Below are 142,543 nucleotides of genomic sequence, written 5' to 3'. Positions count from 1 at the left end.
GCCAGGATTGGGAACTCTCAGAATAGCGGCTCAGAGTTCAGTCTTTGGAATCAGATAGACCTGCATGCATTACTCACTATATAGCGATAGGCAAGTCACTTGAACGTTCCTCAATTCCATTTACTCATCTATAAGGCCAGTAAGTAGCATAACACTTTCCCCCTTTTTTTTTTCATGTCACAAAACAGAGAAAATAAAAAATATTTAAAAAGCATCCCCAAATGAGGGAAGGCGACCTTCTCAAGTGTGCAACCATCCCAAGGGCCGAGGGGATCAGTATCTGTCCATACTATGTGCCTTTCAGGGCATGCTGGTCAGGGGGCTTTGTGGAGGTCAGCAAGGGGGAGATTTTACGAAGCCATCCCTCCATAGACTATTAGAGCTAAAAAGGACCTTACAAATGATCATCGGTTTCAGGGATCGCCTTTGGTCAAAATCCAATACCTGGCCAGGATGTACTTACCCTCCCTCCCTTTGATCAGTGGGCAGCCCCGAAACAACAGTCCCATCCCTCGTTGGGGGATTTCACCTCCATCGCGCTGAATGACACCGATGCACGGGCACCACGCTTTTCTCGCAGCCCCAGAGAGTAGCTGGGAAACAACTGCCTTAAAGTGCGGTGCCCGTACGGAATGACAGCGCACAAGCTCCCTTGCTCTTTGTCTTTTCCTCTTCAATCTGAAAAAGCTGCAGTCAATGAATGTGTGCAGAATTAAAGCCAGCAGTGTGGGAACAGAGGCCTGATCGGAGAGCCACTCAAGACTGACAAGTCGACCACTCAGCATGTTGAAGTCATTTGTCTAGCTGGAGGATTGTTTTTCCTCTTTAGGTTTATTTCATTTGCGGAATGGTTGGGGTTTGGGGGAGCTGTTTGGGTCCTGACACTTGAGCTGCTTCTGCACCACTGATTTATAACAGATTCGTGATTCTAGAAACGCTGGTTGCCCTGTTTGCATGCCGCCCAAGACTCCCTCCCCCTCCAGCCTCCTCAACTCCATTTCCCCCTGCTGCATGGAGATGAAAAACCAGAATGTAAAATATAAAATGTGCTGGTGACAAAGAAAGGCCAAGAAGCCACTGGTTACATGGGCTTGAAAGTGGAAGCCAGGTGCATTCTCTCCAGCATGGCTGCAGATTGTCTTTGAAACAGATGTCACCCACTCCTCCACCATTCTCTTTCCGTGAGGAAGGCGCAGAGCACCAGAATGGGAGACAATAGGCATTAATATCCATTGGAATGACAGCTGTTTATGACTCGCTTTGCACAGGACACGTGTCCCCCCAGCAGAATGATTAGCGCTCCAGCAGAATACGATATTTGTGGGTAATCAAAAGCGAATGGCAAACCGTTTGGACTAATGGGAAGCAGAGTCCACATCAGCCTTTCTGGAAGTTCCCACCAAGAATAAATAATAAAGTGAGCTCATAGCAAGAGAGCGATAGCCTCTCTCCTACTCATAACATGGTGGATTTGTTTAGTGTATCCTGGGAAAACTTACCTGCCTCGCCAGGGTGTTATGAGGATTAATTAATGTTTGTAAAGTGCTTGGAATTCCACTGAAGAAATGTACCTTGTCGATGCAAATTATTATCATTCTATAGTGCCTTTCATCCCAGAATCTCAAAGTGCTTCCCCAACAATTAATTAAGCCTCGCTACACCCCTGTGAGAGAGGAAAGCATCATTCTGCCCGCGTTAATACAGCAGAGCTTTTGCACCTGAGTCACAGAGTCTAATGTTCAAGTCGCCCTCCAGGAGGGAGAGAGACCCCATTAACGAGCATCCCTAAGTGCTTCATAATACATGAGTCACTAACAATGCAAGGCAAAGCACTACACCCAGTACCTATGGCCATAAGGACTTGTTTAATTTTGTTTGGTCCCTAATTGTCTGGGCTGCGTGTTTTATTTCTCTCCCTCCCTTGTAAAGCAATAAGGTGCTTGTCAGATGAGAGCCCAATTAGCAGCTGTAACGAGTTACAGTGTTCCGACTGCACTTTCTAATCCTCTTCCTTACCATCTGTAATGCCAGAAACAGGTTGCACCCCTCTCCCACCTTGTGCATCCCCAAAGAAGTTAACTTACCTTTCACAAAAATTTTAATGGCATTATTAACGGGATGGGCAGTTAGATGCCGTGTTAGCAACCTAGAAGCTGCGCACACATCTAACACATGAGCATCTCAAGCATGTATTGTAATTCTTTTTTCATTACAAGTGCAATAATTCATAAAGCATAAATCTCTTGTATTGGCTCCTTTCAAAAGAAGCCTGGAAATCAAGTGAGCATGTGTGGCATTCCAGGGTGTGCTGGAGACAAATCAGCCTGCAGAGTCCTCATCAAATGCATTTTGAAACGAAACTTTTTGGCATCGGTTCTGGACAGGGTTAAGACAGGCTCAGGAGGCCAACGTTCTAGTCATGAAAGCCTGGGAGGGAGATCACGACTTCCAACTCTCATCCTATCTCAGGGGCCGAGTCACCGGGTGACCTCAACAACGTCCCCACGTCCCCCACATAAAGCTTCCGAATCCTCTTGTGTTCATCTTGGAGCTGCAAGACTCCACTTTCCTGTTGGGTCGGCCACTTATCTGGACAAGCCACTAACCATTCCGAGGCACCGTCTCCTCATCTATTAAATGGGAATAACAGTGGCTACCCTACATACTTTCCACGTTGCTGTGTGGCTGGAATGAAATCATTTTTATGTGGGAGTGCTTTGTAAACCCTGACAGCTAGACAAGTGTAAGTGGCTGCTAAGAGCAAGAGATGAGTCATCGTAAGAACCCCGCAACCGTAGGAAGATACATTTGTTCATAGCCATAAATCACACTGAGGTCGCCATCTCTGGGTGTGGCTACAGATTCAGGCTAAGTAGCACCAATGAGACAAGCTGAAGAGCTCTAGGATTTTGAAATTTGGAGGCATCCTCAGATGGGTTGTAGCACTTCTGGTTCTGTTGGTCTAGCTTCTTTACCACTCCCTTACCCTATCCCCCATCTCCTAGCCTCCTTTATCTGATGAAGACTCCTCCCCAACACCATGTAGTCATGGTGCGGCTTTCATGTAGAGTCTCATCTGCTCCCCACTCTGAGAGCAGGCGCATGATCCAGGTTGGGCAATCAGAAAACTCTATCCCCTGGCCTAAGGGATGGGCACCAACTGAAGCATGGCCAGTTGGAGTCTTTTCAATGATTGATGTTCAGATGTTGGCATAGAGAAGTCCTATTTCCACTGAAGTTGCTAAGCCAGGAGGATGGATACAAGTTGCCTGCCACTTGAACAAATCCGGCCTGGGAACGTCAGGGATTTTCCGAGGCAAGAGAGAAGTGATTATTTGGGGCACATGTGTTAATATGGGAAATACTGATAATGTCTTGACAACATTATGTGGGTTCCTGGGTCTAGCTGTTCCTGGACTTCTGATTTCCTAATTATATGAGCCAAAGAATTCCCATTTTACCTGAGTTTAATTTGGGTTGAATATCTGTTCCTCATAATAATAAAAGACTTGGTTAACATAGGCATGATGTTACCAATGAAGAATAGACAAGATTTATCAGTTCATCTTTTGGGGAAGGTGAGTCACAAAAATCCCAAACCCCATGATTGGATGAAGCGGTTGTTTTGTGAATCTTCATAGTACCTATAACACAGAGAGAAAAGGTGATTCGAAATGACTATATTTTTGGGGTGGGGGGTTGTTCTTTTTTTTTCAAAGATTTTATTTATTTACTCATAAGAGGCCCAGAGAGAGAGGCAGAGACACAGGCAGAGGGAGGATCAGGCTCCCCGTGGGGAGCCCGATGCGGGACTTGTATCAGGACCCCAGGATCATGACCTGAGCCAAAGGCAGACGCTCAACCACTGAGCCACCAGGCGTCTCTGACTATATTTTTTTTTAAGAGAATATAGTCGGCCTCCTTCCAAGTCAGTTGGGCATCATTAGAAGTTTAGTGTCCATTCTCTCTGCCTGCTCCTTGTAACATAAGCCAAATGGTCAACCAGCGACTCTTCTCCTGACACTAGGTCCCAGTGTTTGGGCGTTTCTCCTCTCTTCCGCATGTGCCCCCATCAGAAGCCTTCATTCTCATCCCTTCCTCTCCATTTGCATCGTATTATTCCCAGTAGGGTTAGTCCTGGGTCCGGTGGGTAGAATGAAAGCTCTTCAGGGACAAGGTTGGAACCTCTGAAAGCACAGCACGCTGCCTGATACATAGTGGGATCTTGAGTTTACTAACTGAGGTTGGCTGTGACATACTGCTCATTAGATTTAAGGGAAAGCCAAGGCACAAAAGAATGACTTTTTAAATTCTGAGCTCAACCTGGCTGGGCCAATCGAAAATATGTAAGTGTAATTGGTGTGTGTGTATATGTGTATGTTTTAACTCACAGGATTTTTGTTGACTGGATTGGGGTATATTATTGGGTGCATGATGATGGGCTCCAAACCTGGTTCCAGATGGCCTGAGTTCGAATCCTGAAACACTGTGTGACTTTGGGCTAATTATTGCCTCTCTGTGTCTCATCCTCCTTATCTGTAAAAATGGGCCAAAAATAAGGCTACCTCATTACTGTGAAAATTAAATTGGTGCCAGTAGAACAGATAGAATAGTGTCCAGACCATAGCAGATACTCAAAAAATGTAAGCTAATATTATTAAGGGGGAAGTCGGCCTTAGAGCACTCATTCAACTGTAGGTGTAGAGATACAGCATCCATCCCCTCTCCTCTACCACGCAAGGTGCACTTTATAGTTTTTCTGATTGTTCTGGCTGTGAAATTGGGTGCTTGTTTCGCCACACTGAATCACTGTCCTGTGGGGTTAGGCAGCAGGTGGCATGACCGTGAAAGTCCGTGATGGTGTGTCACCACCACGGCAAGTCACGGATGGTGTTCCGAGACACTGTTACGAAAACCAGCGAGAAGAGACCAGGGACCCCATCAAGCTTCAGTTAAGAATCACAGAGCTCTTCCTTTCGTTCTTGTCAATGTTTTTTTTTTTTCTGTTTTGTTACCTTCATGAGCATTTATTTTTCTTTATTGTGTCCCAATGGTAGGTTTTTGCTCTCTATGTTTGGACATAAACTTTTACTTTTTCGCTGATTTCCTTCCCCACTAGCCCTCATCTGATCTTTATTTGCATCCCTTTGCTTGTGTGAGAAACATAGTTGTTCATGAGTGTCAAATGGATGAAACAATTCTCATGGTAAGGCAAGTTTATACGTCCGCTGAGGCTCCCATAAGGTAACTCCTGACCTACATGCACTTCATTCATAGAGCTTTGAAATTTGTTCAACTTGCTAACAAGTCAGAGAGTATTTACAGAGGAGGGATGAGTCAAATGGGGAACATGAACAGATGGAGAAGAGCCAGTTGTTATGCTTCAAGAGTACATTTCCCACATTGGAACGCATCAAAGCCTGGCGGTATATACTGCATGCAAGTCACCCACATAGTATAAAACTGATTTAATTTACTACCAAACGCTTTGTTTTGCCATTACATAATCACAAATGTGCCCCCAAAGAGGCAGTATTGGAACGTAAGCCAGGGCAAGGAGCCAGCCAGACATGAGTTCTAGTCCTCGTTAGAAAACTCCTTCTACTTCCTTACAAATCCTCTGTGGCCAGTCTGATCTGTGACAGAGACGTACCTTGACACCACTCTGGTCTGTTGACTTGTCTTCCATGCACCTGGCTATGATATGCAGCTTACCAGGAAGCCTCTGAAGCATGCTGAAGATATTAAAGGGTAACTGACCTCGTGCCTTGGGGCGTTGAAGTGACTCCCTCCACTACCCATATCCTGCCTACCCCGTTGTGCAATCACTTTTCTGAAAACAGAACTCAGTGCAGCTAGAGAAAGGCCTGGAGAGGATGGCTCTCAACACATTTCCCCCACAAGGCCCTGCTGTTAAATCCCCCACAAGCTCTAGGAGCAAATTGTCAGCGATCCACTTAGCCGGCCCTAAACACCTCAGCCGCCTCTACTGGATGAAGAAAATTGCTTTCAGGGATAGATGCATCTCAAGAAAGTTGGCTACAAAATGGATTTCTATAAAGAGAATTCCATTTTCTCCTGGCTTCCATTACAAAATTGGAAAATTTGTCACACCAGGGGGGGAAATCCTCTCAGGAGACTAAAATGAACATTTGGGATGAAAAAGAAATTAACGTAAAGCCATAGCAATGGCACGTCTCTCGTTGGAATGCACCAGTGCCTGCTGGGAACCACCTAATGGTTTACTTTTCTTTTGAACCACTTCCAGCATTTTGTAGAAGTGTTGGAACTCGTGAACCTTAGACACACTGCCAGTCCTTTTCCCTCCTCACCCACATCTATGAGAATTTTCCCCATGATTGAAGGTTCCACTTCCGTGGTCTTACACCTCTCAAAACTTGCTAGGGCTCGCTCATACTAGTCGAATATGGCATTAGGTAGCAACATGACGTTTTACTCCTTCATTCAGTCATTTACACCCAGCTTTATTCCTATAAATAATTTGATGTGGCTTACAGGGATAAAGACGATAAAATGGTATGTTTGCATTTCAGATTTAATTCTGCTTGTTTGCCCTAATTAAGTCAATTTTGACATTTTAATGTCATAAGTTATAGCACTGAATAATAAATATTAATCTGTTTGAGTCGGAAGAGTTTGAGAGGTCGTCTAGTCCTACCTCCCACCCAACATAGCTTCCGTCACACCCTGTCCAGTGAAATGGAGAGAGATTTCTACTTCAGCTCTATCACAAATTATTAAGAAACCACACAAACTTCTTTCACATAATGGTTCACGGGAAGCCTTCATTGATGACATGAAGCTTGGTGAGTGTTCCACTGAGTGAAGAAAAGTTTGAGTTTCTGTGGGAAGACTCTGTTACAAGTAACCCGATGAGTGCCACTATCAGGCGACAGGTTTTTTTTTCTCTCTCAGTAGGAACACCTGAGGCATTGGTAGCTTCTTTTTCAGTTTTTCTCCCTTTTAAGGTTTGTGAAAAAGCCAGAGTCTTCATTCTTGGAACCGTAGCTCCCTCTCTGCCCACGCCCACCTCCAGAACAAAACTGCTCATCTCATGGTCATCTACACTGACTCAGTGGAATTTCCTGCACTCTGTTCAAGGAATCCCTCTGCCCTAAACTTCCCCTTTTCTGGGTCAGTTCCCCCAGTTATTTCCTCTTTAAAGACTTCACAAAGAAGGCACAGAGTCCTTCTCTCGGCCCCACAAGATGTGACTATAGCTCTCCTGTGGGGAGAGGAAACAAGGATAGGAACATTGATCTGACTGCTTAGCTGGTCAGGTGATTGCAGAGACCTCCTCTGATCTCCCGACCCATCTGCAGGGCCAAGGACACCTCCTTCTGGCTAGGTCACACCTCCTCAGAGTGGGCTAAGTCCCACTGCCTCTATCACATTGTTCCAGGATCACAGGGAGCACCCATACCACGTAAAGCAGGTTTGCATAATCTGCGTCCAAGACCTTATGCTGTCACAACCCCCAAGATCTCAGTGACCTACATGGTGAGGTTTGTGGCTCGCTCTCGGCACACATCAGCATGGCTCACCTGCAGCTCAGCTCTGCTCTCTGTTTCCTCCTCGTGCCGGGATCTAGGCTGATGGGGCAGCCCTTGGCTGGTACCTGCCATTCTCATGGCAAAGGGCAACACTGACCCTCACGAGAGCTCTCCAAGTAACTGCTTGCAGGTTACACCGTGGCACTTCCACTCAGATTCCAACGGCCAAAGCACATTACATGGTCAAGTCTAACATCAAAAGGGTAGAGACATGCACTAAACCTTAGAGAAGGCACTGCCCACCACAGAGCAAAGGAAAGATGTATCATCCTTTTGCAGCTAATGAGGAGAATAATTGGGACCAATAATACCCGCTATCTCAGGGACATTAAAGTTTGGGGAAGAGTCCCACAGAGGAGCTAACCAGCTTATTCCAACTATAGGGTATCATGGACTTGCACTGTCCAGATTTTTGGGGCAACACCTCACTGCTATTTCTTCAGGCAGCACTCAATGTCCTTCAAAGATTTTCTTATCCCTTCCTCATGCCACACTCTTCACTTCTTACCTCCCTCCTCATCTCTCTCTCTCTCTCACACACACACACAACGGCAACTGGGTCTTCTTTGCTCTCCCTAATTCCCTACCTCCCCTTCATTCCCAGGCTGTCGGCCTTCCCAAAGCTTCCTCTTGTGTGCCTCGGAAATCTTTGGGGGCACGAGGGACAGATGTTCTTGGCTGTTCCCATTTCTTCTGTTGGTTAAGGCAACGGGAACCTTTGTCAAGACCTTGTGGTCAAGAGAAGGAAAGAAAGACACAGTGTAGGCTTGACTTTAAGAGGCAAATCGCTGTCGTCTGCTCTCTGAATTCCTTCACTTATGGGCACATTCTAAATAGATCAGGAGCCTCACACTGCAAGAGTTTACCTTCTGCCCATAGGTTTTCCTAAGTTTATAGATGAGATTCCTACTGTCCCTGCTGGCAAGCCTTTGGGACCTTCTTCAGCTAAAAGGATATCAACCTCCTTCACAACCTTTGGTCACATACAGATTACTCTTCTGTTGACTTATCCTTGAGGGACGTGCCCCAGAGCATCACTTTTAAGATTTCTCAGTGTGTGTATGTGTGTGTTTTCCAGCCTGGGGCTTTTTGTTTATTTGTTTTCAGCACTAAGTAGAGTCACTTTTGCCACTTGGTCAAATGGAAGCCCAGATGCAGGGTACCAACCACATCCGTCGAGCAATCTCATCCTACCACCACCGCCACGTTTTCCTCTCTCTTCCAGAAGAACCATAATTTCTTGATACTCCTCAGGACCCTCCTCCTGCCCAAATGGTGCTATATGTACAGAAGAGCATTTTCAAAGTCCTGTGTCGAGGTGCGCCTCTCCCAGCATCCCACTGTTCCTTAACGTTGGTCTAAGATTTCATATCACTGTTTAAGCTCCATATATTTCAGGGAAATAGCCCAAGTTTGTTACCGCACACTGACGCTGGTAAATGGTCTCTGAAACAACACTTATGTGCACCAGAACCTTCACTTTTCAGTTTGCCCAATTTTCTTTCTCTAGTCATTTGAAGAGCTGCAGCCTGAACTCTGTTTCACTGCCTGGTCTCCCCTGGTGACCCAGTAACAGTATACTCCAGGGGGAAAATACCTTGTGACTGGCCCAAATCCAGACTCTAATGCCACACAGGTATGCAACGGTCTTGGTTTTTACCCAGAGAGGTCATGACCTTTGACCTTCATGCTGTTTGTATTCCTGCCCCTGTGCCTAACCCTGCTGCTTTGGGACAAAGGGTACTAACCTATAAATTGCCAGGCTCTTTCTTCTAAAGTATGGATGACCATTTGAAATCATGTAAAGCCAACCACCTCTGAAAGAACACACATTGAGAGGGGGCTATTGATGCAAATGTCCAGTGAGCTGATGCTTCATAGAACCATGGAATAGAAGAAAGACTAATCTTCCAGGGAGACCTGTCTAGTCCAACCCCCTCATTTTATAGAGGAAGAAACAGAAACCCAGAGCACTGCGTACAACCTGCTTGCAGAGCTGCTGGATGACAGAAAGTAGACTTCCTATCCCTTAAAAGAATGTTCTTTCTGCTTTAGCATGCCCCATCCCCAAGCCAAGTGCAGTCATTTTTTTTTTAAGCAACAACAAACCAACAAAAAAGATATTTGAGATGTTTCTCTTTTTGAGAACGCCACGTGACCAGTAATGGCAACTTGTCCCCGTTTAGATAGGAGTTGGTTTATTTAACTTAATTCCAATCAGAACTAGTAGAAAGAGTATGCAGCGGCTCTCCCCACCTAAGCACATCCTATCTGCTTGTTCGCAGAGAGACCCTGCCCCAGCAACAACAAACAAGCTATCACTCAGGAGCAGATATCTTACTGGCCATGCACGTCATGTCCAGGTCTTTCCGTCTCTAGAAGAGTCTACATGTGATCTGCACTCACAGACAGGCTGAAGCAGGAGCCGTCTCTCTGCAAAGCCCCAACTACCCCAAAAGCAATGAGGTGTTTAGTAAATGCTATTGTAAGGTGATATGTTCTTACTATAGTGGTGATATTGGGTTTTTTTTTTTTTTTAATCAATATCCTGGTGACAGACCCCAGTTGGGCCAGCTGATGCTGATTTGTGGTATAAGATTTCTTTTTGAGATCTATTACTAAGTTCCTTTGTAGTAAACAGACCATGTGGAGAGGTGGGGAGAGCTGGAGTTTGAAGTCTGGACATTGCCTTGTGGTCAAAGTACAGTACTTGGTTTAGAGTTTAATTTCCTCCTTAGCCAACAACTGTTGTGATAAATAAGCTGACATCCCTGTACCTTTAGGCAGAAAGACAGTCCACACAACTCTAGAGCAGAGGAAATCTGTTTATTTTGCAATTAGCAAAAGGTAAAAGGTCTTGTCTGAAACATTTTGTGAGATTCCCAGACATTGACACTCCTCCCACCAATGGTGGGCATCTCCCTCCTCTTTAAACAATCCTCCGGCCATCACAATTTAAGAGTCTGAGAATTTGTTTTATTAACTCTAACAAACAGCACAGCAGCATTTGTTCAAATTGACTTTTTCAAATTGTTTTCAATGGATCTGGGGTTTCTGCCACGCGTTGAAAAGAAAGGATCAAAATACAAAAGCTATCGTAACAGTATTTCTGATGGAATTGCCCTGGTGAGTATTTTTAAAATAGCAGCAGAAGACACTTTGATTTCTTCTCATCACAACGTTGCAAAAGAACCTAAATACAGCTTTGCATTTGTTTAACTGAAAGCTGCCATTTCTCAGTGTCGGTTAGATGTCGAGTCCCAAAATGATGAGCACAGTTAACTTCAGCTACAAAAAAAAAAAAAAAAATTATGAGTCTTAGTATATTTTTATCAGAGTGTCATTGTTAAAATGACTCCATGAGAGATCCTGCAAGGAGAAAACTAGAATTAGAGAAACACGTGGGATGGGTTTGGATTTGATAGAACTTCTATTTCGCAATGCAAAAAAAAAGGGAAAAAAATGTGAATACATTGAATTTCTCTGTCCTGGGCAAATTCATCATTAGTAACAGGAGCAATAATAACACAAATAAAGACCATAAAGTAGTGCAAAAGCCTCTCATGGTTTTTATACATTTTGGTCTAAACAGTGGTTTGAGAACTGATTCCAAGCAAATATGCTTTAGTTAGTTCCAGGTCAGTCTATACCTATAGAGCAGATCACCCTTGGGACCCTTATTCACTTCAAAAATATGTGCTTTCTTCAAACAGTGCCTTCTTTAAGATTATTTATAATGTACTTTGACTCACGAAAATGTGATTTTCTTATGTCATAGCTCAAGAGCACATTTTTGCCTGAATCAAGGTGCCTGTGATGGAAACGCAACCATGACCATCAAGTTGTCCTGAGCTGGGCAAGCAGTTGCAATGTGACTGGGGTACCAGGATGTTGATATTTCTCCCTTGTCTGTGTGTGTCTGCTTTCCTTTGGAGAAGGCAGGAGGGAATGCATACAGAAGGGTGGGTGTAGCAATTCTAAACTCTGAGCCAATTTGCCTGGCCGTGGATTTTCAGGCAATTAAGGAAATGGACTTGAAAATTAACTCATGGGTATGTGCGTTGGGCCCTGAGCAGGGTCCATTGACTCTTGCCTTTCTTAAGGATGATGTATCATTGATTCCTCAATGGGATCGCCTCGGTCTGGTTCTCCCATCCCAATGGACGTCAACAAGAGATCCAGGCAGGGAAGGATGGAAGACTTGGGTCATCTATTTCTAATCATATGTATAATTTTTAAAAATGATTCTGAGACTCAGAAACTTACTATTTAAGCCATAACTAAGAGGAAAATCTGTGTTACAGTAAGAATGCTTCTGCTTTGAAAAAGCAGTCATAAGAAATGGAACCACAGAAGACCAATTTTAGGAAAGCAGAATTACTTGGATCCCCCAAGGATAAGAAATAGAAAAATTTCTCCACTAATTCTTTTCTTTCTTTAAACATTACAAAGCGTTATTGAATTACAGTTATAAGTGAGAAGAAAGCAGTTTACCCTACTTGAGAGAACACGTTAAGCTCTTTTTTTTAAAAAAAAAAAAAAAAAAACCATAACAGAGTTTCTGAGAATTCTAAGACAGTTCTTAGCATCACACGGGCAATATAATTTTGAATTTGGTTTGTAAGGCTGGCATTTGGGGAAATATAATGTATGATTTTGATACTTTGAGTGCTAAGTTGTTTGGTAATTCATATTAAGTTGCTGTATTTATTTAAGACCTAGTGCAGAAATCTCATGTTTTCATTAATTCAAAAACATTTGTCAAGCACCAATCATGTACCTGAAAACTGGGTTAAACACTGGGATCCTCTGATGAGAATAGACAATAAGCAGCAGTAATGCTACTGTTTATTCAATAATGAGTAAAATCAAGCAAGAACTATGCTCCGGTGAGCTCCTGCTATAAAAATTTAATAGAATTATAGAATGTGAGAGCTTAAAAATATTTTAAAGATCACCTAATTCACTACAACCCACAGAAAGAAATAGATTTTCTTGTGACCCAGAACACTTGTGTGTATGTATATATGAAATACACATATACATGGAAACCAGTTTCATGAACAATATATACTCTGATTTTACTCTGACCGATTGCATTTTTCTTTAATTGTTGTTGTTTGTTGTTGTTGTTGTTTAATTGTTGTTCACCAACGTCTCAGTGGCTTTTGTAACTCACTAAGGGGTCTCATCCTGAACTTTGAAAGACACCAAAGTTCTTTCACCAAAGTGGTACAACCCCGTATCTTAAAGACGACAGATAGAGCCTGAGTTAGTCTCTTGTTTATGGCAGTGGCTTGGTTAGTAGATGGGCTAGTTCAGATTTCCAATCTGTTGGTTTACCGGTCTCTCACATTATCTTATTTTGTCTTCTTCTTAGAAACTCACTATCACCTTCTGAGAGGACCCTGCTCTTTGTTGACTTGGGTGTTATCTGTCCCTCCCTCTAGGAGAACATCTGTCTTCATTGATTACTATTATTCCCCCATGCAAAGTCTGGCATGCAGTATGTGCTCAAGAAATATTTTTTGAATCAGTGAGAGCCTCTAAACGGACCCTCCTTTCTATCAAGGGCAGACTCACCTAAATGGCTTGGTAGGGCCATCACTTTGGAATAACAACATGCCTTATATGAGTGAAGAAACAGAATCACAAAGAGAGGACGGATCTTGTGACACCAGGCACACACAGCATCCGTGAAAAAACTAGAACCAGGAACTAGGTCTCCTGACCCCAGCTCAGGGGCCTGAGCTCATTCCCTCTGACATGTCTGTCTTACAATGCGAACCTAGTTATTAATGTTATCGAGCTGACTTGTCCTAGAATACTCCTCACTCCTAAAGTGCAACTTTCCCATTTTCTGAGGGCTGGGGGGGAGCTCCGTGCTGAAGAGGCCTCAGCCTTTGTGGTAATCCTGTCAGTCGGGTATAGCTACAGGCAAACTTCCAGATGTGTTGAAAGGTCAAAAATTGCATTTACTTCTTCTAAATTATGATCAAATCAAGTGGGAAATCAAATGGGAAGTGTTTTTACATCCTAGCTCCTAGCCAAATTCTAATAAAGAGACAAACTTGCTCTGTGATTTAACTTTGGGGGACTTGTTTAAAGGAAGCAAACTGCTTCTGGTCAGAGAGGCTTTTGTTTGGCCAAATTTCCTGTTTGATTTTTTTTTTTTTTAAACCTCTTAGAAACTGAACTCTAGGACTCCATGTCAAAGAAAAAAAAGAACAAGAGTGGATTAGAGAGAGCTTGTGACTTTAGGCCACAGAGGAGAGCCCAGATTCTGCAAAATGACCGACCGCTGTTAGAGATAGCTCATTCTGCAACCCACCGCAATTCATCAAAACTCCAGTGCCCGCTTGAGGAAGCCCGGGCTTCAGCTGGCACGGGGGTTAGCATTCCTTGTGGCAAGTGCACCTTGAGCTTTGTCTTTCATAACTCCAGCTTGCCCAAACGTCCCCTGCCCATCCCGGGCCTTAGAGAATACGTGCGTCTAACAGCTGTGATGGAAGATTGGGAGGACGTGCCTTTCTTTCCAGAACAAAAGTTTCACTGGACTTTGCTCAGTGACATCGGGTATAGTGCTTGGAAGGATTCTATCCTCTGAATCAGATTTAGCAAATAATAAATACAGGATGGCCAGGCATCCCATGTTATCTGGTGACCCTAAACCAGGGTTTCCTCGAGTTTCTTCTCTCCAGTTTATAGGAAGTTTGGATTAGAAAGGGAAAAGGAGACTACGCTAAAAGTGATCATGTTTATTATGCTCTAGAAGCAAGTTTCCATTTAATATTATCCCAGCATAAATGTTGCCCCTGCATTCCATTCAGGATACAGAACTCCCATGAGGTCTTGTTTCTGCCTAATGTACCCAGGGGGAAAGCCTAGAAAACATTAAAGCAGTAGCTAGGAGCTTTAATGAAGTTAACCTGCTGAAACCAGGGGAGGTTTGCTTGAACTACACCTGAAAGCACTTTGATTATGGCATCAGCTTCAAAAGAAACCCATTCCCTCATTTCTGAGCCCTGCTGCATTGAGAAGTAGAATTGCACCTTTATATTCAGGCTAATTTTGCTGCCTTGCTGAGGGCTAAAAGCATTCTGAAGCATTCTAACCATGTAAGGACCGCTCCTCCCCCCTCCCCGACCCCCCCCACCCCCATCACAAGCCCAAATGGACAGAGGGTGCTCTCAACCCTCCAGGTCCTAAGCCTGCAAAGTCCAGTATGATAAATGCCTCCTGGTTCAGAACCAAGATAACCTCCCACTTTCTGCAACATTGAGCCAATTCAGGTTCTACAGGTTTGCTGAAGAAAAAACAAAAACAAAAACAACAACAAAAACAAAAACAAAAAACAAAAAACAAAAACCACAGCAACAACCTCAATCCCTGGGCTTTATAAATTTCTCCTCCCTTTACACTTATCCTTCCCTTAGCTTTGTAATATAACTTCCTTTCATTTTGTAACGCTCTGCTGTTGTAGATTTCTGCTTTCCTTTTAATTTTTTTACTTTTGCTGATGTCTCGCCTTAGCGTTCCTTTCGTTTCCTTGCGCATCCCTTCCTCTCGGATTTTAGTTCTGCGGGCGCTCCTGCGGTTTTCTTTTCTGGTCACAGCTGCCCCCTAATGGTTTTCAAGATCATTACTGCGTAGGGGTAGAGAGAGAAGAAAACAGAGCTGGAGAAAAACATAAAAATGTGTTTTTGCTTGTAACTTGGAACATAGAATCAATAACTCTGGAAGGATATAGACCCTCCAACAGGTATCAATGGGGAGGTGAAATGAAGAGGCTAATTACAAAACTGGGGGATGAGGGGGGAGGGCAGCTTGGGTTTTCATTGACTACTTTTGTGCTGTTTAAATTTTTTTTTTAACGATCTACCTGTATCATTTATTCTCTTTTTAATTTAGAAAACAAATAGAATTCAAGTCTGGAGATGCCTCTACAAATTCTCTTTCCTTGCAGAAAATAAACATCACTCCAAGCCTCGTCCCCCTAACAGGGATCCTATCTCGATGGAAAGGTTGATTGGCAGCTCAGTAAACTGCGTAGGAGTAAATATGAAGGAGGAGAGTCGGAACTAATGACCAGAGTGGGTGTGAATTAACCCACCCTGAAGTATCCTCAATTGCAAAAGGTCAGCTCCCTGACTCTTGCCTTTCCATCATGACTTTCATGCTCAAATTAGCAGCTATTGCCATCATAATGTAACAATCACCTGACATGTAGATGTCTAATTAAGGCACCATAAGTCACAGGTTACAAATTCAAAAACAGCAATAACCAAAAAAAAAAAAAAAAAAAAGAGAGAGAGAGAGAGATCCCTTGTAAATCAATGGGGGGTTGATAGGGTATGTATGCATGGGAACGAAGGAAAAGCATGTGCACACATGGACGGAAGATTCTAGTTTGCAAGAATATTAGTTTGTAAATTTAGTGAGAGACGGGGAATTTTCAGTTCAGAATCAGATTCTTCTGAATGGTAGAAAATTTAGGTTATGACCCTAAAATTTCCAATCACATCACCTCTAAACGCCATGAAGTTATAAATAAGTTGTTGGCTTTTGTTTATGATTGTCAAGTGGAAGCTGCTCCTTGTTTTGTTTTGGGTTTTTGTTTTGTTTTGTTTGTTTTGTTTGAGGGTCTAGGAAAAGCCTTTGCCCAAAAATCTCTCTTCTGAAAGCCTGGTCAAGATACTGAACATACTCACTATTACTCTTTGAAAAAAAAAGTACTCAATGTAAATACTGTGAAAATGGAATATTCAATTAAGTCCCATCCATGAACTAATGTCTTCTTGGGGGATAAATGGCTATTAACTTTAATTACTCAGGGTGGCTATGAAATTAGAACTAAAATAGTTTTAGATTTATGAATGAGGATGGAGTCAGGAAACATTCCTAGCCCAAATTCAAAACTGTAAAGGGATAGAAGTCATGCAAATGAACTCCTTCATTTCTACAGGTGAGGAAACTGGTCCCAAATTAGTTAACAGACTTTTCAAGGACACCCAAGGGCAGTGGAGACCTAAGGTCCATCTGTCCTGAACTCAAGGTTTCTGCTGCCCCAACCTGCTTCTCTATACTGAGGCCAGGAGCCCGGGGAGCGCTGTGGAGGATCTGATTCCTGGTGAGTGCTCTGGAAAAGTCATCCAAGAGAGCACAGACGGAGCACAGGATGATAGATACTAATATGATCCAGCCCTTCTCTCCTTGCCAAATAGACACCAAACATCTTCAAACGATGCTTCTGCTAATACTGGGATTCCCTTTTTGGTGAACAAATGAAGTAGCCTCAGAGACTTACAGGGGTGTGAATACCTGCGGGCTTTTAGGGAGATCTCCAGCTCTGGCATTGGATTATCTAGAGCTGAGTTGTCCAATGTGGTAGCTGTTACACACAAATGGAATCTGTATTTTTTGAGGGGGATTGGAAACGTATGTAATAAAGTTAAATACAATTTAAAATTCAGTTACTCAGTCACATGAGGCACATTTCAAATGCTCATTAGCCACCTGAAAAGCACAGATATCTCCTTCATTGCAGGAAGGTGTACTGGAGGATGCTGCTCTAAAAAGAAGGGTTGATGGGGACCTCTTTGAAGCACCAATGCCTCAAATGTACAAAAAATCAGTGTGGCTGATTTTACTTCAGCAGAGCAGAGAAGAGGGAGCAATATGCCTCCTTTAATTTCCTTTGCCAAGGATTCCAGGGATATTTGAATGAATTTTGCACATTTTGCTCATTTTTTCTTTCATTCATAAGATTCCCTCCCACCTGATCTAGTGTCCATGTCTGAGAAAGAGTTGAGAGATATACACAATTTAGAGTAGAGGGAATTTTGATATTTTATAGAAATCTATAAAGATTCTGGGAACCCACCAAAGGTAGAATCAAGTAGAAACTATTAGGTGATATTCAAATGTAATAACTAAAAGAAAAATATTGTTTAAGGACTGGGGGATGGGGGACCCTACTGACCAGAAACTGGGACTTCACCTGAAACAAAAGAGAGGATAAAAAATGAGGACTTATTACTTTTTAACTGAAGCTTTGCCTCTGAGACAGATGTAGCTAAATATTAACTAGGGCAATGTAGTAAATTACAGATTAAGACGCAATTACGTCTCGTATCTCCACCTTTCAGGGTGAGAGCTTGTCGATGGTAGTCCTCAGATAAGGGGAGGCACCATGTGACAGGTGGCATCTATTGTGGAAGCATGAAACTTCTGGAGCTTTTAGATTCTGTATTCCCAGGAGGCAAGACCCAAATGTCTTATTTGCTTGCACACCTCCTGCATAGTCACGCTTCCATGAGCATTTAATAAGTACAATGTGATGAACACAGATGGAAAACCTATACCTGAACCAAACCTCTAGTGACAACCAATGGTTGAGTGGGTTGGTGCTGAAAGGGCTGGATCCAGCTCCATAAACCCCATCAGTTGGCACCTGGAACATGTTCCTGCAAACCTCCCGCCCCCAGAGGTGTTTTCAAATGGCCCTTTGCTGTGGCTGCTAAATAAATGTCACAAGATAAAGCTGGGAATACCACCACTCTGGCATTTTAAGAGACATGTTCTTAGAGGCTCTTCCCAATGTTTTCCTTGAAACATCTGCCCCCCTATCTGAAAAGTGCCTGGAGAAAAAAAATGTGGAGAAATGCTTATCCAGGTGTCCTTCAATGGAAGTGCCTACATCGAAAGCTATGCGTAAATATAACAAACATCTCAGAACAGAGATTTTTTTCAATGGCTGGCCTGTTCCGCATTTGCATCAGAATCACCTAAAATGTGTGTTAAAAACAGAGATTCCCAGACACTACCCTAAACCAAGGAATCTGATCTGCAGGAAGATGGTGCCCAGAGATCTGAATTTTTAACACTTGCCCTGGGTGATTCTGAGGTGCCCGCCCTCTGGGGTGGGACTGTGTGTCTAGCTGGGAACACCCATCTTTCCGTTGGGGTGTGGCCATTACAGCTTTCTCTCAGCATCGTTTACAAATCCGTTTTATGTTCCCCACATCCCTTCCTGTCAAAGGAATGGAATGTAGGATGGGATTATCTATTATTATTTCACAATTAAGGATAATGATGTGAAACGTCCCAGGTGAGTCAGTGATGCTGCCAGGAATCTCACCCTTACTAGTTAACTGGTTTCTCGTTGGTTCGGTGTTTCTGTTGATAAGCCCATGGTTTCCGTCCACGCTACTGGTCCTTTACTAGGCAGCCTTTGTGGACTCACTAAAGGATGCCTAGTACGGAGCCTGGCTCCTCACCCCTGAACCTCTGGTTGAAACCAAACCAACTAGAGTCAAACTCCTGGGATTCCAAGTCGAAGCAAAAATGGGCCTGCAGGTCTGGGCCGGCCCCAGGCTGGAGAATTTCCCTAGGGATTTATTTTCCATCAGGCACACATGGGATTTGGGTTTAGTCCTCAAGAGTCCTTGGAAGCCCTGGATGAAAGAAATTCTGAGTCCTCCCTGGCCCCGTGGGCTCTTGTTCAGAGTGGGCTGGGGTGATGCGGCCCAGGCTCTGACTCCTCCGCGGTCTGATAAAGGGTTTTGAGCTCCTGGAAGCGCCTGCAGTGCTGCTGCAGGTAGTATTCGCATTATTTATTCAGTGCTGCCCCCTAGAGGATTACGAACGGTCCGGCCGCTTGGAGTCCCCGGGGCTCTGAACCAGCCTCACCCTCTACCCAACTGCACTCAAGCGGATTGATGAGAAGGCTTGCAGCAGTTGGAGTGAGAACTGCCAGGAAGTAAGTTAGCTCCCTCTTTAGGGCACCGCTGAAAAATTAAAATCCGTAACGCTGGGAGTCAGGTCCAGGAGCTGAACTGACCTTCTTCCTTCTTCCTTCCAGACCGAGGCAGCTCCAAGTAGCCTGAGGGGGACCCTCAATCCTTAGGCCCCAAGAGCAGAAGCCCAGAGTTGCTATTCTTATGGCTTCCCAATGGGCTTCAGTGTACCTTTTGTCTCTTTTCTCCTCTTCCCTGTGCCATTGACCTAAACTCTGGCCGCAATGTTCTCAGAAACAGGATTCTTTCAGGTGGGGCACTTGCTAGAATGAATGGTTTGGCCCTGGCGGGGAGCTGTGGGGTGAGGTGCTACTAAATGACTTTCTTTACTCATTAGAGTGTCACTAATAGATAGTAGTGTCACTAATAGTAGTGTTGGTTGTCCTGAGGTTAGCATCTTGGCAATGATAGAAGCCAGGAGCTCTGCTGAAGGTTCAAAATCCAGACTGCCTCTGTATCCCATTAAATGTTGGAGAGTGGCAGTCTTTCTTTATTTTGGTGTTTCAGTAGGGGGGGAAAAAAGTAAATCTGGAGTTTTTAATGATGGGGATGTGCTCTCAAGTCCAGGAAAGGCGGGCAAGAGGGAAGAGAGAGGTGTGGGGGTGGGGGATGAAAGGAATGAAGGTAGCCTTTAGGCCGGCCAGCAGGATAGGTTCCCTGGAAGAACTCACTAGGCCTCTGTTAAATGCCCTTTCAAACCAGGCATCTAAGATTAGCAGTGTGATATGCAGCGCTGTAAAATCCCTCCATGGCTTGGCTCAACTATTTGCAAATCACTTCTGATTCAATTTTGTTTTGGTTATCTCAGTGTAAATAACAGTTAAGTGGGAGTTACAGATTTTTCAAACACTAAAAGTGATAAACAAAGCTAATGGCAAGTCCAGATAAGGAGGAAAACCACCCAGAAGAATCCACAAGTACAAGCAAAGAAATAAATGGGACAGTCAGATGTGCGTGTGCTTCTTGTCACCGAAACTTTATTTTTCTTCATCGGCGGAGTGGCAGAGGAGGTATACGCGGAGTGTTATTTAGACTGTTCTTGTTGGGAGTCTTTAGGATAATGCAGTAATGGGTGCTTAGTGAAGCAAGACAGTTTGGAATCCACAAAGCCATCCTCGGAAACAAAGATACAAGTGTTTCCCCAGCTGTTAGCTTACAACTCCCTCTAAACAGTTTTCACACCTCCATTTAAAAATAGTTGGCATAATGCTGTTTTCTTTCTCTGCGCGCCGTGACCACATTTCCATGGGGGGGGGGCGGGGGGGAGGTGAATAGAAGTGGTTACAGTAGCATTTGGAGGAGAAGCCTTCACCGACCCGTACTTTTGGGGAGGCTTGGGCCGGGGCGGGGGTGGGGGGGATGCAATTGAATTACCTGGAGAAATTCTTTGCACAAAGTGTCTCTCCTGTTACAAGTTGGGTGCGCGGGGAGGACTACACCCTGGCCCCGCGAGGAGGGCGACACAACAAAGGCCCCGGGGAGGAAGCGCACGGGGGTTCGGGGTCCTCCTCGGCGCCGCCGCCCGTGCGGACGCCCGCTCGCCTGCACCGAACCCCCGACTCCTCTCCTAACGCCATTGCGCGTGGCGCTGCGCGGGGCTCCACGCGTGTGGCCTGGGAGCAGGGGCCTGGGGGGCGCCCCCGCGGAGCCTCGCACGGGCGGGGACCCCGCGGCCCAGGGCAGCGCGCCCCGGGGCGCTCCCTCTCCCGGGCTTTGCGCACGGGCGGAGGGCGCAGCCAGGCGCGGAGGTGCCCGGGTGGGCGAGCACGGAGCCGCACGGGAGCCGCCTCAACTTTGATCGGGCCGCGGCCCCGGGGGTGCGGGGGTGCGGGGGGAGGGGGGAGGGGGCGCCGCCGCCCCGCCCGGGCCGGGAGCCGCCGCGCCGTGCGCCGCGCGCCTCCGCGGCTGCCTCTTTAATCAGGAACACAGAGGGGGCGGGCCCTGAGCCGGCGCGTAATCGGATCGCGGTGCCGCGGCGCTGACATCCACATGCTGCTCGGCCTGAAAAGGCTGGGGGGAGCCGGCGGGGACGCACAGGCGGCGAGCGAGGCACCGGCCCGCAGCCCGCCCGCGGCACATCCTCCGGCGCGCAGAGCCCGGCCCGGCGCCCGGCGAGGTGGAGGTGAGGGCGGCTCGCTGCCTGCCCGCCGCGCCCCGCCGCCGCGCCCCGCCGCCCGCCGCCCGCAGCCGCCGCCGCCGCCGCCGCCTCTCCGCGGAGCCTCCCCTCGCCAGGCTGGCCGGGCGCGCGTAGCCGCTGGGGACGCTCCCGCCAGGGGGACCCGGCGAGGGCAGAGCCGCGCGGCCGCCTCCCGCTCGGGCCGTCCGGCCGTGGGCGCCTCCGCCCGCGCGGGGTCCCGGGGGCCGGGGATGCGCGTCAGCCTCCGCCTCTGAGATCGCAGCTGCCTGGGGGACCGGGGGATGCCCGAGGCAAGTCTGGGCTTTCCTTTTTATTATTATTATTATTTTATAGACATACATATTCTTTTTCTTTACGCTTGGCTTTCGGGAAATCTCCGTGATGTTGTAGGAGAAAGGAAATGATACTTTGAGGAACTGGAGAGGACATAGATGCGTTTTCTTCTTAAGATTGGAAAGCCGTGCGTCCCCTCTTCCCCGCTTGCCCCCGCTCTGCTGATTCCGAGAGCCACCCTCCTCCTGGGGAGGTGAGGATCCAGCAGGAATAAAGGTGAAGACGGGCCGCCAGGACCCAGGAGGGGGGACACTGACCGGTGCAAACCTTTGCAGAAGATACTGTAAGGAAGAACCTAAGGGAAAGAAAAACACAAAGACTTAAAATCATACAAGAAATCTGCGAATCCAGCTCTGGAGAAAGCCTCCTTCTCCAAAATGGATATGTTTCCTCTCACCTGGGTCGTCTTAGCTCTCTACTTTTCAGGATGCGAAGTAAGAGGCCAACCAGGTAAGCCCCTGAAAGTTTTTTTTTTTTTTCCTGTTCATTTCAGCATGCTTTTCCTTTTAATAAGCAACTGCTCATATGGGCCACACGGAATGGCATAGAAGGAGGCTCCTTCTATACTAAATAATTTCAAGAGGGATCCCAGCCGGTCCTCCCTGCACCACCACGGCTCCTAAAACCCAACTTTTCTCTCCTGTTACGAGTGTGTGTGTGTGTTTTGAAACACAGAATTTGGCGGTGTTCAGATGTCACATATGGACTGAATCAAAGGTTTAAAAATACTACAAAGCCTTTGCATTACAGTTTTTGGGATTTTTTTTCCCCCTGTCTTGAAGCAGAACACATCTCCCTTGAGTTTCTTCAACCTAGCCAGTGAAATATAAATCATTTGCATTCTCTCCACTTAGCTGCATTGAGCAATGTTAACTGAAGGGCTTGGGAAACACAAGAGTCTAGTTTTGGTTTTCCAGCGCTGTGGATTCATTGCAGAATGTGTGGATACGCCTCAGAATCACAGGGCTCAGGCTTGATGGAGCAAGTTGGCCTGCAGCTGAGCTAGGGGCTTGGGGCTGGGCGCTGCTGGCAACCAAGGCGGCTGGTGGACCCCGCTCTCTTTCCTGCATCCATGTGTTTTCTGGGAAAGTAAATCATGTTCTTTTAAAAATTTTTATTAGATAAAACAGACTGCGTGGCCTTCGAAGGTCTCTTACTCTTGTGAAGTGGTTAGAAACTTTTGAGTGGAATTTGTTCTCAACCACTGCCAAAAAGGGTGTGTGGACAGACTGCAGAGATAAGGACTGCAAGGCCCAGAACAGTGTGGGGCCAGTATTTGGCAGCGGGAGGAGGGCTGGCAAGGGGCACCCCGCCCGAGAAGGGCTTTCTGGGCGCAGGGAATCCAGTGGGGCTTGTCCTTCCTTGCCCACGCCACTCTCCAGAGTGAGCCTCTTCTCCCCTCGGAGAACAGTGTCGGGAATCTGACAAAACTCTTGGAAGCTGCTACAGGTGATTGAGAATGGGGAAACCATCTGTGGAGGAAACAGGGGAAAGAGGAGGTACGGGCTTCCTGAAGTGCCCTTCCCGGAAGGCTCCTGCCGCAGTGGCAGGGCTAACCCCTTGCAGCTCCCTGGGCACCCTCCCTCCATCACAGCGGCCTGGGGGTTCCGTGGGAGCCCAAAGGGGAAGCTGGGCGCCGGGTGCTCTGGTTCTCACCGCCGGCACCCCCCATTTCAGTTTGAGCGTCTACCTGAGGGGAAGCAGGACTGAGGAGTGCCTTTGCCATCTACGTGCACACGTTTGCTGCCGCCCCCCCTCTGCGGTAGCCGGGCTTCAGGGCAGCTGCAAATCGTATCAAAGAGATGGGCGCCAGGTCCCGCTTGGGGAGATTTCCTGTGTCTCCCCGAGCCCTCTTGCCTTAATTCTAAGTTCCCAGCTTGAAGCGAAATTAAATTACCTCCCACAGACCTAGATGCTGCATAAATTATGTATGTTTGTGTGATCCGCTGTGTGTGTGTGTGTGTGTGCGTGTGCGCGCGCGCGCGGAGAGGATGCCCACGGTATATGGTGTATTCAGGCGCGGACTCCAGCAGGCCCCGGCGAGCGCGCGCACACTGGGGCACACGCCGGCACGCGCGCTCGCAGACACACACACACACACACACACACACACACACACACACACACACACCCAACTTCAGGTTCTGTGTGCTTTGCGGAGCGGGAGGGGTCGTGAAGACTCCGGGGCCATCTCCTACCCCAGATGTTCGCACATCTGTCCCCGAGCGCTGCGCGGAGCGTACGTGTGCGCGCTACGGCCGCTCGAACCCAGTCCCGGCCGCCACCTGCCTGGGGCGCCCTCCGCAGAGCCCCCCACCCCCACCCCCACCCCCCCAGCCCCGGGCCGCGCTGCGTCACTTCTCCAGAAGCCCGGAGGCGCCGCGCGCGGGGCAGGTCACCCGCTGCAGCTCTCGCCGCAGGCAGCCCCGCACCCGGGGTGGGACCCCTTGTGGGACGCGCATCCGGGACCCGCCCGGGGTGGATCCTCTCCAGCCCCTCCAAAAGGCGACCGCAGACCGCGGGGAGCTCGGGCTGGCCGTCGGAGCACCGACCGGCACGCGGGAGGCTGGCAGCGGGGGGGCAAAGGGCGAGGCCCCACTAGACCCGTGACTCACCCGGGGCGCGCCCGCCGGGGGTGGGGGGTTCCGGGGAGGCAGAGCAAAGGGAGGCGGAGGGTGCAGCAGGGGGGCGGCTGCGCGGACAGCCCCAGGGCCGCGGCGGCAGGGAGGCCCACGCGCGGCGCGAACCAGCTCCCCGCCCCGCGCCCCGCGCCCCGCCGCCTGCTGCCTCCCCCCGGCCTGGGTTCGCGGGCTCGGGGTTCGGGGCCGCCGGGCGGGCCCTGCGCTGAGCGCCCCCTCCCGCCTCGCGCCTCCCGCCTCCCGCGCTCGGCTCTGCCGCCGAACTGCCCTTGGCGCCCCCGGAGAGCCGGCGGAGCTGGGGAGCCCCGCGCTGGCCCGAGCGGGTGGCGGGGAGCCGGGCCGGGGGCGGAGAGGAGGCGGCTGCAGCCCCGGGGATGCGCGCAACCTGCCCCGCGCCTCCCGTGCGCCCGCCCGGGCAGGTGAGGAGCTCGCGGCGCGCGGGCGTCCACGTGGTGGGGCCGTGGGGGCCCCCGCCCCCCTCCGCGCGGTCTCTAACGCCCCGCATCGATTTGTGTGGGCTCCGCGGCAGAGTCGGAGCCCAGCGATCCATAAACATTCTATTAGGGCAAAGAGATCCCCAGCGAGAGCAAAAGCAAGGCTCGGGGCCGGGGGACGTTGGCCGCCTCCAACTCCTCCGGGCCGCCCCCCTCCTCCTCCCCCCGACTCCGGACACCCCCAGGGACAGGCCTGCGGCATTTCCTCCGCGCGGTCCGCGGCCAGAAAGTTGAGTCTCCGCTGCGCAGAGGGTTCTCGGCTGGGGAGGAACCTCTGCAGTCGCGGCGCGGTCCGCCTCCCCTCCCCCCCCCCCCCCCCGCCGCCTCGCCCCTTGCTTTTTCCACGTGAGAAAAAGAAATCTGCACGGCCAACGCTTCATTTTTCACTGATTGATTTCTTTTTAATATGCACACGAGTTAATGGAGGCGAGGCGAGCTGTGATTAAACGACTGTCCCGCCCCCCTCCCCCCCCCCCTTTGCTCGGGCGGGCTGACTGCGTCGCAGCTTCTCCAGCCGGGTCCCGGGCGCCCGGGGGCTGGGTGGGGGGCACCCGCGGAGCCGCGGTCCCGGGACTGGCAGGGGCATGGCCGGGGTGGGGGGTGGGGGGATGAACCGGTCTCTCCTCTGGGAACCGTGGGGGCGGGGTGGGAATCCGCTTTCCTGGCAAAGCTTAGGGGATTCGGCTGGTCCGTGTCGCAGCTTCTGCGGCTCCGGTTGAATTTCTCTGGAAGGGGAGGGGACCGAGCCCCGCTTCCCCGGCGCTGCTCGGCCCGCCGCCCCCCTCCGCCCTCCCCCGCCCCCCTTCCTAAGGGCTGCAGGCTGAGCGCAGAGCCCCCTGGTCCGCGCCCGGCCTCGAAGCTCCCCTTTGCAAGAGTTAATGGGGAGGGGGGGTGGTCTGGGCTTTGCTCAGGAAATTATTCAGGCCCTGACAATGGGTTTTTTTCAGAGGGTGGCAACTCCCCGCCCAAACGTCTCCACCTCCGGGACACACCGCTTGGGGCCCGAAAGAACCCGGACCGTATAACCCACAACCTGCCTCCCCCTCCACGCCCGCCCCCCCCATCCCCGCCGCCCCCAGAGCTTTGATCTATGCTTGGGTTTAAACACCATTGCCATGGACACGGGCAGACGCGGTCAATCAACCTTGCGTCTGGAGTGGATGATCAGATAAGAGGTGTAAATTGTCTGTGGGAGACAGGTCTGGGTTCAAATAAATCCGAAAGGAGAGGCAATGATGTTCTAGGAGCCTGATAAGGGATTCTTTTTTAGCCTCTCTCCCCAAAATGCTGGAGGACTCGGCGCAGGTATAATGATTTGCCAGCAAAACCAACTCCTAGGCTGTGTACCGACAGCCTGTCCTGCCCTAGGCTCTGGGGACTGGTCTCATGCCCACATTCGGAGCTTGCCCAGTAAACTTTACCCCATAAGCAGCCACCGGAGGTAGTGAAACTGTTACCAATTGCCAACAGAGCACACAGTGCAAAAACAGTGGGAAGAGGAGAGCTCCCCGTGCGAGCTCCAGGCAAGCGCCTTCTTGTCCAGGATGTGCCTGCTAGGGCTGTGAATGCCCGGGCACACTGCAGGTTTGGACTGTTTGTTCATTCTGCGGAGCCTTCAGATTAAGTCACGGAGCACCCAACTGGCGAAATGTAAGGTTGGGAGGCTGCAGTGACTGGAACCCCAGGCTATCTAGACAGGACCCCTGCTGTCTACCAAATGGCTCTCATCCCCTGCTGTTGAATGTGAAAGTCCACATTCTGCAACCAGAAAGGTCAGCTCCTATCTTCCTAGTATAGAAAAAGTTAGAGGAATCCAAATGCCATTTCATATGCAATGGGGCATGAATGTAAACAAGGGCTGGGAGGGGTCTCGGGGCATCCGCGGAGAGAAATGCCTTGGACTAGATGATTCTGAGGACCCTGCTTGGTGTTTTTCATGTCATTCAACTGCTCATTACAGTAATCAAGAGAATGACCTGACTTTGGGTGATCAGAGTGTGGGACAGTTCTTGGTTGATAGGATTCAGAGCCAGGCTTATTCATAAGGGTTTTCAGAACATATTCCCCAAAAGTCCAGCTGGGAAAGTCTAGGAAACAGAGATGAGATTTTTTCCTTTTTTAGAAAATGGAGCAGAAGCATGATACCTTTTAATTTCTTGCACTGTTGAGAAAGGACTTGAGACGTGACATCTGGGCGGTAGTTTATGTTGTCATTAACGTATTTGAAGTATTTTATCGTCTGACCGTTATTTGCCACTGTGTGATCTTTGAAGCACCCTCCTTGAGTGGCAGACATGAGTTTGATCCCCTGAAGTTAGTCTTGGTACCTTTCCTTCCAGGTAAGGAATTCACTTTTTTTTTTTTTATTAACCCATTCCTGGAAGACACAGGATGAGTTTGACCTAGGGGGAGCCTACAGCGTTTTTTCAAAGCTTTATCAGCCTTGATGAGAAATGGCCAAGGGGCTTAATGGTTTCATTACCTAACAGGATTCGATGAGGCTGGATTCCTGGACACCGAGGCCTTGTAGTGTGGCTGGCCCTCCAGGAGAAAGCATCTTCTGAAGGTTTAGGAAGCTGTCAAGTTTAGATAAGGCTGAGCTCCGATCCTTTGGGACCTTGGTTGTATTAATAAGAAGAAATTAATTTTTAACCACTGGGAACGTTGCCAAATTATGTGACCTTTGGCAGACCAGCTGTGCTATAAAAATAAATCCCCCATTTCTGAAAATGCTGCTCCTATCCAGTAGAACAATAACAATGTGGCATTTGGGATAGGGATGAGTGGGGTTGAGGAGTAAGGAGAGAAATGGGAGTTGCCAGCAAAAAACCCTCAATGTTGTGACACATGGTTTCAGACCCGAACATCCTATCCACACCACCCTCCCTCCCCCAGAGAGACGCACCTCGGTTTCCAGTACACAGGAAAGAGGGCCAGGAGGACAAGGAGCAGGGTGCCAATGTGTGCAGGGAGGGGAGAAGGTGTTAAGTGCTTCCAGCCCTCCCCACACCCCAGCCCCGAACACATCTCTCATTGTTCACACGGAAGGATTACTGGCACGGGAAAAGCAAAGGGAGAGTTCACACAGGCAAAACATTTTTCTTTCTCTAAATGCCACTACATAAGTTTGTCACATAGAAGTTTTGGGGAGCCCTGCCTTGGGCTTCCCAGCTTCTGAAGCATCGAAGCCAGACTGCCTAGGTTTAAGATCCAGCTCAGCCATTTGCCAGCTCTGGGGTCCAGAACACTTCATCATTCTGTACCTCATTTCTTTCTCTGGAAAGTGTGTTTGGTAGTAATACCTACTCCCTAGGTTTTGTGGGGTTTTTTTGGTGCTATGGCAGGTTACATAGACTACTGTTTGGTCCAATTCCGAAGGTATTTATCTTCAGAAGAGCTTCAGTGAGGTTGAACTGTATCTCATGATCATAGAAAGTACATTATAACCATTGTGGTAAGTTTATGTTATTTTTATGCATGTTTGTAATAAGTAAATAATGGTCATTCTCAGCTCTTACCCCACTGAACGTTTGTCTGTGTTTTATAAGCTTCAGATGCTCTCTCAGCACACTGTTCTTCAGAGAGCAATATTCTTTGCTGGGTTTTCAACTTAGATTTACGCCTCCTTGTTGCGTTTTTTTTTTTCTCCCTCTCCCCTTGTTCTTCTGCTTTCAGTGTTCTCATCTCTACATCTCATCTCTTTTTTTTAATCTCTCCCCCTTTCCTTTCCTTTTCTCCTCGTCCATCCTTCATCACTGCAAGTATGCTCAGCAGGGAGCACTGTGTGGAAGGTGCTCCCCCCGAACGTGCAATAACTTCTACTCCGGCGTTAAGGCCCCTCAGCAGCTGAACTCAAGAAAGTCATCATAAAGACAAAATAGCTTTTACCCAGCAAGACTCTTAATAATCCCATTTCCCTCTGGGTCTTCATAAAAGAGGCATGATCTAATCCAGGAAAAAGGGAGGGGGTTGGGAATAACAAAAGGAAAGCTCTCCCCAGTAGCGCGCAGTGGATGGGGCTGCTGGCCAGCTTAATGCACATATGCAGTGAATCCCTGCTCACCGCCTCCAAAGATCCTGATAACCAATGATCTGGGCTCTGGCCAGTCTTTCAGCAGAGAAGATAAAGGGAACTGTGAACTACTGGGCCGAGCACTAGTAATAATAATAATTGTTTTGATAAAGGGGAAAAATAAATAAAACAGATGTGCCCCAAAGGCATATTGGGAGAAGGGAGATGGGGAGGGATAGGTAGAGAGAAGGGGCCTGAAACCCAGCAAGAGATCATCTATTACCAGCAAACAGTCTTGTGATGAAGCAGCAAGTGTGCGTCTTCCTGGTGCTACCAGTAACAGATATCTAGAACTCACCTTTGGAAGAGTGAGGGAGGGATGGGGCAAAGAAACCCTCAGATAAATTATTTTTACCATCACTAGGATTAAAATGTGTAAATATCCCTTTGAACTGCATCATCATTATCATCCAAGGTTTAGAGTGTCTTTGGAGACATGATTCATATAACTCAACCTTAACTCATGACCAGTTATTATGATCCCAAACAAGTTAACTGCAACTCATAGCTCACAATGAAAAAAAAAAAAATCTTCACATTTAATAGCAGCTGTGGGTTGGGAAGGAAGGGTAGTACTAGGGAAGCAGGACAATTTGTGATAAGGCTTCCTCGAGTTTGGGCTAGCTAGTGATTCTTTTGGCCTTATGTTAGTCAACTAGTAACTGGTGAATTCATCATACCTCACTGAGTCGGACTTTTGGGGAAGGCTCTGGGTTTTATCCTATGAAGTTCACCAAAGACGAATGAGGAAGGAGTCATACTCTCAAGTTGCAGTGGTCCAGCGGAATGGATCAGGCTGTCCCGAGCTCTTGCACACCTTAGAAGACATTAAAAAGCTTTGGGATCCCTGGGTGGCGCAGCGGTTTGGCGCCTGCCTTTGGCCCAGGGCGCGATCCTGGAGACCCGGGATCGAGTCCCACATCGGGCTCCCGGTGCATGGAGCCTGCTTCTCCCTCTGCCTGTGTCTCTGCCTCTCTCTCTCTCTCTGTGACTATCATAAATAAATTAAAAAAAATTAAAAAAAAAAAAAAGCTTCCATCTCCAAGGTTCGAGGTTTGAGATACGGAGGCTGGAAGAGTGCTCTTGGTGTGGGAGTCCAGGGAGGGTGGAGGTGGTATCTCAGCCTGAGAAGATGGATGGGCTTTAGAGCTGGAAAATGGGTATCAGGGGAAGATGAGAGCAGAGAAGTGGACACTGGGTTTATTTGGGGAACACTCAGAAGCTGCAGTTTAAAATAGGTGGAGGGAAAGAATTGCAAATAAGGATTGCACACAGAAATGATTCCTTAGGCTAAATGCAAGGCCCCATTGCTAGGCCAAGGGGTTTGGATTCCATTCACTAACCAATGGGGCGCCACTGACGTTTTAACATGAGCCTTCAGTTAATCAAAATAAATGAAACAAAAATCATATTACCTTTTTTTTCTCCTTCGGTTTTTGGAGAGACTTCAGAATTATTCTTCCTCTATTTCCTTCCCCAAATGTCTGTTGACATGGTCAGGAATTGTAATCCCAGATCTCTCATCAATGGCATCAAAATTGCATTTGCAAAGAGGGCTGGAAAAGAGTGGACATAAATATAAACTAATGATATTATATTGGCTGCCCTATTGGAATTGCATTTGTTTATGATATAAGATGACAAATAACAAGGTTACCACAGGTGGCATGATTCGAGGTCAGAGGAGGTAATCACATCAAACTTACATTTTAACGATTAAATGAAGGTTCATTTTTAGAATCCAGATGAGGGGGAAAAGACTTTGCGAAGGTCCCATTTCCAGACCCAACTCCCAGTTCTGTCCTTGGTGAATCCTTTGGAGGTGTTTCTGAAGAGGGAGCTTGCCTGGTTCCTGACTCCTTTCTTGCTATGCTTATGTGCTGGCTTCCACTCCCGCCCTCTCATCCCCTCCTTGTTGCCCTCCCAGAGGTTCTTTTATTCAGATTTTGAACTTTATCACTGCAAAAGTTCACAGGGATTTCCATTTGCTGTGCCTTCAGGAGTGCATCATTCACTGCCACCCGGCCCCATAAATTGAATAGATTGCATCCCTTCCCGGTTGCCTTAGGAAGTGGTCAAACAGCCACATTCCTGGGCTGATGGATTGGCTCATTTCTTCCCAGCTTAAGCCAAGATACAGATTTTATGAGACTGTCTTGTGACAGACTGAAGTCGCTTTGAATAAAACAAAATCCAGCCTCAGCTCACAGAAATAACTTTTAAAAAGCAGCTTATCCGGGGTTAGTGAGCAAAATTTGGTTAAAACCCTGAGCAGAGGACTTAGATGATTCAGGCAAGGGATTTGAAGAAACTCTTTCTGGTCTTCCTTTTTATGCATCACTGTTGCTGACATGATCACACACACAACTACACATCCACAATGTTTATCAATATGCAGCCATAGACTCGGTTAAGGAAAGAAACCCACGTCAGTAGAGCTAATGTGATTGAAAGAGACATCCGAACCCTCCGTAATGCAAGACAGGCATGCTCCTCGGAAAAATCCTAGAGGTTGTTTCAAGGCTTACCACACCGATGAAACAGGAGTGACACCTTGTTCTCTAGGAGAAGAGGAAATCTTTTTAATTTTCTGTTCAATCTTTGGGTTACAGGATCCTTTCCCCCCACCTCATCCTATAGGCTTTGGATTAGAAAACTGGAACTGACCTTTAGAATCACCCCCTCTCACTTTCTAGGTGAGAAAACAAAGTCGTAGAGGTGTCTCCAGACTTACCCAAGGTCACACAGCCTGCCAGTGGTGAGACCATATTGAAGACAAGATTTCTTGCTAGTGACGTGGCAAGGTGACAACCGTCTCTCTTTTGCAATAGGAGAAAGAGCTTCTTTGCCTTGCCACTAATCATGAAATGAAAGCAGTGCTGTGGGGGGCACAGCATTGTGTCTGCCTTCCTCTCAGGTCCTCGGGTCATGATTCAGGGATCCTGGGATGGAGCCCCGCCCCTCCCTGCTTTCTCTCACTGTGGCTCTTTCTCCCTCTCTCAAATGAATAAATAAAATCTTAAAAAAAGAAAAGAAAAGAAAGAACAAGCTAGCTAGCTAGCTGTGGAAGTAGGAACAGGATGGGATTATGCTGTGGATAAAGGATAAATTATGCTTTAAATAAAGTATATTGTTTTCAGGAGAAATCCTCTTTCAGGATCCACTGCTCTTCTCCACCAGGTATATGGTGTACATGACCCTTAGGTATATGCAAGAAATAGATGTCTCCTAATCCTTCCACTTCCCTTTTACAAGGCACTTTAAAGTAACAAGGGAACGGAGATCTCTTCAGTGGGTTTCAGACTGTGTTCCCCAAAGCCCCTCAGAGGTGATGGGGAACTGTGAGGCCCAGACTCTACACCCCTTCTCGCTGCCCTACCTCCTGCACCCAAGAGAGCTCCACTTCTGCTTCTGTCTGCTTTGGACACTGGAGTTCTGTTCCAAGAGCAAACAAACACTTCTAAGAAGAATTTTGAAAACTACACACTTGATTTAATCCACTCATTGAGTTGCAGTGTAGGAAGCTGAGACCGGGAAGGTCCCCAAGTGAAAAGCCAGGCAGCTGCATGCCCTCTTCTTGCTACTATGGGACCACCCTGCCCCCTACCTAGTAACTTGCTCCCATTATCCCAGACCCACCTTTGACAACAACCTGACTCTCCAATCCAACGTTCAGCCAGTCCTACATTTCCCTGGTTTTGCCAAGGACTTTTTCCTTCGGTTCAGCTAAACCAAGTGATCTGATTGTTGTTTTGCAGGGGAGGGGGGGGACGGGACGGGACGGGGGACTGCCAGCAGGCTGTTGCCTGGTGTCACCTGGTGCCTCTGCCTGTCCTGGAGTGAGCCATTGTAATTCTAATTATTTAAAAGTATTCACAGCAGTCAGGCTTCTTTTTGGTGAATATTATTGTCAAGTTCAGGCCAGACCGTGTTCCTTTAAGACCCCTCCAGCTGAATTTCCTTAGAAGGCAGACCAGATTTTTCAAAAGATTTTCTTCTACTTATTACTTCCTAAAAATCACATATGACCAAGAAACTAGTGGTTTGTCTTAAACTGGGTTCTGTAGAAGGGTAAGGTCCTTCTGGAGCTGGCAAAATGCCTTAGAATTGTAAGTGGATGGATACAAAATCCCTTTACCTTACCCACAACCAGGTTACCTCCAGGGAGCATCAGATGCTGCTTAGGCCACCAACAAAAACGAGCCCATCTGAGGAGGAGAAAAACAAAAATAAAAACAGCACAAAGAGAGACAGAAAGATATAAATGCCAGAAATAATCTGACATTTCACCTGTCAAATAAAAACACCTAAATACTCATCATGGGGGGAAAAAATCAGACCTTTATGACTTTAGGACTTACTATTCCCTTTCTTTCCAATTACGTCTAGTGGTGTCACTTTAATCCTTTTATTCTTGGGCCTCAGAGGTCTTCATCTGGCCTGAGCTGGCTCATCCCTCAGGCTGCCCTCTCCGATGAAAATCTCTCTGAACAGCCTGGGTTTGCCTGCTTCTCTTTGGGAAATGAATTTGCCCCAGGTGAAAGGTATTTGCAAAATAGCTGGAGAAAGAAGTCCCTTGTCAACTCACCAAACAGGCTCGGTAGCTCAAACTTCTACAGGGCCAGCTTCCCTTGTGTCTATGGAGATTGGCCTAAAGGGGTTTGCCCTTGAGTTCAACTCACTTTGGCTGAGCTGGGCTCCTCTGACCACAGGACAGAGAGCATTTATGCTGTGCCTGCTGGGACACAATACAGGCCTCCAAAGGAATGGACGGTGTAGCTCTTCAGAAGAAAGTCTAGTTCATTTCTATTGGGGGCATGTCTGTATTCAAGAAATGAAGGCTCCTCCAACCTGGGAATGAAATATCAGTGATCAAGAAGAGGTGTAGTAGGATTGTGTTTTCTTTATGAGTTTTATGGATATTTTTCAAGAATTCGGTGCTCTCCAAGAAAGATAGAAACAGAAATTGTGGTATTTATCTTGGTGGATATACGTCTGTGTAAATGATGTGTGATATTTTACGAGAGGGTGTGAAAGCGTGTATGGGGCCGAAGTGTGACTTTCCAATATGTGTATGTACCCGACGCACGCTCCGTATCTATGTTTGCGTGTGCTTCTGAGTGTGAGTGCCATCCGAACAAGCATGGGAGTTCACAAATGTTTGGGTATGGAAGGGGTTAACTACACAAAAGCAAAGCAGATGTTTTAATGAGTTTTCAAAAATTTTCATAAAGGGCCTGGATTTTCCTCAGATAAAAACAGGACAGAAAAAAAAGAAATGAGTTGCCCCTTTTTCTTTCCGTTGAGTTTTTACCACGGAAAATAGACCATCAGCCATGGATTATATATAGTCTCCAATTTTTTTTGAGTGGGGAAGTGATCACTCCTGGTGTGGATGAGAAATGAAACCTTCCTGTGAGGAAGTTTCCTGTCTTTATTGCTGATTATGTGTGCCTGGTCTGATTCCTAAAAGCTCGAACTTTGGGGGTGCAGGGAATTGAGAAGTTCTCCTTTTGGGGAGGAGTGGCTGGAGAGAAGCTGAGCAGGGCTCGGAGAAGGAGGGAGAGAGTGTGGATGATGTAGAAGCCACAACAATTACTAAACAGGAGCTCAACTCTGATCCCCTCTGATGAGTTCCAAGGCGAACAGTGTGGTTTGGGGTGAGTGTGCAGTGGGGCTGCAGTTTCCAGCCAAACAGCTGGCATAGGAGCTGTACCCAGGAGAGTAATCCCCTCTCCTGCTAGCCTGGTGAGAGCAGCTGGCCATCTGAGCCCCCACACCTCCGCTTTCTCCGAGGTTCCTTCTCGGCCCCATTTCACACGCAGGAGCCAGCACCAACAGGCCACAGTCTGACTTGCTGGAAGGTGCCGGGCGCCCAGCATGGCAGTGGTGTGGGCAGGGGCGCTGGCTGCAGGGGACAGGGGCGGCACGGGGCCTCTGCTGGCCTCCCCTCTCTCTGCGGGAGGGCTGGGCCCATTGTCCTGCTGGACTGGGGAGGGTGCAGGGTCATTAGTTAGAGGATGATGTGGTCTCTGCTAGCCAGAGGAAATGGCTTGCTTTTGTTTTCCACCCAGTAGGAAATGGAACCTGAATCCATTAGATTCTGGGCAGTTCAACACGGCACAGTTTGAGCTCTTGGAGGCACGATGCCTAAAAGGCTACTTGTGTGGATTTGTGTGTCCCAACCACCATTGTGCAGCATGCCCATCTTTTATGCATTTAAAGCCTGTCAGGCTGGTAATCTAAAGCAGAGGTCTGGAAGACAGTAATGCCAACAGACATGGGGAATAGTAAAGTGCACCTGTAGAGTTAAAAAATGCATGACCCTTTCCCTCAAAGACTGAACACAGGAGAAAGACCCCGTCCTGTAGGGTGGCTGCTGAGCCGTAATACATAATTCACGGGCCCATGCTGCTCCATGCAGATGGCGATATTAAATCGTGATTGATGCTAAGAGAGGCGCACATCTCAGGAAGGTCTCCGGGAGGCTTCTGAATATTTCCAGGTCTCTCGTGCCTTCCTATCTTCTGTTCTACCGTGGTATTAAGCAAAACCCCCCATTTCCCAGGAACCCCTCCTGGGGATTACAGAACTTCACTCCCAAATATATGATATTCTTCAAATGTCATCACCCACCTTTTCTGCCTTTGAAGTCTCCCCCTTGCCTCCTGGCCCACATGAAGCTGTTTACCTCCAGCCAGGCACTGCTGGGAAGGAGGGGGGGGCAGCTACTCCCCTGCAGTGGCCTTTCAAATGGCTGGTTACTGGTCGCTGCTGGACAAAGCAGCAGCACACTCTGGTGGTGGTGACCAGGCAGGAGGGACAGTGGGTAGAAAGCAAGAGAAAAACACAAAGCACTTTTGTCGAAACTCTGAGGTCAGAGCCCATGAATTCTCCAATGCAGATTTTTCCACTCGGTGTATAATGAAATAATAAATCAAATTTGTGGTGTATGTGGAATTAAATGTTTGGGGTTTTTGCTTTTTTTCTTTCTTAAAAAAAAAGAGAGAGAGAGAGAGAAGAAGAAGAAGCTAAAATCACCCTCCAGGGCCTGTTCTGGCCCAAAGCTGAAAGTGCTTCCTCCGCATCACATGTAATTGTTACCAGGCTCGCTTGTGGGTCGGCACCACAAAACCACTATTGTCAGTTCCCGGAGCCGTTACTTCTGGCTGCCTGGGCTGGGCTGGGAGACACCGAATGAAATGAAGGATTTATGAGATAAAGATAGAGATGAGAGGTTTGAGCAAAAGGAAGATGCACCAAGGAGAGGAGACAGGAAAAGGCAGGCGGGGGGAGGGGGGGCATGTTATGTTTGCTACGCTCTTGTGTTTTTTTCATCTCAGACCATGTAATTGGGAATATTTATGACCACTTTCTGGAATATTTTAATTTGGGAGTGTGTATGATTGTGCACACATCTGTGTGTGTGTGTGTGTTCAGTTGGGTGAGTCGGGGTTGGGGGGATGAGCTGAAATAATCTCTTCCACCGAATGAGTAAGTAGGTTAGTCTTCTGGACTGCCATAAAAGGTCTGTAAAACAGTTTTAATCAGCCACTGGTAAGGAAGAGAAACAAGGAGAGGAGGAAAAAAAAAGGCTGTAGCATATTTGAAGTTCTTTGGGTTCTTTGCCTTCTCTTTCAGACTCACCCTGTGGAGGTCGTTTGAATTCCAAAGATGCTGGCTACATCACCTCCCCAGGTTACCCCCAGGATTACCCATCCCACCAGAACTGCGAGTGGATTGTTTACGCCCCCGAACCCAACCAGAAGATTGTCCTCAACTTCAACCCTCACTTCGAGATCGAGAAGCACGACTGCAAGTAAGCAACTAATTGTATATCCAACGGGACACACACTCCCACCCACGTCCCTGGGCTCCTGCCACTTATGCCACCTGATGGCAGCCCCCATAACCCAGGACCTGCTGAATAGGGGCCCCACAGGGAAACCTCAAGATGATGTTCTCTTTCAAGGGAAATAAAGGCCCAGTGGATCCCATAGTATAGAGGGAAGAGCCTTCTTGAGTGAAGAGGGTAGGGAATAGTACCCTGTATTCAAAGTGGGCAGTGGAGGAGAAGTCTATCCTAGGGGCATGAGGTGGAGTACAATATGCCAGCTCTTGACTTTGGGACTCACTTTCCCCTTGGAGAGCTCTCCATTTCCACCACTGCCACCGCATGTGGAAACCCCACCAGCTTCCCTACTAAACTAGTAGCCAGATCCCCAAGTGGAGACCTCTCTGCATCCAGCCCCAGAGGATCAAGCTGTTATTTTATGAACCAGCAGCTGGTTTCCTTAAGGAAAGGGAGTTAAAAATCTGAGTCTACACTGGTGGGTGTCAGATTCATATCGATTCTTGTTACCTGGGCTGCACAGGTTGGAGTCCCAAAGCTGGTGTCATGGATTTATTTCACCGACACCGTTCTAATTACTTTACAAATATCAATCCATCCAGGGCCCACGGTGGCTCTGGGGAAGTTGGTGCTGTCAGGACTTCCATTTTGCAGATGAGAAAACCAAAGCCCCAGAGCACTTGTCACCCAGGGAGGCTCAGTTGGGCTCATAACACCAGTCCTGCCATCTTGGAAATGTGTAGAGACCAAGTGGGCACTTAGACATCTGTGAGAGCTTTAGAAATGCCTTCTTGACGCCAAGGTCCCTTAAATTAAGGCGAAGGAGCAGGTAACGTTGTAATGTCAAGAATGAATGTGCTTTGTACCACCTGTGGGCTCTGGAAATCTGCTTATTGAAACAGTAGTGTGAGTTTTCTGTGCAGCGAAGAACGTACCAGTGATCGTGTCCTGCTCCCAGTGTGCACTTACACCGTGCCGTTGCTCTGATGGGTGTTTGGTATCCCCTTATGATTCATCAACAGTCTGGACATTCCTTGTGGCCAAGGTGTTGCAAGAACGGAAAAATTAATAAAGGGGCCAGCTGGCGAGAAAGTGCAAGGGAGCAGACCTCCCTTTAGGCCGGCTCATCCATGTGGGGGAGACAAGGCCCCGTTTTAACCAGGGCTAGCCCGGGAGGCAGTGAATGTCACTGTTACCCTCCTAGGGCTACTTCACACTTACATAATGGTTTTCTCCTAACAAGAGGTAGTCTTCACTGAAAACTGGAGGGTTTCCAGGATGGATGCCTCATGTGACGAAGAGTCATAAGACGGATTTTCTAATCCCAGATCTGCTCTTGACTCGGTGGATGACATAGGGTAGCTCATCAGTTCCTCTTTGTCTGAGTGAAATGCGCAGCCTGATACACTTGCACAGCATCTCGGGCCTGCTGATTCCCCGCAGTGGACTTCAGCAAGAGTTTCTGTTGGAAGAGCTCTTATATTGGGTGTTTTTGCTCCTAGTCCCTTTGGCTGGGCTGCAGAAGGTTGGCACACACCGAAGCGTAATGCACAGAGAGCTCGGGTCTGAGCTCAGAGAAATTTGACTAAGCACCTCTGTCGACTGAGGGCCAAATTCTGTTATGCTGATGCCAGCAGATCTCCCGGGGAAATTGCTAAGAGGTCATCTTATGTATATTCATAGTGGCAGGAGGAGAAGGCATGGCTTTCGGAAGGAAAAACTCAGGGAGCCAGTGAGCCTGGCTTAACACGTGTCAGGCAGTATGAAAGGCCAGGAGGACATGCTCCTGCCCCGGTTGGGGCTACGGGGTCCGCCTTCCCCTCATAGGACTGAGCCCCAGGGCTGCAGAGAACTCAGGTTGCTGGCGTCTCCGGCAGCAGAAGGGGACTAGGATGTTGCCTCTTGCTGGACTTGGATTAGGGGAAGCGGTCGGGGGTCCGGTTCTCTCCTGGCTCATCATCCTCACTAAGTAGCTTCCTGTTTTCCTCCCCGCTCCCCCATGGATGCTTCTCGCTTGAGCTGAAAAGGTCTGGAGGGTCAGAAAAGAAAAATCTTTCTGGGGTCTCTTTTCCGCAGGGCCAGATTGTCAGAAAGGCTCTGGTGGGGTCCAGCCTCCACTACTTCAACCTCACCCGTGGGTCTCTCTCCCTCCCGCCGCCCCCTTTCCCCTCTGTTCCCCATTTCTCTGTCCTTCCTGCTTATTTTTGTATTTAGAAACACCCATCGGGTTCTCTCCATCCCTTGCTCTGCAAGTAGCTTTAACATTCTTCCCCGGCCACTTGCATTCGCAGTAACTGAGCTGCTCCCCGGCCGCTCGACCCCGCGCTGGCAGAGGAACAATTAACCTAATGCAGGTCCTCGAAGTTCTGGGTGGTTCCTCCACTCTCCCCACCTCTCCTCCTTCGTTCCAGCGGAGCTCCTGGCTTTGGAAAGCACTTACTACCGAAGGAAATTAGACTCCTTTCTCCTTTCATTTCCGGTGCCTGTTTGGAATTGCACTTGGCTCTGCAGGCCCCCAGCGGGGATCCTTACTGGGGATCCTTAATGGGGAGCGAACCGCAGACAGGGCCCCCCCAGCGCCCAAGCAGCACCCCGAGCAGAGCCAGCGCCGGGCCAGCACCTGCCCTCGCGTCTCCTCCCCGTGCTCCCGACGATGGGAGGCCCTGCAGGGGCTGCCACCCCGCCGGCCACCCAGACACCCAGACACCCAGACACCCAGACACAGGCCCTTGGCTCTCCAGTCCTTGCGATCCGACAACGCACAGGTGGAGCCCGTTGAAGAATAAAACCCCAGACAGACCTTTCCCTCCTTAACGGCCGCTCGTTCATTTTGTTGCCCGAGAGCCTGCTGTCAGCTGGGAAACTTTCGCTCGGGCCCGGCCTGAGCCACGGCCTTGTGCGGGGCTCCTCGACACCCCTCGACTCCCCGCGACGCCCCCCGCGGGCTGCGAGCGGGCCTCCGCACCCCCAGCTCCCGCCGCTGCTCCGAAACCCCTGCCACCTCCCAGGGACCCAGGGGCAGGGCTCAGGGCCACCTGAGCAACAGGGCGAAGCCCCCGGGCCCTGCTGCGGCGGGGCTGCTCCTGCTCCCCACCTGCGTCACGGCGCTAGGGTGCCCGGTGGCTCAGGTCATGATCGCAGGTGTGACAAACACCCACAGCCACACTTGAATCTTTTCCCGCTTCTGAAATTGAAGATACGTCCGTGTTGTTAAGAACAGCCGCCTGCGTATGACACACAGCTTATTCACGAGTCCTCAAACAGGCATCCCCCGCCCCCCCAACCCTGGAGGCCCAAGTAAAACCAAAACCCAGAGTCTGGGCCCTGTTAAGAATTGGTCATTCCCAGATGGGTGTCTTGGAAAACGTGCTTCACAAAGTGCACAAACCACTAGGAAGACTAAAAGAACAGTTCTTGGGCTAAAATATGCACATGAAGTTGATACGAATGATTTTATGTGTGCATTCAGTGCAGCGTCATCTCGTTCACCACGAGGCACGGAAAAACCGCGCTCCATCCAAGTGAAATTTTTAGATACCCAGACCTACTCCTTTAGAGTTCCAAAGTCCTTTTTTGAACAGATTTCTTTTTTTTTTTTTTTAAGATTTAATTTATTTATTCATGAGAGGCAGAGAGAGAGGGGCAGAGACACAGGCAGAGGGAGAAGCAGGCTCCAGGCAGGGAACCCCATGTGGGACTCGATCCGGAGACCCCGGGGTCATGCCCTGAGCTAAAGGCAGACACTCAACCACTGAGCCACCCAGGAGTCCCTTAGGTTCAGGGATCAAGTCTCACATCTGGCTCCCTGCATGGAGCCTGCTTCTCCCTCTGCCAGTGTCTCCGCCTCCCTCTCTGTGTCTCTCATGAATAAATAAATAAATAAAATCTTAAAAAAAAAAAAAAACATTCTAAATCATGCGCCACACTTCCTTGTCTTCTTAAAACCAATGCTGAGGGGAGTCAACTTTTCCTTGATGATTCAGGCTCTAATTTTAAACTTCGCTTTTGGTGACTAAGACCGGTTGATAATCCTGTTTGGATCAGAGAGGTTGAGAGTGGAGTTTTTGTTCACCTTTTAAACTTCCAGGCCTCAGTTTCCTTACCTGCAAAACTGATAATAAGTACTTTGCAAGATTGCTGTTTGTTTATGTGGATACACATGATCAATTAGCAACCACATTAGCATCTTTGTCCTTTGTCTTGGGAAAGTTTGCATTGTGATTTTGGTTTGTTTTTTTTTTAAGATTTTATTAATTTATTAGAGAGAGAAAGCATGTGTACGAGTGGGGGGAGGGGCAGAGGGAGAAGCAGACTCCCTGATAAGCAGGGAGCCCATGCAGGGCTTGATCCCAGGACCCTGAGATCATGACCTGAGTTGAAGGCAGAGGCTTAACCACTGAGCCACCCAGGCACCCCAAGTTTGGGACTTCTTTCTAGCAGTACTCTTGCTGTCACTTCCTGTTAGGTGTATGCCTGCCTCCTGGAGCCTTCCTCTTCTGATTTGTTTTAAACCTTTATTGTGTTGCATGGACTTCGCTTCAGGAGGTCTTGCTGTCCATTAGAAAATTATGGATCTGGGGTGTCGGCTCCCAAACCAATGTGATCCCAGGGCCACCATGTCGGCTCAGCCAAGCTCATGGCACACCAGGCACGGGGTGTGTGGGGGGTGGGGCACACCCCCAGGGACAGAGTGGAAAGAGCATCGGTGCACGGAGTCCCTGGCATTAATTGAGGTACTCAAGGTCTTTTCTTCTGAAACCATCCCCCCAAAGCCCACCCATGTTCTAGATATTGAAGGTTTAGGGATATTTGGCCTCTAGCTAAGTGTCCTAGATAAACAAAGTGCTCTTGTATTTATGGCCAGAGGAGCTCCCTAAATCTTAGAAGATGTGTCTATTTCTCCCAGAGTAGGGGATGATATCTTAGAGAGGTAACAGCTTCCCAGGTTGGTAAAATGACCACCGTCAATAGAGGGAACAGACCGGACCTCAATAATCTAGCCCCTCCCCATCCAACGAACAGTGAGCATCCTCCATTTCAGTCAAACAGCCCAACACCACCTTGTACCTGCATGAAATCCTCTGAGTACCCAGTGCTTGGACCCTCCTCCCTCGCCCCTCCATAGTGACCAGCTGCATACTCTGCTCCCTTCTGTTTCCTTGATTCTTCTGTTTCTCTTCTGTGGGTCCCAATGCCAAACTCCCAGGGCATTGTGTATTGCCTTGATTTGCTGGCTTGCCTTTAGTTCATGTGTGGTCAGTGTTGTGTTCTGAGCGTGCAAATTCTCTAAGGGCATGGACTACATATTTCATTTCTATACCCCCAGGGCACCTGGTCTTAGAGTACTAAGCAGGTGCATGCACGTGATTGTTTCAGTGATATTTTTACATTTGAGATGCCAGGACATAGGTCACATGGCATGAACCTGCACTGGAAGCAGACACAGCTGTCTTCCCTATTCATCCATCTTGTGATATGATATAATGACAGCAAGAGGGTGAGACAGGCTTGTGGAAGTCCCGAAGCTCTCTGTGACTTGGCCTTTCACCAACAAAATGGCAATGGACCACGCATTCATTCATAATTACTAAACACCTACTGTGTGCTACCCGTGATGATGGTATTGGGAATACAGTGGTGAGTAAATTCCTTGTCTTCATGGAACTAGGAGTTTGGCAGCAAGTTAAAAATATGGTTATTGGGGCATCTGGGTAGCTCAATCAGTTAAGCATCTGACTCTTGATTTCGGCTCAGGTCGTAATCTCAGGATCCTGAGATCAAGCCCTGTGTTGGGCTCCTCACTGAGCATGGAGCCTGCCTAAGATTCTTTCTCTCTCCCTCTCCTCTCCCCGCCCCCATATTCACACACACTTTCTCTCTAAAAAAGTAAAATAAAATAAAAAAATGTTAAAAATACATGGTTATTGATGATAAAGCTACCATATCTAGAGCATCACCTCCGAGCCCAGCACTTTGCTAAGTGCTTCACATATATCATCTCATTGATCCTGGAATCAGAAAAATGCAAAGTCATTGTTACTCTTCCCGTTTTGCAGATGAAGAAACTTGGCCTTCAGAAATAACTTCTGGCCCCAGGTCCCACTCGTAGAAATGGCAGAGAAGAGATTTGAAGCCAGAATGCCCTCCTTTGCAACCTGTACTCTTTACTCTTGTGCTCTGTGGCCTCCCCCGGCACTGTGCATGCCAACCGGGGATCTAACATGGGCATGTTATGTGAGCCCACAGCACGGAGATTGAGCCTAGGCTGGGGAGATCAAGGAAGGCTTCCTGGAAGAAGTGATGCCTGAATCAATCCCAAAGAAGTTAGCCAGACAGGGGGAGTATATATCTCTGGTGGTCCAGGTGGAGAGCATCACATCAAAGGCAAGGAAGGAGAAATAATTTGATGTCTTAGGGAACCACAGTAATTGAAAGGCCATCCTTGTGACTTGCTGATCAACAAAAGTTCTTTTCAGTGAAGAGGTACCTGAGCCATGCTATTGAATTTTGTTTCCTGGCCAGGCGACTTCACCATCTTAGAGAGGGGCTGTAGTCAGGAAGCAGGAAAGACTAGGATTTTAAGGACTCTTTGCTGCAACCACCCTCTCTGACCAGGGTCTCTACAATTTCGTATCCTATGTCCAGGGACAATCCCCATCCCACTGCCACCAGGGGAGGTGAATGCCTGAACTTGGGCCTGGAAAAATCCAGGTAACACTGGATTAACCTCCACCTGTCAGTTTATTCCTTCCTACACAGGACCCTCTCTCTGAACACATGTTTCTTTCCTAAGACTAGAGAGCAGGAGGCCACATTGCCCACGTGGAGGGGTGGCTTCAGCTGGTGTCCACTGAGCCTCTGAAAATTGAAGTAGAGTGTAAGTTCTTGGTTCTAGAGAGTGTCATGCACTCAGGAGAGAGCCTCAGGTTGATTACTCATGACATTATTATAGATTTACTGCCTGCCCAACCACAGAAATATTCTGATTCCCCCAAGGAACCGATGAGCAGCAATATTTTTCTGTATTGCAACGACCCTGCTAATGACAGAAACAGATCCCCCTGCAGGTACTTGGTACAATAAAGTGGAACAGTCCTACGGACTCCAGCTCAGCTGGCAGCCGACCCCAGCTCACCAACCTTGACCAGGGACTCCACCCAGCAACTTAGCTTGCTGAACAAGTGGGAAAAAACATCACAGATTGTTCTCCTCCTCCTACCAAGGTTAAAGAGCGGTTGGGACAACGGTTATTTTTGGCAGTTTGTTTTTAAATCTGCGATGTTGCAATCGCAACTCTCCAAATGCAAGCTTTGCTGTGGATGTCCTTCTTAACAATGCATTTTATCTCCTGATTGAGAAAATCACTTGAGGTTTTCTAATACACAATCTCACTTGTTCTGCCTCTCAAGCCTGGCACCTTCTCTGAACGTGGAGGTCCCAGAGGGCCAGCATCTTACCCCATGTAACTGTGTGTAATTCTCCCAGCTAATTACCCTGGGTGAGAGTCTGTCTTCTGAAATTCAGTGGGAGTTCAGGGTGTGGAGGGTATAAAGAAGAGAAGGAAAGAGGCCAAGTAAAGAAATTAGATTTTTCTTAAAAAGAGATTTGTGTATTTTCCTATAGTCATGAGTCCTATAGAAAATAATATATGCTCTTTGTTTTGTCCTTTGTAACAGCAGGGGGATTGAAACCTTTGGATTAAGAGAAACTCAATAGATAATTTAATTCCATTCATCTACTTCTGCCTGGATAAATCATCCCAGAAAAAAATATATACATATTAGCTGCCCTTGTCTTTCCTTCCAGAAAGGAGCTTCCATAATCGACCTTCATTATAAGACCTAGGGCCTCACAACTCATCTCAGTGATTGCAGAGTAGATGGTTGTATTTAATTTACATAATCAGCATTTTCTTTTTCCTAGAAGGAAAATCCCTGAAAAATGTTAGCTGGGTCAGAATAAAATTTTTAAAAAGAAGAAGAGAGAAAAACATGTGAACTGGGCTTAGGTTTGGGAAGCTACCAAGGACTTCACATGATGAAAGAAATCCACATGATTTTTTATGCTTTTTTTCCTACCTTTGGTATCCAAGCATCTTGGCAGTCCTTCTCTCTCTGTAGTTATATATATATTTATATATAGGTACTCCTAGGTACTCCTGTTATTCCCATTTAACAGGTAGGTACAGTATGAGAGAGATCTCCCATCTGGGAGATGGTAGTGGTAGGGCTGGGATTTGAAGCCCGCCACCCAAAGCTGCCTTTATATACCTGTGTCCATGTACCTAGAGTTGTCACCCACTGTCCCCATGCTCAGGTATTTGAGGCCTCTGATTCCCTTAGACATCCCTTAGATATCCTTGACAAGTCTTTTCTTTTCCTCTTCGGTTTCTTACCCCTTTTCTTCGCCTCTTCCTGCCATGCGGTCACCTCCGGATGCCAGCAGGGCAGTCAAGGAGAGAGAGATCTTTCTGTGACTCTCCATCGATAGTCTCCGACTGCCTCCCTGTCATCCGCCCCCTACTCCCCAGTCCCCTCCGGCCCCCCTCGCCATCCTCTTCACATTCCCTGCCATCCCCCCACCGTCTCACTCTGCAGCTGGAATCTGAAGATGTGAGGGCCAGTAATAGAGTGTCAGCGGAAGTAATTGATTCCTCACACACACAGAATTCTCCTGCCTTCAGTGTCAATGGAGCTGAACCAGAGTCTTGGAGGTGAGCGAGACATGTAAACAGTCCATGGCTGAGCTGTCAGGGCGAAGCTAGACACGCCAGAGAGTGAGCGAGAGGGAGAACGGTGGAACAAATAATTGTTTTATTGGGAAGGAGAGGAGTAAATAATATTTCAGCCCGGGAATTGGCAGTTTGAAAGAGATGGTTGAGAGCAAGGAGCAGAAGGCATCGTGATGCAGGTTTTAATGGAAGAGTTTTTCTTTGTCTCAAGGTAGGAGGTTTCGTCCTCACCCTGCCCCCCCTTCTCCCATTATCATCATTATTATCATTAAAATAATTACCGTAACAATTACGGTTGATGAGACCTCGAGTTTATAGAGAGCACCTTTCATCTAAAAGTTCAAAGTGATTTATCTATGTGTCATCCCTTTGAGAGTGGTAGGAGGGTAAGAAAGTTTTTTTTTCTTTTCTTTTTTTTTTTTTTTTTGGTCTTATCTGCTGGGAAACTGAGGTCCAAGCAGATGGGTGATTCGGCCTAAGCCTTGGGGCAGGCAGCTGGGTCAAGTGCTGGGTTACTGACAGCCCTTGCCCACCAGGGCCCTGACACTTGTGTGGCCCTCACAGCTCCTCCCTGGCACTAGTGCTCCCTCCCGGGAGGCCAGGGGCCTGGGGGCCCTGCAGTCCGCTAGCTGTGCAGCCCGGCAGCCAGCAGCTCCATGCACAGAGCAAGCAGTCTGCGATGCTGTGAGGTGTAGAGAGGTCCTTCGGGGTCTGACTCCCACTGCTCCCATCCTGCTAGGAGACTTCCTGCAATCTGGTTCCCTTTCTTGTAGAAGCTGCTGTCCTTCCCAGACCTATTTCTTCTAGTCTTATGCAACCTCTAGCCAAGAGAAGCCCATATTCCCGAACATTCGCTGCTTCCACCCCCGACACACGCTGGCCACTTCTTTCAGAACCCAGGGCCACTTCTGCGCCGGGGAGAGGCAGGTGCCCTAAGATGCCCTGGGTGGGCCAGGCCGCTTTGGCTCCCAGTGCTCACACGGTGCCCGCACCGCCCCGCCGTCGAGGAAAGCAGTCACCCAGCGGTGGCTGGAGAGGGAAGCCGTTGCAGCCGACGGGCCCCTGAGTGCTGTATTCAGAATCTCCACCCCGGTATGGCAGCGGCCCTTCCCGCCTGGACATTAGTGCAGGCCCGTCACCTCCACACCAAGGTGCTTTTTGCACGATTCTGATAAGTTGGCCCCTGAAGCCAGGAGAAGCTCTGAGCTCTGTAAGCTGCAGCTTGCAGTGAATGAAATCCAAGGACAAGGGCCCATCACCCCAGCCCCGTACTCCCAGACTGTCCCCTGCTAGGATTTCTGCGTGGTACATTTTTCAGGCAAGTTTTATATTTTCTATGTTTTGTTACTGAGGCTGATTGCCAGCAGAAGGGGACAGAAAAACGATTGGGAGCCTAAACCCCTAGAAAAACATTTTTCCGATACAGTGATTGATTCCCTGGTGCCTCGTATGCCTCATTCCCAGCAGGCTCCCATTTTTCGGACAGATGGGAAGGTTATGATTTGCTCTCACAATTAGACCCTCTGGGAGCCAGGGTTAGCGAGCGCCCGTTCCAGAGGGAACCGTTCGCCCGGCCAAGTGCGGGGCTGCTGCCAGCACACCAGGCCCTGGGATGGTGTACTCTGATTTCCCCTTAGTGGATCGCTTTCTGCCCCTTCCAACCAGCCCCGGGAGGCACAGAGGCATGGTTCCTGTTCCCATTTATGAGATGAGGCAAACCGAGGCATGCAAGCTTGATTGACCCCGGCCAGTCTGGCCTTGTTGGGTGGGGCTCACCTTCACATCCCAGTGCCAGCCTGCTGGAGAACAGACATAAAATACGGGTTACTCTCGCCTACCTCCTGCTCCGGTGTCCCTTGCTAACAAGGGGCCCTTTGAGCCAACTGCAGAGAGTGAGGATTTTATAGACGTGTACAGCAGACAGGAAAAAGACCCAACCTTCACGCTGAAAACAGCCCGCCCAGTAGCCTTAAACTTCACATTGGCCCTGGTTGCCTAGAAAATCATTCCTTACATAAGCAAACACGTTCCATCCAAGGCGGCCTCCAGCGTGCTCGCTGGTCCAGGAGTGGACCGGATCCGTGGCCATCCAGCCCCAGGAATGCGCCTTGCTGGGGAGCCAGGTCAGTGGGGGAAGCGGCGTCCAGCTAGGGGGCCGGGGAGAAGTGCTGGAGGCTTTGTTGAGTGCCCTTCATTCTCTGCAAGTTCATCCACAGCGAGACTTCTCAGACCCCCTGTCTGGAGCGGCCTCCTTCCTCACGTCGTGCGGCGTTCTTGGCAGCCTGCTCCATCAGGAACAATGAGATCGGCAGGGCCCTCTCCATCATCCCAGGGCTTCTGCAGGAAAACAACCAGCAATTATAAATAGATGTTATTTGTATTTCCATTTTCTTGCCTTCAAGGTTTTTTGGAATAATTCCTTCGGTTTGTTTTGGGTTATTTTCTTCGCATACTTCCTTTGCTGGGTGGTCAGATTTCCTCCTTTCTGAAGAGCTGCGATGACCCTGGCAGGGGCGGGGATTGCGGCTAGGCTCCAGATACCAGCGGTTGGTGGCGGGAAGAAATGAAGGAAGAAAAGGAAACTGCCTTCAGTCACTATTAAAAAAAAGCAGTGGCACCAACATGGATACACAAACAGATGCGGAGTCTTGGCTCCGTTGCAGTCCTTGCGGTTATTTAACAAGTAATAACAATAACAACAGGAATAATAGTAACAATGACTAACATTTATTTATTGAATACTTCCTATGTGCCAGGCGCTGCACTGAGGTGTTGACATGCATTAACTCCCCACACTGAAGGGGGTCCAGTACCTAGTTCAGGGCCCACGAAGCGGTGGGAGTAGGGGTGGGGGCGGCGGGGCAGGGGCAGGGGGCGAGAAGGCACAGATTGTTCTGAATCCGGCGTGGCAGGCTGGTTCCAGAGCCAGGGCTCAGAAACATGAGATGGAAAGGGAATCCCCAAAACGCAAGTGATTGAACTACTATTGATGGATTTGTACAGGGGGAGGATTTTTAGAAACCACCGTCCCTAGCATTGAGGTTGGGGAGGGCATCGAGACTGTCTCTAACTTTGTGGCTTTTCATTCCTTCTTCACGTGTTCAGTTCATGTGGAGGTAACCCTTCTCTCCCCCAAGTCTGCCACCCTGCTTTGTAAAAACACGAGTAATAGGAAAAATAGCGAGCGTCTCCCAGTGACTTTCATGGGCATCTAGCACTCTCCTGGGCTCGTATGTATTTTTGCAGTCCTTCCACCAATCCTACAGGTGGGGCCCCTTATTATTTGCATTTTATGGGTAAAAGAACTGAGACTCAGAGAGGTTCGATGCCTTGCCTGCACTCATGCCACTAACGAGTGCTGGAAACAGCTGGATCTGCCTGCAAAGCCCGTGCGCCACACTTCTCAGCACACACACGCACATATAGACAGATATGTTTCTGTATAACAGTAATTTAAGATTTTTGTGTGTGTGTCACAGACCTAGGAAAATGTGCATCTACACAATCACAAAAATTTCTGCGTGTGACTATAGGGGTCCCCTCACCTACTGAAATTCATCTGTGGACCCTACTGGAAATCCAGACGTTTAGGAATATGTGCTCTAGATGATACTGTAAGAGCTTATAAATACACAGGATACTGTTTTCTCACTCGATGGACCATATGTTCACATATGGGCATATATGTGCTTATAAAAATACTTCACTTGCAAACATTAATATGTTATCCCATCTGAACACTTAAAAGCTAAATTTCAACAGGGTGAATCTTGAAACCATGAATTCCAAATCTGCTCACTGCTTCTATTGGTGATTTGTCTATTAATTTTGGCAAGTCTTATAGGCTTTGTTTAAACAAAACAGCTAAATAAAAAAGAGCAAGATTCTGGTAAGTCTCTAACGGAAACCAAGCAGTTTCTTTACGCCCGGTACCTTCTAATGCTATTGTGCTTTGGCGGTCGGATGTTCTGATAGGATGGTGGTGAGGCCTATATGCCCAGGAGTGAGACCACCTGGGTCTGAAGCCCGCCTCTGACCTGTCCTTCTCACGGGACTTTAGGCAGGTCATTTAGACTCTTGGAACCCCAGTTTCTGCATCTGTAAATGGGTGGGAGCCTAACAGGGCGTGGCGTGTATTCAATGAGGACTAAACGAAGTAATATCTAAACGGGGGTCTAGCCTATAACAAATGCTCAGTAGATGATTGATATTTCTTCTCACTGATATTCCTGGGAATGTTCCAAGTTCTCAAATGGATGGCCCCAATGAAAGGGAGAAATTCAAGAAAATGAAATTTGTTTCTTAAAAGACCTGATCTGATCTGATCTGATTCCTCCATAAAGGCTGGATTTCACTATTGAGCCAGAGATCAGGTGACCTGGCTTTGGGCTTGACTGGACCAGAGACTTTGGCCTCGTGCAGACCTGCCCGCAGCCCCTTTGTGTCGCAGGCAGCTTCTTCATGGGGAAGTTGTACATGACAGTGTTGTTTTTTCCTCCTATTTTCCCTGCAGGTTTTAATGTAAGGATTAATAAGACAGTGTGTGTAGATGTCTTTGAGCTTCCCGGAAGAAAGGCACTCCAGGAGGTGGTAAATTCTCTGGCCTCCATAATCTACTCATGAAATATGGAACTTTGAAAGTGTGAGAAAAATCTCAAATCACTTTGACAGCATTTTAATTATAGTTGATTTGTTTGCCGCTAATAGTGAAAATGCTGTCAGCATGATTTGAGATGTTTCTTCCACTCAAAATGTTATATTTCATGTTTTCGAGTCATGAGGCAACATTTCGGTTTCCAGATAAAACCAGAATAGCTCAGTGAATGCGCTGGATCACAAAGGCAAAGGGTATAAAATGGACCAAATGTATCCAACCCCTTGGGAAACATCATCACAGAGGAAATTATTCCTGGACTTACCAACCGCGAGCCCCTCGTTCATTTACTCGCGCCACAAAACATAGTGAGCCCTGGGCTGTGCCGGGCACCATGCAGGTGCTACCAATTCAGCAGCAAAAAGGCGAGGTCCTTGCCCTCGTGGTGCTTGCTGTGTAGTGAGGACACAGATTCCAAACAGATAAACACGTATATTGACCTTTTGCAGATTATAATGCTATATAAAGGCGGTAAGAGGATGGCGTGGCGGAGAATGAGGGCATGCCGTCTGAAATAGGGTGGTCAAGACAGGCTTCTCTGAGGAGGTGACATTTGCACATAGAAAAAGGAGATGGCATCAGCCACCGAAGAAGGTAACAGAGTATCACAGGCAGAGGGAAGAGCAAGTGCAAAGGCCCAGTGGCCGGAAAGAGCTCGCCATGCGCAAAGCGCGAGGTCTTAAAAATTTATGACACGGTAGCATAAAAGGAGACATTGATTGGTTGGCCAAGGTTATGGCTTCGGGACTTGGGTGGTGATGTGTAGACCCAAGTATCATCAAATGGGCACAGCACTCTTCCCCAGTGTACCCAAGTGTACTCCACCTGTGACAGAGAAATCTCTTCACAAGCAGTTCTAAGCGCATCCCTCCAGGTGGACCCTGGCAGGGGCCGGACACCATCTGGCCATTTAAGAAGGGCCTCGGCGTAGTGGATCCTCTAGCACAGGCTCTGTTGTCTAACCCAGCCTTCGGGGCCTGCTGGGAAGTGTCAAGCGTGGATAGAGTTATGGAAACTAGAAAGCCTCTTTTCATGTTTGCCTAGTGATGAGAGGAAGAGATGAGACTGTTGCTTTTTCATACCTCTCCCGTGGACTCTGAAAATTAATTCCACCGTCAAGATTCCCACGCCCCAAATGTGGGTTTGGGGAGAGAAATTAAGACTTTGAAGTCGAGGAAGAACGTACAGAAAGCGTTCTCTAGACAAATGCTCGACATGCAGATGTCGGAATCTGTGAGGAGAAAAGTAAAAAGGCACCCGGGAACCACTTTGGAGAGAAAAGGGAAAAAAAGGTAAGGAGTGGAAATGGCTACTTCAGCTTAGGAAAGTAAATAGATGAATAAAATAACAAAAGGTAGTGTTAAAGCTTGGGAAGGAATTTTTTTCATTTGAGGGAGATTATGAATAATGAAATGCAAACACAGTACTTAGTATGTCCGTTAGCTGGTTTATGTTTTCTTCCAGAAAATGCATAATGTGTTCCAAGAGGACCGGCTTTGTAGGTTATCCTCCTTGACTGTGGTTGGGGTGAGCCTCGAGGTTGGACCCCAGATTCCTTCACCAAACAAATGCTGGCTCTCAGGCGCTAGATGAGGGCCGTGTTTATTCCAAGGCCACAAACTTCCTAATCTCCTGCAAGCTCTTCCAAATGAACCTGACAGCACTGAAATTTCTAAGGAGATTTACGCCAGCTGTAGCAAATCCCTAATAATAAAAAAGTTCCCCAAATGAGTCAGTCACACAGGACGTAAATGAGACATTCTGTGGGAAGTGAGCGTGTCATTTGGTGTGTGCCCTTTATAGGAGAAGGCCAGCCAGAGGCCCAGCTTGTCCACACGGCGGAGCCCGGGCACTGGAGGGAGGGGGGTTCATCACCCAGTGGGGACTCTCTGCCCCTTTCCCTTCAAGCAAACCTGATGGGAAAATCCAGTTTCTCTGAGAAGTTTCAGTGAGGGCTGATTATTTGCTTCACAAAAGGATTCACCGAAATCCTTTTAAATAACAAGGTCAGAGAGAAAATTTATAATACGATTGATGTATATGAACCTTTTTCAAAAATGCATCCCTTCACTGTATGTGTAGGTAAGTATGTAAAGATGTGGTTTTTTTTTTTTTAAGATTTTATTTATTTATTCATGAGAGACACAGAGACAGAGAGGCAGAGACAGAAGCAGGCTCCATGCAGGGAGCCCAACATGGGACTCGATCCCGGGACCCCAGGATCACGCCCTGGGCTGAAGACAGCATTAAACCGCTGAGCCACCTAGGCTGCCCCTGTAAAGATGTATTTGTAGCTGCCAGCATGACAAGAAAAAAGGATTTGGGGTCATTATATCCACTGAGTAAATTGAGGCAAGCTTACAGCTATGGCATTTGCTGGGGAGCCCTGCTTCATCGCTGATTTTGTTAATCCCCTAAATTACTCCATGCATGATTAGGCAACCAGATAGAACCTCCCCTTCTGGTCATCCAGCCATTGGGATGTCTGGGCATCTTTTTGTCCTTTCCGGAGAAATTGGCAACACAGACTGGAGATATCTGGTTATCTTTAAAAAAAAAAAAAAAGAAAAAATGTTTAAGTAGTTACTGAATGTGGGCCACGACCCCTGGCACTGTTTTAGGTACCCCAACACTGAGTTATTTAGTCCTCAGGACAGTTCTGTGAGACGGATGGTGACGATGAGGATGGTACTTACGCTTTCATCTGCTACATTCTCAGCTCTCCTACTTTGAAAAAAAATTCTTTTTTTAGTCTTTTTTTTTTTCTTTTATTTTATGGCGTATTTTATGTGTTGTTGAAGTATGGTTGACATACAAGGTTATATTAGTTTCAGGTGTGTGACATAGTGATTTGACAATTGGATACATTCCGCAATGCTCACCACGACGGTGCAGTTACCATCTGTCACGGTGAAAAAAAAAATTCTTAATGGAAGCAGCTTTATTTTATATATTTGTGGCTTATTAAGAAATGCAAGATCATTGTAAGTGATTCAGAGAATAGGAAAGAACAAAGAAGGAAGTAGAAATTTCCAGTTTCTACCACCTGTATATCTCAGTACTGTTAACATTTTAGTATGTAGTCTTTCAGACTTTTTTGTTTGTGTATGCAAAAATGTATGTATGTATATGTATTTTAACACATTTTTTAAAAATCTATTTTTTAAACTATCAGGATATATATCATGGCCATTTTTCCCATAAAAACAAAATATCTAGACCTACAGCACTCCCTATCTACTTCAGTGGTGGAATATTCCATTTTATAAATATACCAAAATTGATTTACCCACCTCCATTGTTGGACATTTAGATATGCTGTTTATAAAAAAAAAAAAAAAAAAGCATCTTTTCACTTTTCTTAATTTAAATTCTATCTATGCTTTTTAAATTATATCTACGCTCACCAAGATGCATATACATCTTGCACAATTACCTGATTATTAGGAAAAATTCCTAGCAGTGGAATTGCTGGATTAAAGGATTTGTCACATTTCTGCCAAAATGCACTCCAAAATGTTTTAACAGATGTTTATTCCACTTACACTGTACCTCGATGCGCTTGCTCTATCGCTTCGCCTCAGAAATGGGTATGAGAATAAAACAAATCACTGTTAACCAAACACTACCTACCAGGCTGAGCACTGACACTATATAGATTATGTTGGTCACTTAAATCTCACAACAACCCTAGGAGAAAGGTTCTAATATCCCTATTTTACTATCATTTTCCCCATTGCCAAGGATCAGAAAGGTTGAGTAACTTACCTGAGGTCACCCAGCTAATAAGGATCCAAATCCAGTTCTACTTTTGGCATTGGCCAGGGCATGGCAGGGGGTACAGGTGGGGGAATGGACGGGCTCCCCCATGCAGGTTCATAATTCATTACTCCCTGTGAACTGGCGAATGTGTGCTTACTGAACACAGCTGGCTTCTCAACAGTTGTGCACCCTGCATCACCATTACTCAGCCCAGAGTGATTGCCCAGGGTGCTTACCCCAGTGTGGAAATACTAAGGAGGGATTTTCCAGAAGGTTTGGGGAATTTCCTTTGAGAACAAACTAAGTGTCTTTTCACTTTGGTTTTTGGAAGTGAGGAAGCACACTTTCAAACTCGGCATCATCTCCCAAACTGAAATCACAGATCCCCCCCAAACCTCCACTGCCTTTCTCAATCTGTGGCTGTGTCCCCAGAGCTCCTGAGGGGAAACCCTGCCATCTTGTCTTCTCCAGACTAACCAGCTTCTGTGATTCTTTGGACTGTAGGTTTCTAGGGCTCTGGGGTCTAAGATTGAACTAATCCCCGTCGGTTCCTTATACTTCCTTCATGGTCCTGTTTTTCATAAGTGGCTGCACAATCTGAAATATGGCTCCTGGGGGCTGTCGTGAGGCCTCGGGCTGCTCTGGTTCAAATAAGCCACTTCTGCAGGCAGCCAGCTCTCACAGACCCGGTGTGTGTGGCAGGAGCCTGCAGGCACATCCCAGGCCCCTCTCTTTACCCCAAAGAGAGACATTTCTTACATGTTGTTTTAACAGGTTGATGCAAAATAAATAAACAGGGAGGGAGAAGGAAATGGATGCTTGTCGGTAAATAGTGGCACAGTGACCAGCAATTTGCAGGGAGGAAATTTGCAGGGAGGAAAGGACCTCAGCAGCTGAGACAGCGGGAGTCCCTGGGAGCCCAGAGAAGGAGCCCAGAGGTGGCACAGGGAAGACTGCCCGAGCACCACCAAGGCCCAAAATGTGTGCCTGTGCAGATTGGCATCCCGTGAACCAAGCCAAGGATGTCTGTCTTTGACTTGTCTTCCCCAACCTGGGGCCAGGTTGATCCTGTTTGAAATGAGCTCAAGCCTGAGCGCAGGGCCGAACCTGCCTCTTGCTGAGGCTAAGAGTTCTGTGCTCATAGACGCTGGGTCCCCGGGGACTCACCCCCCTGCTTTTGGAGAAAGGTTTTTATTGCCTTATCTAATATGATGCTGATTCCTTTTAAAAACGTGTTGTTGACTAGACACTGCTGCTGATGGGAGCTTTGCAGAGTCATCTCCAGGAGAGAGGGGGCCTGAGCATGGGAGTCTTTGTCACTAACAATTAAAGATAAGGGAAGAGGGGATGACCCAGGAGGAAACTGAAACACGGGGGAGGGGGAGGGGAGTAAGCAGATATCTCAGGAACGTCCCCAGTGTGCCCGGCTCGGGGCCTAGCACCTTACTTATATTTTTCATTTCATCTCCATCCTAGCCCTCTGAACTGGATATTTTTATCCTCATCTTACAGATGAAGAAATTGATCTCAGAGGGGTTAAGTAGCCTGCAGTGACGCAGAGCTAAGAAAAAAAGACTAAGATTCAGGGAGATCGTGGTGGACGTAAAAATGGTGCTATGGAAAGAAGGAAAAACACTTGCTCGGAGATCTTTGATAGAGGGGTGCTACCGCTCTTACGTGGGCAGGAGAGAAGGCCTTAAAATCTAGCCATCCACTGGGACACCCGTTCTCTCCGTGGCTTCAATAAGGCGATGCAGCTCCTAGATCTAGGGCGGCGGGTCTGTGCAAGCACACCGAGTCCCTTGTTTATCACTCGGAAACACCTGAGCATCCATCTAGAAAGGGCGGCCGGAGCGAGACGACGATCCCTTTCCTCTCCTGAGAGTGATCTTGGCTCATACGTGCCCCTTTGTACCGTCCTCACGTAGGTACGACTTCATCGAGATCCGGGATGGGGACAGTGAATCCGCAGACCTCCTGGGAAAGCACTGTGGGAACATCGCCCCCCCCACCATCATCTCCTCCGGCTCCGTGCTCTACATCAAGTTCACCTCCGACTACGCCCGGCAGGGGGCAGGCTTCTCTCTGCGCTACGAGATCTTCAAGACAGGTCAGTGCCATGGTCAGGGTCAGGGTCACGGTCAGGGTCACGGGCGGAGTGGGGCGCTGGGCATCCCCGGGAGGCCGCGCCGCCCTGGGTGCCGGCCGTGGGGCGCTGTGCAAGGGGATAGTTACGGGCGCAGGGATGCCCCCAGGGAGGCAGGCAGGGAGGCTTACAAACGTTTTCGGAGCTGGAACGGAGGCTCAGGGTGACCCGGCCATAGCCGGCGACAAAAAGCCAGTTTAACTCCTGCTGCGACCTGAGAGGGTGCGAGGTTAGTGCTGGGTGCTGCCCACTGGGCAGACGGGCTTAGTTCGCGGCACCCCAAGAGGGCAGCGTCAAGTAAACCGAGAAACGCTTCTGCAAAGAAATTTATTTTTGTGTGTTTTTCAAATTCACAATCCTCTTCGTGGGAGAAAAGCAAAACTTCGTTGAGCTTCCCTCCTATTTACTCCATGGTTTAATGTCGCCTTTATCTGGAATTTCATGGGCAGAAGGACATAATCTTTTTTGGTGTTCAGAGTCTCTAAGATCTTACCTGTGGGGTCATACAGGAGCTTTTAAATTCAGATGTGGCCTGTAGGACGTCCCCGTGGCCGATCCATTTTACCACTTCCACCTGTTGAATGTCAACTTCCTAAACGCCAATGGAGCCGCCTCCTGAAAAGCAACCAAAAAGATAGGAAGAAAGACCACTGCCCTTCTTTTAAGTTGACTTCCTTGCTTTCCATGAGGCCCCCCCTTAGATGACTTTAGGCTCTGGGCATCCTTATTTCCATAACGGGAGTGAGCCAACCTTTATTCGCAAGGTGCTGGTCCAGTATCTACCCTGAAGCGCTCAGGCCGTGTGTCCTTCCCCCCTGTAACAGCTCCCTATCTTGAGGCTAAGCGAAGTGCCCCCTCCAGATCTCCCTTCGCCCCAGCCCACTCCCCCACCTACAGGCTCCTACCCTGTCTGCTGGTGTAGCCCCTCCGAGCCTGTGTTTTACAGCTTGTGGAGGGAGTCTGGTGCAAAGGGAGGCTGTCCGTCTTGTCATCGAGAGGCCCAAGTCAGGCGCCTACTGAGTTCAGTGTAAGGGGACCTATTCATATATATTTTCTTTTCACTAAACAGTTCTTGAAAGGAAGTGGTAGCTGCTGAAAGCACTTTTTATATCCACTCTGTCTAAATATTTGTCAGATTTGTCTGCCTGAGAGCAAGATGTAGAATCCAATGACGGGGCGGGCCAAGGAAACTGTATCAGGGCGTCATTAAGCCAGAGTGGGAGCACAGACCATCCCAGGGCACGGGTCCCAAGAAGGCCCATCTGCCATGGGTCATCATGCTCCCAACCACATGAGGTCATAGGGACTGACAATCTGTGTGTCCAGTGTCACGGGGGCTGGTGTGAGGCTCCTGAATACTTCGATCCATATTCCCTAGCGTCTTGCTCAAGATCCAGATCAGTCACCCCTGGAACATTCATCATGCCCTCTTCAACTGGGGAGCAATGGGGAGAGAGAAGGTAGAAAGGAGTAAAATACTAGAAGAGGACAAACAGATGTGTAAACCCTCACACATAACAGACGTACGTGGATGTCGTTGCATGAACATAGATCAATAGCTACATAAATTGAAAGGAAAACTATAATATGTGCCAGTGGGAGTCAGCACTAAGGAAGGGTATGATTAATGTGCTCTGGTGTTTTTTGTTTTTGTTTTTTTTTTAAAGATTTTATTTATTCATGAGAGACACAGAGAGAGAGAGAGGCAGAGACACAGGCAGAGGGAGAGAAGCAGGCTCCATGCAGGGAGCCCGATGTGGGATTCAATCCCGGGACTCCAGGATCACACCTTGGGCCAAAGGCAGGCGCTAAACCGCTGAGCCACCCAGGGATCCCAATGTGCTCTGGCTTTGAAAATGAGGGCTCTGCTGAGTGGACTTGGGTGGTCAGTTAGATAGCAAGGTCCCCAGTGCTAAAGCTGTCACTCGGCTCCACTGTGCTGACTGGGAAAGGAAAGCAGCTCCAAGCGGGGTCTTCCAGGGAGCTGGCCACGGGAAGTCACAACAAGGGTGAGCAGGACCACTAAAGCTCATCTGTTTGATGCTTCCCTTTTCACCAAGGATGGTGCCACATTCTCTGGAAAGCCACAGAAAGAGTGAATGCTAACCCTATCCATTATGCACCTTCGAAGGGATGAGGTTAAAAGTTAAAACGCACAAGAGGGTAGCATCATGGAGCGCTGCTGTCTTGAGGACAGCCAGTCTGGGGATGCCCAGACACAGGAGCGCCAGCCATGCCGTTGGCTTGGGCGTGGAGCGATGGGGCAGCCTACTTCAATTACTAGGATTGCCCAAGGAAAGAGGAAAGAGATTCTTGCGGTGGGAGAGAGAACCCCGCCAACAACAGCCAAATTTCTGGGGAACATAAGAGAGAAAATGGGAACCCAGTGGTCTTCTGGGGGGATGGCGCTGTCTCCTGCCATCATGCTTGTCCAAGAGAGCAGATCTTGGCATGAAAGCCAACCCTATATAAAACACATACGTGTGCAGGCTACAGAGTTCAACGCTGAGAAGTCTGGGAGGATGAGCATTTCTCCAGGTGCCCTCCTCTCCCTGCACCCACATTTCCACTATCGGAGTTCTGAAAGAAAATACACAAAGTTTACGTCACCCACAGAACATGAAAGAAATTCGTGAACATGCTGAAGAAATCCAAACAAACACAGCTACGTTTGCTAGTCAGATTCATAAAGAGAAGGGGGGGGACTGTAAACACAGATACACAAAATAACCGTACGGAGGACCGTGGAAGTCTGCAGCGGCACATTGCCCTGGCGAGCCCCGGCCTCGGAATGCCACCGACAGACACAAACCCTCAGTTCGGGTGTAGACAGAGGGGGGCAGGGGCGGGCGTGTGGCTGGGGTGGGAGGTTCATGTCTACCCTGAATGAAGTGGTTTATAAAAGAGTCTATATAATACCAGACCATCCACATGTTAAAGAGCAAACCAAGACAGCTCACAAACATAAAGGATCTCAGATTGCCAAATCATGAGCAGAACAGACAAAGGAATTTTAAAAGTAACATTGGACACTGAATCACGGGAAAATGTGTTTTTTTTTTTTTGTTTTGTTTGTTCGTTTTCTGATACTTTTGACCCAAGTTCAAGATTAAGTTGGCTTTCCTGGTGTCCGGCGACATTTCAGAAACTGAACGCCCTGGGGTCATTCACAAGTAGAGAAACCTCAGTGTGCACCACCCCCCCCACTCCTACTCCCTGAACCGAAAATACCTTTGGAGGTCAGGCTGAGCTCCTTTGGGATAAATCCACCACGTTTTAAATAGCTCTGTGCATGCAGGTTCTTCTGCTTGCAGAGTTATTGTAAAATTGACACTGGAAAAACACGGAGTGCGCATTTTTCACACCAGAGTCCTTTGGTATGAATCATTCACTGCAGCCGAAATCCCCCCAGCTTGTGTGGACAATCTCCGCATTGAGTGAACTGGAGTATTTGTTGATTGAGCTTTTTTTTTTTTTTTTTTTTTTTTTTTTAACCTGAGATTCTTCTAACACATTGCAGACAAGGATCTTGGGTTAGGTGTCTACAAGATTCCAGCCTTGTCCCAAGATGGTCACCCTCTTCTGAGATCTCCTCTCCAGTTACTGTTCAGCTTTCCTGCTTTCTGACCCTTTGACCACAGTCCAAACTATGAGCAGCACATTTACAGACGAAGGCACCACTGTAATGCACGAGTTTGTTCCGCAGAGAAAGGATAAAACTGTTTTTCCTTCCTCTTTTAAAATAAGCCAGGGGACATACCCATGTATATCCATATGTCAGAGAGAGAGAGAGAGAGAGACCAATACATGCTCTTTTTGGGTGGGTTTTTGTGTGTGTCGACCTTACGAATGTCGTATTAAAAAATTCTGACCAAATGCAGGACCTGGGAACCCTGGAAACTGTGGGTACTTAAGAATCTCACATTCCCTAGGCCTCTCTTGAGCTCCCTGGGTGTCTGTTGTGGAAGACTTTGTCTCCCATGGAGGGGAAGAACCAAAGAAAGATTGCACCAGAAATTCCTCACTCTCAGGAGGATGGGGATTCCCCTTGCCTTGAGCAGGAATGACAAGAGAGCGAACTCGGGGAGGGAATGTCAGGATGCCTTTTCTAGCTCTGAAAGCAAGTCGTGGATAGAGAGTTAATTTCCTCTGGCTGAGTGACCCACATGGAGAAGGCTGCACAATGGCAATAAACACTAACCTTTTCAAGATTCCTCTCAGCCCCCCAAAGACCTGCCAGCTGCCTTGGCTTTGCCAGACCGCCTCATCCTGGGACCATTGAGGAGGCCCCCCCGGAGCGTGGGGCTTGACAGTAAACAAAGCTGGGGATTCGGTGGTAAACAAACTGGGAAAAGGCCTCCCCAGCTCAGCCCTCTGGACCTGGCTGCCCACTGGGCCGCCCTGCCCCTGATCGGTGCAGAGCCTCAGGCGTGGGGCACCTGGAGAATGTTCAGAATCCTGAAGAGGTTGGCTCCCCCGGGATCCGGGGACCCAGGGCAGAGCGCTGGTCTGGTCGGAAGAGCAGAGGTGATGGATGGGCAGGTAGGGATGTCGGAATTTCCCATCTGCTGCTAAAGGAAGTCCCGGTCCTCCTTCGCCCGCTTATTTGCATGGCACCTTTTCCAAGTCAGACGTGTGCACTTTCCAGAAAGCCGTCGTCAATAAAGAGCCTCGCGGAGGGGCCTGCTGCAGGAGGCGCCGATAAAGACATCGCTGCGGGCTAAGATCAGTGTATTGACATCACACAGTTATATTTCAGTGGGATCCCTAGAGGACACTTCCTGCCAGTAAACACCTGGTTTATCGAGTATTTCTGTATTTTTTCTTCATGCTTAGAGTGCTTATTATCCTCCTCATAAATCCTGCGACCTTTTTAATTTTAAAATCAGAATGTAGGGACGCCTGGGTGGCTCAGCAGTTGAGTGTCTGCCTTTGGCCCAGGGCGTGATCCTGGGATCCAGGATCGAGTCCCACATCCAGAAGGTTCCCTGCATGGAACCTGCTTCTGCCTGTGTCTCTGCCTCTCTTTCTGTGTCTGTCGTGAATAAATAAAATCTTTTAAAAATAAGTAAATGGAATGAAATAAAATCAGAATGTAGTGAAATCAGTTGTGATTGCCCAGCCTTTATCCATTCGCTGCAGTGACTGGCGTGGCCTCTGGCCCTGGGCTGCTCCGTGCGCCCGTGGCCTGGGCCGCAGTGTCCCGGGACCTGCCTGGGGCCCAACCGTGCTGGCAAATGGTGGCTGGGTGAAAGCACAGGAGGGCCCTTTTAACGTGACTCCACCTCGAGGCATTAGCAGATCTGGTGGCTGTAATCCTCTTAGAGCTCCCACTGCCGTCCAAGCCTGCACCGGGTGTGAATGTGGGCCGCATTTAATAAGAACGCCTCCATGAGTCCCAAGAAAGCAGACGCAGGAGCTTCGGAGAGAAACAAGGCCATCCCTGCCACAAAGCGACCAGAAGCCTTCCAAATGTCAATACACTGCCGCATTTTTCCAAACTTGCTGCTGGAGCGGCCTTTAACATCCCCAACGCCCTGCTGTGATCCACCAGCTACAAAAGTCGATTGTTAATTGTCTGGCCACTACAGAGCAGCTCGTTTTAATATAGTCATGACATGAATGAGACCCAAGCTCCCCTTTGCCCCTCCCCTGAGGCACCTTGCATCTTGGAGGGAGAAGGGGGCACTTGGTTGGCTCTGGTACAATGGGGGCTAGTGTTGAGGTCAGCGATAAATAAGGGGTAACATTGTTTGCCCTGCTGGCAATCAGCAAGCCTTCCTTAAGGATTGAAATAACTTACATTTCTGGAGCAGGCAGCTGAGTAATTGAGAAAGAAGACTCTGTTCCTCTTTTCAAGAGAATCTCTCCCTTTCTCTCTCTCTCTCTCTCTCTCTCTCTCTCTTTCTCTTTCTCTCTCCCCCCCTTTCTCTCTCTCTCTCTGTGATTCACACACTTCTTTCTGACCCCCCTCCACCCTACTCCCCCACAACTCCTCAATTGCTGCTCTTCTTACTCTATTATGTAGAGCAAACCAGCTCTCCTCCCCTAATTTCTCTCCTAAAGAGAGTCTGGCTCAAAGGCTTGAGGCGTGGATGTGAAGAGTATGTTGCTTCAAGGGCCACTCCAGTGGAAACAAAAACCTTATGAGTAGGGGGATTGGGACTCACGTGTCCAACTAACCCATGTGACGGAGGCGGCAAAGAAAGACATCTTTTCCTTGCTTAATCTCTTTTACATACAGGCTCTGAAGACTGTTCAAAAAACTTCACAAGCCCCAATGGGACCATCGAATCCCCTGGGTTTCCTGAGAAGTACCCACACAACTTGGATTGCACCTTTACCATCCTGGCCAAACCCAAGATGGAGATCATCCTGCAGTTCCTGACCTTTGACTTGGAGCACGACCCTTTGCAGGTGGGAGAGGGAGACTGCAAATACGATTGGCTGGACATTTGGGACGGCATTCCGCATGGTGAGTGATGTCGCTGTCACGAGGCGCTTCTCGGTAGCTTCGTCTTTGCCTGTGAATTGCTTTGGTAACAATAAAAAAAAGAGAACAAAGACTTCAAAGCTCCTTAGGGTTTGTGTATGACCCATGATGACTTTCTTTATTCTTCACCAAGGATGATTTCAGAGAAATTGCAGGAAGGCAGCTTCCTTTCTTGGAAAGATTTCTTTGGAAAAGCATAGGAGGAGACTGAGTAGATACTTGGATAAGGAGGAGAGAACCTATCGGTTATGTTCTTTTCTGCCCTGGGTTGTCAGGATTTCCACAGAAAGTGACTCAGTGACCACCCTCTCTGCCCAAATAGGATGCGAGAGCCAGGATGACTAGATTGGGATGCTGGCTCTGCTATAAGTAGCTCTGCAACCCTGGGCAGGTCACTTAAACCCTGTGTCTTATCCATATAAATAAGCTGCTTTCATCATCATTATTATTACTGTGATTTTTCTATAATTATTAGAGTAATAGATGTCAAAAAGGAGTATCACTCAAGGCCCAAAGGAACCAGTACTTCTCAGGTGGAGACCAACGTAGTTCGTAAGAAAGTGAGAAAACCAATTGTTCACTTTTGTCGTCAGCCACACCGTTTTGCACTGTGAGGGAGGCTTGATGGCTAAGCAGTTTGATTTCCCAAGAAAAGCATAAGACTAGGTCAGAAAACTTGGGACTGAGTCTCAGCTCAGTTATTTCCTAACTGTATGAACACGGAAAAGTCACGTGACCACTCCGAACTTCAGTTTATTCTTCTCTAAGACAGACATTATGATAGCTTTCTGGCCCGTCCCCAGAACAGAGCAAGAGAAGAGAATGAGGCCAGGTCAAGAAAAATACAGCTGTCCCTTCAATAACACAAAGGTTAAGGGGGCTAGTTGCCCATGCAGCTGAAAATCCGCATAGGACTTCGGACTCCCCAGAAATGTAAGTGCTAATGGCCTACTGTTGACTGGAAGCCCGACCAATGACATAAATAATCAATTAACACATATTCTGTATGTTATCTATACTGTATTCTTACAATAAAGTAAGCTGGAGAAAAGAAAATGGTATTAAGAAAACCATAAGGAAGAGAAAATACATTCACAGTACTGTATTTGTCGGAAACAATCCATGTATAAGTGGGCCACATGCTTCAAACCCATATTGTTCAAGGGTCAACTGTACCTTTTAATGTGCAGGGAAAATATTAGATATTATTCTTTAAGTCTATCTTTGGGCGTTCTTTTATGCCAAGGCATACCCAAAGGATGCCCTGTGAAGTGACCTGTGATTGTGGGCAGGGTGAATGTATTGAAAATGAGTTTGACATTTCCATTTCTACGGCCCTGTCTTTGTCTTGTGTGTCCAGTCGGCCCTCTGATTGGGAAGTACTGTGGGACTAAAACACCATCTGAACTCCGCTCGTCGACGGGGATCCTCTCCCTGACCTTCCATACAGACATGGCGGTGGCCAAGGATGGCTTCTCTGCACGCTACTACCTGGTCCACCAAGACCCACCAGAGAGTGAGTTGGCCAGTTGGGAACCTCTGTCCTGTCCTTCCATCAGGCCTTTGAGGATGTGCGGTGAAGAGAGGCCAGCCTCTGGGAGAGGAGAGGGAAATTCTCCAGAATTTGTTGCAGCCTCTGAGTTCAGGGAAGGGGGGCTGTATCCTCTTGCTAGGCAGAGACCAATACAAGTCAAACAAGTGTCAGCTGGGTATTCAGGTCTTGCACCAAGAATTAGTTATTCCCAGCGTAAGTCACAGGACCATCTCACACTTCACTTTTCTCATCTGTGAATGAAAGGAGATCTACATCAATTCCCTGCTCTATTCTAACATTTTTTGAGTCTTCTCTCCCTCTCTAAGCTTCTGTGGCCATGGTCAGAAAATTGAGCAATTTTTAAACTTTCCTTGTATATATATTTTACATTAAACATCTCCAGCCCTGGGAAGGTTTCTCCAACTAGACTGGCACATGCTTGGATTCTCACTTCATGCTTCAATATACGCAGTTTCCAAGCTTCTACTGTGTGCCAGGTACTGTGCAAAGCATAGAGTGTAGCTCTGACCCCGGTATCCTGGAACTGCCCATCGAGACCGTGAGTCTCCTGCCAACGCCCACATCTACTCTGAACTTCATCTTCAGATCAGCTCCTCTAGGACATGTGCTTCAGATGTACTGCCATTTCCACTTAGAAACCCAAATGATAACTTTAAGTAGTAAAGAAATACTTTAAGGATGACTAGAGCTGGGGAAATCCTGCCATGGGTTGTGGACAGCTTACCACGTGCACAGCTACAGACATGGCAGCCCGGCCTGCTGGAAAGGTGATGGGTTTTGCGCTGGGTTTTGCTTTTGTTCTTCTTCAAAGAGCTCATGAAGATTGAGTAACAGGGAAATTGCATTGCAAATTGCACCAGGTTCTGCAGTTGGCCAGTACAGTCACAGAGCTCAAGAATGGGTTTGATACCTGAAAAAAATTGCTGGTCTTTATCAGACACCTACACGTGCAGAAATTAACCAGTGTCTGCAGCCTGCATGGGAAGGACAGCAATTGAACTTATAGCCAAAGTCAGTGACTTCTGGGTCCATTTGCCCAGACAGGTGCAGGAGAAGAGAGTGACATGCATGTGCCCATAGAAAGTATCCCAAAGACAGGTATTTACTGCTTTGTAATGTCGGTCTTCTGCGCCAGAAATTGAGACAGTTGAGTGAAAGAACGAAGCAAAAGTGCCTCCTGGGTGTTTATTAAGAAAGCAGGCTTCCCACGATGTATCAGCCCACCCAGATTGCCACGAGTCTATCACACGTTTACCTGTATTTCAATAACGGTGCATCTGGCATCTGTGAGCATCCGTAGCCTGCAGCACCAACAGTTCTTGTGCTTTAGATTGTATTTTTAATTTGTATGATGATTCTTATTTACCCACAGCCTGACTTCTTTTAGGTCCAATTTAGTTTCTTTCAGACCCAGAGGGGTTGTCAAGCTCTATGACTTGGCAGAGATGTTTTTTAAATGGGAGTGTATAATTAGGTCTCTAAGATGAGGGAGTTCCTGCAAAGACTTGTCCCTAGAAGGGAGCAACATTTTCAGGGTCTCAGGAGTTTGAGATTGAGAGGTCTAACTCTGCCCTTGATCGTCTCCCTTCCCTAGACTTTCAGTGCAATGTCCCTCTGGGAATGGAATCTGGCCGGATTGCCAATGAACAGATTAGTGCCTCATCCACCTACTCTGATGAAAGGTGGACACCTCAACAAAGCCGGCTCCATGGCGATGACAATGGCTGGACACCCAACTTGGACTCCAGCAAGGAGTACCTCCAGGTACTTACTCAGATATCGGAGGGTGGGCAGAGTGTGAGCGTTGTGGTGGGCAAGGGAGGTGGTTCCTCGGCTAGAGTGGACAGAGGACACAAAGAAAACAAACACAGCGTGCTTGAGAGCTCCATTCATTCATCCATCCAAACAAATACATACACCAGGCCCAAATAGACTTAGCGAGGCACTGTGCTAACTGCTGGGATAAAACGATGAGTAAGACAGACACTGTCACTGCCCTTGTGAAGACTACCAGGCCTTGGAGAAGTTATTTGGCCTGGGTGCTGTTTGCCTCTCAATATAGATATCCAAGGAACATTCTATAAACAGTTCCAGATCTTCCTCATTCTTGGCACAGGGAGGCATCAGAGACTTGGTCGGGGGAGGGCTTTTTCCTAAGGGCAGACTTGTTAGTTGCTAGCTGAGCATGGCAGCTTCTCGTGATCTTTGCTGTTTGGAGGGAGCCCTGCCAGGAAGTTTCTGCACATAGCTATCGGAAGAACACATGAGAAAATGTCCCTACCGGGAATGAAACTCTAGTCACCCAGATGCTCTGCAGCATCTTTTCAGACTATTGTTTGCTTTGCTTCTGAATAAGACTTGCAGTTTATGTTGAATAATCCCCCCCTGACACTATAGACTGGTCCAGTTCTCATCCCTTGGGGAAGAGCAAGCTGCTAGACCCGTGCTAGAGCAATGACTGCTTTTATGACACACACCAGACAGCCTTGTGACCCATTGACAAGCCTGTCCTAGTTCTGATGTGACACGCTGACCTCTGCTCTGAGGAGGACGTTGCAGAGCAGACAACAGGACAGGGACAAGTACCACTTAGAAACTTCCAGGGAGTCCACAGAGGTTCTAACAGCACAACCCTAAAGCCATTTGTCACTATCTCTTCTCTGCCCCTCCAAAAACGCTTCTCATCCTGCAGAGATTCCAGAACGTTCTCCTTTATAATCAATGTTCCATTGATTTTACTCCTTATTTTTGGTCCTCAGTCATAAGCTCTCTCTTATTGCTATCCAGCTGTTTATACAGCACTGCTTACTTCTTTTGAATTGCATAATATGCTGAACACATATTAAGTACCAATAAATGCTTCCCGAATCAAATTTCACCAGTGAGTGTTGGCTAAATTTTGATCACACAGAGGTTGCCATTAAGAAACACTGCAGCCAACAAAGGAATGACATCCAGCAATTTCCAAATGGGTTTGGTGTTGTGGGAAGAGAGGTGCCTCAAAATGTTGGCAAAAGGTCAGGACTTGGTGCATAAGCCTAATTGCTTGGGCAGACTCTGGATGCCCTTTGACCCTTGAGTGACCTGAGTGACTAAATACACAAAAGAGTGAGGGACCGAGGGGAGGGGAGATGAGGTAGCCCTGAGCTGAGACCTTGCAACTAGCGCGTCCTAAGTGGATTGGAGTGGACTGGAGTGGATTTAGCCATTGTTCCTTTAAACAGCATCTATTTTTACTACACAAAGCAGGTTGTAGTTCAGTAAGAAGAGGTCACAGTTCTAGATGTTCAGGGATCCCTTTAAGGTAAACTGAACGGTTTGTCCCGTTCGGGTTTGCAAAAAAGAAAAAAAATAAAAAAATAAAAAGAGTCAAGTTACAGTTTCAAAGGTGTCCAATCTAGTGTCTAATACATTGAGTTTAACCATCCAGACTGGAATTGTGGGCTGATACGGATCACACTGATGCTGGGGGATCACAGACACGAGTTGTAAGCTAAGTATTACGGTTTTATCCTTTGAAGCTGAAAAGCAAAGGCTGCCCTCCAGTCAGGAGCCACGGGGCCCTGATTCCTCCTCCGCTCTTCCTCAGGTGGACCTACGCTTCCTAACCATGCTCACAGCCATTGCCACGCAGGGAGCGATTTCCAGGGAAACCCAAAACGGCTACTATGTCAAATCCTACAAGCTGGAAGTCAGCACGAATGGGGAAGACTGGATGGTGTACCGGCATGGCAAAAACCACAAGGTAAACCCATTCTCCCACCCCACCTCCACCCACTCCTGTCCCCAAAGACATGCTGCTGGGGTGGCGCAGGAGCCTGGGGACAAGAGGAGCTTCGAGTGGACCCCACAGAGGGGCGGAGGCCTTGTTCGGTGAGGCTCAAATAATTGATGGAGGCACAGGAGGCGGTGGCCCTGAAAATATTCTTTCTTATGCTAAAGCGATTGGAAAACACCATTTCTCCGACAGCCTGGCTGCCGTGGCGTGTTGCACCGCAGAGAGAGAGAGCGCGCGAGCGAGAGAGCGAGCGTGAGCTTGCAGAGTGCTCTCTGACTGCAAATGAAGGGGAAAATGTGTCCCCAGTCCGCGCCTCCCCATACAGGATTCATTGAGCATTTATGGCCTGAGTCCCTTCCACATGCTGGGTTAACAATCACAAAACCACATGAAACTGTAGTTCAGGAGTTACCGAGGTCTGGAAATGAAAGGGCACAAATCCTGAGAGGGAATCACAATGTCCCAAAGAAGAAAGAGGACAATAAATACTGAGGAGGAATTCAGTTTGTCAGGGATGGGATCTGAACTGGCAATCACGCTTGGCAGCAAGGCATTGAGTTCTCTCGGCTGGTGTCTTCAGTGGCTGTGGCTCCCGGAGGTGTGTCCGTGGGGGCCATGTGGGGCTTTTGTTGTACACAGGGATGGATGTCTGGCGCTCGGCTTTCTTAAGACACATGGCATTCTGGCGGTGAGCAGGCCGCAGCCGTCACTGGCAGTCCCGGTTATGGGGTGCACTCGGGGGAGGGGGCCTGGGTGGCTCAGTCGGTTCAGCGTCAGCCTCTGGCTCAGGTCATGACCTGGGGTCCTGGGACGGGGCCCTATATCGGGCTCCCTGCTCAGCGGGAGCCTACTTCTCCCTCTCCCTCTGCCCCTCCCCCCCACTTGCTCTCTGGCTCTTTCTATCTCTCTGTCAAATAAATAAATCTTAAAAAAAAAAAAAAAATAAGGTGCACTCAGCATATGGGGGCCTTATTGGAAACAGCTGGTAGTCTCGCCTGGGCAGGGGGAGAACTCTGTCTCGCGCTGGCTCTCAGCTGTGGGAGGAGAGTGCTCATCCTTTCCTGGATGGAAGCGGGGTCCAGCAAAGGGACTGTCCTCTTTAGTGCTGTGGTTCCACCGGGCCCCTGACCTGTCTGGTTGTGAATTGCCAAAATGGGACACATGCGACCAAACCTAGAAAGGCTGGAGATCTTTTCCAAATACATCCTCCTCGGCTCCTGCCACTGCTCCGAGGTTGCTTGGCCTCGCTGGTACCACAGGAAACATCGGATGGAGAAAATGCTGAACCATAATGTCAGCACTGATTCACTTGGGAAGTGTGAGTTTTTAAAGCAGTGGATTTTTTTTATTATTAAAATCGCCATAGTAACATGGCACCATTCAGCTGAAAATCATGGCTTCTAGATATTACCAGGTATCTCTCTCTCTCTCACTCACACATGCACACATACGCACACATATGCATGCACATGCACACACACATACTTCCTCCACTTCACAAATAAAGAAAGTGAGGTATGTAGCAGTTGAAAGACCTCCCCACCTTGACATATTCACCTGGGTCTGGCTTCTCATTGACTTCTTTTGTTTCGGTTGCAAATATCACTTGGAAATGGCAAGCCTGGGTTGGCACTGGGTGCTGGGAGCATGGACTGGGTCGTCATCCCACCCGACTCTTGCCCATGCCTTGTATCCCCACCCACCCTGTTCAGTAAGAAACTGGAGGGCAGGCGAGGGCCGGTGCTGAGTAGGGGCGGGCCCTGGGGGAGAAGGAGGAGGTTCACCTGACTGCCTCCCTGTCCAGGCTCAATGACTAAGCAGCGCTGGCCAGAGGGATACTGTAGCATAAGCTGATTTTAAAAGCACGCAGATGGACTGGGATGCTATTTAAAACACTATTTGTAGGAAATCTGCTTTTGGAAATACCTTAGCACTGCACATTTTGACAGAATGCTGTCCTCTCTGGCTTTATCCCTGGTGTTCGGTCTGCAGGGAAGATATTCCTGAGAATTGAATTGACTTGCTGGGCTCCTTTGGAATCATTATCAACTTTTTCATATTGGAAATACCATTTTGTCTCTCTCTCTCACCTCCCCTTCTTGCCCTTGGCTAGAGTCCCTTCCTCAGTGGCCAAGAGGTAATTTCATTTTTGTTTGGTTGTTGTTTGGCTTTTTAGCAAATCAGTCCTACTCACATAAAAAGCCCTGGGGCAGAGGAAAAAACCCCTCTCCCCCCAATAGATATTCATTCTCTGGCTACCTACATGGAGGCAGGAGGATGGAAAGCTTGCCAATTAGGCATCGCCCCCTCTCCACGCTCCCTTGCCCCACTGCGAGGGTGGTGGGTGAAGAAGGGGACCTGCCCGTGCGCTCTGGGGGGTGAGTGCTGGGCTCCTGCATTAGCAGGTCTCTCTCCCAGATGTCTGTATTTGACGTGCAGATCCCGCACTGTTCATGGAGCGTCAGCGCAGCTCTCTGGTCTGTTCGGGTTGAAGTAGTTGAGTGAACCGTGCCAAATAGATTTGTCAAGTCTGCTGCAGTTTGATTTGATGCCACGAAGGGGAGGCGGCCGAGGAGGGGAGCTGGGGGCAGCTGGGGGGAGAGGCTTGGTCCATGCTGTCTATGCCGCTTGCAACCACTGAGTTTCTCTTTGTAGCCACTGGCTGGTGGGCTCCGGGCCAAGCTAACGGGTGCTAGGTGGTGGGCTTGAAAGCACAATTCAGACAGCAGGACCTGTGAGCAAAGCAGAGCGGAGGTAGAGGCAGCAGCCTGCGCCACTCCTGCAGGGGGAGGGTTTGCAGACGCAAATCCGTGCACAGGGTGCGAAGAGGGGATATGGGGCTGTTTGGGGCAGAAATGTGGGAACTTGATTTCAACTTCCTGGTCACTGTCAACACCAGTGCTGTGTACCATAGACCAAGGGATTGGGGAAATCGGAGAAAAACAAGATTAATGAGTGCTGAAGGTGGCGGGGGATAGCTATGCTATTTCCTTGCAATACACAATTTATGATTCGGACCCAGGCGGGCTGAGGCAAGGCCTGGGCCTGGGGTGGGGGGTGGGGGGCGGGAATGCTTTCCTTCTTGTGGTCAGGAAGTGAGGAAGACTAAGGAGTTCTTTTCCAGCTTCCCCCAGCCTGTGAGTAGCCTCTTCTTCGTCTCTTTCTACCCAACAGGTCATGGTGAGGTTGCCTATGACAGAGGCATTTGACTAACGTGGGGGGTATTGCAAGCATCCTCCTGGCAAAACACGGCCCATTTACACAGGCCACATGTACAGCAAGCACATCCCCAAAACCTCATCCAATTGCACATGCCATAAATATGGAACCTATGATTCTCCTATCGGGTGGGCCCTCCTTATGCATATTTATGGCATAACCACAAGGCAGAGAGCTTGTCGGCCTGAGACAGCCCATATCCAGCCCATGTGCTCCCTTAGATGATACAAATTGCTTCACATATATTTCTTCAGAAACCACAAGGAGAAAACTACTGCTTTGGGTTTCACCAGCTATATTAATAACACCCCAAACATAGACGCAGTGTTGTAAATACGGCCTTAGAAGGTTCATGTATGTGTCTATAATTATGGGCACAGTTATGTACACACAAGCCAAGGGAGGGGCATGGAAAAAATGGGAGTAGCTGGAGGCTCAAGGCCTAGGCCAAGACCCTGCTCACCTCTAGATTGCTGATTCCATGGGGTACACTGGGTGGAATGAGGCCAAGACCCATGTCGAGACAGGGGGACAGAAGCCATTGCCCTTATTCATCTAGGCAAAAGCCCTTGTCTTCCTTTCTCCCTTATTTGGTAAATGTGGGCATCTCCTTGTTGATATAACCCTGGTTACCTCACTCTTAGTCATGGTGTTGCTGGCTGTTCTGATGTATTTGGAAGAAATTTGGGCTCAAAGAGAGAGTCTGCGGGGGTGCTAAATATATCTAGATGGCCAGATTGAGGATGGGAGGGTGAGGACAGGATGAGGTCCAGGAGTTTTCACAGTTGCCCTGTAATGAGGGGCAGAAATGCACTAAGCTCATCACATTAATGCAGCAACGGCCCCCAAGGGGATCAGAGAACCTCCAGGTACCACCTCACTGGCATCAGAATTTAACAGTGTTTCAAAGACTGGAATTGAAGCCCTTAGAGTCATTTGCCCCAGGGATATGGGGAACTGTGGAGGCCCCATGACAGGCACCTGGTCACAGGGCTTTGAGCTCCAGGAAGATGTTCCCAGCAATCTGATCCAGGCCTTGCTGTCATCTTGCATCCAGAGGGAAATCGGCTTCCTGAGATGTTCAGTCTAGGCATCTGGAGGTGTGCATTTTCCTGGAGCACCTCCGTTCTTGCGGAGATCTGAAGGCAGGCTGTGCTTGGACAGGACGGCCTAGCGAGCCAGGCTCATCATTTTGGGGTTTGGGCAACGTCATAGAATCCCCAAGGACGTAGAGCTGAGAAAAGTGGCTTTGCGTTTGATTTGGCCGCATCCTTTCAAGACACAGAAACACCCCCCTTCAAAAATTCTCTGTCCTATGTTTATTTTCTAAATTAAAACAAATCACTTTGAAAGCCATTTGAGAATTTAAGACCTTCTGCAAAATTATCAGAGACTTAGGAGGAGAGGGAGCGGGTGTCAGAAACACCAAACCCCCCAAGTCAGTCAGCTAACAGAACCATGTGGCATCTATTTTCAGATCTTCTTAGATGATGCATCGTGTGACCTTGGAAATTTCTCTTAATAGCTCTGTGCCTCAGTGTTTCTGCTTGCCCAAACGGAGTGGTGCCGCCGCTAGTGTTGGCAGAGCACCGTGGGATCCGTAGATGGAAGGCTCTCTGCAGATATAATTAATGTATTAGACCCACAAAGCTCTTCTTGAGCAGAAGCAAGTTATCAATTTAAAAAGTAACAAGGCCCCATGGGATATTTATCTGCCTCTTTTAAAATCATAGGTCTGGAAGGGACCTGATAAGTCATCCAGACCTCTCCCTGCATCTGATGGGTCCTGCACTCGAGCTGCCTCAGATCAACATTACCCTTCTCAGTTTCATTCTTCTGCTGGGGATGCAATTATTCCTCCCAATTAATAACTTCGAGTTTTCAAAAAGTTCTTTTTTTTTTTTTTAACCTCCTGGTGGATGACTGGTTTCCCCTTATCCTTTTCATTGCAGTTTTGTTTTTTGTATATAAGATTACGACACTGACTCCAGCTGTCAGCTGGTAATGGGCATCAGACTTCCGAAGTCACGCAGATGATCGCATTGTCGAACGGGGGTTCTGTATATTCCGAAGAGGGCTGATGCCCTGTTGAAATTCATATCTCCCAGTTTTTCTGCCCCCCTCAGTCATAACTGAGAAGAATCCAGGGCCCTAGGTAATTAAGTTTGTCCCTTATCCATTTGCCATGGGATGAGCTCAGACCTTTAGCCTCTCCACTTAGGAAGCCCAAGGGAAAATGTCATTATACATAAGCTTGGAACCTTTTCTCGATCAGGCTCCGTGGCTGGCTTCACCCAACTCCCATGGGTGCTGAATTGTCTCGGGGAGCTGAAGCCAGCCTCCCTGGCGCTTACAGCCTTGATGCCAAATTCCCAGTGCTTTCCATCTCACTGCTGTGCATTGAGGCCAGGACAGAGCAAGCGGCCAGGGGATGTAGAAGGGCATAGTGATCTTGCTTGGGCTGGAGAAACTCTTTTTGCCCAGCCCAGCATCCCTAGAGGAGCATCGGAGCGAACACCTCATCTGGTAGACGGTCGGGTTCTCCACCGGTCCCCATGTCCTTGCTCTGTGACTTCCTGAGATTCCCCAGGCCCCCACAGCGAAGAGGAATGCAGGTGGCAGATAGGCTCAGGAACCTCACTCCCCATGCCCTTTCGTGCTCCCCTCTGACCACCTGCCAGTCACAGGTGCCTCCTCAGAAAATGTGACAGCGTCACAGGAGGTTCTCAGTACGGAGGACCCTGCTGATCCACCTTTACAGGAGGACACTGACCGTTGGGTTCCATTGCCCTGATGCCACATCCTCCCTCCCCCCTTCTCTCCCCCAGCCCTGACTCCCTGAGCTCCCCTCCCCTCCTGCTCTCTCCTCCCTGGTGCTTTCCTGTCTCCAGTCCCGAAACCCTAATCCTGTTAGTATGCTATGTTCCAGGGCTCTACGTCTCGATGGGAGTAACATAATCCCGCAGTAAATCTAACGGGACCCACAACGCACACACAGATGGGATGCACACGTCCCACCCACCTCCACCCCCCACCCCCAGGAAGAAGCCGGCCTCCCCCACCCTATACCCCATGACATGCTCCTGCTCCTCTGTCTCCTCCGCAGCAGCAGAACTGCTTGATGACAGAAACAGCTCTAAGTAGAGGAGCAGGAGACAGGAGGGCATCATGGTCATAAATGAGCATTTGGTGGTTAGAGAACTTTCTCTGCCCTACCCCCATCCTCACCCTCCCTTAAATTCTCCCCCGCTTCTCTCTCATATATGTATATGTATACGCATATATATGAGACGCATCCCTTCTGACTCTGTCTGGCTAAGTTCCCACATCCACTAGAATGAAAGCAGCTTTAAAAAAATTTTTTTTTATAGTCTTTAAGGAGGAGTTTTAAGAGAGAAATGTCAGGGCCATGATTTACAAAAAAGAAAAAAAAAATAGTCCATTACCTTAACATCATTTTCCCTGCGTGCAACAGCACCCCTACCCTGCCCCCTACCCCTTGCCTGTTTGGTGCAACAAATTAATTAAACAGGATGGCATTCATTGATTAACAATTTATTTTTATGTGTGGACCCAATGGCTGGTTTTAGAGAAAATGCAAGGGAAAGGGGGTGAGAGAGAGCGAGGACAGGCATTTGGTTCTGCAGTAAGGATGAGTCAGTTCAATTGTTTCTGAGAGAAATTTTTTAAATGTGCTACTGGCTTCCCCAGTTTCTACCCTCCGTTCCTGCCACCTCTCTTTTCTGCCTGCTTTGGTCTCCTCCTCCTTGAGTGTCTGTGCCAAGTAGATTGAAAAGGAGAACTTTGGATGCAATGAAACATTTATTAGTGGAGAGAAATATTTATTTTTTTAGAAAAAAAGAAGAAGAAGAAGAAGGTCTCCTGCACAATTTCTACCTCAGGGCTCCAGCACTATATCGTCTTTGAAAATTTTCCTGCTTTCTTTGCAGTCCCTGGAGCTGGCCACATTCAGATATTTACAGCAAAATAGGAATAAACCGTAGGTCACACCATAGGTAATGAAGAGACGGGCGTGTGCAGACTGCATAAGGAGAGCCTGCATCTGTCGGTCGAAGGGCCCGCCTGGTGAAGGAAGGTTACAGCCAGCTCCCACCACGAGCCTGCACTGCATCTCTGTGCCAGGGAGCTCAAAGACTGGGGTGGTCGTGGAGCATCTACACCACCCTGCCCACACCACCCTAGGAACCTGAACGCTGATGGCACAGATTACTGGTGTATAGGAGAGGGATTTAGGCCAGGCAGGAGACCCCCCCTGCCCCACCCCGCCAAGGTAGGCAGGCCAGCACTCTCTGTGCTCTCAGCAGTGCCAGGGCCATGGCATGTTCTTAAAAAAAAAAAAAGACCTAAGGACAGGGCAGCAGGGAAAGGTGGTTGTGACAGGAAATGGGGTGAAAAATAGAGAAAAGATGACCTCAAAACCATCAGGGCTACTCGCTGGCTAGATGTTTCCTCTTAGATCACATATATTATCTTCTTTTATTCTACATAGTATTAGAGTCTGTGCCATAGGAGCTCCTAGGCATGGTCAAAACATGTTGGTTTTTTCCTTTTCCTGGGTGGGGTATAGAGATAGTAACCACGCTGGGATGTTGGACAGCAGCCAAGTTAATTGGCAGATGTCCCCTCCCCCCAGAGGTGCAAATCAGAAAATCTTTGAAGTGCTGCTGGTTTCAGATTCGGTCTTTCTGAAAACAAAGCAAAGGTCTCAAGAATCAATTGGAAAGTGTTGGATTATGTTCAGAATTCAGCGAGGCACCAAATGGATTATCCAAACCACTTTGTGCCCTGAGCTGCTTTTTAAACTTGGTTTGCAGAGATGCACTTGAAGAAATCTGTGTTTTCAACATAAACACACACATACACACACACGTACATGCAGACACATCTAATTTAATGATTACATCAATCAACACTATCCTTACCTCTTAAGAAGGCTTAGGGACACCTTAAACACACTTCCGGTTTTCTCTGGGGTGATAAAGCAACCATATTGGCATTTTTCTTTTGAAATTAATAAAAATGCATCCCATTTGTGACATCCAGCTTTTAAAGCAGATGTTGTAACGCGATCATCACGTATAGTATACGTTTATCTGGGTGTACGATACGCAGACGATCAGCTGAGTTTTCTTAGCATTATGGACACCCCACTGTCAAGCTTTGGCCTGAAAATTTGGGGCCTCGAGATGGGACTTGGGAGTCCGTGGCTTTCAGAACGTGAACCCTGCCCAATGAACAGAGCTCCATGTGTCACCTGTGACATAGCCTCTACTCTCACATCTGTCCAGGGTGTTGTGCAGGCATTGGAGCCAGCAAGGAGGGCTGGTAGCCTTTAGCTTCTATCTGCAAGCCTGCTACTGACTTTATTTTCCTGAAGGAGAAACCAAGGTATCTAAGGATTATTGATTTGCCTATAGTGATTCAGTGAGTCGGCAGGGAATAGGGAATAAAACCAATTTCCTGGCATCATTTCCCATGCACACAACCCCTTACCTTGCAATGACTAGACTAGAAGCCAAGAATCCATCTCAGAGAATTTGATCAGAAAACATATGAAGGGTGATTCTGAAACCACAGAAGCATTGAGAAAGTCATAAAGATGTATAATATATGATAGCATTTCCCAGCTATAAATAGGAAGATGCAGGGAGAAAAAATAGAGAACCTTGTAAATCCATTGGGTCCGGAGAAATAGAAACTGCTTAATATTTCATTAAAAATGGATTTTCATAAATTGCACTTTGATATCTTTGGGTGAAAGACAATATGTAAGGACTAAGGTGTTGTTATTCATTACTTTTCATTATTAATAATTTGAACTGTTATTGAGCAAAAACATCAACAAGGTATCTGCTCCCTCTGAGTGGGGCACTCACCGTGTGTTCTGAGCACTGTTTGAAATGTATTAAAACCCACATCCCTCATCCACAAAAGCACTTAGGTGATAAGGGACACTGGACAACTAAAATGCCCTTTACAAAATGGGCATTGCTGGGGCAGGTCTAGTTGGAAACTCTTATGCAGAAAGGCTTAGAGTCTGGGGGCCCGAAAGGACCTTATAAATCAACTCATTTAATAGAGGAGGAAATTGGGGCCTAGGGGAGGTAGACATATTTGCCCACACTGATGAGCTAGCTAATCAGCAGCAGACTGTCTGCCCCGACGCCTGGTCCAATGGTGTTTGGGGTTTTTCCCCACTCAGCCACACTCAGAGTGAGAGGTGTATAAGGAGTTTGATCAGGTAAGCTGGTATTCCTTCAGCAAAGGGTGCAGGGGCAGATATGAGTGCAAAGTCAAGAGCAAACAAGAAGCCAGGAAGGAACTAGGCTCAGAAACTCAAAGGATAATTCGAGGCCACTTTGAATGAGCGATCGTTTGGTTCCAGGCCAGGGTGGGAGCAGAATGAGCAAAACGGGAGGGCAGGATGAAGCTCAAGGGGAGCAGCCAGGTAGGTGGCCTAAGTAGATAAACCATGTGCCAGGTGCTCTGCTCCCTTTCTGACTGGTGTCAGAAGAGATCCGGGGTGGGGATGGGGCCTGGGTGGCTGAGTGGCTGAGCATCTGCCTTTGGCTCAGGTCGTGATCCCGGGGTCCTGGGATCGAGTCCCACATCGGATTCCCCGCAGGGAGCCTGCTTCTCCCTCTGTCTGTCTCTGCCTCTTTGTCTGTGTCACTCATGAATAAATAAAACCTTTTTTAAAAAAGAAGAAGAAAAGATCCCGGGAGCTTCCCCAAAGCGAGTGACCTGTGCGTCTATGGGAAGACCAATTCCCTTACCAGGCAGGTACACACACGTGTGTGCGCACACACCCGTGCCAGCTTCCCAAAGGCCTTCCAAGGACACAGTCATTTCCTTACTGAGGGGCGGGAAGGAAAGGCTTCTTAGCGTTGCCTGCCCAGGCTGAGCAATGAAGGGGTCAGATAAGATAAAATTGGATATTAAAAACACATAAGACGTGCTGTGTTTCTAAACGGTACCAGCGTGGTGTATGTGCTGTGGATTAGCAGCTGTGTTAAAGTTCAAATCCACTCAACGCTCCAGTTATGTATTCACGTGACAAATCAAGCTCCCCTCCCCACATGAACTCCTTAGCATCTCCTGATGGAGGCCACACACAGTCCCCGTCACCATCCTCAGGGAGCAGGCCAGCAGTGACCCCCCACTGCTCACAGCACCCTCCCAAAATAAGCAAAGTGCTGCATTTGCTTCTCCCTTGCCAAAACAAAACAAAAAACAAACAAAAGCCACTGCCTCATGCTGAATTCTAAGAGAACTAATTAATCTCTTTCCCTTGGATTCAGTTCCTCCATTCCTTTCCTCCGAGCTACAGGGCTCTTCATAAGCACCCAAGAAGCCGTGGAATGGGCATGGCCAGGCAGGGTCCTTCACCATTAAGATCACAGGGGCTGGGGCACATCTCGCCCTCGCTTCTCCATCAGCCTTCCCCCAGGTGCCCGACTCTAGCCCTCTTTCCTCCTATTTCCCTGGTCTGTCTTCCCTTATCTTGTCTTTCTGTCCTTCCTTAAGGGTAGGGAAGGAAGGAGCCAGATTAGACCTGGGAGAGAGGGGTGGTCAAGCAGGTCTGCTCTTGCTCCCTGCAGTTAGCAAGGCAGCAAAGGAAGAAAGTTGGCCTTAAGATGGGGCGGGGGGGGCTCCCTAGTGAGGAGAGGGTGCAGCAAACCGGGCAGGCTGGGTGGGAGCTCCCCTGGCTTCGGTGGGCTTAGCACCAGGAACAAGGGCTTTAAATGGAATATGTTGGGCCAGTAAAACACCTGTTGTCTCCTCTCCTTTGCTGCATCTGCCTGAAGCAAGCCACTTCCCCTTATCTGGCTGCAAAAGGTGTAATGTCTCTTACCCTTTACCCCCGCCGTCAGTGGCGTGCTATGTAATGGCTCTAACTTTTGACCCCAGCACGTGGGAAATATAGAGGGTTCAAGGTTGCCAAATGGCAGCGTTCCTAGTTATAGTTCATGGGAAAGAAAGGACCACATTGTTAATTAGCTCTAAGCCGCCGTGCAGCTCATTGCTCTTACCCAGAGCTTCCGAAGTCAGGATTATAAACGCACATCCCCAAAGAGCAACTCCACCTCCATTCAACCCAGGCTCGGAGACCTTAAGGACTCCCAGACTCCTAGCCACCAATAAAAATGCTGCAAATTTGTTCAAAAAGATGAGAGCCACTGTAGGAAACCATAAGCCTGCAGCCTAAAACCATGGCAGGGGCTCTGGATCCAGGCAGACATCCCCGAGCCTCTGTTTTCTCGTCAATAAAGCAGGAATAATACTACTTACTTCCCGAGGCATTATAGATATAATTGTGTTTACACTGTGTCTGGCTCAGGGGTACTCAAACATACCAGTTTCCCCATCCCCTGGTCCCAGCCCTGTCAGTGCCCAAACCCCTGCATGTTACAGGGATCATGAGCGGTCTAACCCCTCAACCTAGGACAAACTGCCAGCAGAGTTGGCTGTGAGTACATTTGAGGAGTCTCCTGGTTGTTATAGCTCTGACAGGTGTGATTTAGAAGGGATGCTTGGTTAGTGGGTCTTTCCCTCCACCCTTAACCAAGGAAACCAAAAGAAACTCACATATACTTGCTCCAGCTACTTTTTTTTTTTTTTTTTTTTTAATGGAGAGCACAGAAAAGCATAAGGTCCATATGGCAGTTATTGATTTGGGCCATCTGGTAAACTAGGACTTGCTCCTACCATGTTGGCTTAGAAGCTACTCCAAAAAGCCTTTCCTCCCCTCAGAGATACATTGGTCAGATGGGGACAGGGATGGATTTCATTACAGGGTGGTACCATAGTGAGAGGAAGCCAGAGCAGGACTCTGAGAGACTGTCTGCAACCCTGACTCTCCAACAAAGACCAGAGAGAACCAAGAAACTGTTGATTGGCACAGGGGCTGGGAGGGGTAGATGGCGCCCTCCACACTCTCACCCCTTCACCGAGCAGGGAGGCCTCTAAGTAACTAACAATACAACTGTGAACCCTTTATAAAAATACCCTGCAAATACTCCTATATGCCTGCGCTGGGAGGGAGGGGGAGAGTCAAGGTCAAGCTAGTGAGGTCCGCTAGCCTAAAAGATGATCTTTCTGCTCCATTTCTGCTTCTTCTGTTGTCTCTCAGCCCAGAGACAAATTTCCCTCTCCTTTTTTTTTTTTAATTTTTATTTATTTATTTATTTATGATAGTCACAGAGAGAGAAAGAGAGAGAGGCAGAGACACAGGCAGAGGGAGAAGCAGGCTCCATGCACCGGGAGCCCGATGTGGGACTCGATCCCGGGTCTCCAGGATCGCGCCCTGGGCCAAAGGCAGGCGCTAAACTGCTGCGCCACCCAGGGATCCCCAAATTTTCCTCTCCTCTAAAAGTTTTTGCGAAGACCATTTATTGTTTTCAAGTTAGAGCAGTGTGCGAAATTAAACTTTTTTTCCATGGTGCTTCTAAAGGAGCCCCAAACAACAAACACGCTGATTATTTTTAAGCTTGAGGAACTAAGGTCCAGCAGAACATTGCACCCCATTCAGAGGCTATGTGAGTGGCCACACTACAAACAGGGATTTTGACAGCTGTGTCCCATCTTACACGACAGGTGTTTCAAGCCAACAACGATGCAACAGAGGTGGTTCTCAACAAGCTGCACACGCCGCTGCTGACCAGGTTTGTCAGGATCCGGCCCCAGACCTGGCACTCGGGCATCGCCCTGCGGCTGGAGCTCTTCGGCTGCCGGGTCACAGGTGAGGGGGTGCCCCGGTGAGGCTGGGGAGCTGATCGCGTCCTGGGCTCTGCTCCCTCTTCCACCCATCTGCAAACAGCTTGATTGCACCATGCGACCTTTCCAGAAGACTCGCTTTTACCTGGAGCTCTGTTTATCAGTATCCAAGGCACCCCGACTGCAGACCCTGTCTTGCTGGATACCATTTATCCATGCATTCGCCACTCGTTCATTGGCTGCATGAATTGCATTCTTGAAGGCCTGCTGTGCGCCGGGGCCCACACTGGGATTGGAAGTAGACAGGGGAAGGGAACGAGAGGACGTTGTCTCTAACCACATGAAACTTGCAGGCTGGTGGGCAGCATAGATAATAACCAGACCAAGTACTGGATAGTCATAAACTAGGATGTGTGTATAAAGGAAAAAGACAGGGTGCGCAGAGAAAGAGTGGTGAGGGGGACGTAACTGACTGCTGACTGAAGTTTGGGGACGGCCTGGGGATGTGATACTTGAGTAAAGGTTGGTCTGATGATGATGGAGGGCAACAGCATTTGGAGTGGCGGGAATAGCATGTGCAAAGGACACAAGGTAGTGACAAGCTGTGGTAACACGTGTGTAAGCAAAGACCTGACCCCAGGAAAGTTTCCATCCAGCTGGGAAAACAATCATCCAGGAAGCAATTCGGGGCTCAGCTGAGCTCCCCTGTGCTCACCACCCTGGGAGGCTCAGTGGGCACCGGTGTCACCAGCCAGCATATGAGAGTCCTTGGCTAATGCTTAGCACTGTGCTGCGCCTGCTTACGTAGTAACCGATGGAAGCCTTACAACAAGCCCCAGGAGGTAAGCTCTGCCGCTAGCCCTCCTTCAGACCTGGATACACTGAGGGACAGAGCAGTTGACTCGTTTGCCTAAGGTCAGACACCAGTAAGGGACAAAGCAGACAGTGGACCCGGGCGCTTGGGCTCCCGGTCTGGACTCTTAACCCAAGCACTCGAAATGCAAAGGAGTCGGTGCTGACCTACAGCATTCGGGTTGGCTTCTCGCAGCTCCCTAGCACTGGGACGCGGGGTCGGGTGAGCAGGTGCCAGCCCTGAGCCCTTGCGTCTCCCTCCCTCCGCAGACGCTCCCTGCTCCAACATGCTGGGGATGCTCTCGGGCCTCATCCCGGATTCTCAGATCTCGGCCTCCTCCACCCGCGAGTACCTCTGGAGTCCCAGCGCCGCCCGCCTGGTCAGCAGCCGCTCGGGCTGGTTCCCCCGGATCCCGCAGGCCCAGCCGGGCGAGGAGTGGCTGCAGGTGGACCTGGGAGTGCCCAAGACGGTGAAGGGCGTCATCATCCAGGGGGCCCGCGGGGGAGACAGCATCACTGCCGTGGAAGCCAGGGCATTTGTCCGCAAGTTCAAAGTCTCCTATAGCCTAAATGGCAGAGACTGGGAATACATCCAGGACCCCAGGACCCAGCAGCCGAAGGTAGGCCATTCCTGGAAGACTCCCTAACCCTACCCCACACAGGGAAGCTCCGTTTGGGGGTACTGACTTCCCAACTAGACAGTCATCCACCAAGGCCCCGTATTCTTTTTTTTTTTTTTTTTTAAGATTTTTATTTATTTATTGATGAGCAACGCAGAGAGAGAGGCAGAGGGAGAAGCAGGCTCCATGCAGGGAGCCCAATGCGAGACTCGATCCCAGGTCTCCAGGATCACACCCTGAGCCCAAGGCAGACGCTCAGCTGCTGAGTCCCCCAGGTGCCCCAACCCCCTGTATTCTAATAAAACAAATATTAACAGGGAGATCACTCTGGGCCAGACACTCTGCTAAATGCTGTATTTTAATCCTTACAACCTCTCTAGGAGGAGGAGCCTTTTGTCACTCCCTGTTAGAGATGACAAAACTGAGGTTTGGTGTCCCCCCCGGGGTCACAGTGTGCACCTGTGGAAAGCCGTGATTCAGACACGGTCTGGCCCAGACGCCTACCCACCACCCAGCACTGCCTTTCTGTCAAGTTTGACACCCTTTCCACCCTCTTTCAGATGACATTTCCTTGGAACTGGCCAGCGGTCCAAAGGAGATGTGGTTTTTGGAGGCTTAACTATAGAAACTGGGGGATCACTTCCAAAATCAACTGTTGTTTTGAATGTCGCTGGACTCCTTTGTATTTTCCCAGTCTTGCCTCTGCTCGATCTTTCCCACCTCTCATGCTGAGGCTGGGAGAGGCAAGAGAAATTTTCCAGGCCAGCACAGCCCTCCCCTCCCGCCACTGGGGAGTGTAAGGTCAGCTCTCGACGCCGGGGGTGGACGAGCCCCAGCAAGGGGAAGAGATGGCGTGCCTGTTCCTCTCTAGGGCAGCTCGGGGGAGTCAGGGGTTCCCATCCTAACGGCTGAGTTACCTTCGTTTCCCTCAGAAGAGGAGGCCTCTTTTGCCAAGGAAAGGGCAATTTCCTGTCTCTTTGGTCCCCTTTGCGCAGCAAATGTTTCCATTCTTAATGCAGAGGCACGGGCTGGGTTGGGGGTTTTGCAGTGCTCACAGTTGAGGGGCCTTGGTGACTGGAACCTTCAGTGGACAGAGCAGAAGCTGGTCCGTGGCTCTTCCTGGAGAGAGCCGACCCTGGCTCTTGACCATTCTGGGATCCTGGGAAAGGAGCTGATCTTAGCCAGTGTCAGGGCCTGCCCTCCCCATGACAGTGCCCCCTTTTGGAATTGTGGGCATCCTGCAAATGAGGTAGCCTGCATCCCAGGGCATCCCTGGTTCGGATCAGCCACAGCCCCGGGCACGTCTCCCCACCAGCATCCCCTAAGTCAATGGTGCCCAGTGTGCTCTGGCTTGGGTGCCCCACCCGGCCTCGACCAGGGCAGCCGCGCTGTCCTCAGTTCACATACTGGGGCTCTAGGGAAACTTTGTTTTGACAGAATTGGCTCCACTACACAAAGCTTTGGGGAACACGGTCTCAGGCTGTCAATGTATGGCGAGATGGTGTGGTCAGTAGCCCAGAGAAGAGGGTGGTCACCTAACCCTCAGCCTCTCGGCAACCTGGGAGGTGTCCGTCAGCCAGGACTGTCTACATCTAGACCCTCAAGCATTACAATGAGAACTTTTAAGACAATGGGCAAAGCGGCCTAAAATTCACTTCTCTCCTCTCCAGCTAAGTCCATTCAGAGCCTGATTCTTTCCCGAGTCAGGATAGAAGACAGAACCTAGCAATTGCCGCTTTCAGCTGCTTCCCTCTTCTCTGTGTTTCTGGGATCCTAACCATCTAGCCTAACCATCTTCCAAATGAATTGAAACCGTGGTCTGAGAACAGAGCTCCTGTGGGTTGTAATGTCCAGCGAGTCAACTATGAGGCTGCCCTCTGGAGGGATGTGAGGGACAGGAAGGAGAAGGGGAAGGAGGGGGAAGGAAGGGGAAGGAGGGGGAAGAAGGAAGGAAGGGGAAGAAGGGGGAAGGAAGGAGAAGGAGGGGGAAGAAGGAGGAAGGAAGGGGAAGAAGGGGGAAGGAAGGGGAAGGAAGGGGAGGCGCAGGGAGGGGGGGCCACAGAAGAAGGGCTGAGTGGCCTGTCTCCCCTGCAGCTGTTTGAAGGGAACATGCACTATGACACCCCTGACATCCGAAGATTCGACCCTGTTCCGGCGCAGTACGTGCGGGTGTACCCAGAGAGGTGGTCTCCAGCAGGGATTGGGATGCGGCTGGAGGTGCTGGGCTGTGACTGGACAGGTAAGGCCTGCCCTCCCACCCCACATCTCACTCACGTGGTCGTGTGACCCTGGCATCCTGGGACACCCTGGGAGGTGGTCAGACCATGATGTGGACGGCAACCTCCCCCGGGGAGGCTCTGTGAGCTGGAAATCCTCCCCACCCCAAGCCCCACCATGTTCTCTTGCCTCAGACCACAGGCCCTGCAGCCTCTGGACAGGGGACAGTTTCTCAAGGGATGTGCTTTGTCTTTTTTAAAGGATCGTTTCAGTTCTCCAACCCAGGTCTCTCAAAAACAAATCATAACCACACACCACCCACCCAAATTCAATTAGACCCTGACTTTTCGGGCCAGAAGGCTGTGGCTGTTGATTTAGGGAAGAAAAAAAAACCCTCATGATAATAAAGTAATCGGTTTATGTCTGAATCTGGCCTCCAGATGTCAGTGGCTAAGAGACTTCATTTTCATTTCGAAGCCACATCTGTAAAAGGCATTTATTTGCTCAGGAGGGACCCTGTTGTAGGGAAGCTGATGGGAATAGGACTTCTTCCCCCGGCGCAGCAGGAGTCTTGCTCATTCCTTGGCCCCACTGCCCCTCGGCGTGGCAGCCCAGGGAAAACTTCTAACTGCCCTGAATGCAGATAAGGCCCACTGCTCATGCCCACCCTCCCTGTTTCTGGGAAGCACCCTTCTGAGTCAGGCCTCACCCTCCCTCTGGGCACCTCCTTCAGCAGAGCTGGCACGAGATCTCACCTGGAGCTGGCTCACAGCCCTCCAGAAGGAGCTCAGGGGAACCACCTGAAGCCAGCGTCAGCAAGAGCAGCAGACAGACAGAGCTGCCCTGCCTCTTCCCACCAGGCCCCCAGGTTATCTTCATTTTCCTGTCTGTGCCCCATCGACACCAGCTCACCCAGCAGGGTAGCCAGAAGGATTAATAAGGGCATGTCAGAGAAGTGCTTCTGGAAAGTGCTGCCTGTGTGCTGACTCTGATGGCTCAGAGGAGGAGCCCCGTGGAGGAATGCAGGCTGGAAATCGGGCCCAAATGAGCCTTGCTCACCTTTGGATTGAAGGCAGCCCCAGCGAACACGTTTTAGTGGGAAGATACTTAACTCCCCATCATGTAGGGGAAAGGCCAAGTTTCCCTGCAGCCTGCTGAATGGAAGTCACCTGCCTGCTTGCAGGTGCAGAAAACGGCCCCTCCAGCCGTGATACAAGCTGGCTTCGTTTACGGCCTCTTCGAAATCAAAGAGTTAGAGCTGCAGGGGACCCAGGAGCTTCTAGGCCAGTGGCTTTCAAACATTTTTGACCATAATCCACAACTTAAAATAAATTTATATCACAATCCACTTGACTTGCAAGTGCACAGCCCAATGGTGCGTGTGTCCAGGTTATAGCATATTGTTAAGTGCTGGACCCTGGAGACAGCTTGCCAGCTATGAGCTCTGCCTCTGCCGATCGCTGGCTGCATGACCTCAGACAAGTTACTTAGCCTCTCAGCATCTCGGTTATCTCAGCTGAAAAATGGGGATGATAATAACATATCTTCACTCCCCTAGGGTTGTTAGGAGGATTCAGTGTAATAATGGATATAAAGTACTTAGACTGCTGCCTGGCACCTAATAAACCTGTAATAATAAGTAAACGCAACGGGAACAAAAGGTGCCCAGATCAGCGCTCACTTTCCCCCTGGGAGCGCACTCGGGCAGGTTACAGTCCATATTCAAAACTGCTGGTCGTGACCCATCCCGTCGATTCACAACCTACTAACGAGTGTGGCACACACTTTGAAAAAAAAAAAAAAATCACAGATCTAGGTGCAAGTCTCCATCACAGATGGGGAAACGGAGTCCCAGAGAGAGAGAGGAAGCCACTTGCCAGAGGTGGCTTAGGGTGGCTTAGCCCGCTGGGGGCCGACTCCCACCTCCTCTCTCCTGGGCTCGGCCCCCTCCCTGCCCTGCCTCTCCCGGGCCGGCCCCGCTTTACGACTGGCTGGACAGTTGCTAATGTCCTTCTCCACTTATTGCTCCCCGACCCTAACCTGGCCCAAATTACCCTGGCGATGGTCAGCAACAGGTTTCTCATTTCAAAGTCCTGCCTGGCCATTCCTTGGAAGATCAGAGTTGGGGCTTCTTACCCTCCGCCCAGCCTCCTTCCCTTTGAAGTGGCTGACATCTGGTTTTAATTGCAGGGGCGCGCTGCAGTTTGATGGGCAGTTAGCCCTGAGCTCCCAGTAAGGTGCAGCGGCCCGGCCTGCCTTCCCACTGTCCTTCTCGCACCCCATCCTCTCCTTGCCTCGTCAGCCCCCCTGAGCCCCTGGATTTAACGTGATCTTTACCAACCCGCTACCTAACCGCCCCAGCAGCTGCTCTCGTGGGCCACGTGGCTTTTTTTGGCTTTTCAGATTCCCAATTCCTCTCTGCCCCTACCCCAAAAGGAGAGCCGGAAAACTAATGGGGCTGGCCTGAGTCACTGCAGCCACCTGATTCGACAGGGCGGCTTCACCTGTTAGTTTGTTTGTGTTCCAAATGATTACTTCTTGCTTTGCTGCCCATAGTTTGCTTTACAATTGAGTTTGAGATCCTATGACACAGTGACAAATTTGAACTTACAAATTAGGACGCTTCGAGGTTATTTGCTATTTACCGTGAGCAAGAGGCAGACACGGCAAAAGGAAGTATGAAAGGTTATGTGCGTCGTATTTAATAGCAGAAAGATGGGAAGTCGACCGTGAAAAAGCTATTCAGCGTATTTAGCAATTTCCTTCAGCTCCTGGCTTTATTAAATGGTCTCCCGAAGTGTGCCTGACAAAGGCGCCTAATCACGTACAATAGCGCAAAGGAACACGTATAGAAACGGGAGGAACAATGCACCAGCTCATTCGGGGAGTCTCTGGTTGGAGGGCAGCCCTGGGATGAAGACCCCACCCCACGAGGCACGGACTTGAACGCCAGTTACCAGAACCCCTCCTCGCCCCACCCAGGGCCTGACTCATTGTTTCATTCATTTCATAAGTAGCTGCTGAATGAATGAGTGACGTGAGCAAATAGACGAGTGAATGGATGAGTGAACGAATCACCTGGAGCCCAGGGCAGAAGTGACTGCCTGCAGCCAGGTCCGGCCCGGCCAAGTTTTACTTGTTGTAATACTTCGACTAAGTTGCCAACATTGACAAGTCTAGAGATCTTCCATGGGAATGGAATTGGCCTCGTGTTGGAAAAACATCTTTTTTTTTTTGCAAGATCTGGCCACACTGGGCCACCTCTCCTCAGGCCTTCAGTGTGCTGGAGCCGGGCTTGGTGGCCTCCCTGGAATCAGGCTCGCAAGGTGCCCTCTGCCACCCTCTATCCCACACTTCACTCTCCCCAGCCCCCGTCAGCCGCCCGGCTTGCACTAGCTGCTTGCATCCAGGAAGTATTTGAGTTTGCCACTCCCTGACCTAGAGGCACAGCTGCAGTTACTTCCGCCAAGTGGAGTCTGAGTGCCTTTGAGCCCGTATTCCTTTCTGTCCAGTTTTGTGCAAACACGAACAACAACGTCTGGGGTCACACCTCCGCAGCTGTCTGGCTTCACTCATGGCTTCGGCTATTGTGCTTCTGATTATCTTGTGATAGGTGGGCCCCCTAGGTCAGTTAGCTTTGGTTCAAAAAAGTTCTGTCTGAGTCAGAGAAGGCTGAAAAGAGAATGTCTCTTCCACGTAAGAGCAGGGGTGAGCCGGCCAGGAAGGCACGTCAGCAGCCACCCCAGGGGCAGGGCACAGGAAGCTCACTTCATTAGGCACTGAGACTTTTTCAAACCGTTCTGGATGGACACCAGGCATTGTGTGTGTGTGTGTGTGTGTGTGTGTGTGCAACACCCACGCTTCTGTCTCAAACAGGACACCCAAGGTTAGCCTGCCTTGGGGTCAGCTTTGCCCACATGCATTATGGCCCCACGTGGCCTTCTGGGCTGGCACCAGGGCCTCTGCTGTGGAGTACAGGGCCTGGGTTTGTGTCCCTGCTTCTGTCCTGGCTGTTCCCGCAGCTTGGGACTCTTCTCATTCAGCTCAGGCAATGCTCCTGACTTCATTGACAGCACACAGAGGTGACTCCAGGGGTGTGTGTGTGTGTGTGTGTGTGTGTGTTATCTTCTTTCATTGTCTTTTCTTCCTCCTTTAAAAGCCCACACTTAGAAAGGAAACAGTTTGAGAATTTGGGGCATCTTCTACTGGGTTTCAATGCGGGCTGCTGCATGCAGCATTCACTTCCCCCCACCCTTTGCCTTTATGCAGACTCGAAGCCCACCGTAGAGACACTGGGACCCACTGTGAAGAGCGAAGAGACCACCACCCCGTATCCCATCGATGAGGAGGCCACGGAGTGTGGGGAGAACTGCAGCTTTGAAGATGGTGAGAGGGGGTCAGAGTTCATCCCGGATGGCACGGTGCCGACAATGAGAGGCAGCTGGCCTGTGGCTGGGGCAGGGACCTGGACGTCCCCCGGTCAGAGGCCAGGGAGGTGCGAGTAGTCAAGGCTTGGGGCACTGGCCATTTACAGGCAATCTTAGAAATATTCAGATATTGGAGCAAAACCAACCAGTGCAGCCTACAGGCGTGAACCTACTGGTCATCGGCTGACATAAGGGTCCGTCCAGAGAGGACCCCTCGTTTGAGAAGTCTCCCTTTCTAGCCCTCACTTTGAATCATTAGAATCCTCAGCCTTTTTGTACTGGGCTGTGTCTCCACTGTCCAGTCAGGTGAAGATCTGGTGGTCATGAGGGTGACTTGGCCCATGGAGCGTGGCCGTCAGGTGAACTCAGCAGTTACCATTCCGTGATTGCATTTCCCTGTGTCTCTGCCCACTGCTACTTGAGAAAGTGTGATAATCTTGGCTCCATAAAATGGTGCATCCCATCCTCCATGGGGGCGCGGGGGGTGAGCAGAGGTCAGTGACAAAGGCAGGGATGTGCAAAGGCACCTCAACACTACCTTCAGATCCCAGGGCCTCCTGGTTCGGGATCAGCCTCTTCACATGGGAGCTCTGTATCACCTTCCTTTCCTCATCTAAACGCATCCAAGTGAGATAAAAACAATAATTGGCAGAGCCCAAAAGTACGTCACCTTACCAAGTATGAGGACATTCCTAACAAACCACAAATTTTGGAGCACCTGGCATTTTTGGCTAGAATTTCAGGCTTGACAGCCTCCACTTACAGTAAATTACTGATCCTTATTAAACGTTCATTAAACGAAATGAGGGAAGATTGGTGGAGAGACTTGGGGAGTGGGGGAGACCCGGTGTAGCGCTGACTCGGTAGGTAGGTGGCGCAATCAGCTTTGGCCATGCGGCACCTATGGAGTGGCCGGCTTCGGAGCAGGGCTACAGAGGGGAATGGGAGGGAAGCCAAAAATAAATGCTGAAGTTGTGTGCCTGAAAAATGATAATTTAATGCATATGCTTTTAGGAATGTGCTTTTGTGTATTGTGTGGGCGAGGGGGACACTATTGGTCAGGGTTAGTTGAATACAGGATTCTGACATTTTAATGAACTTGTTTTTGTTTTATGAAGAGGAGAAAGAGACTTGGAGGATCTTCCAAGACATGTTTAAGATAGTTTGTGAGCTCAGGGTGGAATGCATAGGGAGTTAATATATGGTATCGGATTAGTGGAGTTAGCTTGGGGGAGGCCCGGAGGGAGGGGGTTCTATCTAAATGGCAATCCAGAGGAAAATTTAAGAGTTCTGCTGTAAATTTTCAGAAGTTTAATGTAATTTGCCCATTTATAGTGGCGTGTTTCATTTGAGGTTTCTTTGGTGGTTCCTCCCTATTTTTTTTTTCCTGCAAAAGGTTTCTTTGTGGAATTTGGTTCCTGAGATAGAGTATGCGCATAAACATTAGAGAGGAATTATGGTATATTGAATTACTCCGTATTTTTTAACGGAAAAATAGAAATTCAGAAATTGTCGGGAGAAGGGGGGTGAGGGCTAAGGGCTGACTTTTCCAAGCCACAGGTTGATGCTTCTGTAATAGATTCCATGTGTTTTTTTGATTCAAGCTGCCTTTGGCCAAGGGCGGGCAACATGAAATGCCCTCCCTGGGGAAGCGGGGACAAACCAGGGAGGGCCTGGTGGCAGTCTGCCTCCGTGGCCGGCAGTGCCCTTCCCCTCGCCCCCATGGTGTGAGCAATTTGTTTCCACCAGTCTGTTGTTCCCTTTAGACTTCCTAACCTGCATTCTAGGCCTTCCCCACGGAAATTCCTCTCTGGGAACCCTGAGAAGGGAAGTGAGGAGGCCAAAGACCCCACTTCCTCCCTGCTACTAGCATTAGCCAGCACTTTTCCGCTGTCTCTGCAGCCACTGCCGGCAAGCATCCAAATTTGGATTCCCATTTCCTCTTTCCCCCACCTCCACACCCACCCCCACTTAATCACATATTTGGCACCAGCTCACATTAGATTTTTAGAGCTGAGTGGAGCCTCCAAAGAAACTCTTTGGGTTCAGTCTTCTAGCTTGGACAGGTGAACAACCAAGCAGACGGGACAAGCCATTGTGCGGTGGCTTCTGACGTTGCCCGGAGGAAGGCATCCTCTGCTGCCCCTGGGATCGTGGCCTGCAGCCACTCAGGGCCATGCAAAATTACTTTCTTTTCCTCCTGGTCAGCGCTGAGTGAGGCGGCCGGCTGGCCTGGCCCCCTCGTTTTGCCCTACCAGGCCAAATCTGCCCACCTGTCAGTGCCACCCTGTGGGGATGCCGAGCTGACCCTCTGTCCTCGAACAAAAGACCTGTCACAGGAGGTGAAGGGGAACACACAAGCCCTTCCTTGTTTCGGAGCTCACTCTCTCCTCCCTGGCCAGCACCTCCCCACCATGTCAGCCTCTCTGGATGCTAATGGACTGTGCCCCATCACTTGTGAGAGCCAGGTTGGCAGGAGCCAGCCTTCCACTGAGGCACTGGGGAGACATTCTTCTCTGGCACTTAGGGAACAGCAATTTTCACATTTGTCTGCTCTCCGAGGTGGACAGAAGAGCCTGATTAGAGCCTGAAGCCATTTGGTGGCCTCATTTATAATTGCTTACTATGGGAACCACTGGCAGACTTGGCTTTCATGCCTGGGAAGGATGAGACCAAAGGCTGACCCGAAAGCCAACGATCGCCAAGATGAGTTAAATGAATAAGCACAGGGAGCCACTTCTTTCTCTGCCCTCCACTTAGGCCTTGCCAGCGCTTTCAATAGCACCACTGTGGCTGTTGTCCGAACCCATTTCATTTGCCTTCTTTGGGTTATTTTTCCCCCCTTTCAGACAAAGATTTGCAGCTCCCTTCAGGATTCAATTGCAACTTTGATTTGCCCGAGGAGCCCTGTGGTTGGATGTATGACCATGCCAAGTGGCTCAGAAGCACCTGGACCAGCAGCTCCAGCCCCAACGACCGGACGTTTCCAGGTAAGCCAGCTGCAGATTCGGAGAGGAAAGAGTTAAGGCTAGCCTGCCGCACGTCTTGCAGCCCCAGATTCCCTGACAAGCGTCATAACTTCCCACCACAGAGCAATCCTCTGCTCTGCGCCCACAAACCACTGCAGTCTTTGCTCACAACGTCACCCTACAGAAGAGCTGGCCGGTGGTTCCTCTCCCTGTCTTGTGATTACAGTAGAGCTCAGAAGCCGGGAGGGAGCAAGACAGGCCAAGAGAAAAGAAAGAAAAGGAAGAAAGGAAGAGCAGTTGGGAGGTTTCAGGAGGTGGGTTGAGTCAGTGCCCCCTTGTCACCATAACTAGTGCTCACAGCCGACATCACAGAGCCTCTTGTCAACTCCGAGCTGGCTGTTGTTCCTGAAATGCCTCCTTGGGAGACCACCGGCCTCCAGCCTGACTGATACTTCTCGGAGAGTATCATCACGTCGGTAGCGAACCAAGCTGAGAGTCCAGAATGCTGCTGTGACCAGGGGTCGAGTAGAGCCTCCTGGCCCTCGGCTTCTGGAAGAGTGTTGCTGGAAGATGGTCCTTGACATCTTGCTCAGCTCCCCCTTCCGAGGGCAGGCTCTCCCGGCACTGTTGGCGGAGAGGGGCGGCCCTGGGCCCTCCTAAACCTGTAGAAGCAAGAGGCGTCTCCTCTCTCCACGGCAGTGCGTGTGTCCCGTGGTGTTCTGGTCCAAGATTTACCTCCAGGAAAAAAAGAGAAACCCTGCCTTGTAATGTTGCCACTGTCGGTGGTGTAAATAATCCCCCTGTGGTTAAGCTACCGACATGACCAGAGGCGGAGTTGGGAGGTACAGTAACAGCATCGCATAGTTTTCTGCCGTCAGACAGTCAGGACAGGTATGAATGACTTCAGGAGCGTAGATACTGGCAAAATGTATTCAAATAATTAGGAAGTGTTGAGTTTTGAGAATTTATGACCTTTTGTTTTTAATGTAACCTGTTTAATGGTAACTTTATGTAATTTAATTTTTAATAATGACTGCACTTAACTACTGCCTTATAAAATTCCAGAAAATTTAACAACTGGCTCTCACAAGCCAGTACACGTTGACTGTAGCACGCCACGCATTAGGTTTTCATTTTTCTGTACCGCCGGCCTGGACCTTGGTGCCCCATAAGCATTTGAGAGGAAAGGGGTCAGTTCTGGAAATTAGTAGATCAAATGTTGCCTGACTAGAGAACAAAAGGGAGACGGGGCCTCCCCTTCTCCCCTCCGGGTGCCCCTGAGCTGCTCTGCTGCCCTCAACCCCAAGGACTGGAGGTGTCCTCTGTCCCCAGGGGACAGCAGTGGGACAGATGCCAGGAGAGCTTTACGGGCTGGCCTCCTGACACAGCCTGCACTTGCTTTCCTGGAGGGTCACAGCGTCTGCTCTGGAGAAAAACATTTTCATATTTCAAGTGTTTATCTCTTCAGCATTTGAGTGCTCAGAGAGATTAATATCTGAAGATCACCACGGCCTCGGGCAACAGGAGAGAACACTTACCCTCGTCCCAGCCTTAATCACCCTCCCCCCTCTCATTCACTGCAATAATGTTTAATTAATATAATGAGCCTCCTGCACGTTGCAAAAAAAAAAAAATACTTATTTTTATAACCCAGCTTGGATTTTTCATTTCATTTCCTCTCCTTTGAGACTTGGCCCAATTAATTGGTTGTTTTTCCCAACCTCCACTCTTTACCCGAACATAAAGAGGGTTTGTGGGGTATGCGTAAGTGTGTGTGTGCATATGTGTACTTGTGGGTTATGTGTGTATGTGTGTGTCAGCACATCTGTTTCTTTCTCAAAGTGTTTATGGGTTTTGTGTGTACGTGCACATGTCCTGCGTTTCACGTATAGATGTTGATGTGTCTGTGAATATGTGTGTGTGTTTATGCATGTTTTACATGTGAACCCTCTGTGCATGTTTGTGTGTGTATGTGAGGAGTGTGTTTGTGGTTTGTACGCATGAGTTGCACGCAGGCGTGGGCGTGAGCATTGCATGAGGGTGGGGACGAGGGGATAGCTTGGCAGAGACACTTTAAATGAAGGGATACAGATGACCCAGCGCCGGGAGGTCTACTGGCTCTTATTCAGAGACTGTCTTCAGGTTGGCCCTAAAAATGCAGCCTTCTCCCTTGTGCTCCTCTGAGCAGATTTTCTCTAAGAATGTCCGAGGCCAGCCCTGTCCAGGCTACAAGGCCACCAATTAGCAAGTGACACTTTGGCGAGAGCTTCTGTTACTCTGCATTTGAGCCTGGCCTCTACCTCTGTCCCTCTGCCCATTGACCTCTGCCCCCTCCTGGCGCAGACCTCGCCCTCACCTGAGTGCCCCTTCCGCCACCCTGGCTACCAGTTGGAAATTCGAGTTCTTGTCCTCATTCCAGTTGGTTCATTACACCCTGTGGTTTGGGAGGGCTTTTCAGAGCAAGCTCGCGAAGCAGGCAAAAGTCCAACAGTTGGCTGGCTGGATGGGGACAGAAAGAAAATTAGGGCCATAAGGAACTGCTAGATCTAATGTTGTTTCTCCCTGAAGATATTGAGAAGGAAAATAATCATTTTCTTCTTCGAGAGGAGTCCCCGAAGTTCGAAAAAGTGGCACTTGTCACCTGTCTCCAGAAAACAAAATCGTACTATTGTTTTCAGAACCCTTCCTTTATCCTCTGATGATTTTAAAAGTCACTTGCTGTATTTGCCACCCTCCTGCTTACGAAGCTCGAGATGTGGCTTTCAGCAGGGGAGGATAGAAAGCCCTCTCTGTTCAGGGTGGTCCTTTCTTCAAAATAAAAAGGCTGGGGGCCGAGGGGAGCGTTCGGAAGAGAGGAAACAGCTGTCCCTGATCAGGGGCAGGGCAGATGCTGGACCTTCCCAGGCAAACCCAAAAGCCCTGTGTCCCCCACACTTCACCACTCCACAAAGAGGAGACGTTGTTCAAGAGAAGTGTGCCATATGTTTTATCCCCTTACGGAATAGCTCAGCAAAAGCAATTGCCTGTAGGAAAGGGGGTGTCTCCGTTGAGGGTGGAGGGCGTTGGGAGAGACCAGGGAGGAAAAGGAGAACGGAATTGCCATGTTGAAATATCATACACAGCCTGTTTGCTGAGAAGCGTCTGTGGAAACAACTCACATTCCGTAGATATTTTCTGATTTAGTTCTTTACTCATGTTTTGTTTTGTCTTTTTTTTTTTTTTTTTTTTTCCCTTTTCCTTTTAAGTCAGCAATTAGTTCTGTTCTTTTGGCCAGTGGTAACGGTTGCTTAAGGCTGATGAGACACCCATGGATTTCATGCCACTGTTTTTGTTTTTCAAGATAATCTTTCGAGCCACTCAGAATCCCTTCCTTTAGCTCTCTGCTTGTGGCTTAGAAGCCCAGAGTGTGCTCATGCCACAGCCCCTGAGGACCCTGTCCCGAAATCAGTGACCCCTGCTGGTTGCAGAGGAGCCAGCCTCGTGTCCTCTGGGAAGCCACTTTGCCTTTTTTTTTTCTGGAGCTACAATGGCACAGAAGATGTCTTCCCTTGTGGGAGCCTTGGTATTTTTTACAGACATTCTCAAGTGCGATGATCATAAACCCAGTTTTGAGGATGATCAGATTCATGTGCTTAAGGGACAAGGTAAAAACTCTGAGATGGTATGGTGAGTCCACGTGTCTAGCGCTGCACTGTTTAATATGGTAGGCACTAGCTATTTTAATTTTAGTTAATTACAATTAAATACAGTTATAATTTTAGTTCCTCATTTCAAGGGCTTGGTGGCCATGATATTTTGGACAGCACAGATGTAAAACGTGGCCATGGTCACAGAATTGTCTTGGCCAGACTGCTCAGGCATCTTTTGGCATTGATACGTGTGTGATCTCTGGGGTCCTTGCTGATGCTGGTTCCCCACAGAGAGGATGGATGGCAGTGTAAACCAAGAAGCAAGTAATTAGGTGGATGTGCCTTCTCTGTGGTTCCTTAATGGGAGTGTCCAGTGGCAGCTATTTTTGTCAGTGCATCATTCAACCCCAGTGAGCAACCATAGTAAAGTAAGCAAGTAGCAGAGCATTAGATAGTGTAGGAATTATTTCACTGGACCAAAAGAAAAGGTAAATACTAAGTAATGCCAATAAGAGTAATAGCAATAGTTATTATTATCCTTATTATCAAGAATGAGACAAAAAGACTAAAGAAAGAGCGTACCATTCCGGGTCAGCTTCAGAATCCTCAAGGGTGTGGGTTCCCTAAATGGGTGTTCTTTTATATGTTTGTTGACTTCATGAGGTATGGTTATGATATTACTTCATTTCAGTAACTCCAAATCATGGAAGTGGTACAAAGAAAACAGGTAGGGCACCTGGCTGGCTCAGTTGCTAGAGCATGTGACCCTTGGTCTCGGGGTCTTGGGTTCAGGCCCCGCATTGGGCATGGAACCTACTTAAAATTAAATAAATAAATAATAATAAAATAAAAATGAAGTGAAAACAATGAAACAGGAAATGCCTTTTTGTAATGTCATACCATTATGAAAAGACAGAACTTTGGTTGCTTGGCACTTATATGTTTATGGGATTGAGAAAACAAAACTATTACTCTGGATTCAAAAACAAGCTCAAGACAGACTAAGAATACAATGTTCTGAAATATTTAAATTTTATTAATGGTAGCTATTCCATCAAATGTCAGTGGTAGGGTTATTAACGTACTGTGGGGCTGTTTTGATGCAGCTTGGGCCATTTATAAACTCCATGAGAGTAGAGGACCAGAACTATGATTCACTAGGGGGACATGTACACAAGAAGATTAAGTGTGTGTGTGGTGAGGGGGCGGGGTGCAGATGGTTGCAAAGAATTTACAGAAGAGAAGTGATGAGTGAACTTGCTCGTGATGGGCTTGATATTTGACAGGGAACGAGTAGTGACTCTGTGAATTAAAAAGCCACTCTCTCTGAACTCAGAAGACCTCCGCCTAGGTGGGCCACTGGCAGCAAATGATCCAGACTCTACTGGCGTTAGCTTGAGTTGCCCTCGGAAGGAGGATGATGTGGTGTGACTGGGGCACAGCCACTGCACAGACAGAGAGGAGACTTTCTTAGGCTTAGACTATGGTAGATAATTAAAGACCAGGAGCAACTTGGCTAAAAGAAAGTCAGTATTCAAAGAATACCTTTAACTGGAAAAGGAAATCATAGAGACTCTTCTTTAAAGAAAATAGGAAGGAAAATATCTCTGACTTTCTAGAAAAGACAGCAGTAAAGAGAAGCTCTTACTCCTTTTTAAAATATTTTTAATTTAAATTCCATTTAATTAACATAGAGTGTACTATTAGTTTCAGAAGTAGAATTCATTGATGCATCAGTTGCATACAACACCCAGTGCTCATTACATCCTGTGCCCTCCTGAATGCCCATCACCCAGTTACCCCGTCCCCGTCCCCTCCCATCTCTTCCTGCAACCCTCAGTACGTTTCCTCTGGTTAAGAGTCTCTTATGGTTTGTCTCCCTCTCTGTTTTCCTCGTATTTTGTTTTTCCTTTTCTTCCCCTATGTTCATCTGCTTTGTTTCCTTTTTTTTCTGAAAGTCATGATTGGCTGGGGAACTGGAAATTGATAATGAAGAGGCAGTATAATGGCAAAGCTGCCTCAACTGCAAAACCTTCATGAAAGCTGACGTACCAAAAAAAAAAAAAAAAAAAACCAACACCAGCTCTAGGAAGACTCCTGCACAGACCAGACCTGAAACCTCAAATGTCCACAAAATGGTCAATTGTAAACCTTGAGAACATCCTGCTGAGTTCATCCAAAGTCAGTGTTTCCCTTAACTGGTTGTTAATTTGAGGACCTTAGCAGAGCTCGACTGACCTTGGGAGGCCAGCTGAGGGGCTGACTCATGTTTTAAGCATGACCTATACAAAGAGATTACGTCTCCTGCAGCACTAAATATTCTTTCAGATGGTTGTTCTAGTAGGAGGGCAAGATGCTAGCCAGGAGATGTGTGTGTTGGACAGATGGTGCGTTTGGCTTTGCGATAGCCAGGAAGATCCGACTGGTGATTTACTTCAGGGTTTGGTAAGGTGTGGACACAATCGATTCCATTGCTGTTGGGCCCAACCACAGTCACGTGTCCACACAGCACTCATGCAGCTGAAGCCAGATGCGGCCGTAAATCTCCAGGTGAAATGTCAAGAGACTCTTTCTAGAGACAGCAGCAGGTTAAAATGCCTGAACGACTGTCCTGTGCACGTCCTCTTTGCCCTTTTGAACTCTTGTGGTTGATTCCCATGTGATTATTTTCCCCGTGTCATGGGCAACAACAGATGTTTTGAGTCAAGAACCTAGCAAAATGCCTCCAAAATATGTCAGGTCCAGGAGGAGAGGGATTGTATCTCTGGGACATTATTTCTTCATTCTCTCTTAGCAACTGAACATATATCCTTTCTATTGTCTTTTTGTTGGAAGCCATCCATTGCCGGCATCGTTGCCATCAGCTACAAGAACAAGAAGACAGTCTCCAGCAGGCAGAGCTGGTACTAGGCTGGTCGGTTGTCATGTTTGGGGACCTCTTAACAACCCAAAGGGCTTTTCCTTAAAGTCCCTAAAGTAAATCGCTAAAGTGGTCCACCCGCACCATGCCAGCCCTTTGCTCTATCAAGTAATCAAAAGCCACTGTGTGCTTACCACTTCCTCTGTGTTTGGCAGTGATAGGCCATAAATTAGAACATTCTACGAGAACAGACTTCACTTACAGCACATGTGCTTCACTCACAGCACATGTACGGGTGCCATGACTTAAAAGAACTGAAGCACTTAGCTTAGAGGAGCGCTAGTATAGACCTACCACCATAAGTAAAGGCCCAACAAGTGGACATTTAAAGAGACAAAGGTCAGGTTTCCTGAGACAGGGAAGACTGAGGGTCTGAATTCTTCACGAATGAAAATGTTTCCAAGTCAGAGGACAGGAATTGGCTGTGCTCCATCAGGGATGGAAGGAGGACATGTGTCTAAATGACAGCAGGAAAACTTAAAACTGAATTTAGGAAGTTCCTGACAGTTCGGGTTGTGACCCAGAAAACGCATTGCCGATGTGGCCTATGGAAGCTCCTTCTCTAGAGAATTTAAAGCAGAGGGGAGACAGCTGTTCTGGGGATGTGCTCAGTGTGGTTCCTCTGGGCAGCCGGACTGACCTGATCTAAACTGTCTCTTGAGGTCCCACTCTCATTCCAGAGCCGTGTAGTATTTTATTTCATCTACCGTACAGTGACAGGAAAGACGTGGTACACAGTGCATGATGCACAAGTAGGGGCTGTCTGGTTGCTGGGCTTGGACGGATGGGGGAACCGACTTACTCCACAGAGCGTCTTCACTGCCCTTGGCCCAAAACATACTTCTTTGGGAATCTAGGACTGGTCTTCCAGGTTATTGTGGTCTTCTGACCTTTTTCTTTCTTAAAAAAAAAAAAAAGGCAAGCATAGGAAGCAGAGCGTATCGCAATAGTAGTAGCCGAGATCATAGCTTTTATTGAGCACTTACTGCGTCCCTGTTACTGGGCAAAGCATTTCGCATGGCTTGCTCCTTCTCACAGCCCTCTCCAGTAACGTCCTCATTCTATCCATGCTACAGATGGGGAGACTGAGGCATTAAGTGATTAGCGAGCAGTAGATGAGGGCTCCAGCCCAGATGAGAGGCCATGCCCAGCAATCCTGCTCACTCCGGTCAGGGCTGCTGTAATGATTCCAGCAGCCGTCTCGGACACGTGGCTTCAATTCCCTGAGCCTCCGTTTCCTCTCTGGTAAAAATGAAGAAAACGGATCTTGTTCCGTGGACCTAGATCTCGCAGGGAAGGTTACGTAAGAAAAGGCTTCTGGCGCGACAGCTGGCCCACAGTAGGTGCTCAGCAAACACCGGTTCTCTTGCCCCGGCCCTTCCTATCCCCTCCCCGGACTTTGCCTGGCCCAAGCCATTGCTTCACGACGTCCTGGTTCTAATCAGGCCCCTCTCCGTGACAGGCAGGGACGTTCTGCAGCTCAGCGTCCCTCTGACTGATGTCTACTGCTAATTCCTTAAATTTACATATCATCTTTCTTCCCTCGAGCTCATAGCACTTAACAGACAAGTGGGGCACAAATGATTTCACTAAGTGAAATTCAGAGGCCTGCTTGTCTTGAGATTCTGCAAACTAGTGGATTAGCTTAGATGTCAGCACTGAATTATGATCCTTCAGCTGCTCGTGCTTAGCACGCCACCAGCATTAACTCCCCGGTCTTCCAATGGTCCTTTACATCATGCGGAGCGATTATCGTCTTATTGTGAGAGAGCGAGCGCGCAGAGGAGGGGGCGAGGGGAGCCGAGGGGGTGGGGGGGCGGCTGGGTCGGGCCTGTGGCAGCCTGGGGACCTTTGGCCTGATGATGCCTAAAGTTTTAGCAACAGGCTGGGTAAACAGAACAGACCCGGGTAAAACCCAGCCAGCGCGGCTCTTTCCACCTCCACACACATTTTACTTACTAAATTCTAACCATTATGCTATGAATCCCCTGCCGCTTAAGAATGTAAATTCACACAAGTGACAGTATTTCTGCCAAGCAATTTTCAAGCAGCAAGTGGGTCTTATTTGTGAAACCGAAGGAAGAAGGCTGAATAATAAGTCTCTGAAATCTGCTTTCCTTTATATCTGAGGTGGAAGCAGTCAGGGCTTGGAAGTTACTGGAGCACGGGAGCGTCTGGGGTGCGGGGGGTCTCACTGGTGGCTCCACGGTGTGTCCCCAGGCCACCGTGTTATTATCAGCTCACCTCGCCTTTGGAAGGGGTGTTGGCCCAGGAGAGTGGGAGGGAATTGTGCAGAGATGATCGGAATCTGTGGGATTACCAAAGACTGGCTGATTCTCCCTCTGTTCTGGTTTCTCTCTTGTGAGCATAGAGCCTCATATGCTTCCTTTATCCGTGTGTTTGTCATTCATTCATTTGTAGGAACAAAAATTTCTCGCGAAGCAGCATATACATGTCACTGTCTAGGGGCAGGGGGAAGAAGCGATGTAACCCTGACACGTGTAAGCCTGGGACGCTTATCTCCTAACCGGAGCGATGGGGAAAACACACATAAAACAGTTCAATTACAGCACGAGGCAGTGGGTGGTTACCTGCTGAAATGCATGAGAAATGGCCTCGAGTCTTTTTAAAAACCAGGTAGGACCAGTGGTACAGCTGGTAAATGTCGGAGCTGTTGAGAGAAAAGAGGCATTAGTAGAAATGTGCCAGAGTAGGTAGGAGAAGAACTGGCAAGAGCGCTGGGAGAGGTGGAGTGGGAGGGGAGCAAGGGGCGGCAGGAAGGAGAAGCGGGAGCAGGGGCGGTGGGGGGAGCCCAGTCTGCCTGGAATGGAGTGTGACCGATCGCCCGGCTGTGGGGCACAGCTAAAGTGGAGACCCTACCGCAGGAAGGTGGAAAACCTAATGTCAGGTCCAGCTGTACCACTCGCTGCCCTCTCTGCTTTGGACAAGTCACTTGAACCTTTCTGAGCTCAGTTTCTTCATCCTGTGCAGATAAGATTCAGAAGCTAGAGCTCACGAGCATTCAGGAAGGATTAGATGAAATAATGTATGTGCACGTGCTTTGGAGCCTGCAAAGCATTCTGCAAATACGACTTATAATTATTATCATTACTAGCGGGAGTAATGAGATCTGATAGGAGGAGCGTAGGTGTGGAGGATCTCGGAGTGCCTGGCTGCGGCACCAGGGTCTCCTCCCTTGGCAGGTCACCACCTTTAAAGTGTCTGCTGTGAACAGCTACCTTGTTATCTGGCCTTGAAGAGGTCTCGTGTTGGGGGGGAATTAGACAGACTTTGGCTCTGGATGGTTAAGGAGACAAACTGGAATCCCAACCATGCGCCCTAAACTGGTCTCATTTGACTTCAGGGGAGGGTAGCTCCCGGAGCAGTAACCCTAGAGAATCTAAGTGGAGGCCTTACGGGAGCCAGGAAGGAGAGAGAGAGATGGTGGTGGGGAAGAAGGAAGGAGCTGGTTGGGGGCCAGTGATGGGAGGACTATCACAGGCTCATTCTTGCTAAAGCAATGATATCAGCAGGAGTAGCAACAGCAAACCAGTGGTCCAGAGAGTAACCTGTCGGTTCAGGGCTCTGGAGCCCTTCCTTGCCTGTTCTCCCCTGACAACCACGGGATGTTCACAGTCCCCGGTGAGTAAGAACGCTGGGTGCACATGTCTCAGATTAACATGATCCTGAAGTGTCTGATGTGCTGGCTGTGTGGTGTGAAAGTGCCCCTGCCATCTTGCAGAAGTGCTTAGCATAAGATATTTCAGGGCCAAAAGGAGGCAGTGAGATTGTCTTCTCAAATGCCGCCCTGTTTTCTGTACAAGCGGCCACGAATCTCCTGCGGACGTTGGGTTTGCAGGTACGGGCCCCCATACCCGTGTCTGCAGGGCATGAGTTCCGCAAATGGCAACAAGAACTCAGTCTTGTGCATAGTGTCTGATGGAATTGAAAACTCGTCAGCCAGAAGGCCCATTCTCCCAGCCTTTGGGTGGGTGAGACCTTAATTTCCCATCATGTGTATATTTGCTGTTAAACACGTCGCCTTCGTTCCTGATGATGACGGTTCTCAGCGACGTTTGCCCGGCTTTCTGGAAAAGGCCAGTTCTGGCCTCCGCAGGCCGGACGGGGAAGAGAGTAGGGTGTCAGGCCCGCTGACTCACCCCTACACAGCCACCGTCCCTTCTTCCGCTTGCGGTTGACGCTGGCTTCTGGGTTACAGTCACTCGAGTCCAGGCCCCACCTAGTAGCTAGCACTGGTGGAGACGGACGGTTTTAAAGGTCTCCCGTTTGGACAGTGCCCAGCCAAGATGACAAAGACGTGAAGCACAAACCACCTGGCTGGAATCCTCTCCCGGTCCAGCAGCACCTCATCCCCTTATTATTTAGTTCATTCGGCTGCACTGGCCCTTTGGGTGAGCCAGCGGTGAGTAAGACGTGGGTCTGGCACCCTGGGATCTAGGAGGGGAAGGCCAGCGCAGACACCGCCAGCCAAGCGCAAGGCCAGCCGCACCAGGTGCCAGCTGTAGAAGAGGGACGGAGAGACTGATGCGGAGGAGTAGGCAGGAAGGACCCACCTGAGGTCCAGAAAAGGCAGCTCGTGAGCCAAGGTCTGAAAGAACCTTGAGAAGGAAACCCAGGGCCTGGAGAAGGACAGGAATGAACAAGACCCCCAAACTCGGGGTGCAGGGGAGGGCCGCAGCCGCCAACTGTGGCTCTTCCCCAGGTGTTTACCAGGAACCTCTGGGTGTCTTTCCCACAGACGACAGGAATTTCTTGCGGCTGCAGAGCGATGGCCGGAGGGAGGGCCAGTACGCGCGGCTCATCAGCCCTCCGGTGCACCTGCCGCGAAGCCCCGTGTGCATGGAATTCCAGTACCAAGCGACGGGCGGCCGCGGGCTGGCGCTGCAGGTGGTGCGCGAAGCCAGCCAGGAGAGCAAGCTCCTCTGGGTCATCCGCGAGGACCAGGGCAATGAGTGGAAACACGGGCGGATCATCTTGCCCAGCTACGACATGGAGTATCAGGTAGGGCGGGGCCAGCAGGTGGGTGCAGAGATCCAGGGGAATCTTTGTGATCCGTGTTTCAATATTTCAAAGGGCCGTGCCCATTCATCATTAGGGAACGTGGTTCGGCGCTGCTGTTTTCATTGTGTTTCTCACATTGCCATGGCAACTAAATGACACTCTTATTTGTTATTCAAAATGTGCCTATCTCTACACCCAGACTTGGTTCTTTGTTCCTCCTATTGCCTTTTATATTGCTGAAATCTTCCCAACAAATGTTTCTTCTCTCCATTTTAGTTTAGATTGCTATCAGGTAGGCTGCACAAAGGGACACAGAAGCCCGGGAAATAAACACAAACCAGCCTCCACACGCGAGGGAGGAAGCCTGCTGAGCTCCTCCTCGCCCTCCAAGGAGAGGGGAAAATCCTGCCAGACCTGTCCCGGGAATGGGACCGTGAGCGCAGGAAGGGGAGGGGTGCTGTTTGCACTCGGTGGCCAGCAGACCACAAAGACTCCTAAAGGAGTGGCTTCTCTCCCAACAGCTCCAGGAGTTGAGTTCTATTATCTCTGCCCCACAGAGCGAAAGACTGAGGCACAGATGGGTATGCACAGCTGCGGCTGAGGCTTGGGTAGGAGTAGACACACAGTGGAAGAGGTGACTGAGAACCAGCCAAGGCATTAACCTGCTCCTCCCCAGACGAGAGGCAGCAACAGATGGCTGGTGAGGCAGCCAACTGCTCGCTCAGCTTGCCAGAGGACATGTGCTCGTTTGCAGAGAGAACCTAGGGAGGGAGAGAATGAGGAGTGATTGAAGAGCCCAGAGCAGAGGGGCTTCTGTGCGCAGCCTGCAGTTCGCCCTGGCGGCTGTGAGCTGTCCTGCGTCCTGCCCCACCCCTGCCCGCATTCCCATCTAGAGACCTTAATGCGTTGTATCGCAAGTATCTGCTTGCGTGTTTGTCTCACCCGCCACATGGTGAGATTCTCTGGGCAGAAGGTCTTACTTACTAGATTTTGTAACTGTCCCTGTGCCTGGCACACGTAGTAGGTGTTCAGTAAAGTATTGGGGAAGGAAAAAAATCCTTTCCCTCCTCGTTATAATAATGGAGCCGCAAGACAATGTTATTGTGCCAAAGGCCATCCAGACCCAGTGTACTGTGTTGCTCACCTTACCCCCACCTGTTTTGTCCTCTGAGTTTCCAAAGGCCTGGGTTGGGCATTTGAAAGATTTATGAGAAAGGAACCACAGAAATGGCTTGGGACATTCCAACCCTCCTTTAAACATGTCCCGATTCTGGTCCTTTTAATCAGTACATGTTAGTTACTGGACAACAGTATCCATCACCTTGTTATATATATATATATTTAATTCCTTCAGATATGCATTTGATTTGAACCAACTCTTTTTAAATTAAGATTTCAAGCCCATAGCCATGTGGTCAACAGATGGCTACCAGGTACAGAAACATGCGCACGTGTGCATGCGCACACACACATTTTAAGCTGCAGTTAACAGAAAATTGGAAGTCTTTGCACTGTTCGAACGGAGGAGCTCGGTTTACCATGGCTCTTGTTCTTCTGGCTTCCAGATTGTGTTTGAGGGAGTCATAGGAAAAGGACGTTCAGGAGAAATTGCCATTGATGACATTCGGATAAGCACGGACGTCCCACTGGAGAACTGTATGGGTACGTGAATATCTGTCTCTTCGTAGCTCTTCCAAATAAGACACCAGGGGCAGGGATATACCAGACGATATACAAGCGCGCCCTTTAAAAACCAGTTGCACCCAATGGGTAGAATAGCGACAGTCTGTGAAGGAGATGAGGTATGAATGTCGTCGTGTCTTAGGCTGCATTCAGGATGGGAGGAGTGTAACATGAGGTGAAGTCTTCTATCTCCTGTTCCCATTCAGAAATAGACATGCATTAAGTATATGGAGACTCAGGGTGCCAAGACCCCATCATCAGACTCCAGCTTTTAGCAAAGAAAATGCTAGAGGATGAGAGCAACTGCCAGTCAGAATTACATGCTGCAAAGGTTTGATGTTTTTAATGGAAGCCTTCACTGGGAAGCGAAAATAGTACATATGTTATATCAGACTGATAACACAATTACCCAAGTTGTTCTTTTACATGAATGAATTGAAGGGCAAACTATGGCAGGGGAAGTAAGACTTTAGAGTTTGCTTTGAGGCTAATTCCTTCAGTGCCCAAGATCCCAGAGTTGTAAGATTAAACGTTGCATGCCAGGTGACCAGATGGGAAGGACACCATGACTGTCCCTTTGGACAGAAGTGCTGAGCAGACGCACTGAGAAGATGCACACATTTTACCCAGGTCACCCCAAGGGTATCCTGACCATCTCCCAGGAGAGCCATGCACATTTCCAAAAGCAAGAGGGAATCCTGAGAAGGAACAGGACCTGCTTTTACTCGGCAGAGCGACTGTCATCACTCACCGAGTGCTTTTCTTGGCCCATGCGTCCCGGATGTGTGTGCCTGATGATGTCAGAAGCACCTGGGACCACCCCAGTCCCTTCAGGCAGCTCTCAGGCCCTGGGCATCCAAACGTAATCCAGCCTCTGAGAAAGTCATCAGTGGTAGCTGACTGATTACAATGCTTCAGGGACGCATCGCTCCATAAAGGACTTTGGTTCCAAAGCGACTTTGGGAATCTCTCCCCATCCACCCGGCCCTTGTCATGATGATGTATTAGACACAGTCTACAGCATGAGGAGGACATGGGGACACTTCCCATGGGGTATTACCAAAAAAAAAAAAAAAGGCAACTTATTGGAAGTCCTCTTCATCACACCCTATACCTGCCCCACTATTTCCTCCTCTTATCTAACTCAGTATTTTTTTCTTTTTTTTTTCTTCCAGAACCCATCTCTGCTTTTGCAGGTGAGAATTTTAAAGGTAAAAAAAAAAAAATTTTTTTTTTTGCATGTCTTTTTCTACCACCCGTGTGATGTGAATTTGGTGTGGGGAAGAAACCTCCAAACCTGACAAATCCCTCGAGAGAAAACAGACGCCACACCTTCCCGCCACTAGATGGCACCAGCAACACCTGTAGATTCCAGGAAGGAGGATTGAGATCTTCACTGTGTCTTGTTTAATTAAAGTTTAGAAACCTATAATAGAGACAAATAGGTTACAGATAAACCTTTCAGCCTTGCATTGTCCAACGGGGAGCAATGAGGCTGAAAATGGCCTGAGTGGTGAGAAAGGAGAGGCTGTGGAGGAGACTGACCAACAAAAATCAGTAGTAGAATTCCAAGTGAAATGGGGTGGCAATGATTTATTTTCGGCTGAAGATGGTTTCTTTCCAGCCGCAGGGCTCCAAGGCAGCGGTCTCAATGAACCTTCAGGGAGGTACAGCGGCAGGTGGTCTTGTGAGGTCGAAAGTTAGGGAAAAGGCACAAAAGGACTGATGATCCCGAGGAGGAAAAGTTGCGGAATTCTGGAGCTGGTGTCTGGTAAAGGGAACAGGGAGGCGCATTTGCTGAGTTAGAGCATTTGAATACGGGACTGAAGACCAGAACAGGACATTTATTTCGCTAATAAAGAGCAGAGCAGAGAGGAGGGAAGGTGGGCTGCTGGCCTCGGCGCCGAGCGTGGGTGGTGGTGAGGCCTGTGCTGCGCGCAGGGTGCAGCGGGCCTCTCCTGCCCTCCTTGCGCTCCGGGGACTTGTCACCGGTGAACTTGCCACCCAGTTTTCCAGTGCCCCGTGCTGAGAAGCCACCCTCAGGGCTCCCGCCCTGCTGGCCTAGGTGATGGAGCACAGTCCCGCCACTGCACCTCACCTGCCGGCTGGGGTTTTCCATATGAACAGTTGCGAGGCCTGGTGCGCCCTACTTGTGCTGGCGGGCCTTCACCCCGGGTGACAGCATTCCAGAGATAAGGGAAGTCACTTTTATATCTGAAGTCTAGACTCGTTATCCTCGCTCTCGTGAATCTGTCCAGCTCCCGGCTAGAAAGAGATGAATTCCCGGTTTGCCACCTAGATGCGCTTTTGACTCCAAATCATCCGGCCTGATTTTCCACCCGTCACCCTCTAAGACCATAGCAGGGAGATGAAAGTGGCAGAAAGAGAGAATGGCAGACCAGCATAGAGTACAGTTTCTTCCCCTCTCACCCTTCCTGGCCTCCCGAACGCCATCCCCGCTCCCCACTGCACATTTTCCAGTATGAAGCGTATTCGTGCGCATGTGTTGGTGCTCTTCGGGTGTGAGATTTATGTTAATGCGGATCCAAGTATGGGGAGGGAAGCTGAGATCCCAACTGAGTCGCTTGGATCACAGTTGAATTCAACTTCTTGGAATTCCAGGACCCAAGGTAATGTCTCTGGTGGGCAAGTCAAATCTGCTGATTAAGACTCAAAGCCCCCCGGGAAGGCCGGCCAAAGGCTTACACAACAGCGGCCACAGACACAGTTGTGTGTGAGCACGCGTGTCTGAGTCCATGACTGACAAGCACAGGGGCCAAGTGCTTTGCTTCTGTAAGAGAACAAACAAACCAGGGCACATGCGCTCTCCTTGATGCTGTGTCTGCCGTGAGGCTTCACAGTCCAGTCATGTTCTCTTGTAAAAAAACACATAAATAAAATATCATCAGAGCCGCAGTGCTCATTTAGCCAAAACAAACACAGGGCTTAGTGACTTGAAGGTAAGCATCTCCCGCGCGCTCCCGATGGGCTGATCGGGGGGTGAAGCAGAAGCAGCGCACGGCTGGCCCGGCTGGGCCCCGGCTGTTGTCTCTGCAGATGAGGAGCAGTTTGGAAGAAGGAGACCAAGTCTTGAGGGGCAGAGACTTGGCCAAGGAACATAGAGGCCAGGGCAGGATTGGAATTGAAAAATGGACCATTTCGATCACATTGGCAAGTTTTACGTGGAACTCGGGGAGTCGGTAGGCAGATGACCTCAGGGCCCGTCTTCTCTTGGCCGGAGGCCCCTGTGACCTCAGCGTGTGACTCTGTGTTTTGACTCAAGCAAAGCCTTCCGCTGGGGAGAGGAAAGACGATGACCATTCGCTCTGTCGCCCCTAGGGCCTGGCATAGGGTTCCTCTCCTGGTCGGGGCAGCCGCAGCCTTGGTGGGGGGTGGGGGGTCCTGGGGTGAAATCAGCCTTTTCACTCCCAAAGGGAAACAAAGAGACATCAGGTTTGGGCAGGCAGGATGTGGAAAGTCGATGGTGTAACACTAATGACAATAGGCGGTTACATTGTTAGTACTTTTTTTTTTTTTTTTTTTTGAATACAGGTTGTTTTTCTTTTCTATTATAAATTAACCATGAGACAAAAGCAATCTCATTCTTTAGGAGAGATCAGTGTGTACTAGGTAAATCTTTAAGGAAATGCAATAAAAGTGGCCTCTGGGCTGGGTCTTATGAGGTATCCTTGATCTTTTATATTTGAAAGTGTCTTTTCATTCTCTGCCTCTTACGCATTTCTTGCCATGAAACATTTCCTTTTGATTCCAATCACCTTGTGTTTTCTGCTTAGCGTGTATACTTTGATTGTAAACCAGGGGGTGAGTCCCTAATGAAGAGAAACAAGCCATAGAGAAAAAGAGAATGTGCAGAGAAAGAGAGAGAATGAATAAGCTGCATTGTCATGTGATTTGTAAGAAGATGCTTGTTGTTGTTGTTATGAGTCACATTTTAAACAATGTGGCCTGGGTGTGCATTTTTTTCTTCCATTCTTTTTTTTTTTTTTAGCAGCCGCTATAAACATAGTGCCAGTCATGTATCTTTTTCTAGAATTTGAGCTTTAACAAATGAAAAAGTATATAAAGGAAAAGAAAAAGAACCAAAAAGTGGTATAATTAAGATGATGGATTATTTCCTCTTAACCAATACTGTCTTTTTTCAATAAAAGAAAAAAGAAAAAGAAAGAAGCCAGTAAAAATATGGAAAGCCCATGATCAGAGCTCTGTAGTTGTTGTCCAGGTGGTTATTTTTAGCAGCTCACAGTAGAAGCAAGAGGTTTTGTTCACATTAGGGGCTGGGGACTTTAAACGATGCAGGAGCAGAGAGACTGGGTCTGGTTCCCTCCCCATTAGAGACCCATGGAAATTGCTAGCACTGGTGCACTCAGGGAGGGTGGTTGTTACGGTAAAGGGTTCAGAGCCGCTGTGTCTACCACTGATGGATGCTAGAAGGAACATCAGCGTCTCTCGCAATGGCTGTGAGCTTGGGTGCTAAGCGTCGGACCAGTTCTGAGAGCCAGAGGCCCATCTCTGGGTTTCACTCTCCACAGTCCTGTTCCGTTTTCATCCAGGTAAAAAGGAGAAACTGAACATCTCAGTCAGTCTCCTGGGCATAGAGAGGAGCAGTCTTACGAGAGACCCACTCTGGGGAAGCGACAGAGCTGGCCGGGGTTTGCCTCGGGTTTTAAGTTCTGTTTATTGGGTGCCAACTGGTCCATCTCTGCCAATTCCCATTGCCACCTCCCCTCTTTGATCCCCACCCTCATTCCCCACGGGCTGCCTCCCAGAGCTGTTCCAGTGCAGTGCCCCTCCATCCCAGGGGGACCTGGGGTTGACCTCGAGTTCCTTCTCTGCTGGGCTTCCCCACTCCTCCTTCCCAGGAGCACTTCCAAGAGGGGGTGCAGGATGAAAGGCAGAGAAGTATTCCTAAACTCTGCCAGAGTTCCAGATAGGCAGCTGTGGTGTGTGGCTCCTTCTCCTTCTCCACAGCCCCCCTCCCCTTCCGTCTCCAGCTGCCAGATTGAGGCTAGGTGTTGCTGAGCAAGGAAGCATGGAGATCAGATGTGTGTAAACCGTGGAACTGCTTGGCTGCCATTGCTTGCCTAAGGGGACACTGAGGCATTCTTTGTGAGGTTTGCTTGTGCAAGCTGCCTCTCCTGTCACAGAGGGGCCTGACGCGCCCCCTCCCTGCAAGCTTGCCATTCATCTAAACAGCTGCCAGCATCAGTTTTCTCTAAGGGGAGAAGAAAAATTTTTTCACCGACTTTTCCTCTGTCCAAGAGGAGAGGGCTGCTGAAGAGCAGTGTCCGAAACTCCAGCCGGCCCCAGATCCAAATTTAGAGGCATCTGGGATAGATGTGGGACACCAGTGCCGGGTCTGCAGGCCTCGGGGGACCCTTCCAGGGAGCCTCCGTGCACTGCCTGTAAGGCAAAGCCAAGAGTCATTTCTCAGGGAGATCTTGTACTTGTACATTCCTCTTCCAAACAGATCTGTAGGCGTGACCACATTCTTCTACTATCTTCTGTAAACTCTTCTAGAGGAGGCAACCCTTTTTTTGTTGTTGTTCGTTTAATCTCACAAATTAAACAAGCCTTTTATCTGAAATGCTCCTTCAGCAGCACCTCATTTTCAACCTGTACAGAGAAGACTCTGAGATAGGCCAGGCCTCTACAGTTATTTGCAGTGAGCCTTTTTTTTTTCCTCTCTTTTTTTTTGGTGTCCTTCAAAACATTTCTTTTGAAGACTAGGGTGACTCCTCCAGGTCCAGGGGACATTTTATAAACTCAGCTGTGGGAGATGCTTTCTCTTTACAGTGGGAACTTGACTGAGACAGTCCTCGGACAGGTTTGGGCAGAAAGGGAGAGGACCACTTCCGTGCCATCCCAGCTTGGTTAGAACAGGGGTCTGCATAATTCTTCTATAGAAGGACAAGAAGGTCAATGCGTTGGGCTTTATGAGACCCTGCAGCACCAAAGTAGCCATAAGCAACAGGTAATAAGGGTCGCTGTGTTCCAGAATGGACATAAAAGAGGCTGTGGGCTAGAGCGGTTAGCTGACCCCTGGGTTCCAGCACCGGCCGCGGATTCCGTGCACGTGCTTCTGGCCCTGACACTGCGTCATCTCCAGGGTTTTACTGCGTACTGCTCTGCCCTCTTCCTCAATTTTCCTCCGGAGAAATTCACTTATCCTCTGAGATTCTCAAGTCTCCCATCTGAGGGTCCCAACGCATAAATAAGGTGATGCAGACCCAAGAAGCAGCACACAGGAAATGACCACTCACCGTAGCTGTTGCACTGGCCACATTTCCCGATGGCTCATTCATTCAATAACCCAGTAGGCCTGGGAGGAGCACTGCCTACTGTGTCGTTTTTTTCCCCTAGTCCCCTCCTGTACATTTACTGTTTGTCACAATTCAGATTCTTTGCTTTCGCATTGCCCCTTTCTCCAGGGGGCTCAGAACTTTTACAGATGGAAGCCTGCTCAACCTTGCAAATACACTTGGAGTTATTGACTATTCAAATATCTGTTTCTCATTATCTCACACAATGAGAAAACTTTGTGGAGAATTAGAGGATGGTAATTAATGAAGAAAATAGTTCAAGAGTTGAAAGCATGGTCCAATGGAGGGGAAAAAAAAAAGGGATGTGAGTAAGTGATAAAAGTTAATACAGTCAAAAGGAACGTTCGGGTCAGCACACTGCCAGCTCTGGACAAGGCTTAAGGCTTACCCACGCTCTTTCTCCCATGTTGGGGAGGCTCCTTTGTTGCAAAGCAATGGCCCAGTCACCCCATATGGGGACAAGCGAGGCCAAAAAAGAGCCACTCACCAACCTGGGCACCTGGGGCTGGCGACATCTGTCTGAAGGTGGCACCTTTTTTGCAACTTCACCTAGAGGCGCAGTAGGAGTCAGCCAAATCACTAGCACTTTCCAAGGATAACTGTTACATGAAGTACCAGTGGGTCATTAATGTTTTCGAGGGAATCTGGATGTTGTTTCCAATACGTTCCCCCATACTTACATCCATCCATCTGTCTGACATTTGTTGGATTGCTGCTATTGTCTGGGATGGTGCTTTGGAAGGGCGTTTAACCACTACCGATCTGTCAACTTTCCTTCCTCCATCTAGCAAAGCAGGGCCTTAGTATACAGCCCTTGAAGGCTACTGCAAAGCCAGGTTCCAAACCAGTAATCCACCTGCCTGTGAGAGTTGAGTCTCTTTAGCCCTGAAGAGTGTTCTGAGAAACTCTGGCCCCAACTCTGGGTCACCCAAAATTGCCTGTGGGGCATGAGGGGAGAACTGTTAAATGGATCCTCTCTTTTCTAACTCCCTTAACATTGAAAACACAAACTCAACATAGCATGTTTTCTCATTTCTCAAAACAAATGTCCAAGGAGAAGGTCTAAGGAGCTAATGCGCAGTCCATCACCATCCATAACATGGCTTTTGTCCCAAAAATCTTCTTCGTGTTGATAATGCAGGGGGAGGAGAGCGTTGGTAGGAAAGGGGAGGCGGGTCTTACACCTCACGTGGAGTGTGTCTTCCAGAGCAGAGCAGAACTCTGAGACCAGAGGTCTAGCTCGGACTCTGAATGTGTAATCCACGTATTGTGGTTTCCCATTCCTCCAGGGGGCCTCCTAGATCCTCCCCATTGTGCCCCAATATTGTCTCTATCACATGAAACACTTTAGGAATAGCATTAAGGCCCAGCCCTGGCACTCTGAGCCTTGGTGAGGAGGGTGGGGTGTATTTTATGTCAAAAACCAACATTTTGACTGAAGGAAAGCAAGCCTTTGAACCTGAGACTGTACGGTTTGGAGGGAACGTGGGCAGTTGTGACTGTTTTCTGCTTGGCAAAAATGTGTGCTCCTACCTTTGTGGTCTGCTCGGGTGCTTCAGGTGGGAGGGTTAACCCTGTGGACGTATCACTTTCCTTTCTTCTCATTAGAGCAGGGCTCTCACTGTGGCACCAAGTCGAAATGAGAGGCAAACCCAAGGATGCCCTTTGGGGAGAGGTGGTTGGCACTGGGGAACTTCGGCCCATCCCCGCGCACTTTGTTGTTTCTCGTGCATTCTTCTGAGCCCACATGAAAATCCAACAGCAGGATGGTTGCCAGGCAGCAGATACTCTTGGTGACCTGAATAATGAGTTGACACCAGTTCACTGTGGCTCACAAGCTGGCCATTTCAAGGAGCCGTTTTCGGCGCCTTGCTTTCTCTTTCTGTTTCTATGCATAATTTTCAATATGGTCACAAAGATTGACAGAGTGAGGGGGGAGAGGAAGGGGGAGGAGGAGGGAGAGAAAGAGGGAGATAAAGAGCTTTCTCAGCTACAGTAATGAAATTATTAAAAGATAGAAATGATTTGGAAATAAAGAAAAATAGAGTAGGTGGTAATGAAGAAGACAAGGTAGAAAGGAGATAGCGGGGCTGTAGATGTGGCTGCCAGTGTGTCCGCGGTGTGACACATCCTTGTCAAAGCTCTTCCAAGGCCGCGGCACCCCTGAGGGCCAAGAGGCACCTACAGACCCCGCACGTTAGTGGAAAGGGATCCCTCAAACTGGGGGAGCCAGTGACTGAAGGCTGGGAGGGTGGGCAGGCTCTAAAAGATATTCCAAGAAAAAATGCTACCATTTTTCTACCACTTCTGAGAAGACACCAGAAGGTCTGATCCACCCCTCAGCTATTCCCTGGTGTTCAGGCTGAGGGGTTGGCCAACACTGACCCACAAGTAGAGGAGTCTTCACCTCAGGAAGTCTTTTAGTCACTGCTCCAGGTCTCCTGGGGGAGGCATGAAAATATAAACGCCCCCTGGCTGCATCTTGAGCAGCGATGCACCCACAGGGTGGGACCAGTGATGGGTGAAGAAGGCAGCGGCCCCTCCCAGCCGTGGCCCCCCCTGAGGAGATCCCAGGGATAGAGAGGAGGCATCTTTCTGGCCACCACCAGTTGATGTAAGCAGCTAGGGATGTAAGCTTTCACAGGTTAAGCATACATCATTTTTCAGAAGTAAAGATCATGTCTGGTTTTGGCAAGCTCCAAAGCTCCTAGTCCCATTCTGGGCCAGATTCTCATCTGATGTAAATCTTTGGGAGAATCAAGTCGTAGCACTGTTTTGCATCAAGTGGGACTCTAGCCAGTCTTTCCCCAGAGTTACCCTGGGCTTAAATCTGCTACATCATCTCCATGGCAACCAGAGGCCGGCCAGTGAATGTGGTTTGCCTTCGAAATCCTCTGCTAGCTTCTCTTCCCTCCTCTGTCTTTTCCGTGATTAAGAATGATCTCCCTCCCTTGGCTCTCGCTTACTCTCTCTCTTACATCCCCACTATCATTTGTGCCCACATTTTTTTTGTTGTTGTTGCAACGTCTTTCCAATCAGGTTCTGAAGACCCTCTGTCCAATTAAAAAAAAAATGAAGATGCGTTAGTCATGGCTTGACAGTGATAACTGACCTGTTTAGACAAGGCCAGGCTGATGTCTATGGGCACGGGGGCCTTGGCAAGCCAAAGTGGAACTCACCTTCGCGTCTAGCCAGCCTCATGAACACATTGTTTAAGAGAATGCTGGCCAGCCCGACCAAGGATTCCCGCCCATTCGGAGAATCAGCCTCGCGGAACCCCGGAACTCACTTCAGCATCACTTCCTTGTGTGCATTCGTGTGCGCGTGTGTGTGTGTGTGCGCGTGTGTGGACGGTGACGCTTCTGGCTGTTTGAGAGTGACTGTGTTTTTAGCAGACGTAGAGAGCCTCGAAACCCTGCAGCTCTTGGCCCAACCCCATACTCACCTGCCCACTTGCTGCGTCACCGCGCGTCCACTTAACCTCTCAGCATCTGTGAAATGGGTCCGACGGCCCCCATCCCATGAGGTTGTGAGTAGGAAATAACAGTCCTTTAAAAGTGCTTGGCACGAGGAGATGACCCGGTACCATCTTACCCCCCTGTCCCCTGCCCCCTCCACTCCAAAGCATGTATGTGTTTCTTTTTTTTTTTTTTTTTTTAATTAATTTTGGGATCCGTCCGCATGCTCTGAGCCTAGCAACACTCTTCTGTGTCTCTCCACCAGGGGGCACCCTGCCACCAGGGACCGAGCCCACAGTGGACACGGTGCCCGTGCAGCCCATCCCAGCCTACTGGTATTACGTAATGGCCGCCGGGGGCGCCGTGCTGGTGCTGGTCTCCGTCGCGCTGGCCCTGGTGCTCCACTACCACCGGTTCCGCTATGCGGCCAAGAAGACCGATCACTCCATCACCTACAAAACCTCCCACTACACCAACGGGGCCCCTGTGGCGGTGGAGCCCACCCTAACCATTAAGCTAGAGCAAGACCGCGGCTCGCGCTGCTGAGGGCCGAAGCCAAGGACGGCACCCAAAACAAACGAGAAAGACTGCAAACACGTTGCCTCGATTTTGCACTTTTTTCTCCTCGCCTAGTCTCTGTGTGAACTCTCAGACGCCTCTCTCTCTCCCTCTCTGTGTGTGTGTGTGTGTGTCTCTCCCCCTCGGGGCCCGAACCCTGTGTGCTTTGCTTCATCCTGACCATAGTCCTTGGGTTCGTTCTTTCTTTCTTTTTTTCTTTCTTTCTTTTTCTTTTCTTTTCTTTTCTTTTCTTTTCTTTCTTTTCTTTTCTTTTCTTTTCTTTTCTTTCTTTCCTTCTTTTTCTTTTCTTTTTTTTCCCCTTTCCTTTGTGGATTCCCAACCCACCACCCCTCCACTCTAATGCTGCATCTTGGACTATGAGAAGAGATCCACCCCTCAGCACTTCACAACTGAAGGCTCAGCTGGTTTCCTTGCAGAGACTGGTTCCCCGTTTCTCCCCCGGCCTTACCCCGTGCCTCCCCCCCCCCCCCCCCCCCGGTGGGCAGTCTGCCAGGAGACTGGAGAGGAAACCTGGCTCTGTGTGTTTGTACATAATATACACTTGCGTGTGAATAGCTCTATGTTGTGTGTGGTGGTGGGGTGGGGGGAGTGTGAGAAAGAGAGCCTGGTTCATTGTGGGGGGGAGTGTGTGGGTGTGTTCAGAGAGGACCCCCCCTTTAATTCTTGTGTTATTTCCCCGGGGGGGGGGTCCATTTTACAAGAAAATAATATACTGTACTAGTTTTGTTTACTCGGAGAAGAGATTGAAGCTTTTTGTTGCCTTATCTAGCTCTGGCTGGGTTTCTGTTGGCTACCGTTGTCATCTCCAGGTCCCTAAGAAACTAGAGGCCACGTGAAATGAAATGTGGCCCCTCCCGTCCCTGTCCCGTTCCCAACCCATCTGGCCCAAGAGGAAAGTTCCCCCAACGCACTCAGACGTGACCCCTTGTCACGTCTCCTGGAGTCTTTGAAGCAGCAAGATAGCAGCCATTGGGTGCGTGCAGAACCATCTCGACTTCCAGCCCTGAAGCAAATCTGTCTCATGTTGCCTTATAAAAGAGAAGCTCATAATGAATGTTTAGCTTTGATCAGTGAAGTCCAATCTTGGAGTAAGTCATAGAGAATAACAAATCTGAGACTGGCGTAGCAGAAGCAGTAGCCTGTTTTAAGTTGGGAGCAGGAGGTGAAGGAGAGGAGGGAGGAGAAGGAAGGACTGAGAAGTGGGGTCTTTTACAAGTCTCCTCCCTCGGGGGGGCGGGGTTTATTGTGCCCGACTTGGGATGGAATGGAGTAAGAAGGTTAAAAATCGCATTCTTTGGTATTATATTGATCATTGTATTCGCATTTGTAAAATGTGGGGGAAAGGGGATCGTTTGCTTTCCTTTCGTGGTGTTAACGTGTGCCTGAATCTATAGCCGCTAAAACATAAGACTGTCCACCTGACTTAATTTAAATATTATGAGATTATAAACAAAAAGTAGTCATTTTTTTTTTTTTTTTTTGTAACGTGTCAGTGTGCTACCCCTTAGAGCGTTCGTAGCATCTGGCAAATACACCCTCGTAGGCTGGCCTGGCATTTCCAGATGTTGCGGCATCGGAGAGGATATAATGAAAATAAATCTGTTGCTGCCCATGTGTCTTCTCTAAGCAACGCACGGAGAGGGGTGTTGGAGATAAACTGCCTAATGATACTGTAGAGAGGATAGATTCAATAATGGAGTCGATTTCATTGATAGGAAATGCGTATTTTTAATGAGAGGCTCAGTGAACCATGGCTCAGCCTTGGGGGGTGTTGATTTCTCACCTTCCTGCTAGGAACCCACTGGGGAGGCATAAGATTCTCTCCAAAGATGGTTGCCTGGGCTGAAAGCCTCCAGGTACCTTCTGAGAACAAAATATTATTATTATTTTTTTTTTTTTTTTGGCTGCTTGGGAGAGAGAGACTTTTAGCATTCTTTCAGAATTGTACTCGCAGGTCCCTCCAGCACACACTCACTTTCGCATCTGGTTTGTTTCATCCTTCTGAAAGAAAGGTGCTCTCCCACTCTTATTCTATTTCAAAGAGCTACTCTGTCTCAACCACAGCAGACCTGCCAAGAAGAGAAAAGATGAAAGGCTAGAGCATGAGCCACCTTGAGATTTCAAGTGTCCTACCCCAGCTGAAGATGGAAAAAGCAGCCAGGAGAGGGAGGAGGGCCAAGAGCCCAGCATCCCGTGTGATGAATTCCATGCCAGTCACTAAGGGCTTTTTATCTCAGGTGTCCACATCCAGTTGTGCGCTTGGGGCCAGCCGTTGCCTCAAAAATGATTGACATCCCTGTAGGCGCCCCGTGGAGGCATGGTGTCAGGAAATTACACCTGGAAAATCCAGCCAGTGTAGCAAACTGTCTGAGTTACTATATACCCTTGAGGATTTCCCTTCTTTAAAAGAAGATGACAACAACTTTGTGCATTTGCTGTGTCTTTATCTGATGCCCCATGTGGCATCATCTTTATGTACATGCCATAGTTGAGAATATGAGGCTGCTCAAATCTTTGTGAATCCCACGATGCAGTTCAGCTGGGGATGTCACATTTCTCTCTCTCTCTCTCTCTCTCTAGCCCAGCAACTTTCATAGTATTATCCAGGTACTATGCTCAAAGGGCAACTCTTCCATAAAGTCATGCTTTGCAGCTTTAGAAAGCAAAATTCTGTATTTCATAGAGGGGGGAAGGATCACTCTCTTCTAAGAAAAATAGACTGGACAGGTGAATGCATGCATGCATGTGTTTAGAGTTGCTTCTCAGAAGACAAAGAGGTGATAGCAACTATTAAAATATAAACGACTGAATGAATGAATTGAAGGTCTAGCTGGGACTGGTAACATTTTTGCCTTAGTAGGGGTTTCGTATCAACAGCTCCAGGAGGGAAACCCTTATCTCTGGGGTTAAAAAAAAAAAAATCCCTTCCTTGCTATTATGCTCACAATTGCTATTCCCCTAATTGCTGGTGAAGGCAGAAAAAGGAAAAAAAAAATCATAGCATCGCCATTGACGAAACAGGACACTGAAAATAAAGTGAAGTGAAATTGACTTTTCCCTTATCCCACATTTTTGGGACTAAAGCCAGAATAGGACAGGAAATCCAGTGATATTTCTGACATTGATACCCTATCTTTAAAAAGACCCTGTCTTTAAAATGAAACTAGCAGGCAAGCAAACTCCTAAATAATCGAAAATTACCAAAGAACAACAACAAAACGAGAAAACTTAAAGATTTTTACTTCCTATTCTTATTCCCTCTTCCTATAACTGTGACATCTCTTGCATTGCTCAGTTGCCTGTGTGTCAAAATAACTTGTGGACATTGGAAACTATTTGAAAATGTATTGTGTGGAATGTAATAAAATGATGATATTTTTATACAAACATCTGGGCTTTTTTTTCCCTTTTGCCTATGAGAACAAAGTTGAAATGTAGGCTTTGAACAAACTGATGTTTCCCAAAGTTTGCATATCGCCTTCTGAGCTACAGGGCATTGCTGTGGGAGGTAGGTGGGTTTTCTCCTTGCAACTAAATGCCAGCTTTTTCTTCTTTTATTTTTTATTACTGCTTGTTAGGAGTTTTATCCAATTTGTGCAGCTGAGCCAACTTTTATGATTGGTGTGGGATTTTGCAAAAGTTGCTAAGTGCTAAATTGCTCAGTGTGATTCTACAAAATTTCTCTTGATGGCAAATCCCTGGCGATTGGACTCGACTTTCAAGGGACCCCAGGGGGAATGGGACCAGTGGAACTGAATCATGTACTCGGCCCTATGGAGACAGATAGCTTCCTTTGGAGAAGAAGCGGCGACATCATACCCCTCGCCTACCAAATTATTTCTTCCATGGGGACATTGATCTCTAGTTTATGAGCACTTTCCCAGACAAAATGGGGACTTATGGCATGTTCAAGGCTCCAAAATATTCCAGACTTCATTTTGGAGCAAATAATGAAGATAATTGTATGATGACTATGAACCTGCAACTATCAGGCTGGAACAGTTTGTAAAAGGAACTTTCTGTAAAAACTTTGAGAGGGGCTTGGGGAAACTTACTCGAAAAGCCTGATTGTGTTGACATGTATTTTTGTTTGGTTCTCCTTTTTGGGTAGTTAATGATTCATTATATAAAATATTTCTATCGGTGGAGGATTGGGGGGGAAAATACAGGAAACACCACCTGCCAGCTGTTTAATGCTTCTAAATAGTGGTCAAGAAGTGATGGAAGGATTTTCCGCCACGCCCCCATTTGTTGGGTGTTTTAGGCATTCCATCAACCCGTGAGCCTTTCTGGGGGTTACAAGAACCATCTCTATAGGTCCTAAGGAAGGGGACGTCTCCAGGTACCCTATTTCCACCAGAGTCCTGCCTTTTCCCCTCTAAAGCTAGATCCAGGAGGAAGACCTTTTTACATCCGTAAACGTGTCCAAGTGGTGCTGAAAGGAAGCAGGCTTTTGGTTTTCAGATCTTACAGGAAGCTCTGTTAGTACAGATGGCGCGGTATATATGTCGCTGTCTGCCCTCTGCAGGAGAAGAGAGTAGAATGCCCATGATTAGAGCATTGTTTGTTAGTCTAATGACAAGCCTAATTACCCATTTTGTCTAAATAACCTTTGGCTTTCCTCAAAGCCATTTGTTCCCTTTAGTAAAGGATAAACTGAAAGCATCTCAAATGTATTTATTTCAGGCAAAGACCCAGGCTCAGTCAACATTTTCCTGAGCTGGCCTGGGATCCACATTTGCCAGACCAAATTAAACTGGCCATCACTTATGCTTCGTTAGCATTACCATTTTTGGAACCACCTTTGAGCATTTCATCGTTGCTCTTCCTGCTTTGGTTCTGGTCCCAAGGCATTTTCTAGAAGTATTCTCTCTTCCCCAAAAGGGCAAAAGACTGTTAGGACTCTAATCTTAGGCGTCCAACACAGCACTGTTATCAGTGTGGTATTTCAGAGGGAGCCCAAGCATAAATGTTACAGAAATTGTGTTTCCATGGATCATAAATACCAGATGTCGAGGCCCAGTATGTCTTTTTTGGCTCCTACCTGGCCCTTTATGATGGTTTAAATGTGTGTTCTCGCCGTTGAAGCAAGATACCACCCTCCCAGCCCAGATAACCCAAGCCCGGCCAATCTGCTGTGGCGCTGCGTTCGTTTTCATCACCCCTCTTCCCTGACTTTGCAGTTGTTTTGCACAAACATTGTGGCCTTTCTGTAATCTTTGATGAAAAGAGCTTCGTTTTTAAGTTTTGATTTGTCTGCGTTGTGGGCTACACATCTGAGCCAAACTGCAGATCTGTAGGTACAGCTTGTTTTCTCTCTTTAATTGTGCACATCTCTGGGGCTCTCACAGCTGTAATTTGCCTTTCATCCACTTCAATGATGGCCCAAAGAAAACACAAAACAAATCCAGCCAGAGAAAAAGGAGGGGAGAGGGGAACACCAGCTGATGGTCTTACAATCGGCAGGGAAAAGAATCGCCTTACATAAATAAATTAAAAGCTAGGACTAGTGTAGGATTTAATTAAGCCTGACATAGATCAGTTGCCCTAGAGTATGTCTAGAGGTTAGATACAATCAGGGACCCGCACCCTTAGAAGGCGTCGGGCCACATGCCTCAGCCAGAGTACGCTTGCACCAACTATGCGGTGGAGTTCTGACTGGCCCCAGACCCTGCAGATAGAGGATTTGGAGGACCGCCAAAGAACAAAACCCCCGTTAGCATAGTATGGCACAAGGGACAGTCCAGGTGCTTCCGGGCAACCAGCAGAAACCAATCTTGCCTCCAGCCCAGCGAGCAAAGATCCAGAATCACTCCACCCTCTTCTGGGTAAAGTAATTGTTCTTAGGCTTTGCTGTCCCTGACTTCCAAGAGCCCAAAAAAGCTAAAGACCCGCAGGCATCAGACCAAGAAATAAGAAAGGCTGTTTGAAAAATCAGCCATGGACATTCTGGTGGCAGACTGAGGGGTTGAGTAGGGAAACATCTTGTTTTAGAGGCTTAATGACCTGAGTGGTTACTGACCCTGAAAGAAGTTTTTGGGGAAATTTTAGGATAATAACTGGTTGGGTTTCTCCCCCCCCCAACCCTTTTTTCAAACTTACAAGGTATACACAACTACATCCTGGAAATGGGCAAATAACACAGAGGAAGCAGAAGTCCATTTCATTGCTAACAAGTCCCACTCTCTTCCCCAAAGAGAGTAATCATGAGAAACGGTGTGAGGTATCTGTTTCCAGGCCTTGTTTTATACCATTGCAAACAAGGATGTTTGTGTCCAGTCGTGTGGCTTGTATTGATTGCCGTTCGGTTTTGTTCTGCGTGAATGGCGTCACGCCTTTCCTCCTTTGTTGGACAGCCTCCTGTTTTTCCTTTAACAAAATCTTGACGATACTTCGTACACACTGCCAGACTTAGCCCACCCTTTTTCACTCCTGTATAGCATTCCATATTGTGTGGATATCCCCAAGTTTATTAACTGCTCCCCTACTGGTGGCATTCAGGTGGGCATTCAGGTTGTGCCTAGTTCATTATTTTCCCTATTATAAACAATACCGTGAGGAACAGCTCCGAAGTTGCCTCCATGTGCACGTTTCTCTCCAGGAGAATTCCTGGGTCCAGTGGGGTGCCTGTTTTCATTTTAAGAGGTGCTGCAAATGGCTGAGGCTTACCTTCCACAGTGAACCTGTCCCCCATTGAGAGGTGGTGGATATCTAGGGATATCCTGGTTTCTCTCCCCTGCCCCATCCGCACAAGCCATTTAATCCCTGTGCCTATCTCTCTTTCCTAAAGTGGGTGGAGTGCTTGCAAGAGAAGACTTTAGATAGTTTTAACAGAAGGGAATTTTAATTGTGGGGACTTTTTTTTTTTTTTTTTTTCAAACTGTCAATTTGTGGAGAACGTGGGCCTGGCTGTAAGCGGTAGCTCACTGGAGCTGTGGCCGCTGTGGCCCAGGAGTTAATTCCATCCCTGGGTTCAGTAGGCACAGCCCTGTTCTCCATGATTAATGAGTTCCACTTGGTTTCTTCAAAGAGTGACTATGCTGTGCCTTGCTCTTATTTATTTATGTTTCCTACTAAAAAATTCATGTAAAAAACATCCTTTAAGGTCAGTGCACAGTATTGTGCTGCAGACTAAAATATTCCAGCAGCCACAAGTCGGCCCACATGCCAAAAGAAAGTCTCCAATCCTCGGAGCTTTATGACCAAAGCCCCCACACTGGCCTTGAGCAGACACAGGCTTTCTGGGCCAAAAGGTGTCATCCAGCTTTCTTCTGAGGGGGTTCAGGGCTAATGTGACCCAAGGAAAGTCACCAGGAGGTGAGGTTGTTGTCTAGTGGGAGGTTTATATACATAGGCCAAGCTGCTATCCCCACGTGGCTCCAGCAAGGAGTGGCAAGTGGAAGAGAAGCCAAGAGATCTGTTTGTTCAAAACACCATTTCTTCCAAGAGTGTTACCCTGGTGTCTACTATGCACTAAGACAAAGGGTTTTAATAATAGGACTTTGAGTATAATGGACAGTGTCCACTGCCATATATGGGCTTTATGGGCATATTTCTCCAACCTGCCAAAAATCCAGGACTTCTGCCTCTTGGACATGGGGTTCACATAGGTAACTCGGGGTGAGTGGCTCAGGAAAGAAAGCAGCATGAGCATAAGGTATGAATGAGCTAGTGATATGTTACTGCAAACACACGCACACACACACAAGCCTTGTTTTGTCTTCTAATTGTGCAAAATTGAACTCTTTAAAGATCGTTAACTACCATACCCCTAAGCAAGGGCTCCGATCCAGAGCGGGAATGATAGTGTACCGTGTCTTGGCTTTCAGCAATAGCACTTTCTTTGTCAGGCAGCAGGACTCATTAACACGATGCCTGGACTAGAGTTCTCTACTTGCTAGAGAGCAGCAGCCAGCTCCAGTAATGATGGGAGTGCAGAGAAAGCTTTGAGCCAAAGGTGGCCTTGACCAAAGTCCTATGCTCAGCCAGCCTGCTGGTTATTGAGGCTGCATTTTAGCAGAATGTTAAAGAATCATTTTGTCCCTTTGTGTTTCCTAACTACCACCAACGGGCTGGGAGAAGGGGTATGAGGACCCCAGGGCCCCAGGTGGACTTCCTCATAGGTCTTCTTAAGTAGTTCAACAGCTGGCCTGAAGGTGGGGAGATAAGAACTAGGACCTAGACAGGGGCTGACATGGATTGTAAAAGCAGCCGCTCAGGGTCCTCACCAGCCTTGGCCAACTGTAGACCAAGGGTGTAAGCTCAATAATAGCCTTCACGGGAAGTCCAGGCCCACAACCCTGCCATCGCCGTCTGGCTTTGCGACTCCATAGGACCGCCATCCCCTCTTTCCCCAAGCAGGCCCTGTCTCCACCCCTCTGTCTTTGTGCCGGTATTGTTCATCTCCAACTTCCAGCCTCCCTTTTATGCATCATCCCCTTCTCCTGGTGGCCCCTTCTCTCCTCTGTCATTCTCACACCTTCACCAAACCCCTTTCCAGAAAAGTGTGGAGCAAATTCCCTCAAAAGCTCAATTGGTTACTTTCCTCCGAGTAGTTGCATTCTTACTGGACACCAAATTGTTCTCTTCAGTGATAATTACAGTCCTTGGTCACCAGCAGGCTTCTGGGGGAAATCACCTCTTGAATGGCTAGAGAGAGGTACCTTTTTGGAACTCCTAACATCTTCCCACAGAGTCGTTCATTCTTGTGTTCTGAAGAAGAGCCCAGCTTTCAAGTATAGCAGAGTCCCTTGGTGAGATACATAGGTTGTGTGTGTGTGTGTGTTTTTTTCAAGGACTTACAAAAGATGAGAGCTTTAAGAAGACATCTTTTGTCATATTGGGAGTGGTTGCAGTTTCATTTTCTTTGACTCCATCCTTTCACCCAGGTCATAGGAAACTACTCCACCTCAGTCCTGTTCCCAGTGTGCACACTCACTGAGTCAGGATTGGAGGAGAGAAGTGTCAAAGCCTGCTGGCAGAGCTCTCTGAAATGTAAAAATATAAGACTTTTATCTCAGGAGAAGATAAGAATGGGGAGGGACACTTCTTCCCTGAAATTTCCTGGTTTCCTCACCTTCCTACTCTAAGAAGGTGGCCAACAAAAGAAGAGCCTATTTCTTGGTGACATATCCACTTATAGACATGAAGACTAGCTCTGACTTTTCCAAGACTGAGGGTAGAGGAGAGATCCAAGAATTTTCCTCCATCACCGCTGCTGGGTTTTTCCAGCCTGCACAATTGTGAATCCTGTCTTTACAGCTAAATATTTCTCTGGCTGCATTTTTCTTATTTTCACGCCATTGTTGGGGCTCAGTGGAGCCATTCTGGCCTCAGCTGCTCATCCGCCTCCACACTTGAAAATATTATTAGGTCATTTCACAGCCTCCTCATTTGTAGTTGGTATTTCCAGGCCCTTATAGTATTTTCTCCTGGTTATTCAACTAAAAATAATTTTTTGGCTAAATTCAAGTTCAGACTCCAGATATCTCAAACCAAGGCCCCTGTGTTTTCCAGCTTGAAACCATTTGAAAACTCCAAAAAAATATTTTTCCATGACTTTGCATGTATTTGGCTATCAGCCCAAGAGATAAAAACCCATGATAAAGGATCTTCTGGTGGTGTTTCTAAACTGAAGCCAAACCCAGCAAGGGATAAATGGCTCTCAAGTACCCTGACTCTCTAATGGAGGAGCTTTGGCAAAGTTTTCATCAACATCTGAACTCTTGGCTCCTTGTAGCAACTGGGGATGAACAAACTGAATTAGGGAAATTAAGTGTGATGGGGCGGGGGGATCTTCAGCCAATACTAAATGTTCAACTGAATTAAACACTTTGAAAGGCCAAGAAGTATCTCCTAGTCCTTCATTATTTCTCATTTATTTCAGTCTCGGTGTTATATCTCCTGCAGGGATCAAAACAAAATGGCTGAGAGAATTTTCTGAAGACTATTCCCATCTGAACAGGCCAGTGATTTAGCTGCCTCAGGGGTTTCAGGAACTTGGAATCAAATTCAGCAAGGGTTCTAAGTAGCCAAGAGCTTATCCCACATAAATCACAGCCCCAAACAAGGTGTCGAAAATGTGGCTTACTCACTTCACCGCCGATTTGTTCAATGACTTACTGCATTTTTCTCCCCTCCTTCCTCAATTTCCTCCTCTTTAAAGTAGAAGCGATGACACTTGTACCTGTGAAAATGAATGACTTTGACCATCTCCTGTGCGTAAGAGACCCTTCAATCCTTGCTTTAAAGACCGGTTGCTGTTTGGTGGGTTAAGTGGCCATGTTAGGTTGGTTTTATCAGGCTGGCATCAGGTGAGGCAGAGGCTTAAAACTTGGGGCACAGTACACCCCCATACTTCCTTGATCGCAGGTTAGCAGGGCTAGTATCTAAGGAAATGAGCAAGTATCGAAAACAGAGAACCTCATGGCTTCCCTTTACCTGTTCTTTTTGTGGTCTTCTCTTTCCATATACACCTTAAGAGGGCTGCCTTCAGGGAGCAACGCCCGGGACACAAGTAGTGTGGGGTGCAGGCTGGGGCAATGAGTAGTATGGGGCCCTTTTCTGTGGGAGTCACCTTGTCTACTTCAACCAGCAGCCACCTGAGAGAGCCCTCATTGGAAAGGCCCTCTGACTTTCCTCATTTTCTTCCTATAAGACATAAGACTACTAGAGCAGGGAAGAAGGCTGGTGGTTACTTTACAGAGGAGCAAACTGAGGCTCAGGAGGCCTCACCCAGGCTCCCACACCTGGGGTGGATAGCCAAACTCAGCAAGAAATAGGCAGCCTATCCCCAGTGCAGTGCTGCTCCATAGCCCATGCTGCTTCCCTTCAGATACAGAGCAGAGCTGACACTCTGGCTGGCGAACTTGTCATCAGCATCAACCAGGCCTCTTAATCCACTGCTCAGAATTGGCATGGAAGGGACTCTCCATAGAAAACCAGCGTATGTTGGTAGCCTGAAATGATCTATGTTCAAGTGACCCAGGAATGGGCTGTCCTAAATAATTTATCTAAAAGTAACCAGTGGTCTGAGGCAGGCCTCTCACTCTCTGAGCAATCTTGTGAAGTTCCTTTTAAGATGCAGAAAGTAAACAGAACAATGTCAGTGCCAATACACTCGCAGGAGACCACAGCATAGCAGAAGTGCTGAAAGTGAAGGTGGAAAGTTTTCTATGAGTAACTGCAGAAAAGCAGCCTCACCCCAAAGAGCCTTAATTTAAGAGGGAAAAAAATGGAAGAAAATGAGGACGAGAGGAAGATAGATAATGGGCTCGTGTGCACCTGTGCTTGTGTGTGCATGCACACACACACACACATACAAGACAGGGACAAGAGACTGAGGGGCAAAGACTGAGAGAGAGCTTTCGTATTTGAGACTTAAATCATGCTCGGTGGGGAATTTCCTGGCTGCAGGTTGGAGTATTGGGGGTGTTTCCCCTGCATAGCATGTGTGGTCTGAACAGGCAATGTTCCAAACCCCACAGGGAAAACACATCTCCTTAGAGTAGGTTCGGTTTGTGACTGGGTATGGCCGTTAACCTTTCGTGCCATAGTGTTGCAATTTACTGACACTTGAAAATCTGTGACTCTTCTAGGGTGGAGGGAGTTCCTGGAACAGTGAGTGAATGTTTTAATAACTAGCCCCTACAGGCCTCTTGCCCTGAAAAACCAGGACTATAGGACATGAGTAGAACCTTAAATCACTCTTCACTGTGTACCTAACCCACTGCTTGATGATACTAAAGGAAGGGACTCCTGGGGAAATGGGACTTTGTAGCCTAAGGCTTCTACGATGATATGAAAACAACCAGATTTTGTTGAATTGAGTTGTTTGTTTTTTAAGCAGTGGCTACTCTGCTCACTAGATTACTTAAACTATTAGACTCCTTTCCAGTCCTGCATGAGTTCACTTCCTCTCGAGGTGCTGGTTCACACCCCTCCACCAGAGGGGAGGAGCAGACAGCTGACTCTCACGTAGGGAAATCCAGGTGGAAGATTTGTAGCCAGCCGTGGCAATCTCTTTGAATTCCTTAATAGATCAAAGTGAATTCAAGCCAAAACCAAGGGATCAGTATATGAGTACAAAGGCTCAGGTGCCATGTTTGAAACCATTCCTATGGATCAGATAAAGGAGCTAGAACTCCACCCCCCATCTCAAAGCTGCCTCAGTTCCAAAGCATCCTCTTCCCCACTCTCATGTTTTCCTTCCTGGCAGTGGCCCAGCCTCATGTGCCCCATCCCTACCCTGGACATCAGTAGCACTTGGAGTCCCTTCTATAATACCCCACTTTCTTTTCTGCTGTTTTGGCTTGGACTAGTCTTTGCTTCCTAACCATGCTGAAGGGCCTTGACTGTAGACACCTGGTCCCATACATCTCCATTTTTCATAGTCCTCAGTACAGTTCCTGGGCACCTTGGGAATCCCCTTTATAAGTGATGATTGGTTGATTGGTTGGTGAATGAAGATTGCCCTTGGAAGAATGAGGTAAAGCAGCCTTCCCCCTCTGAGCAATGGCTGTCACAGAAACCATGAGCCTCAAATTTCAGATCATATTTTCACATTCATGAGCAGTCCTCATGAGTTCCCATCCAAGTGGTGAGCCAGCAATGCAGGCAAACAGCCAGAGAGTGTATATCCAGTCAACCAGGATCCATCCCTACTGTTAGGGTAGGTAGTCATGATATGGTGGTAATTGCAGTGTCCTGCCTCCACCCGGAGAACTTGCAGGCAGACCTGGGTGGGGGTGGCAGTGGGAGGTCTCCTCTGGCCGTAACATAGTACAGAGTGTCAGAATTCAGGATTTGGAGTCAAACTGGCCTGAAATTGAGTTCACACAGGATCCCAGAGGAAATAGGGTCATGGGAGCACAAAGGTTGAAAGTGGAAGTCATGTGGGTGGTAAGATCCATTCCTGATCTGTATTATCCTATAGGTGTGGCCCATTCCACTCTCCTTCATCCATCTCCCACTCAGAGACACACCCACCCACTGACCCAGAGTCCTGGAAGTTCCTCTCCAAGTTTGTCCTTGACAAAGAAGAAAAATTCAGTTCAATTCCAAGTCCCCGGTCCCTCCATGCTTTTGCTAGAACTTCTGCTATCAGGAAGGTGCTGCCTCCACTGTGTCTGGAGCTCATCATTTCTCCCTCCTCTCCACTCTTGCCTTTTCTTTCTAGAATGACAGGGACCTGGTGGGAGAACCACACTCCTTCCTGCCAACGTCCTGAGGAAACACTCTTGAGGTTTACCTATTGAGCTTAACAGGAAAGGAAAGTGGCCCGTGAAGGGCAAAGGGGCTTTTAAAAAAGAAAGCTTTTAATCAAACACAGGTATCAATAATATTAGCAAGGGGACCAGAGAAAATTGCTATCAAAGTAAATTGCTTTTTGTACAAATGTTCCCTTTATTTGGATTTTCCCCCGTGTGCCATTCTTTCTTTGAGGCTTGGTGAACAGATGCGCTTTTGAAAGTGTTGATTAACTTATCCTTTTGTCGACCCCTTCCCACTCACCTAAACTCCTGGGAGCAGTGATTACACAAAAAGCCAAGTCAAGCCTCTAAAGTGTTCTTCTTCACCTCAAGTAGCCTTTGGTTCTCCAGGTGCGGAAATCTCGGCCACATCTGGCCAATCAATGTCGGAGAACCTTAGAAATGGACCAGTTCTTGTGAGGTCATCTCATCTAGTCCTCTATCTCCAGAGACTAGAGGGTGTGGTCTCCTGGGGCAAAATGTTCTAATACTGATTACCATCCTTTTACCCTTTTTCTTTCAAGATCAATGCCACATCCACCCCCTTTCCAGCCGTGATCAATAGTGTCCTAAGAGTTCTTCCCTGAGGGTGTGAGATGGAGCAAAATGGCATTCTAGCCTCCAAGAATCTGTCACATCCTTGGCAGAGACCAAATCCCTAAAAGCAAGAAGAGGATTTGGCCCAAAAGTCACTGGCAAGAGCCCCACGGTTTTTGTGCTAGGCTGATAGACATATTCTTTTCCAGTGTTCTGCATCTCTTAACCATGAAGGTCTTAAGATATATGAGCATCACACCAAAACGATTAGTTGTTGGAAATGTGATGGTTTTCTTCTGTTTTTTTGTTGTTGTTGTTGTTTCATAAGGTTAAAAAAAAAAATCTCCAGGTTTCCTTTCAAAAGCTCAGTTTGATCCCTATGACAGACACCACCTGCCTCTTTTTGATTCATATTCACATCTTCATTCCAAGGAAACAGCCTGTGCCATAGGGGCCTGGAGAATAATGCAGGGGGTGGGCATTGAGGTGGGGAAGCTGGTGTGACCTGCAGGTGCCAGTTGCTGTGCTATAAACATGCCAGACACAGGCTGGATTTACGGCGAATCAGTGCCACATGGCGTTGATCCTTTCAAGTGGGGTGTTGGCAAGTTGTTTTGTTGTATCCCTTCTAGCGACCAGGGGGATAAGAATGTGCTTTAGCACTTGGCCAGGAATGAGGAAGACTTCTATCTAACATGATTAAAACCACAGCCTCTAGGAAAGGACTGAATTTTGTGTGTGGCAGTGATAGATCAGTCCTCAGTTCAGGTCATGGTCAAGTAGATCTTCTCTGAGAAGTGCTGATAAGGGAAAAGTTCAGCCAGTCCGAAGTTCTTTTTTTTTTTTTTTTTTTTTCCTCTTGTTTGAGAGTGTTAGCTCTTTGGGATTTGGGTTTGGCTTAAGCCTGGATTTTCGGTTATCAATTTATAGTGCTGACCTCAAGGTTGTTCACCTGACTTGGGGTTCAATAAAATTCCTAAAGGGCCCATACATTCACTGGCGCCACCTTGAGCTGACAGCCAGGGCAGGCATAATTAATTTGTGAGAAAGAAAGAAATGATGAATCAGTACATATTTGATTCTCTTTTTTGATGTTTTACCATTTTAGTCAGGAAGTTTTCATTGGCTCTGATTTCTGTAAGATGGACAGCATCGTGAATAGGAAGACTGTCTTTCCCACCTCCCCCAAAAAATTATCATAAAAAAAAGAAAAGATAGACAGTGATAATGCTGGAGAAAATTCACAGTAAATTAACTTAGCGCCATTCAAGCCTGGGCTAGTCAGATTGGATGCCCATGTTTGACCTATTCTAAGCCGTAAAGAAAGCCAATAGGAAAAAAAGGCTGAGAAGGAAAGATGAGAGATATTAGCACAGATACGTGGAGGTAGACAGGTTATTATGACATTCTTTCCAGTTCTACATTAAAATATAAAATAATGAAACATCACTTTGTTGAATTACTATATGTTTATTTGAAATCCAGAGGACAAACTCTCGCAGTATATGTCTACTTAGATGCACACATATGAGGAGGGTCAGTTATCCTAGATAAATATCACAGTGATGGCAACTGCTGATGGGCATGCCATCCATTTTGCCTTGGATAAACGTAGACCTATATTGGCAACGAACTACAGTCATTACAACGGCACAAGGATTTATGGGTGCTGAAGACCTTTTTTGTTTCTGTTCTTTGGGTCACTATTGGAAATAAGAGACAAATCTTCTGAAGGGGAAAGAATCCAGTAATGTACATACTAAATGATCTAGAAGCAGATGTGAATCTTTTGCTGCCTACTGTACCGGGGAGTCAGTCTGAGAAAAGTTGCATCTCTGCCTGTTAGCCACGGCGATAAAATTCGTTATAACTTGATTTGTTTGTTTTCTTTTTCGTTATAGTGGACATTCCAGAAATACATGGGAGAGAAGGCTATGAAGATGAAATTGATGGTGAGTATTGCTATGATTTAGCAGATAATCACGAAATTCAAGTTTGGTTATAAAGACGTCAACAAAAATAATGCCTGGGGTATTAGAAGGCCAGAATTTAGAACTACCAGTCAGAAATATAAGAGAAAAGAATCTAGAGAGGAATGAAGGAACCATCAATTGCTTTGTCAGGGTCAAATTTAGAAAGCTTATTGAGTTGCTTCTGCCTAATCTGAAACAGGTCCCCTACTTAAGGCAACTTTCGACATTGATGGACTTCAAATCTGGATAAACCCTTTAGAAGTAAAAGCCAGGTTCCCTTATATGTGTTGCTACTTGAACCCATTGACCTCTTCCCAAAAAGACCTTGAGTCAATGAGTATAAACGTGAATATTCTCCTAGGCTTTCTGTGGTTTCCTGTTCCCTGGCTTGGACAGAGCCTTTCTCACACTATCCAAGACTCCAAGTTGAGGCCCATTGCAAGATTTAGGTTTCCTTGCTACAATCCCCATCTTGTATTCTCATACTTATTAGAAGCTCTATTCTACTTCAAATACACATACTTAAGGGGCCAAAGCAAGAGCCCTAACTGGAGGGCCGCTGAACAAACACGTAGATAGAATTTCTTCCATCAACTCAGAGCAGCGCAGGTCTCTCTGGGCTTCTCTGAGTGCCAGAGTTGATCTCCAAGAGAGATCACCAAGGTTTCCCTCAAAGAACAACTTCAGACCAAGATTGATGCATTTAAGAAGAGCAGTTTATAGAACCAGCTGTATTTAACCTGACCTTAATCAAACACTTCAAGTGTAGTTATAGAAACAGAGTGACTAACCCAAACAGCACCTTGTTAACTCCGCTCAGACTCTCCCTGCAAAGCCCCAGCTAACGCTCCTTTTATGGGCAAAGCTGTGGAACTCGCCTACAAGGAGAGGCAGCAGCAGAAGCAGATGGGGACAGAGAGCAGGGCACGAGGATGCGGAAAGCCTGAATCCTACTCCTAGTTTCACTGCTTGCTAACTCCGGGACCTTGAGTGAGTTACCTGGCCACCTAATTTCTAAAAAAAAAAAAAAAAAAAAAAAAAAAACCTGAGTTTGTTCATTTATTTAAAAAAAAAATTATAATAGCACCCTGCCTTCTTCATGGGATTATTAGGAAATTCCACAAAATGAGCTATGGATGTGGTCATGCTTTGGCCACGCTCTGGAAACCTAAGTATATAAGTCTGCTAGGGCTGTCATAACAAAGTACCGCAAACTAGGTGTCATAAACAACAGAAATGTATTTTCTCACCTTCCTGGAGATCAAGGTGTCAGCAGGGTTGCTTCCTCCCAAGGACCATGAGGCTTATAGATGGTTATCTCCATGTTTTCAAGGCAATCTCCCATCTGTGTGTGTCTCCAAATTTCCCCTTTTAATGTTGGATTAGGGCCCACCATAATGAGCTCTCCTTAGGTTGATTATTTCTCTAAAGAGCCTATCTCCAAATAAGGTCACATTCTAAGGTACTAAGGGTTAGAACGTCAACATATGAACCTTGGGGCACAATTCAACCTACAATAGTAGGTAAGATGTGTATCAAGTGAGGTGTGGTGGTTCAAAAAAAGTCTGCTGCTCCGACAGCCAAGAATGCTAAATTCGGAAACCTGTCATATAAAAATAGTCTCAGCCTATCCTTTGGTGTAACTTGAAGCAAGTGGAAGTGGGGGATGAGGGGGCAAAAAAGAAGCGTGCCCAGAACACAGGACCACCCCAGTGCTCCAAAGACACCCCGAAGTTTCTGTCAAAATCCAAACTTACCTAGTAGGAGTCAAATTATTTAAATATCAAATACTTAGACTGTACCATCTGTGTGCTGGACACCAAGAACTTTGCAAATGTTAATTCATTTAATCCTTGTAGTAACCCAGTGAGGCAGACTTAACAGTATCCCCGGTTTATAGAGGAGACGACTGAGACGAGGGGGGTTAAATAAACTTAGTTGCACAGCAATGATGTGGGAAGGCTCAGTTATATCACCTTGAAAGAGGCAGCGCCCACAATCTCTCATGTGCTTTATGTCACAGATGAGTACGAGGTGGACTGGACCAACTCTTCTTCCCCAACCTCAGGATCTGGAGCCCCTTCGGCCGACAAAGAAAAGAGCTGGCTCTACACGTTGGATCCCATCCTCATCACCATTATCGCCATGAGCTCCCTGGGAGTCCTCCTGGGGGCCACGTGTGCAGGGCTTCTGCTCTACTGTACCTGCTCCTACTCAGGGCTGAGCTCCCGCAGCTGCACCACCCTGGAGAACTACAACTTTGAGCTCTACGACGGCCTCAAGCACAAGGTCAAGATGAACCACCAGAAGTGCTGCTCCGAAGCATGACGGATTGCACCCAAATCACATCTGACGTTTCATTCCAGCAAGAGGGGCTAGGGAAGATTACATTTTTTTTCCCCTTTGGGAACTGAATGCCATAATCTCGATCAAACCGATCCAGAATACCGAAGGTGTGGACAGAACAGACGGACGAGTAGAGGGAGGTGGGGAGATGCGGCTGCCCCGGGGAGGGGGGTGCGTGTTGGGACCCACCTGGGAGCACCGTGGCTGAGTCGTTGCTGGGACTAAGACGGGAGCTCATCTCTTTGGGGTCACAGTTCTATTTTGTTTGTGAGTTTGTTCTTATTATTATATCTTACTTCTTTGGTCTGTGAGCAACTCCAAGAGGCGGAAGAAGAGAATGACTTTTCCAAGTTGGAAGCAGAGGAGTGGTCATGGTACTCTGCTTTCTCATGATAGTCAACACTTGAGAAGCAAAAGGTCTTTTCAGACTTTTCATCTTTAGGGGAAAAAAAACCTAAAAAAAACAAAACAAAACAAAACAAAACAAAAAAGCCGTCCAACTTCTCCTGTCCTCTGATCGTCTTATGACTTACGGGATTTGCTGTGGTGTCCAATCTACCAGCCAACCCTACAAGCTGCCGTTTCCAGTCCTAGCATTTAAGTAGGATGTTGTTGCCTTTAACTTTTTTTATCCAGGGGAAAATTGCCATTTTAGGGTCAGCATGAATAGCTCTTTCTTATATGTGATGTAAGACAAACCAGAAAGGAAACTTCACACGTCAAAATCCACAGAAGCACCTCCATGTTAAAAGCGGACAAGCCTTAATGTGCTTCGTGACTAGGAGCCATTCATTAAATCTAGACCCAGAAGTTGTGGCTGTGAGGCTACTTCAAGGGGCCTCTGGTGGTGGTTTTGCTTTTTCTTTCCCCTCCCCCTTGTTCTTCTAAAACATACACACATACGCACACGCACATCCGTCAGGTGTCTGATCCCCAAGACGAGCACTGTTTGACATTCTCAAAGATGGAAGGTGGGTGCAAATACAGGCTGTTTGTATGTCTTCTCCACCAGTGAGATGTCACTGGTGACCAGTGGACCTAAAAGGAGAGCAGTGGAGAGGGAATAAGAAGTCCAGCTTCTGTGATCACGTCATGGCACAGGCTAAGCTGACAGTACAGAGACACTTGGATGAATTAGTCTCTTTGACAGGCTGGTAGACGTTGAGTTCTCCTCGGGGTTACAGCCGCCACCTCAGTATTTCAGGAGAGTCAAGTAGGATGTACGCGAGCTGATCTTAACCACAAGTGTGCAAGTACTATGGACCAAAACACTAACAACACTGCTTCAACCCCAGAGAGACCTATGTTCTTACACACACATGCACACACACGCGCACACACACACAATTTATGTGTTTTTTATTAAGTGCCTTGAAACAATGAAGAAAACCTGTATTTTCCCCTCTATGTAGAAATCAGTGAGTATCATACAAGTAAGGCATCGCTTCTTCCCTAAGCCCCGTGACTCCACTGCCAGTTTCCCCAGCTCATCACTGATCCTACTAATGGATTGAGCCCTGCTGCCGGAGAGGTAGTCATAGCCCTAGATGACTCTCAGCTACTCTAGGAGGGGAGGCATCCAGCTGTGTGAAGGTTAAGATTGTCCGCGTCAAGATCCCAATCTTGATTTTGTAGTGATGCCTAAAGATCGCCTGGGTGCTGGAAATACATTTGAAACCCAGGATGCCCAGCCCATCGCTTATCAGTGGTAAACTGTCAGACGGTTTTTGCTGCTATGGTCACCCACAAGTTCATTTGTCTCATACCCAGGTGAAAGGAAAAAGGTGAATGGGACTGGCTGGTTCCTTTAAATGTTAACTTATGGAAATGCTAGTTCAAATGGTAATGTCACAGTGTTTTGTATGCGCAGAGGGAGAGTCCAAACCGACAGCTATTTATTCATATGTGTGTGTGTCTTTGCAAGCCTTTGAGTTCTCTGTATCTACTGTGTATGTGAATGGTCACGTGGGACTCCGTGATGTTGTTGTGACTTTGACCTAGGGCCCGAGTGTAACTGCTGATCTCGGCACTCGTTGGCACAGTGGTAGTTAGAGGTGAAAAGTAAAGCTGTCAAGCCCGAGGGCTTAGCTTTAGGACCCCCCCCAAGCTGGGCATGCAGCAGAAGCAAGTTTTTACACTTTATCGAAACCAAGTCATTAATTAGCCCACTCTCCTCTTCGCCTTCCCACGTAGCTCAGTTTTCAGGAAGCTAGCAAGTCCTAGGGATTTCCAGAGGTTGCCTGCAGAAGAAGGGAAGTTCAAAAGCCTACCCCGGGGCTCCTGGCCCTCTCATGCTCCATGGGTCCTTTGACAGTTCCTCAAAGACCAGCCCTGTCTTCAGCCTGCAGTTCGCCTCTAAGTTACGCGCAAGCCAACCTGCATCCCGCTGACAGTGCTCCATCCAAACTCACCATTGGCCGGCTTGAGGCCCTGGATGAGCGCTGCTAAACAAAAGCAGACTACCCAGGGCTACATGTAGATACCTCACCAACACTGGAGGCTGGTCTGTTGGAAGACAGAAAGACAGTGGGGCCTGGTTCTAACTCGGCCAGGGGGCACCCTGGTGCATTTGTGGTCTCTATCTGCAGGTAGGCTAGCTGACCCGTCTCTTTGAGTCGTTCCCTTTGGGAAACCCAACTCACAGTATTGATCTCCTTTTTTGCCTTGTATTGAATGACACATTACCTCCACGCTCTCCCGGACTAGGCAGTCAACAGGGCCACAGGGTTGCTTTCTCTCTTCGGTGGGGATGGGGAGTTGACAGGGATGAGGGTCCGAGGAATGAGCATGAATGCAAGAAAACAAGGGGAAAAGTTAAACTGTCACACAGAAGGTTAACTTTTCCAGGGTTTGCAGTTAAAGGTATTTGACCATTCGCTGGCTGAGCCAGATCACGGGAACTTGAGAGCTTTTACTGTGATTCTTCAATGTAAAAAATAAACAACAAGGTCAAACTGTGTTTATATGATTTGTATAAAGCCTTTTTAAAATTGCTATTTAAATAAACATTATACCAGAGATATTTTTCTGCATGTTTTTTATTGGAGACAAAGAGTTTGGATGATTGGATGACTAAGTCATCCCAGTTTGCCCAAGACTCTCCTGGGTGTTAGCGCTGAAAATCCTATGTCCCTGGAAACCCCACAATCCCAGCCAAACAAGGATGGTTGGTCATTCTCCAGGGACAATGTTTCTTTCTTTTTTTTTTTTTTTAAGATTTTTATTTATTCATAGAGACACACAGAGAGAGAGAGGCGGAGACACAGGCAGAGGGAAAAGCAGGCTCCATGCAGAGAGCCCAACGTGGGACTCGATCCAGAGTCTCCAAGATCATGCCCCAGGCTGCAGGCGGCGCTAAACCGCTGCACCACCGAGGCTGCCCAGGGACAATGTTTCTTAACACTTCTTATGGAGTTAGTAGGTTGATTGGCTGGCTGGCTTTTTATAAAATTGAAAATATGATGGGGATGGGGATTGGGCTACCTGGCCAGGTGGGCTATTTTAACTCAAAGACTTGCTGGTAGATTTCCAAGATCGTCATCCCTGTAAAGCCTCTTCCTCCCAAGACATCACCAATGCCCTACAACTTTTGACTCTTCACTGCTTCTTTCCTGTCCCAATACTTGTGTATCAATATCTGTGGTGATTTTAAGGTCTGTACATTCTTGGGTTCCATTCCAGATCAACTGAATCAAAAACTCTGGGAGGAGGACCTAGGGATCTGTGTTTTAACAAGCCTTCCACTGTAAGCCTTCCTTACACTTTCAAGTTTTAAGAACTTCTGGTCTAGGAGAAAGGAAAAGTAGCCTGGCCTCACAAAACCGTTAGGGATCTTTCCACCTGTGGGTTTTTTGGAGTCAAAACAAACTAGACTTTGACCAGGGAAAGCAGAAGGAGGTCGAGTTCATTTCTAGGTAGTACAAGTTCCCAAGGGAAGAGGAGGGAACAGCTTTATTATGAACTTCCCCCAGAAGCACATAGACAGGAGTCTCAACAAACCAAATCTGCCCCCATTCTGGGGCTCTGTTCACCCCAGAAAAGAAATTTGGTTCAATCATTTACTCAGGAAATGTTTTTGAGCACTTCCTGATTCTGTAAGCTCTCGGAGCTTGCGGACACTCCAGTGAAGAGGATGGAAAGCAAACAGCCAAGCACATAAAATAAGGACTGGTTACTTAAACGTGATGAAGACAGTGAACAGGTAGCTCTGATGGAAAATTACTAGACAGTAAGGTGTAATATTTGTGTTACTTGAGTTCGTATTTGCAAAGCACGGCTCTTGGTTACTGATGTCATAGGATTTGCAGTAATTAAATACAAGGTCTTCTGTAGTCAACAACGCTCACCATAATGAAACCTAAGGAATCTGAAATCTAATACAGTAGAGCTCTTGAAAACTCCTTTTAAAAAGAATTATTAGGGTCACTCCCACGAAGTGGTTCATCAGAGAAGGCCTCTCTGAGGAGGTAATATTTAAGCTAAAACCTGAAGAGATAAGGAGGAGTCGGTTCAGCCAAGTGCCTGGGAGAAGCTTTCCAAATTGAAGGAACAGCATTGAGAGATCCCCACTGTGGGAGAGAGTTAGCTGCGCCCCTAGGAACGCAGAGCAGTGGTTGGTTAAAGCAGGATCACGAGAAGGGAAAGGTACGGAGCTGGGAGTGGGGGAAGGTCCTTTAAGGCACAGTGAGGAGGCACTTTCTAATCTTTATCACTCTTGGCATTCCTTAAAATTTATAGAAAAGACAGCTCCCCACCCAGGCCCCTCACCGCCCACCCCACCCCCTTCCCACTCCTCACTGGCCAGTAAGGTCACTGCAGTCAAATTTCTGCAATTTCCCTCTCTGCCCCTCCGTGATCTTTACGGTATCATGTGTCTCCTGAGATGCCTGCTTCTATCACATTACTGACCCTAGCAACCATACTAGAGGTTAAAATGAAAGCAAATTTTTACTTTCCTTTAGTTGAGCTTTTGGGGATTTTTAAAGCCCTAATAAACTAATAATATCTCCTGGTCCCTAGCCATCTAGTGTTTACATAAGGTCTTTTTTTTTTTTTTTCCATATCTGCATCCTTCTGGAAATGTTTATACAATCCTCAGGGGAGGGAGTGAAATGAAGTTGGAACAGGCCCATCCTTGAGGGAAACAGGACCCATCTGGATGCTGAGGTGCCCTTGTCTCTACAACGTTGGTGGTAGCCATGGGGGGAGGGAGGGAAGCCTGAAGAAGAAATGGAAAGATGACTCTATTCCAGGTCTTGCAGACTTCAGGCTCTAATCCCAGGCTGAACTAAACAAATTCCTGGGGGAATGTGCCCCCTCCACCACCAGACACACACCCACCGCCAGGGGACTGAGCGAAAGATGAGGAGGTGATGGTCAGACTAGGAATCGCCACCTTCGGGGGTCCTCAGAGACTCCTCTGGTCCACCCGGGGGCTTCACAGGAACTGTGACTCTCATTCCCATCAACAAAATGGGAAGGGCCCTGAGAAGCCTAAGGACTGAGAGGCAGGGGCCCAGCTTGCTTCTGAATTCCCACCTCTCAGGAATCCCAGGCCTGCAAGGCTGGGCCTCCTTTTTCTTTCTTCCTTGGACTCTAAGAGGAGCTGCTGGAGAAAGGGCACGTGCCTTCTGTGTTCTCCTGAAGACCAGGGCCGGAGACCTGCGAGGGAGGCTCTGCAGTTGTTTCTGCCGCTTCTCCAAAGAATGACACCTGTTTCCTCTCTCTTCCCCTCCAAAAACCCTTTAGGACACGTGTGTGCAGGAGCACAGTTCCCGTCACAGCCGGCTTTCAAGAGCTATGAGAAAAAGAGACCCTTCCAGTGAGGCCTCATGCCCCACCTGGCACAGGGGTCTGAGCCTTCCCTCATCCCCGCTCCGGCCCTGTGGCACCAGGTTAGCAGGGTCCCCCTCTCCGGCCCAAGCGGGTCCTACACAGGGTGCAAAGGCCCTGGGGTCCTGAGGGCCATCCAGGCCCGTGTGCACACAGAGGGAGCCAGAAAACCCTCCATCAGAGGAGAGGTAAGGCTCCGGGCCAAGGACCTGGGACGTGAAGATTTGGGGTGCTCTGCCCTGGGGCCATCCCCAAACCAGCACGCCCCAGCAGTTTTGGTCTGGCGTGGACCCTCCTCCACCCCCATTCAAACCAAGTCCCCTGGAACCCCGAGCAGTTGTGCTTGCGAAGTGCAGGCTGCAGCCTCCACAGCCCCCAGGCTGCTGCAGGGCCAGGTTGGCCTGCTTTGGAGCGCAGCCCTGCTAATAAATCTCCATCCTGAAGCCCTTGACTGCCTCCCCTGGGAATTGAAGCGCAGCCTTTCCGAGCGCCCGCTGGCCGCCCCACCGCCTGCCAAGCTTCACACACAACCGCCCTGGCAGGGCCTTGCCTCCAGAGCCACGGCAGGCGGCCTTTCTGGATTTGCCCTTCTTCCCAACCTTTCCCCCACCAGCCCCAACCCTCACCTCCCGTCTCCGGAGCACTCACATTTCCATTCCCAGCTAACGAGGCTTAAATCCTCGGGGAGGTCAAAAAAACCTTTAGAGGGTTCGAAAGCAGCAGGGCTCTTATCCCCTTGAACATGGACATGCCGAGGAGGAGCGAGAGCTCTGGTCCCAGAGCTTGGGAGACCAGGGTCCTCAGTTCCACCTCTAGCTCTGTGACCTCGGGAAGGTCATGCACATTTTGGCTTTCACATCTGGGAAGAGGGCACTGCGGCTAAGGGAACTCCGAGCCCCGAGCTCTGACATCCTGGCCGGTGGAACAGTTGTTTGGTTGTCTGAATGTGCATCACACAGCTCTGCCAGGGTAAAGCTCTGCAGAGCCTCCTGTCCCTACCTTCTCGCCGGCTCCCCTCTGCAGAGGCGCGGGGAGCATATCCTTGGGCTTGATTCTGCTGTGGAGCTGGCCCAGCTCCAAGCTCTCTCAGCAGAAGTGCTCCCTTTGCCAGAGCCCCTCACTCTCACTCACAGCAATTTACATAGACGTGGACGTACTTTGCTTGTCCCCCACTAGCTCTTGAGAAGAGAATTTATGCATGAATTCATGCATGTGGTTGACACATTTTACATTAAATGCCTCCCACGTGCCTTGCTAGGTGCTTGGGGACTATGATAAGCATAACAGCCATGGTCCCAGCCTTCAGGGAGCTTACAGTCTAGAAAGGCACAAGTGAATCAAATAGCCACACAAATCTACCAGAACAAGTGTGGTAGGAGCTATGAAGTGACACGTGGAATGCCGTGAGTGTGTGAGGGGTCAGGGAAGCCTGAGCACTGTGGCCCTTGGGAGCTGAGCCCTCAGGGTGAGTCAGATGAATGGGAAGGGCAGGGGGAGAGCATGAAGGGCCAGGATGCACAGAGATTCAGAGCCAGAGGGAGACCTGGCAGGGGGAAGGGGGGAAAAAGGGGGGAGGGTGAGAAGCGTCTTGTTCACCTTTGTATCAGGACCTCCAACTCATACTTGGCACTTACTGTACAAACACAAGAAATGTTCACTGAATGAATGAATGACGTGTATACGTTCTCCTTTGTGATGGGCTTCAAGCTGCCCAGTGTGTACAGACCAGAGGCTAAGCGGTTTTCATTTCCCCTCACTTCCATGTATGCTTCACTCTAGAGGAAGCCCTGAAAGTAGGTTTCCTAGAGTCTGCCCTGAGAAATTATGCCCACAAGTTCCACCATGGAGATGGGCACTATCTGCTTCCATTTAAATATGATGATTTAGGTTAAATATATTCAGATGAAAATGCTGTTGAAAAAGTCGGACGCTTGCCAGAGTTAACAAATTAAAATATCCCATGCAGCCACCGCGGAAAAACAATATAGCAGTTCCTCAAACTGTCACACATTGAAATCCCACGTGATCCAGCAATTCCACGTCTAAGCACCTCTACCCAAAAGAATGGAAAGCAGGGGATCAGATACTTGTGCACCAACCTTCACAGCAGCATTAGTCACTACAGTCAAAAGGTGGAAACAAACCCAATGTCTATCAGCAGATAAGTAAATAAGCAAAATTGAGTAGAGCCATCCAGGAGGACACTGTTCAGCCTTAAGAAGGAGTGACATTCTGATACATGTTACAACAGGGATGACACGTGAAGATACCGTGCTAAGTGAACTAGGTCAGACACAGAAGGACACATCATACGATTCCACTAAGATGAGGAACCCAGAACAGGCAAATCCAGAGACAGACAGACAGTAGATTAGAAGTTACCAAGGGCTGGAGGCAGGAAGCATAGGCAATTACTGCTTTACAGGTACAGGATTTGAGATGATTGAAAAGCTCTGGAGATGGATAGTGGTGATGGTTGCACAACATTGTGAATGTACTTAATGCCACTGAATTGTACACTTACAGATGGTTAAAAGAGTAAATTTTATGTTGTGTATATTTTACCACAATTTTAAAATGCAACTTGTCTTTTTTAAAAAGTCTCATTTTTTTTTAAATGTCTAATACCTGGGACATACTTAAACTGAAAAGTTACTGTTTATCTGAAATTTCAGTGTAACTGGGTATCCTGTATTCTCTCTCAACCCTAATCGAGGGGCTTCATCTTCACCATAAGCTTCCCAGAACCTTCCCAGGATTCAGAGACCATTGTTTCAAAACCACACTCCGTGCTTGTGGTCTGATAAGAATGAGCGTACAAGATAGGCGCAGGAAATCAGGAGGATGCCTGCCACAATTATAGACTCAGCCCTAGACAGAGGCCATGAGTGACTCCCTCAGCCCTCCGTCGCT

General features: G+C 48.3%; 1 protein-coding gene and 2 long non-coding RNA genes across 10 annotated transcripts; 1 reads left to right on the top strand and 2 right to left on the bottom strand.

Moving 5' to 3' along the window:
- The first annotated feature begins 21,644 nt into the window (after positions 1-21,644).
- NRP2 (neuropilin 2) lies at positions 21,645-136,818 on the top strand. 6 transcript variants are annotated; one of them, XM_077885051.1, is made up of 17 exons: positions 21,647-22,292; positions 36,689-36,866; positions 55,975-56,156; positions 62,437-62,667; positions 64,046-64,201; positions 65,835-66,004; positions 67,830-67,985; positions 80,856-81,000; positions 82,098-82,447; positions 84,542-84,686; positions 88,934-89,050; positions 91,941-92,081; positions 103,369-103,631; positions 105,197-105,293; positions 106,490-106,525; positions 131,381-131,431; positions 133,476-136,818. In XM_077885051.1, exons 1-17 carry the CDS (start codon positions 22,220-22,222, stop codon positions 133,778-133,780), a joined length of 2,796 nt encoding a protein of 931 aa, XP_077741177.1. In that variant the 5' UTR covers positions 21,647-22,219; the 3' UTR covers positions 133,781-136,818. The 6 variants fall into 6 exon arrangements, with proteins under 6 accessions (XP_077741183.1, XP_077741181.1, XP_077741177.1 ...); XM_077885052.1 differs by having other exon boundaries at positions 21,649-22,292; positions 106,490-106,510; XM_077885054.1 differs by lacking the exon at positions 21,647-22,292 and adding an exon at positions 36,263-36,284.
- On the bottom strand, positions 26,063-31,757 carry LOC144305913 (uncharacterized). Its single transcript, XR_013372945.1, has 4 exons — positions 30,754-31,757; positions 30,463-30,603; positions 29,728-29,864; positions 26,063-27,592 (listed from the first exon to the last, which is right to left on the bottom strand). It is a non-coding gene; the product is annotated as an uncharacterized LOC144305913 (long non-coding RNA).
- LOC144305912 (uncharacterized) lies at positions 104,611-115,227 on the bottom strand. Of its 3 annotated transcripts, XR_013372944.1 has the most exons (7): positions 114,835-114,922; positions 113,189-113,453; positions 107,413-107,579; positions 106,860-107,082; positions 106,612-106,740; positions 106,066-106,188; positions 104,615-105,506 (listed from the first exon to the last, which is right to left on the bottom strand). It is a non-coding gene; the product is annotated as an uncharacterized LOC144305912 (long non-coding RNA). The 3 variants fall into 3 exon arrangements; XR_013372943.1 differs by having other exon boundaries at positions 104,611-105,506; positions 106,066-106,740; positions 114,768-115,227; XR_013372942.1 differs by having other exon boundaries at positions 104,612-105,506; positions 106,066-106,740.
- Positions 136,819-142,543: the final 5,725 nt, after the last annotated feature.

Source organism: Canis aureus, chromosome 36 (genome assembly GCF_053574225.1).
Source record: "Canis aureus isolate CA01 chromosome 36, VMU_Caureus_v.1.0, whole genome shotgun sequence".
Classification (NCBI taxonomy): domain Eukaryota; kingdom Metazoa; phylum Chordata; class Mammalia; order Carnivora; family Canidae; genus Canis; species Canis aureus.
The sequence above is the reverse complement of the archived record's forward strand: the minus strand, read 5'-3'. Positions and strand labels throughout refer to the sequence as shown.

What these genes read in the sequence shown, in the direction of transcription:
- NRP2 (XM_077885051.1), top strand. Translation starts at nt 22,220, where the DNA reads ATGGATATGTTTCCTCTCACCTGGGTCGTCTTAGCTCTCTACTTTTCA. An exon ending in CTACGAGATCTTCAAGACAG is followed by an intron (nt 56,157 to 62,436) that starts GTCAGTGCCATG and finishes TTTTACATACAG; the next exon opens with GCTCTGAAGACTGTTCAAAA. An exon ending in CCAGCAAGGAGTACCTCCAG is followed by an intron (nt 66,005 to 67,829) that starts GTACTTACTCAG and finishes GCTCTTCCTCAG; the next exon opens with GTGGACCTACGCTTCCTAAC.